Source organism: Loxodonta africana, chromosome 4 (genome assembly GCF_030014295.1).
Source record: "Loxodonta africana isolate mLoxAfr1 chromosome 4, mLoxAfr1.hap2, whole genome shotgun sequence".
Classification (NCBI taxonomy): domain Eukaryota; kingdom Metazoa; phylum Chordata; class Mammalia; order Proboscidea; family Elephantidae; genus Loxodonta; species Loxodonta africana.
The window spans coordinates 126,010,341-126,141,471 of record NC_087345.1 but is presented as its reverse complement, the minus strand read 5'-3'; the positions used below and the strand labels follow the sequence as shown (position 1 = coordinate 126,141,471).

Sequence of the window (131,131 nt, the reverse complement as noted above, 5' to 3'; positions counted from 1 at the left end):
TTTGAACAGACCAAGGGGATACTGCGTGTTTTAAAGTCAGGAAAGGTGTGTGCCAGGATTGTATTCTTTCACCATACTTATTCAAACTGCATGCTGAGCAAATAATCTGAGAAGCTGGACTATATGAAGAAAAACGGGGCATCAGGATTGGAGGAAGACTCATTAACAACCTGTGTTATGCAGATCACACAACATTGCTTGCTGAAAGTGAAGAGGACTTGAAGCACTTACTGATGAAGATCAAAGACTATAGCCTTCAGTATGGATTACACCTCAATATAAAACAAAAATTATCACAACTGGATCAATAAGCAACATCATGATAAATGGAGAGAAGATTGAAGTTGTCAAGGATTTCATTTTACTTGGATCCACAATCAATGCCCGTGGAAGCAGAAGTCAAGAAATCACATGATACATTGCATTGGGCAAATCTGCTGCCAAAGACCTCTTTAAAGTGTTAAAAAACAAAGATGTCACCTTGAGAACTAAGGTGCACCTGATCCAAGCTACGGTATTTTCAGTTGCCTTATATGCGTGAGAAAGCTGGACAATCATTAAGGAAGATCAAAGGCGAATTGATGCCTTTGAATTACGGTGTTGGTGAAGAATACTGAATATACCATGGACTGCCAGAAGAACCAACAAATCTGTCTTGGAAGAAGTACAGCCAGAATGCTCCTTAGAAGCAAAGGTGGCGAGACTACGTCTCACATACTTTGGACCTGTTATCAGGAGGGACCAGTCCCTGGAGAAGGACATATCATGCTTGGTAAAGTAGAGGGTCAGTGAAAAAGAGGAAGACTCTCAATGAGATGCATTGGCACAATGGCTGCAACAAGGAACTCAAACATAGTAACGATTGTGAGGATAGCTCAGGATTGGGCAGTGTTTCGTTCTGTTGTACACAGGAACTCGAGGGCACCTAATAACAACAACAGAGTACACTCACAGATGTTAAAAGGCTGAAGAAAGCTTAGAAATCACTTCGTCTAACCCGTTTAGTTTAAACTGAGGCTTGAAAAACGTACAAAAATAAAACTAAAATGAATTAAGTTGAACTGTTTATTTACAATTTAACTTTTAAAAATAATATTCCACTTGAAAGGAGAGAAAGCTACTGCAGGAGCCTTTTCTACTCTTTAACAAGTCTGAACCATAAAATTCAAGGGAAAAGTAAGGTAAATATCTGGCTTGTTTTGTCCTTTTAGAGTGCCCACTGCTGGTGGAATAAGTAAGAATGTGTGGAGGAGGAAGAAAAGAGAGAGAAAAATAGGAGATATTCTTTTTATGTTTTGAAGTTGTTGATTGAAGCAAGCATATCAACTTGAAAATATCAGCTCTGTGGATGCTTTGTAGATGAGGTGTTCTGTTGTCATTGTTCCTTGCCCTAAATATCAAACCCAATATCATTTTGTTTCTCTGCATCTATGAGATAGGAAGGTACAAGTTTCTTTCTACATCTCAGACACTCAGCACCGCGAGTCTAGAAACCCATCCACAGCTAAGGAAAAGGTGAGAGCCAGCTCATTAAATTTCATCTAGACTCTCCTTTTAGGAATGGCCAGCTTCTTAGACCTCAGACATCCACCAAGGCAGCAGCCAGGAGACCCACCAAAGCCTGGATGAGTTTGTTCACTCATGTATTCTCTAGAGAAAACATCTATAATGTCAAGGAAAGAGCAACAGACTTGCAGTTAGAGGACTTGAGTTTGACTATCAGCTCTGTCACATTCCAACTGAGTAACCTTGGGAAAGTCACAGAACTTTAGAGCCTGTTTTCTTATCTATACATACAAATAAACAGGGATGATAATAAAAATATCACAGAAATGTTGAGAGGATAAAACTAAATAACACATGTAAAATTACTGAACGACTACAGTTATTACATGCAGCTCTTGTTAACTAGGATATGAAAATGCATGCCAGTCTTGTCTGTAAGCCCTTTATTGTTTAAATGAAAATATTTCTTAAATGTGCTGATTCTAGATGTGAACTAATAGAAGCCTGAAGACCAGGGTGGGGAAGAAAAAAGCGCAAGTTATCATAAGCAAAGAAGAGCTGGAGCTCAGCCAAGGTATGGTGATGGGACCTGGGGAGAGGTGAGGGGGAAGAGGCTCTGGTCGGAGAAACGGTTTCACATCGGGGTATCTAGGAGACAGAAGAAGGTGGCCCTTGCCCTTGCCATCCTGGTGTACAAGGACAGGGCCAGACAGCTGAAGGTCTGTGCCTGAATTGCAGAGCACAGGGAAACGCCATCTGCCATTTCTCTCTGTGGCATTTTCTGGGCATGCTTAGCAAGGGCACCTGCTCATTTGCTTGTATTTAACTCAAAGAAGGAAAGTAAACACCCAAGACACAGCATAGACGGGACACAGATGTGAGGGCAACCCCCCGTTAACCTCAAAATTTTCATAGCTTCACCAGCTGCTTAGGTCAAGAAAGGATGACAATGGCCAAGCTCCAACTCTTCTTTGCTTATGATAACTTGCGCTTTTTTCTTCCCCACCCTGTTGCCATCAAGGACTCACAGTGATCCTATAGGGTTTCTGAGGAGCAGCTGGGGGATTCGAACTGCCGACCTTTTGGATAGCAGCCAAATGCTTAACCACTGTGCCACTAGGGCCCAAGTTACTTGGAAGAAGGAAGTATAAAAACATATAAAATATTAACCCTTTCTAAATTTTACTTAGAAGAAATACAAGTCTCTGAAATGTGTGACACAGGGGGCGGGGGATTTCGTTAGTAACAGAAGCCCGTAGTTACAAAAAATCAGTAGAGGGGGAGAAGAAAAAAACAGGATAAAACTAGGTTGAATCATTAATAAAGGGTGTGTGTATGGGTTATGCTTTTTTGGACCTAATGGTAAACAAAAAAAAAGAGTAGGAAATCATTTTCTTTTTAATGCATGTAATATATTAAACTACCACTTGTCTGTCAGTTCTTTATACATTCTGGATATATTCTTTATATACATTCTCTGTGTACTCTGGAATATGAATATATGTGTGTGTGTGTGTATGTCTATCTCTACCATGTGTGTGATTTGTCACACTGTGGTGGTTTGGGTGTTGCTGTGATGCTGGAAGCTATGCCACCAGTATATCAAATACCAGCAGGGTCACCCATGGTGGACAGGTTTCAGTGGAGCTTCCAGACTAAGACAGACTAGGAAGAAGGACCTGGTTGGTCTACTTCAGAAAAAACTGGCCACTGAAAATCTTATGAATAGCAGTGGAACACTGGTATACTGCTGGAAGATGAGCCCCTCAAAATATGGGCTCAAGCATAACAATGATGGTGAGGACAGCAGAGGACTGGGCAGTGTTTCATTCTGTTGTACCGACTTGATGGCACCTAACAACAACAAGAACAATATATTAAAAAGACTGTTGCAGTTCAAAGTACCCTCCCCTAAAACAAGAAGCAACTAAAATAAAAACCACAAAAACTATCATCGACGAATGGATTTCACAAAATAAAACATTTCCCTCAGAAAATTGAGTGAAAAAAATAATAGCTTTTGTTTTTTATAGTTAAAGCTTTTTAATAACTGGTGCATAACAATAATTGAATTCTGAGAAATTAGACAAAAGTATTTGGTGGATTTGAGTTAATGGGCCAAGCAAGCTTTTTTTCCTTGGCTTCTCTGTCAAATGAATCGTAGATTGAGTCTTTGGTGATAGTTTTGGCTGTGGGAGGGATATCTGAGATGCCAACATAGTTTTTTTTGGCCATCCTTGAACTGGTTGTGATCGTATAGGCATTGCTTCGGTAACATTTCATAGAGGACATGCAAAAAGTCTCTTTCATCCCTCTCCTAAAATTGGCATTATAAATTGAATATAGCGTCGGTTTAGAGGCTGAAGAGCTAAAGGATATCCAAGTGATAGCTGTGAAAACAAGGGAACTTTTCCTGTAGTCCTGTTCGTGGGGGTGCCACAGCTGAGCTACATGAAAAGGCAGCCAGGAGAGCAAAAACAATAGATTTAAAATGAGGAACATCTTGATGGTTTTCACTTTTGTCCTTGGGACAATGTTCATTGTTCTCCTTACTGTTCTGCCATCAGTGCCTATCCTCCAAATATACTTTATGACCTTTTGGTAAAATAAGATTATGAGGACAGATGGAATCACAAAGCCCACCAAGAAGTGGATGACGGTATAGGCAGTTCCTTCCCAAGAGGAAGGGAGAAAATAATTACAGTGATTGTCCCAGTTGGAGCCATAGAAAAAGAACACTGGGGTCACAAAGGCTGCGTCAAAGATCCACGATGCAGCAATCATCTTCTTGGCTTTTTCTCTAGATACCTTGAAGCTCAGGGGGTAGACAATGGTATAGAACCGGTCAATGCAGATGGAGAGGAGAACATAGATCTGGACACCTGGGGTGAGGTACTGAAAATATCGTACAACCTTGCACATTGCACTCCCAAGCGTCCACCTTCCAGCGGTGAACTGAAACAGGACAAAAGGCGTGCTGGCAACACTAACAAGAAGATCGGCACATGCCATGGACACCACAAAGTAGTTGGTGGTGGACTGAGTCCTCCTGCTCCTATGGATGACCAAACAAACCAGGGAATTGCCAAAGATAGAAAACAACCACAGGGTCCCAAAGAAAATGCTGGCTGTGGCCACTTCTCCGGGTTTCGGTTCATAACGCAGATCTGTTCTGTTGCTTTCCCAACTGTGCTCCTTATAGAATTCCATCAGATCATGGCTTGGCAGAAGTGTGGCTGTTTCAGCGCAGCTGTGGTTTTGGAGGGGCACCAGAAGCGTAGGAATAACCAAAGGCGGCTTGCTGTTATCCATTCTGTGAGCAAAAACCATATTCACTTTTTTTTTCTTAGCTCTGGATAAGAAAAGAAGAATGAGGCCTCCTGTTAAAACAGCATCATAAATGGTTGGTTCCTAAGGCTATCTTATTTGACACTTAGGTTGGTTGTCACTTGTCAATGAGTAAGACTTGTGCAATGGCAGGATAACATGACTACCTTACGATGTCTATCCTAAAAATGCTCTGGACCCCATTTCTCTTTTGTTCGAAGAGTTGTTTTAGCTGTTCCTAGCTCAGGTTCTCTGTGGCCTTACCCTCTCTTCCAGAACTCTCAGTCAAATGTAACAGTACTAATACCAAGCCTTCACTCGCTGGGGATCACAAAGACTTTGGGAGTTCGTAACTGGCTCATGGTAAGGGTATTACCTCCAGTTAGAAAGCTGTTGGAATTCTGGGCAAGTATGTGAGAAGTTCCTGAATGTCATAACACTGAAGTGAGGCTGCAAGAGGAGAAAACTTGGGCAGATGGAAGCACACATATGTCAGCTATGGAAATAACTAACTGGAGTCTGTGAATAGACTGGCTGGCTACTGGGAAGCACCCTGCCTTACTTATTGCAGAATTTCTATCATAGAAGCATGATGGTAGCACATGAAGCAATCATCACATTGCTACATGAGCCAGAAGCAGCTCCTAATTTAATGACATCTGAAAATAGCTTGCTTTTTCCAAAAGATTATGTACCAATAGCTTGGACACCTATCAATAGCATCTATCTTGACACTATTCTGTTCTTATTGTTTTATAAAATAATGTATTGACTGAAAAATATACACTATGTCCTCCAAAGAACGTAACCAGGTTACTAGAGGCTTATGGCAGTCAGATAATTAAAAACAACAAAATGTAACTGTGAACAGTACTCAACAACTTTTTAAAAGCTTATGATCCTTAGATATAAAAGAATACCATACAATTTTGCCTTTTTTTTTTTTAATTCTTTTTTGGTGTTAGTGATAATAAAGACACCTTTTTCAAAGGGAAAAAGATTGTATAATGTGGGCTAGTCAATTAAAACTGAGGTGATTTGGGTCACAGTCTGTTTATTAAGGTTTAATTTGGCCTGAATCTATTAAACAGAAAGAGAAAGCATAACAGTTATGGTTATTAAGATAAGAGAAAAGAAGAAACATAGATATTTTCAACATTTTATCCACTAAAACTAAAAAAGCTCAAATGAGGCAATGGGCTATTTCTAGCCCTCGTGTTGTTTAGATTCCAGCCAGCCTGCGAACAAGCACAGCAGGTTCTAGAAGAACTACTTTCCCTCTCGGTGGACTCCTGTGGTCTCAGAAAGATCCATTTCTGAGGTTTTAGAGATGACAGTAAAGAACAGTTCTTAAAGACCCATCTCTTCCTGAAGAGTTTTTGCACTACTTTTTGGTAGGGAAACAAGCGTTAGCAACATATATTGCCCTGACAAGAAATCATATTCAACAAAGGTCTGGAGCTCAGAGCAATATACTAACTGTGAGTGCCACATGTTGCCTTCAGGCTTTTTGTCCAGGAGGCTGCCCTACTTAAGCTCTTATTAAAAAAAAGTAAGATAATTAGACATTGCAACCACTAAAAGGCCTTTAAACATGGCTGGCCAATTGATAGCCAATTGTAAGAAGAGTGACCATATTTTCCGCATGAAAAATCAGGATATACAGCCTGAAAACAGGACATAAGATCTAAAATTAGCACCGTCCTAGAAAATCTGGAATGCGTGACTGTCATAAAATTGAAATAATCTTTCACTCTCACATGTGTAAAACCTACAAAATTCCATGGAAAATTTTTTTTTAAGATTTAAAGTTTAAAAAATAAACAAGCAATGTTCCCAGACAGAAGGCGCTGTTCCAAACTTTTTTGGATGCCTGTGGCTTAAATAAAATAGGAATTGGTGGCACTGTTACTTTTTCAGTCAATACATGTACTTTAAAACCTGTGAACTTCCCTTTTGTTTCAGTCTTCCTCTCTTAGCAAAACTGCAAATGGAACTCCAGCTCAGGCTACAGCTAAACCCCCTGAGGCTGCCTTTCATCATTTCCTCCAGCTGCTTTGTACCAATGAGCCTGTCTGCTGATTTCTCCAGCCGCACCACCAAGAAGCACAGGGCCCAGGTGCTCAGAAACATGAAGAGGGAGCCCAGGGAGTTCCCAAGTCCAGGTTCCCTGATCATGGCATGTCTTTCCTGATGCTACCTAAAATTTCTGCAGCTCTGTTTACTCATTCAGTAACCCAAGAAACTGTGCTAGGTACTAGGGAAACAACGGTTAAGTCCATAAATATGGGCAAATGTATAAGTAAACAGCTATCATAATTATAATTAAGTTCTGAAAACAGATATGTTTACAATGATCTAAGCAGCACAGGAAAAAATAGGGAAACTGTTTTGCCTGAGGTGGGAGGAGGGAAGGAAAGGCTTTACAAAGGAGGCGAGGGTTGAGCTGAGGGCTTAGAGAATGAATAAGAATTCTCCAGGAAGACAAGAGAGTTAAAAAGCACTCCAGAAGACAGAGTTAGCATAAGGAATGAGGGGGAGAGATAGCATGTGGAATAAATTTTGGAGCCACCTTTCTGGCTTGATCTTCTTTGGGCCCTTCTCTTAAGAGACGTAGTTTCCTCTAGACCATACCACTCTGAGGATATAATGTCTAAACGCCCTACAATCAGACTGACCTAATTTTTCCCCACAGTTACAATGAGAGGTTTTATTTTCTGCACTCATGGCTGAAATGTGGTCAGACAGTGGATAAGAATATTAGCATATCCAGAATGGCTGTGGTACCCTTTTTCACTGAGCACTTTGTTAGCCTTTTACTGCAGCATTTTCCAAGTTTGTTTTACTTTAGAGCAACAGTTCTCAAGTTGAGCAGCACATTGGAATCTCCCAGAGAGCTTTAAAAAACACTCATGCCTGGGTCCCACCCCCAGGGGTTCTAACTGAATGGGTCTGGAGTGCGGCCTGGCTTCCCGTGTTTCAAAGCCCCCAGGTGATCCTAATGTGCAGCCAACGTTAAGAATCAACTGCTCTAGAATGACTTGCATTGTTTCTGTCTTCCCCCACTAGACCACGGGCTGCTGGGAAGAGGGTATTATTCTTCTCTGCACGCCCCACAGCTTCCATTGAAGTTCTTTACGTTAATAGTTGCTTATTAAATATTTACTGATTTGAACCCATGAGGACTGAGAACTGAAATAAATGACTCCTGCTCTGTGTGGCTCTGCTAGGAAAATTAAATGCAGAGATAGAAAATCATTGTGTATTCTCAGGGAGCTGAAACATTGGTGACCATGGTGAGAGGGGAAAACATGGCTCTTGAGAAGCGCGGGACAGTTGAGAGTGAAGTCACTCAGGTCAATTCCTACATGAAGCAACCCTCATCCAAGGGAGAGTGAAGCCAGTTTAGGTGTCCTCAGACTCCTGCACCCCCTTCCAGAAAAAAGTCTGCCAGATTATAACTAAATTTTAGGATCCTAAAGTAAAGTTTCAGAAATGACCCCCCTGCTCCATTAATTTGGAAATATGTCTTCAAGGGAGTATCTGAAATACAAGAACTGCTCTGTCAGTAATGCTGTCCAGGGTCATCCACATGTGGTAATTTTAGGAGTGACACGAAAGACTTCTTTACTCCTTTCCAGTTTAACCAATCTATTCCCTGCCAATTCTGAGACTACCATGTGACACGCTCCTTTGGGTTATGGTACTGAAGGCCCTTCTTACTAAAATATATCTCAATATATTATCTAAGTGAAGAGTCATTCATTTATCAGGTTACTTACTTGCCATCCGTCTAAGGTCTAAGAGGTGTATTTTAACCGATGGGTGGGGGAAATGGTGGATAGGTTGAAATGGTATAGAACTGGGGCTTTTACCCAGCGAATACTGACTGGGGGCGCCTCTATAGTGATGGGGTCCTGAGGACCCTGGAGCGGGGGAATATGTCTTATCATTTTGTGCTGTAATTTTTATTTTGCGTGTTGGTCTCCCCCATTAGGTTATGAGTTCTTTGAGGACAGGGACTGTGTTTTTATCTCTACATCCCTGGGACACATAGTTATTAATAAAGGTTTATGGAACAATGAAATGGATGGCTGTGTTAATAAAAATCATCCAATACTTGGAAAGAAGGCAAAAGAAAGTACATGAGAAGCTAGTCCGTTCTGTAAACCTTCATCTAAATCACAACTCTAAAAAAAGAAAGTATAGCATAACCTTTTAACGTCATGCTGAGAAACAAACAAACCTGTTGCCGTCAAGTCAATTCCAACTCATAGTGACACTATAGGACAGAGTAGAACTGCCCCATAGAGTTTCCAAAGAACCTCACGCTGGGACATTGTTAAATGAGTCTTTCGAAGGATTATTTAATTCTCAGGATTAATTCTGATTTTGCTATTTACTATCTGATTAGCGCCCAGACACTGTGAAGCTACGTGTTGATCTGCAAATTTCTGTCTAGCAGAAAAAAATAGCCCCGCAGGTTATGGTCTTATTACTCTGTAGGACATTAACCAGTTTCGTGTCTAGCAATCTAGGCAGCTCTATTCTGTCACATGGTCGCTCTGAGTCAAAAATTGACTCAAAGGCACCTAACAACAACAGCAATCTATGCTGACGTTCTTTTTTTTTTTCTTTTTCAATGCCTATAAATACTCATTTCCTCAAATGCTCCTGGAACCAAGTTTATTAATTCCTTGATTCCTTCAGTAATAAGTTAATAGATTTTTGACACATGTTCATTCTATATTTGTATGAGAGTCATGATTTTAACTTTTTGAAAATCATACTTTGTTAGATGGGCAAATAAATGAATGACTGGAAACTAATGCGAGGGAGGAGGAGGATCACAAAGAAGAGGAACAGAGAGGCACAGAGGGCAAACTTTGTTTAGTTCACAGTTCTGCCAAAGGCTACTCCTGGCAAAGCACATCAACTGCTAGTTAGGTTTCTTCTGGACTCAAAAAACCCTAACACTAATTTGCTGTGTAAATTTTTACCAAAAATACAATTTAAAGAACCCTAACAACTGATTTTTCCCTCCTGAAATTACAAAGATTCACAGAAATTCTCACATGGTAGGAAGAACATTTTTATTTCTGTAACTTGTTCAAAAATTTTATGTCATACTATAATTTTTATAATATTGAATTTTCACGTGATTTGGTCGAGGAAAAACAGGGACATTTTCTGTATAATGGGAAGTATTTGTTGGACCTAAACAGATACAGATACACAAGGTCATTTACTAATGAGCAGTTAGATTAATTACAATTACTGCATTAGAACAACCAATAGCTAATACTTATTTTGCACTTGCTATATAAACTTTGGAGTCGGAAAATATTGCCTCAGTTTTACAAATGAAAAAAATGAAGTTCTTCTCCAAGGTCATACAGTTGGAAAGTGGTCACCCCAGGAATGCTTCACTCCAAAGCCCATGCTGTTAACCAGCATTGGGGCATCAGGCCCAGGGAGGCCACAAAGGGCTGGGTTTGAGTTTAGAGAGTCAAACTGGCTGTACACAGGTAGGTCTTCCACGACTCCTTAATCAAGCATGGGAATATAAAGTTATTCACCCACAGCCTTCTTGCCTACCCACAGATACACCTGCTAAATATGCTAGCTCAGAAATATGTGACATAGTGAACATTTTAAGGCAAAAAAAAAGATCACTCCTACCATATACTGCATGGAGGCTCAGCATCAAATGCAGTAGACACGTTGGTCTGGAAACATAGCCTTTCTTCAGAATAAAAAACATAATATTGGAGATTCAATATGACAGATGATTAATTGTTACCTTTTAAGCCCAGAAGGAAAGCAGAACTCTAGACTTCAGTTTGAACTGAAGTGAGAAAAGGTTTGATGAACAATATTACCCCAAGTAGGAAATCACCTTCTTAAAGATTGTTTTAACTTAGAAAATATCATGGTGGTAGATATTTTGTCTTTAAATCCTTCATGATTATGTAGGTTTATTTGCCTACAATGGGAAATGCCTGTAACAGTGATGGGCCGAAACTGGCTTGCAAGGTTCCCAAGCAGTGGTGTCATTAGTACTGGTGTCACCCAGTGCAGTAACTAATGGTGTCACCACCCCCTCGCCCGGAGTGGTCAGAGCCAGCCGGCAACCCGCCCCCCTTGTTGGCAGAACCCCCACCCCTCCTAGTCCTACACCCTCGCCCCTCCCCCTGCAGCTCCCCACAGCTCCTCTCCTGCCCCATTGGCCAAGAAGAGACCCTCCTCTCCACCCAATGGCAAGTGTTCTGTGTGGCCGCCCACACCCTGGCTGGCAGGTGAAGGGGGTGGGGGATAGGGGTTGGTAGTGACAAGTTACCGCACTGGGTAACTCCAACCCTAGTGACTGGCAGGTGCTGGAGGGTCGTGAGTTACTGCACTAGGTGATGGGTGACACCAACCCCAGTGGCACCACTGCCTTGGCAGCCCCTCCGTCAGCAGCACTGGTCCCCCCATACACACACTGCTGTGGACTGTGGGGCCATTTTCGTGTCACCCCCTCTGGCAGTGTCAGGAGGTGTCGTCCTCACCCCCTAGTGATGCCACCACTCCCAAGAGTCAATTGTGCACAGCTCTTCCCAACTCCAAGTTCAATGATATCACATTAGTATCATGAATCAGCCATGGTAGGAATATTTACACCACAAAAATGAACGAACACCATAAAAATGAACGAACACCACAAATCAGGGATTTTTTTCTCCCTGGAGAGCCAGGTATTAAACATTTACCAGCACACCATTGGCAGTATGGTAGGGCTTACAGAGCAACCAATCCCGAAGCTCCTGAACTCATATACATTCCTGAATTTACAAATGGCTGAGGAGGCCGCATAGGCTCTTCTTAAGCTCCCTGAGCAGCCATTTTGCTTTCTGGCGCTGGCCCTGGCTCTGGCTCTGGCTCTGGTGTGGACACTGAGCTAAGTGCTTTATGGAACTACATAAGGCCCAGGTAGCCACCACTTGACTGTGGTTGGAAAACCAGAGAAGGTAAGACATATTCTCACAATGTACCACCCACACAGGGTTGCTAGATATTATGTAATAAATAATTTATTAAATGTAAATTTCAAATAACAAATAATTTTTTAGTATAAGTATATCCACGTAATACTAAACTGGTGCCCTGTATTTTTTTTTTTTTTTTTTGTACTTTAGGTGAAGGTTTACAGAGCAAATTAGTTTCTCATTAAACAATACACATATTGTTTTGTGACATAGGTTGCCAACCCTATGACATGTCAACACTCTCCCCTTCTCGACCTTGGTTGCCCTGTATTTTTACTTGCTAAATCTGGCAAACCTACACCCCCAACATAATCTTTTGCTAAAAAAAAAAAAAAAAATTTTCATCTCACAGTATAGGAGTACAGCATAATGTTTGTGTATGTGGGCTTTGAAGTTGTTCAGCTGAAATAAATCCCATTTCTGTCACTCACTAACTAGCTGTGCAACTTTGGTCAAGTTGCTTAACCTTCTTGAGCCTTAGTCTTCTTATCTGTAAAATGAGGATAATTAGTTCCTATCTCATTTGATTATCTCAAGGATTAAGTGAGATAATGTATACATAGGAGTTAAAGGAATTCATACATGTAAGCCTCCCTGGAAAGACTACTCAATAAACGTTATCTTTATGTAGTTCTATAAAACACCTAGCTCAGTGCCTGGCATATAGTAACTGCTGCAAAACATTAGCACTCTTATTATTGTCAGCCATGTGACAACCAAAATTTAGTAACCATATCACACATCGCATACTACAGTGATAATATTAACATTAGTTACAGAATTTAGCTTTGTGAAGGATAGGTGACTTTTATGAAGGGGCCTGGGTGCATAATCATCATTTATGACCTTGTTTTTAAAGGAAAATCATCGGGTTCCAAATAAATAAACACAACCTTTCTCCAAGTTGGGCATGATTTTATAGTGACATATGAGCCAGATCAAATTCTTTTCTACATCCTACATCAAAATATGTAATATAACTGGATTGAATATGTCTTTTTGAAGAAAACATTTCCATAAGCAAGTAGAATCCATTGAACTTAAATTATTTTCACTAGATAATTTTGAGTAATTGCAAACTCACACTTCCAGTGAAAACAGAGCTTCCCCTCCACCACCTGAGACTTCTGGTGTCACAGGCTTACAAGCCTGCCATTTTCTCTAATGCCTCTTTTGCCTTTATTCCTCATGTATGGTACGTACAAATATTCCTCCATAATATTTCCAGCTCTGTGCCTATGTTTCCCAACTGGGAGCAATTTCCTGAGATCAGGCTGGGCACATTTTCTTTATGTTTGGATATTGATGATGCTTTTGGATATTGAGGGGTGACTTTTTGACAGGGTTTTGAACTGGTTTGAACCGGTTCGGTCATGGCCAATGAAACGAGAACAGACACAAATTTTTCCCATTTGGGTGATCTAGAATGGTAACCAGAATGGGAAAAATTACAGGTCGAAGCCCTAGAATGGGAGACCTGGAAGTGGTGTCGTGAGCCCTTTCAGGAGCCTAATGCCTTAGACTGAATTATTGGCAGGGCTGTGAAGAGCCACGCACACTCAAAGCAGCGTGGTCAGCTGCCATCTTTAAGTGGGACACCACTGTTTCCCACTTTGCTGAAAATCCGAGGGGCAAGAGATTTGGTTGCTATGCAATGCATATGCCACCGTTGCTTTCTAAGGGGAGATTAAGTATCTAGCAGGACTTCCACCTGTAATTTTTCCAGTTCCAGTTACTGTTCCAGTTCACCCAAATTCTAAAATTCTGGATCAGTTCCGATGTGACTTCCTTGGCTGCGGCTGAACTGGGAAGAACGGATTCGAAGCCCTGCTTTTTGAGCAAAGAGAGGTTTTCAAAACAGTCTCTTCCAAACTCACAAAACAGGCCATAACACCCACTGAAAATTCCTGGGTGCATTCTGGATACCTGGATTTAAGGAACTATTACTCTTCCATCACCTCGACCTTTCTTTGAATTCTAAAAATATCAGAAGTAAGCAGGGTCAGCATCCTTGGCATGATTTTAGGAAGCAAGGAAGGCTTCTAACACCCCACCTTTCTCACAATTAGAGCGTCATTCTTTTAAAGTCCAGGTGTCTATCAAGATGTAAATGTTTTTAAAAGGGTGAACATGTTTACACTTTATCGGTACAGTAGTAATGTCCGAGACCAAACTTCAATATCTAAGATCTATGATCTTGGTGAAAATGAAAACAGAAGAAATGTCAAAAACAAAAGTCATAAGGACACTCAGTATCTGAGAAGATGAAGATGGGGTGCCATTACGAGAAGGGGTAAGTGAAAGGTGCAAGGCCGAGGTGGAGAAGGTAAATTTCACCTACTTGATAGTTTTATGTAGAAATAGACAGCCGTTAGGATAAATACCCTACAAGTCTCCAAAGGAATAGAACAGAAAGGAACCGAAGCCTTTCCCCACATGAAGGATTATGTTGACCATACGCTGCATTTCTCCCAGAATTCTTTGCAAACCATGTTGCAGGGAAAAATGTTAGTTCATGTTGCCACCTTTTTGTAGGTGACCACTCCTATAGACATGTAAAGAACATTAGTTTTTAGTTTTTATATTTTCAGCCCTACTGCCATTGAGTTGGGTTCTGTGAGAAGGGATACAGCTCCAGGTTTGTAATACTGGATAAAACATGACCCAAAATGTTCTTTCTAAAAGAAAGCCCTTCCCAAATTAGTTCGATCAGATAAGCATTCCTATCTTACTTGAGAAGCCCTAGTAGCACAGTGGTTACGAGCTCGCTGCTATCCCAAAAGCAGTTCAAATCCACCAGCCGCTCCTTGGAAACCCTACGGGGTAGTTCTACTCTGTCTTATAGGGTCGCTATAAGTCAGAATTGACTCGACAGCAACAGTTTTTTTGTTTGTTTGTTTACCTTACTTTTTTCTCTCTACCATTCACACAAAAAAGGAGCCCTGGTGGTGCAGAGGTTAAACACTCAGCTGCTAACGAAAAGGTCAGCGATTGTAGCCCACCAGCTGCTCCACGGAAGAAAAGATCACATCTTTGGAAACCCTATGGGGCAGTTCTACTCTGACCTACAAGGTCACTTTGAGTCAGAATTGACTCGGTGGCAATTAGGGTTGGGGTTCACACCAAGTCTTTAAAGTAAGATAAAATGGAAAAGAAAAAGAGAAATAAACATCAAGAAAATTCACCCTAAGAAATGACTACATACTTTGTTATGATGGTGTATGCAAAATAGTCTTCAATCATACATTACCCAATACTTTTTGACCACTTAGTATGAACCAGGATTGTGCTAATTGCTGAGGATATAGACGTTAACAAGACAGATAAGTTCTCTGCTTTTATGTAGCTTATCTCTAGTGGGGGGATCAGATAATAAAGAGCATATAACTAATTCCGAAATGGTTAGTGTTATGGGTAAAAATAAAGCAGAATGAGGAATCCAGGATCTATGGGGGATGGAATGGCATATGGTTGGTTGGTCACTCAATGGCTATTCCCAGCTTCTGTCCAACTCTTGAGCCTTCTCTCACTCAAGAGGCTGAAAAGGCAAGATAATCACTTCCCCAACGTCCCTTGCTGTTAGAGATGGTCACATCAACATCATCTGCTTCTGGCCACTGAGATAAGACAAAGTCTCTTGACAGGATGTTGGGAGGCTCTTGGGAAAATTTTTCCTGCTTGATAAAATGGAAAGGGGTATGTGGGGAACATTCAGTCTTATGGGCCTGGCTACCACTCTGCTTCTTGCCTTTGTGAACTGTCCTGTGAAGATGTCAGGACATTGGGTGGTGTTTTACGCGGTTAAAGGAAATCCTGAGACTCACAGAGATATACCAACTAGAGCCCTGACATTGTGGGGCTGCTAGAATACCCACCTCCACACATCTTATTAAACATGCAATAAATGTCTTTATGGCTTAAGCTACTTTGAGTTTTCTGTTATTGGCATCTGGAAGCATCCTGACTGTATTGGGGTTTTATTTTAGATGGATTGGTCAAAGGAGTATTCTCTGAAGAGGTGACACTGGAGCTGAAACCCCAATGACAGGAAGCCAGCCATGCAAAAACTAGAATAGCATTCTAGGCAGAGGGAACAATAAGTGCAAAGACCTAGGGCAGGAATAAGCTTGTTAAGTGGCTGGAGCATATGAATGTGGAAGAATATGGCACCTGATATAATCAGGGGTAAGATCACGTAGGACATTATAGGCCATGGATTTTATTCTTATTGCAGTGAAATTCACTGCAGGTTTTAATCAAAGAAGTGATATGAATATGACCTGATTTATGTTTTAAAAACACAACTTTAGTTGCTGTGTAGGTAGCCAAGAGTATAAGTGGGGAGACCAGTTAGGAAGCGATTGCAATCATCTAGGTAAGAAATGATGGTGGCTTAGACCAGTGTGGTAGCAGTGTAGGTGGAAAAAAAAAAATAGATGAATATTGAAAATATTTTGGAGACAGAGTCAACAAGATTTACTGATGTGTGATAGAATTAAGGATGGGGACAAATCCTAGCTTTAAGGGTCTGAGGGGAAAAAACTGGGTAGCTGGAAACCCATAATTCTATTTTGGAGAAACTTAATTTCCACTAGATATCTAAGCCTGCCACCTGTCTCTCAGTTTGTTGTACTGTGGTGGCTTGCATGTTGCTGTGATGCTGGAAGCTATGCCGCCAGTATTTCAAATACCAGCCGGGTCACCACGGTGGACAGGTTTCAGCAGAACTTCCAGACTAGGATAGACTAGGAAGAAAGGCCTGATATCCTACTTCTGAAAATTAGCCAATGAAAACCCCATGTAATAACAAAAACACAAACAACCTGGTCAAAAAATAGGTAAAAGACTTGAACAGACATTTCATCAAAGAGGGTATTCACATGGCCACCAAACACATTAAAAGATGCTCAATGTCATTAGCCATGAGGGAGATGCAAATCAAAAAGACAATGAAATACCATTTCACTCCCACTAGAATGGCTATAATGGCTAAGATAAAAAAAATAATAATAACAAATGTTGGAGAGGATGTGTGGAAATTGGAATAATTATCCACTGCTGGTGGGAAGGCAAAATGGTACAGCCATTGTGGAAAACAGTGTGGTAGCTCCTCAAAAAACTAAAAATAGAACTACCATATGACCCAGCAATCCCACTGCTAGGAATATACCCAAGAGACCAAAAGCAGCAACATGAACAGACATAGTACACCAGTGTTCATTGCAGTACTATTCACAATAGCCAAAAGGTGGGAACAGCCTAAATGCCCATCGATGGATGAATGGATTAAAAAAATGTGGTACATACATACAATGGAATACTGCTCAGCTAGAAAGAGAAATGAAGTCCTGATACATGCTACAACATGGATGGAGCTTGAACACATTATGCTGAGTGAAATAAGGCAACCACAAAAAGACAAATATTGTATGACTTTACTTATATAAAAAAAACAAGAACTGGTAAATGTATAGAAACCAAAATTTATTAGTAGTTATCAGGGGTGGGAGAGAGGGAGAAGGTGAGTCATTGCTTATGGAACATTCAATTTCTGTTTATGGTAATGAAAAATTCACACTGTTTAAGGCTAAGAGTTGTACAGCTGATTAATATAACTGATGGCTGTAAGTTTACACCTGTAAAAAGTTGAGCTGGCAAATGTTGTGTGATATATATATCTACAAAAAAAAAAAAAAAGTCACTGCTAAGCCTGCTTATATACAACCAAGCACCTTATGGGATTTGATTTCTTGGTTTGGAGGCTTAGGTCATGGTTTCAAGGGACATCCCAGTTAATTGTCCTAATAATGTGTTTAGTGTTTCTGTTCTACCTCCTAGTTCAATACATAGTGCCCCGGGTCTTAAAAGCTTGCAAGCAGCCATCCAAGGTACAACAATTGGTCTCTAGTTGCCTGGAGCAACAGAGAAAGACAGTCAGGAATAGGAGAAGGGAATGGAATGAGTGCCTAAATGGTTCCATGAGATCAGATGAACTAGATGGTGCCTGGCTACCATAACTGAATGTTTTGATCAAAGATCCTAAAGAAGAATGTTGATCAAAAGGGGGAAAGTGGAACAGAATTTTAAATTCTCATAGAATTCAGACTTTCTGGGGCCACTGAGGCTGCATTCAAACTTCCAGCCTCCTAAATGTGAGAAAATAAATTTCTGTTTGTTACAGCCACCCACTTGTGGTATTTCTGTTATAACAACACTAGATAACTACGACACCCCCTTCCACCTATTGAGTTTTACTCTCCAGACATAATCTGTAATAATGGTTTAGTGTGTATCTTTTACAAGTATTTTCTATTTTATACATCAAAAAACATTTTTACATACACATTTTAAAAAGTGAAATCATGCTATATGTATTGGCCCAATTTTGCTTTTTCCCCTTGTAACATATTAAGAATATATTTAGAAGTACCATAAAGCTTTACTTCATTTAAAAAATTGGCAGCATATCAATTGGCGTAACACAGTTTATAAAGAAAATGTTCTACCTTCTACTTTGGTGAGTAGCGTCTGGGGTCTTAAAAGCCTGTGAGCGGCCATCTAGGACACTCCACTGGTCTCACCCCTTTGGAAGCAAGGAATAATGAAGAAAACTAAAGACACAAGGGAAAGATTAGTCCAAAGGACTAATGGACCACATCTACCATGGCTTCCACCAGACTGAGTCCAATACGAGATGGTGCCCGGCTACCACCACTGACTGCTCTGACAGGGATCACAATAGACGGTCCAGGACAGAGCTGGAGAAAAATGTAGAAAAAAATTCTAATTCAAAAAGAAAGACCAGACTAGCTGGCCTGACAGATACTGGAGAAACCCTGAGAGTATGGCCCCTGGACACCCTTTCAGTTGAGTAATTAGTCCACTTCTGAGGTTCACTCTTCAGCCAAAGATTGAAGAGGCCCAAGGAAGAAAACAAGACTGAAGAGGCACACCAGCCCTGGGGCAGGGACTGGGAAGTAGGAGGGAAGTCAAGGAGAGTGTTGACATGTCCTGGGGTTGTTAACCAATGTCGTACAACAATGTGTATACTAACTGTTTGAGGAGAAACTAGTTTGTTCTGTAAACCTTCATCTAAAGTTCAATTAAAAAAAACTTGACAGCATAATATTGCAGTGTACAGATCTACCATAATTTATTTAATTTTCCCCCACTCGTTAGACATTAAGGTTGTTTCCTTTTTTTGTTTTTTTTCAGGTGTAATGCTTTTTTTAAAGAATGTCACATTTTAGGAGGGGGTGCACGTGCATGAGTGTGTATATAATGGGATAGAATACCAAGACTAAACTTGCCGAGTCGATTCCAACTCATAGTGACCCTACAGAAAATCTTTAATAGGCTATGGAATAAAAAACTTTGGACCAATGGAAGAAGGTGATCAATGGTAAAGACGAGAAGGAAGAGAGAAATGACAGGAAGAAGCATCAAGCTCTGAAAGCTTGATGCTTAGTCTGCTTGTTAGGGATTCTTTACTGGGACAAACTGACCTATGTAACTTGTTAAGCATCAGGAGCTATATTCTGTAGTAATTGACCCCATGGTGCATAGTTGATTGGATAAGGGGTGGGCATCTATCTACTCAAGAAGGAGCAACTTGTAAACTGACCAATGGCCTATGAAGTTGCCTGTCCACGCATGAATGCTGTGGACCAATCAGATTATTTCTCTTTCAGGAATTAGAATTGAGGATATAGGGACAGAGTAGCAGGAGTGGAAGCCCAAAGATCCAGAAGAAATAGTGTGCAGAGACCATGAGGTGAATACTAGAGTGACCAAAAATATGGGTAAGCAAAAGCTAAGTACTAGACAAACGGTACAGATTTTTTTTTTTCCTGGAAGCAATCTTCTATTTATGATCTTATAAAGCAGGAATCTGTATGTGGATCAAGAGGCAGTTGTTCAAATAGAACAAGGGGACACTGTGTGGTTTAAAGTCAGGAAAGATGTGTGACAGGGTTGTACCCTTTCACCATACATATTAAATCTGTATGCTGAGCAAATAATCCAAGAAGCTGGACTACATGAAGAAGAACAGGTCATCAGGATTGGAGGAAGGCTCATTAACAACCTGCACTATGTAGATGACACAACCTTGCTTGCTGAAAGTGAAGAGGACTTGAAGCACTTACCGATGAAGATCAAAGACCACAGCCTTTGGTATGATTACACCTCAACATAAAGAAAACAAAAATCCACTCAATAAGCAACATCATGATAACGGGAGAAAAGACTGAGATTGTCAAGGATTTCATTTTACTTGGATCCAAAAGCAACACCCATGGAAACAGCAGTCAAGAAGTCAAAAGACACATTGCATTGGGCAAATCGGCTGCAAATCTCTTTAAAGTTTAAAAAGCAAGGATGTCACCTTGAGGACTGAGGTGTACCTGACCTAAGCCATGTTGTTTTCAATTGCCTCATATGCCTGCGAGAGCTGGACAATGAATAAGGAAGACCAAAGAAGGAGAACTGACACCTTTGAACTGTGGTGGTGGCGAAGAATATTGACTAGACCATGGACTGCGAGAAGGAGCAACAAATTTGTCTTGGAAGAAGTACAACCAGAATGCTCCCTAGAAGCAATGATGGTGAGACTACGTCTCACATGCTTTGGACATGTTATCAGGAGGGATCAGTCCCTGGAGAAGGACATCATGCTTGGTAAAGTACAGGGTCAGTGAAAAAAAGGAAGACCCTCAATGAGATGGACTGACACAGTGGCTGCAACAATGGGCTCAAGCATAGTAACAATTGTGAGGATGGCGCAGGACTGGGCAGTGTTTCATTCTGTTGTACACAGGGTCACTACGAGTTGGAATCGACTTGATGGCACCTAACAACAACAAAAGCCACTGACATTCCACTCCATGTGCATTTTAAATATGAAGAGGCTGTATAGTGTAGGCGTTGAGAGCATGGGCTCTAGAGTGGTGATTCTCAGTTAAAGATAATTTTGCCCCCCAGGGAACATTTGGCAATGTCTAGAGACATTTTTTCTTGTCACAACTGTGGGGATTGGGGGGCGCTACTGACATCTAGTGGGTAGAGGCCAGCAATGCTGCTAAACATCCTGCAATGCACAAGGCACCTACCACAAGAAAGAATTATCTGGCCCAAAATGCCAATAATGGTGAGGTTGAGAAGTCCTGCTCTAAAACTGCCCTGCCTGGGTTTCAAATCACTTACCGTCTGTGTAGCCTTCAGCTAGCTACTTAACATCTTTGTTCTCACTGGGTGTCTTCATCTGTAAAATTAGGATAATAACACTACCCGCCTCATTGTTTCATTGTGAGAATAAAATGAGTTACACAAGGAAGGAGCTAAGAACAATGCCTGGAACAACGCCTGGAACAAAGTAAGTGCTCAACAAATGTTTTTGTTATCATTATATGCGTTGAAAAAGACTGGGGAGAAATACACCAAAATTTTAAAAGTGGTTGTTTGTAAGTGGCAAGATTTTTATTTTCTTCATTGTACTTTAATATTTCTCCATATTTTCCTAAAACTATTATTTGTATTCATTTACTATCCAGATATATACATATATATGTACATTTTAAAGAATGCAGGAAGAACTTCACTTGTAATATAGTAAAAACAGACAGACTTAGAGAGACCCTGCTGTGTGTGACTCTGGGCAGGTTAATCTCTCTGAGCTTCGGGTAGGCATGACTGGGGCTGAGGATACTTATCTTACAGAACTGCTATGAGGATTAAACGCGGCATACATCTAGTGCCTAGGAGAGTGTGCTAAACGAAAGTCTCCGGATGATTGCTTTAAAGGTTTAACCAAGAGAAAATGACTCTGCAAATGGGAAAATATACTCATGGTAACCCCCCTTTTAGTTTTTGGACTGTCCTCTTGGAGAGGACACCTTCCCTCTCATTCCTTTTTTGTTTGTTTTTTCCGCCTTGGTCCATAGTGGAGAAACTGCATCCACATTCTGGTCTTTCTCTCTATGCCCTCGTCTCCCCCCACCCCCGCACCCCAGCACACATACACTGTAGGAAAGAAAGGATTTGATAATCTGACTGGCAGGGCCTGACTTTCAGGGTACACTTGCAGGCCAAGTTACTGTGACTGAAAGACAGGCAGGCCCTTGTTTCCTTCATCCGTGCTATAGTAGTTATCTAGTGCTGCTGTAACAGAAATACCGTAAGTGGATAGCTCTAACAAATTTATTCTCTCACAGTCTGGTAGGCTAGAAGTCCAAATTCAGGGTGTCAGCTCCAGGTGAAGGCTTTCTCTCTCTGTCAGCTCTGGAGGAAGGTCCTTGTCATCAACCTTCCCCTGGTCCAGGAGCTTCCCAGCACAGTGAACCCACCAGTTCAAAGAACACACACTCCTGGCTCTTCTTGCTTGGTGGTAATGAGGTCCCCCTGTCTCTCTGTTCACGTCTCTCTTTCATATTTCAAAAGAGATTGACTGAAAATACCTAATCTGATAAATTGAGTCCTGCATCATTAATACAACTGCCTCTAATCCTGCCTCATTAACGTCATAGAGGTAGGATTTACAACACATAGGAAAATCACATCAGATGACAAAATGGTAGACAGTCACACAATACTAGGAATCAAGGCCAAGTTGACACACATTTTGGGGGGACACAATCCAATCCATAACAAGGCTCATGGACCTTCATCCTAATTCCTCTTGCACTCTTAACCCCCAAGTAGAAAGCATACCTGGCAAGGACTCACCTCAACAGGAAAACTATCCACTTTCTCTGTGTATTCTATCTTCTCTCATTCAGCTGGTTGAGTAGGTTTCTCCCTTTTAGATTTCAAAGGGATGAGTAGGAAGCCCATATAGGCTTCCAAATCTAAGTCTCTCATGCGCACTAGCCCTGCTTATCAGAGAAGGCTGCGTGCGTGTGCGTGCATGTGTATTGGGCATGCAGCCCTCCCCAGCTGTTCTGTGCTTGCAGCAGTGCTATTGTTTCTTTTCTGCAGCTCACTCTGCAGGTAACACTGGGGCAAAGGAGCGTGACTGGTAGGATTCAAGGACCTGTGGCTTATGAAGAATGCCCCATCTTCCTCTCCTTAATGATTTAGTTACACGGAAGATAATGGAATGAGTTACATTTGCATACACTATTAGGAGGGAACTATTTTAAGCCTAGTTAGCCTGCTACCTTGAACTCAAATCCTAAACATGCTTTCAATATGCCCTGAGACAATCCTTTGCATTCAGTTCCTAACTGCCATGGTTTGGAAAGGCAGTCTGGCCCCAACTCATACTTGACACTGAAGACCCCAGGGTTCTCTAGGGAGGAGTCCTGCAGTCCTGTGAGCTCTCTATGGAGTGTTCTGGGGACTAGGAGCTTGGATTAGGAGTGGACAGCCTAGGGCAGGTGTGGACCTAAAGTCATCCACTCTCAACCCTAAGATAAACTGTTTCAGAGTCAGGAAATGGTGTCCGGCAAAGTAACAGAGGAAAAGAGACTGTTAGGGGTGCCTCCATCTAGATATAAATAAAAATATCATAAGAACTTTACGTTAGGTATTAATAAAAATATCAGGGGGATTGGTGATCCCCAAGAAAGAATTTATAAATACTTCCTGAACCCTAGTTTGCTACTGCTCCAGGGCCAGCCATGACTACCACATATAAACTTTAGGAATAATTTTGACTACTACCAAGATCTTTCTTACTACACATTTGCCTCTTTATTGTCCTCCCTATATGCAAAACGAAATAGGCATGGGCCCCCAATTTGGCTCCAGCAGAACGCTGTCAGTCTAGAGTCTCCCTCTTCTTCATGCAAAAGTATAAACTGAGCAAGAGCTTACCATAAACCAGACACGGCGCAAAGTGCTAAAAGTACAAAGATGGAAGGATAAAGTCCCTTCTCTCAAGAAGCTCACTTCAGGTGACCATGATATAGTACAAGTGTTACTTGCCCCGAGGAAATGTAGATTTCAGCAGGGATCAAAGACTTAATCTAAAGGACAAAAGTTTGGTAATGCAGGGGATACTCCTCAGAGTCAACTCAGCAATGAAACCCTGAATGGAAGCACCTCATTTAGTAAAGAATTACACATATTTGAGATTCCTGTTCCTTTTCTGTCTCTTTGTATCTTAGACCTAGTAGCTTGTCTTAGTTTTCCCACAGCATACAGGAATGAGACCAGTCATCATTTATTGTCAAGGGCCAGAGGGGAATCTACACAGACCAAAGGGTGGTAATAATTTAGGGCTTCAAACTGGTTCTTCCCAATTCAGTCATGGCCAAGGAAGCGATACCACAACAGACCTGAATTTTTAGAATTTGAGTGAATCAGAATGGTAACCAGAATGGAAAGAATTACAGGTTGAGGCCTTGCTAGAAACTTAATCTCCCTCTTAGAAACAAGGGCAACGTAGCACATTGCACAGCAACCTAATCTCTTGCCTGTCGAATTTTGAGCAGAGTAGGAAACGGTGTCCTGCTCAAAGATGGCGGCTGACTGCTCCACTCTGAATGTATGTCGCTCTCCATAGTCCTAGCAATAATCCAATCTCATGCATTAGGCTCCTGAAAGGACTCATTACACCTCTTCCGAGTCTACCATTTCAGGGCTTTGATCTGTAATTTTTTCTGTTCCAGTTACTGATCCAGACCACCCAAATTGTAAAAATTCACCCAGAAGAACTAGATGGTGCACAGCTACCACCACCGACGGCTCTGACAGGGATTACGATATAGGGTTCCAGACACAGCTGGAGAAAAATGTAGAACAAAATTCAAATTCACCAAAAAAGACCAGACTTACTGGTCTGACAGAGACTGGAGGACCCCCCCTCAAGACTATGGGCCCTAGACACGCTGCTTACTCAGAACTGAAGCCACTCCCAAAGTCCACCTTTCAGCTAAAAATCAGACAGACCTACAAAACAAACTATGAGTCGAAATCGACTCGATGGCAGTGGGTTTGGTTTGGGTCTTTTATAAAGCAAACAATAGCACACATGAGGAACACGCATCTTAGTTCAGTCAAGCTTATGAGATCAAATGGGCAACATCTGCCCAAAAGTAAAAACAAGAAGGCAGCAAGGGACAAGAAAACTGGACCAATAGACATAGGGAGCCCAGGGTGAGAGGGGGAGAGTGCTGACACATTGTGGGGATTGCAACCAATGTTACCAAAAAAAGTACATATAAATTTTTGAAGAAGAGACTAATTTGCACTGTAAGCTTTCACCTAAAACCCAATAAAAATAAAACAAAATTCAGATCCGTTCAGCTATTGGCCATGACTGAATCAGTTTGAACTAGTTCAAAACCCTGGAATACTTACCTCTCAGAAATTTCCAGCATTAAATTCCTTTATATATGTTTTACCACAATTAAAAAAAAAATCCTGACAAACTGCCTCTTTTACCCTTAAAAATCTAGAATAATTTACGATCTATTTTGAAGTGTAATGATATACATTATTTTAAAACAATAAATCTAGTAGATTTGACATCAGAGTTTGTATGTGTAATTTGAAAGAAGCTTTTAATCTATTTATTTTATCTTCAGAACCAGGTAAGTGTCTTTAAACACAATACGCTTAAGCCAGTCTTGTTACCAGGGTTTGAGGATAGAAGAATATTTCCAGGTTCAATTAAAAAAATATCAACCACGATGTAATTCTAGATTTTTTTTTTTCCTTTAGACATCACTTGGTCACCATAGTAACATCATGTTTTACTACCAAATATCTATACAGTACAAGGGAAGAACAGGCAATTACTTAATGAGTTATTTGGGGGTACAGAATGTGACTGTCGGGATAATTCAAGATTAAATATGTATTTCACTGGGGATCTGTTTAAGCAGAGCAAACTGATTCAATCTTCCAGGAGGGTCAGTAGAAAAAAAAATTTCTGAGGCAGCCAAACTGTTGACATCATTTGAAATAAAAGGAGTAGGGAGGCAGAATGTTCAGTGGTTAACAGCACAGACTCGGAATCAAGCTTCTTGGGTCCACCTCCTGGCCCTACTATTTGCTGTGTGACCTTGGGAAAGTTCCCTAGCTTCTCTGTGCCTCAGTTTCTTCATCTGTAAAATGCAGGTAATAATAATACCTCCCTCATAGGGTTATTGTAAAGATTAGACGAATGATTATTGGTGCTTAGAGCAGAGCCTTGCACATATGAAAAACTTTGTGTCTGTGAAAGATGAAATAAAATTTAAATTTGCAGACTCCCCTCTTCGTATTGGGTAGAAACGACTAAAGATGCCAAGATTTCTGTCCATGGCAGATTATTTTAGCCTGTAACTTTGGTAGATTCCTTTGAGAACTTCCCAGAGGCCTTCTTGGCAGCAATTTTATAAGATTTGGAATTCTGTGACTGTCTCTACTATCCTCGGCCAGAGCTGGGAGCAATCACAAGCACTCCTGGTACCAGGAACATCAGAAGGAGGATGAGCGCATAGCACAAAACAACGGCATGCGTGCCCACTCAGGCTCCCTAAGCCACTGCCAATAACCTCTGGGAACATGGGCGTGAAAAGCGATGAAACAAGATTTTATTTCAGTGAAAATGAAATCTCGTTGGTCTCGGTAATATAATTTTTCCCTCTCTCCGGTATTCAGAGGGAAAAAAAATCCTTTTTATCAATGAATGCTTTGTTTTATTCATTATCACTATACACAAATGCCCATCCAATTTTTCTTCAACCGGCACTTTGGTAAATTATTCATTTTACAGAACTACCTAGGCATCTTTTCTGAACCTGTAACAAATCTAGAAGCCCCTAACCAGCATCTAAGTCAGGGCAAAATCTCCAAACTGCCTGGGGAAAAAAAAGGTATTATGTCCTTTGAGCCAAAATTCAGCCGCGATCCCGCGGGATCTTTATCACATACCTTTATCTGGACTTGATATCGGAGAACGTCTCCTTGGGTCTTCTTGGTCAGCAATAGCCCTTGCATAGGAGTTTAGAGAATGCCATAAACCACCAAGTAAGCTTGGGAAGACATTCATATCTGTCCTTTGCCTTCCCCTTGGCTCACAGCCTGCTTCCTGGTAGGAAGACAAGATGACGCTGTGCAGGGTTGACTGTTAAACCATCTTCCCGCCCCCAGCCCCACTCGCTTGGTGCCCCTCCCTTCTTCTTTCCAAGGCTCTGGAATGTGTCACATGGGAGATGGATCATGTGGCTTAAGGGGAAAATGTGGCCATCTTCTCTCTTCCTGCCCCCACTTTTTCTTTCAGGAGCAAAGCAGCAGAAATCTCTGACCTGATTGGCTCTGACCAAAAATCTCCATATGAAAAGGGGAAGATTCAACTACCAAAACCTTCAGATTTCTCCACTTTTTTTATTTTTTCACCTGAAGGCTTTGTGCTGGGCATTCAGAGTTGCTCGGTATGGGAAGGAAAAGATCCTTTCTCCCCAGCCCTCTCATTAGTACCCTGAAAAGCAAAGTTGTTCCTTAACCGCACGCCGGAGCCCCCTTACCACCATCTGGGACAATCGAGTGTTCAGCACCACGGACAGCATTACACCCCCTCAGTATTTGTTAAAGTCGTTTGTCTATTTTAAAGGTACTTGAATATTTTAAAAATATCCCTTGAGGTATTGTGCCAAAATACAGACCAGGCCATATATCTAGGGCTCTCACTTTCCCTAACATCAACTTACTGCTACCTTATGAACACAAAATAGCTTTCATATCTCACTATATAAACCCAAAAGCCTACCTGCTTGTCCCTGTCCCACCACCCATTCCCACCCTTTAAATACGTTCTTTTTTGGGGGGGAGGGGGAGCAGGAATTCTCATAACGTAGTTTAATATATGCCCATATAGCTATGCTTATGGGCAAAATCAGAGAAATATGTATGGATTCTTGGTAGGACATGTTTAGATGCCTTCAGCCCAATCCCCAGGCCTCAGACAGGGCTAAATTAGAGGGGCAGAGAGGGAGCCCGGTTGGAGCTGTTTTGTGTGGGGTCTATCCTGCTCTGCTTACGTCCCAGTTGCCATGGTACTAGGTAACTGCTGAAAAGGAGGATTTCTTTCAAAACCGGTCACCATGGGACCCTGCTGACTAAAGAAAGGAAGAGGGAAAAGGATAGAATTGCTGAGGAGGATTTTCAATGAGCATTTTCAGAGCCAACTTTACCTAATGGGTCCTTTCATTACTGGATTGTTGCTGACCCTAAATCTTGAAAGGGTTCTAGGAATTAGTATGGACACTGCAATTGTAACTCCCTCCATCCTCCACTGTTTCTTTCCTGAAGAAGCTACTTAGGTCCAAATGAATGAAAATGCCAGCTTCACAGACTGGCCATGGGTTTCCATCTCAGAGTGGTGGGAAGAACACAAGAAACATATTTCTCCTTAGGCTGGGAATTTTGACTTTTGGGAAGCCATTCATCTAAGTCCTAACAACCGTAAGTGGGAGATATTTTAGAACCACACCTGATTGGTGACACTAGGAATAATTTATGAAAGCTTTACAATTTTGAAAGGAGGAAAGATAAATATTTTTGAATGTGAACTGATAAATATTTAAAATAAATACAAATTTCATTAATAAAATAAATCCCTTAGTTAGCATTTGGAATAGCTCAAATCAGGAATCTAAACTAGCTATACATTTGTCTCATAAGGCTCGTTTACAATTGATTTTTTTGAACTAAGTGTCCTAACCAAGGCAACTCTGAATATCTATTGTGGTGAGATAAATGTTGACTCGTAATGTGCAGAAATGTAAACTCTGTAAGAAAAGAAGCAACATAGGGGAGCTAGAGTATAATTTCAAGAAATTGAAGCTCCTTCCTGGCTCACACACCCATAGCTTAAGATTTCTACTCTTATTTCAGGAGAAGAATCAGGTCAATTCTAGCTTTTCTATGTAAGACTCACAGAGAAATTCAACTTTGCGAATTCTAACATTCCCCACTTTCAGAAAATTTGAAAAAAATCCTTAGAGAGCAGGAGGCTGGTGACTTGGATATCATCTCTACTCTTAGTCAATAATAACAACAACAGCTAACATTTCACATGTGTTTACATACATGACATCATTTAATCCTCCTATCAACCCAGTGAGATAAGAGGTGCTATTGTTAACATTTCTGTTCTACAGAGGAGGAAGCTGAAGCTCAGAGAGGGTAAGTCATGTTCCCAAAGCTGCACAGCTAGTGTGGGAGCTAAGATTTGGAACCATTTAATCTAATTCCAGAGTAGGCACATTATACTATACTATTCTGCTCCTTGAAAACTCTGTGGGGCAGTTCTACTCTGTCCTATAGGGTCGCTATGAGTCGGAATCGACTCGAGGGCACTGGGTGGATTCTGTATCATGAATAACAGACTAAACTAACTGGTAGATTTAGCATGACATGGTTCACTACTATCGCCCTTCGACAGGAGAAACCACAAAGATTGCTTTGAACTGTTTGAGACAAAAAAAAAGGGCCAAATTGTTTATTCCTGTTAGGATGACTGCACCTGTACATCATGGCTAAATGATAAAATAATAAAAGTAATTTTATAAGGAGTCATAATCCAGAATATTATCAAGGAGAGCTAGGAAATATGTTATGTAATGTACTAATGCTGTTTTAAAAATATTAAATTTGAATCACCAAACTTATCCCTGGCCATTTAGAATAAGATAAAAGACAGTTTTTCCTACCCAAGCCCATATAACCCCATGCCACTTGGGTAACTGGAGAAATATTTTGAAAATGATTAATGTGATTTTTTTTCTCCTCTGCATGAGGGATCTGAGGATGGGGAATGAGGCACTGTTTGCAAGTTACAAAAGAAATGGGGAGAAATGGGCTCTGAAATTCAAATTAAGAGCATGCAGCAAGACAACAGCCTTGAAATTCAGGCTATCATTTTGAAGGCCCTTCTCTAAATTCCCTTACAAAATGCCTTTAGCTAGTCACTGAGAACCAGTGCAGTCAAGGTGCCGTGCTGGTTCTTGGTTCCTACCCAGTAGTTCTTCTTCCATTTTACCACATAATGGTGAACCTTTCACCACCTTTTGCCTTGAATCCTACAATGGTGAATTACCTAGATTTAAAAGGCCCTGGGAACCAAACAAAGGAACAACTGGAAATATTGGGAATGGTACTGAGAAGTTGAATGACTCCAATAATTGAGTTTCAAATCCTTTTAAAAACCAGCTCTCCAATAGCTTTCAAAAATATTGACAGCAAACCACTATCGAATTGTCCGACAAGAGATTGATTAAAGTAGTTTTCTAAAGAGAACATTTCTTTGCAGGAGAATGCCAACTAATAAATGCAGAATATTATAGTTAACAATTGTCATTTTTAAGGTCTCCAGTGAAATAATTAATTCAGTAAAGATCACAATTGGTGCTTAAACCAACAGATGAAAAGCTGCTGGGAAAGAGGATGTTCGTAGATTACTTACAAACTGCAAAGGAAATGTGTCCCTTCTCAATGGAGAGGCTAGGACTGGGATCACCACCTTAACCAAGTGACTAAACTGAGCATCACTAATAGTGGGACGGAGCCCTGGTGGCACAGTGGTTAAGAGCTCAGCTGCTAACCAAAAAATTGGCAGTTCAGATCCCCCAGACGCTCCTTGGAAACTTGGGCAGTTTCCAAGTTTCCTTGGGCAGTTCTACTCTGTCCTATAGGGGCGCTATGAGTCAGAACTGACTTGACAGCACCTAACAACAACAGTAATGGGACAGCCTGAAATTCCGTGCCTAACATGAAGCAATATGACCTTGCTGATGAAGTATTCTTTCTAAAAATATTTAACCTGGATCTAATCTAATCAGACCTCTATATACAACTTCAAGCTAAAAAATATTGGAGAAACAAGTTATAAGACACCATGAGGAAATAATCAGCTAAATCAAGACTATAGAATATTCTACAATACAACTAGCCTGGATCCATCAAAGTCAACGTCATGAAATAAGATGGCTGGAAGCTGTGCAGTTATAGATGAAAAGAGACTAACAACAACCAAATGCAGAGCCTGTATCTTGATTAGATGGTGATTCGGGAGGGAAGGAGAGTTGATATAAAATAACTATAAAATATTTTGGGGATGACTGGGGAAATCTGCATGTGAACTGGCTATCAGATGTTATCATGAAAGTGTTACTCATATTAGATGTGATAAAGAAATTGTGGTTATTAGGAGAATTTCCTTTTCTTAGGAGATGTTGAAGTATTAAGGATAAAGTGTCAGGAAGCATGCATCTTAACCTCAAATGGTTCAATAAAAAATATTAAGGCAAAGTAAATAAAGCAAAACTTTAACAACTGGTAAATTTAGGTGAAGAGTATATGGATATTTACTGTACTTTCAACTTTTTTGTATGAATAAACATGAAAAAGTAATGAAAAACTGCTCTGTGGTGGATCAAGGACAAAAACTGAAGCAAAGAAAAATTGAAAGTAAGAGTTTACCTTTTTGGGTCTGGGTGACAGGAGAGAGAAAGGAGAGCAAAGCAGTCACTCACTAGGCTTGATCTCCTTCTAGGCCAAAGTTGGATATGAGTGTATTTATATTCCATTGCAGCTGTAACATATTACCACAAATTTAGTGGCTTGGGAAAACACAAATTTATTATGGTACAGTTCGGTAGGCTAGAAGTCCAACATCGGTCTCACTGAGCTAAAATCAAGGTGTTGACTGTATTCCTTTTGGAGACTCTAGGGGAAAATCTGTTTCTTTGCCTTTTCCAGCTTCTAGAGGCTGCCCACATTCCCTTACTCCATCTTCAAAACCAAAAACTTTGCATGTCTCTGATCATTCTTCCATAGTCGCATTTGCCTCTGACCTGAGCCTGGAAAGGCTCTTCTAAGGACTCATATGATTAGATTGGGCCCATACGAACAATTCAGCATAATCTCCCCATCTCAAGCTCCTTAATCATATCTTCAAGGTCTCTTTTGCCATGTGAGGTAATAAATCCCCAAATTCCAGGAATTAGAGCATAGACACCTTTGGAGAGCTATTATTCTGCCTATCACAATGAGTTAGCCCTAGGTGACAGGAGTCCTCTGGGCAAAGCGGCTTTGCTTTTGCTCCCCTTTCTGGGACCATCGTCTAGGATCCTCACACCTCATTCTCTCACTTTCTATGGCTGTTCTGGCCATTGATAAGTCCCCTGCAGCATTGTCAGTATAGCATTGTAAGCTATACCACACCTTCCATTCTCTTGAAACATAGATGCTAAACTGACTGTGAGCCTGCGATGCCCAGGTAAGGTGACTCCATAGCAAAGAATGAGGGAAAACTGAATATGTAAAAGGAAAGTGGCCAGTACTCCCTGGGAGATTTGCTGAAGCCAAAGAACAAGCTATGAGTTCACCAACGAGGGTTTCAGCATCACAAACCAGCAGATTCCCCAGTGCGAGGAAGACAAGGAATATCATGAAGGAAACCTAAAGGAACCAACCAGTGCACAATCTAGGTCTAGAATGAAGGCAGGGGGCATCCTCCCTCTCATCAATGCCACAATGATGTGTAAGTCACCTCCTGTGATCATTACGGTTGTGTGTCAACTTGGCTGGGCCATGATTCTCAGTAGTTTGGCAGTTATGATAAGAGTTTGGCAGTCATATGACAACATGATCACTTCCAAGATGAGATCTGATATAATGTGATCACCTCCATGATGAGATTTGCTGTGAGCAGCCTATCAGTTGAAAGGGAGTTTCCTTGGGCGTGTGATCTGCATAGAATATTAGTGGACTTTCTGGCAAGGCTCCAGGGCTTTTGCTCACTCCAGATCCTGCAGCTGGCTCCTGTTCATCTGACCTCCTGTTCTTGGTACTTGAGCTGGCAGCTTACCTGTTGTCTTGCCTGCCAATCTAGGGATTCCTTGATCTTCGCAGTCTGTGAACAACAGCCCTGCTCTCTGACCTGCCGATCTTGGGTTAGCCACCCCCTGCGGCTACGTCAATCTGGAGAAGCCTCTATCTTGACCCACAGACTGGGAATAATCCAGTCTCTGTAAGAGCGCAAGCCATTAATATAATATTTACACACTTCACTGGTTTTGCGTCTCTAGAGGACCCAGCCTAAGACAGCTCCCCTCCTATATAACTGGATGTCATCTTCAAAAAAGATGACAGGACCTCCTTTAGAGGCGTTACGAAAGATGAAACATTTTTATTCAAACGAGATTTATACTAGCTAAAGGAATCATTTCAATGATTAAATTGAACTATTTTAAAACCAAACCCAGTAGATTCCAACTCAGAGCGACAGAGTAGAACTGCCCCATAGAGGTTCCAAGGAGTGCCTGAAGGATTCAAACTGCTGACCCTTTGCTTAGTGGCCGTAGCACTTAACCACTATCTCACCAGGGTTTCCGTGTTGAAGAGCAAAGATGTTACCTTGAAGACTAAGGTGTGCCTGACCCAAGCCATGGTATTTTCAATCACATCACATGCATGCGAAAGCTGGACAATGAATAAGACAGACCCAAGAAGAATTGATGCCTTTGAATTGTGGTGTCAGCAAAGAATATTGTATATACCATGGACTGCCAAAAGAACAAACAAAGCTGTCTTAGAAGAAGTACAGCCAGGACGCTCCTTAGAGGCAAGGATGGCGAGACTGCGTCTTACATACTTCGGACATGTTGTCAGGAGGGATTAATCCCTGGAGAATGACTTCATGCTTGGCAGAGTATAGGGTCAGTGGAAAAGAGGAAGATCCTTAATGAGGTGGATTGACACAGTGGCTGCAACAATGAGCTCAAGCATAACAACGATTGTAAGGATGGCTCAGGATCAGGCAGTGTTTCTTTCTGTTGTGCATAGGGTCACTGTGAGTTGGAACCAACTCGATGGCACCTAACAACAGCATACTAAAACTGGATTGGACACTCCAGAGTTGTTTCTGTTTTTTTGGTGCAACCTATCAGGTTGTGGTGGTTTTAAATATGTCCAAAAATTCTTTGATATGCCTCACTTCAAAAGGTGAAACCTAATTCTCCTCCCCTTGAATGTGGATCAGACAGTGAGTTGTTTCTAATGAACAGAATGTGGCACAAGTGATTCTATGTAACTTCTAAGGCTAGGTGATAATAAGGAGAGTTTCCCCAGCTCTCTCCCTCTTCGATTACTTATTCTAGGAAAAGCCAGACATCATGTCATCAGGACACTCAAGCTGCCCTGTAGAGAAGCCCACTTGTGGAAAACTAAAGCCTGTCATCAACAACCAGCATGAATTAGCCAACCACGTGAATGAGCCTCCTTGGATGTAGATCCTCCATCCCCAGTTAAGCCTTCAGGTGACTACAGCCATAGCCAACAACTTTTACTTTTCTTGTCTGCAGTGATTTTCCTTAAAGTCTTCAATATTTTACAGACATATTCTTTTCTTTATAAATGATATAAAAGTTTTGGTTGGGAATTAATCTTGCAAAATCGTTAATACAACTGAGTAAGGCAAAAACTGAGAAAGCAACCCAGAGGGTCTGTTTTATTTTTCATGGTCTATTTCTTGAATAGGCCTACTGCTATTTTACAATAGTTTTTTTTTTTTTTAACATTTTGTTGTGCTTCAGGTGAAAGTTCACAGTGCAAATTAGTTTCTCATTTAAAAATTTATACACAAATTGTTTTGTCACATTGGTTAAAATCCCTGCAGTGTGTCAGCACCCTCCCCCTTCCCATCCCCGATTTACCATTTCCATTTGTCTGGTTTTCCTGCCACTTCCTGCCTTCTCATCTTTGCTTTAGGGCAGGCCTTGCCCATTTGGTCTCATATACTTGATTTTTCTGAGAAGCACGTTACTTACTTACGGGTGTTATTGTTTGTTTTATAGGCCTAATATTTGGCTGAAAGGTGAACTTCAAGAGTGGCTTCAGTTCTGAGTTAGAAGGGTGTCTGGGGGCCATAGTCTCAGCAGTTCCTCCAGCCTTTGTTATACCAGTAAGCCTGGTCTTTTTTGTGAATCTGAATTTTGTTCTACATTTTTCTCCCGCTCCATTTGGGGACCCTCTACTGTAATCCCCATCGAAGAGGTCAGTGGTGGTAGCTGAGCACCATCTAGTTCTTCTGGGCTCAGGGTGGTGGAGGCTGTGGTTCATGGAGTCCATTAGTCCTTTGGACTAGTATTTTCCTTGTGTCTTTTGTTCTTTCATTCTCCTTTGCTCCAGACAGGATAGGATCAATGATATATCTTAGATGTCCACTCACAAGCTTTTAAGACCCCAGATGCTGCCCACCAAAGTAGGATATTGAACACATTCTTTATATTATCCTAGCCAACATCTTGACTGTAACTTTGTGAGAGCCCCCAAGCAAGAACTGCCAGGCAAGGCCACTCCCAAGTTCTTGACTCACAAAAAGTATGACATAATAAATATTTATTGTTTTAAGTTATTAAGTTTTGAGGTATTTTTAACACTGTAATGGATTACTAATGCACAGGTAAAAACTCTAGACAAGATAAAATACCTACTTTTTCATGGATATCTGAGCTGTAGTGAGTTAAATAAACGGCCTTGTTACATGTTTGTGTTCCTGATGTGGAAGGTATATGGTTTTATTAGGCTGAGAACACCAAGAAAGGGAGGCACAATACTGTGTTGTCTAAGTCAAAAAAAGAAAGCCACTTAGGTAGAGACGGATTTATTATAAAGACTCAGGGAATTCAAGACCGGAAGTGGGAACCAAACCTAAGGTGGGATTGAAACAGGGAGCCAGAAAGGTGTCATGAGCCCAGACAGCCACAGACTCCATCTCTTTCTCCCTGAGGCTATATGGTCTCTCGTCTCCGATTCTCTCTCTGCATTAGGTGCATTCACCTACCTCCTTTTAGAAATAAGCTAGTTCTGCTGATCTGGCCCCAAAATGATTGTCTCCAAATGGCAGCGCTGGCTCTGAAATCTACATGTCCTTACAAGTTCAATGCTTCTATCTAACTGAACTGGTCTTTCAGTGTTCCAATTCTAAATTCTTAGGAGGGAGGGTCTCTCTGATGTACTCTCAGCACTCTCTAAACAGGGGCTGTTGGAAAATTTTATAAAACGGAAAGGTGAGGGAGGAAATAAGTGATGGAGGAAATGACTGCATCATAAAATGTGTGTATATTTTTAAAATTGCATTAATTCTCCACTAGAGAAAGGGGTCTCATGCAAAAGACCTCTTTAAAGTGTTCAAAAGCAAAGATGTCACCTCGAGGACTAAGGTGCATCTGATCCAAGCCAGGGTATTTTCAATAGCCTCATATACACGTGAAAGCTGGACAATGAGTAAAGACAACCGAAGAAGAATTGATACATTTGAATTATAGTGTTGGCCAAGAATATTGAATATACCATGGACTACCAGAAGAACAAACAAATCTGTCTTGGAAGAAGTATAGCCAGAAAGCTCCTTGGAAGCAAGGATGGTAAGACATTGTCTCATGTACTTCGGACATGTTATCAGGAGGAACCAATCCCTAGAGAAGGGCATCATGCTTGATAAAGTAGAGGGTCAGTAAAAAAGAGGAAGACCCTCAATGAGGTGGATTGACACAGTGGCTACAACGAGCTCAAACATAATGACTGTGAGGATGATACAGGACTGGGCAGTGTTTCATTTCACTGCAGTGGGATCACTATGAATCAGAACTGACTCAACAGCACCTAACAACAACAGCTAGCCTGCCGTCCGTGGGTGGCAAAAACAGTAAGCATGTCGCTACGTGGGGCTATGTACTAACCAGAGGGATGGCAGTTTGAACACACTTAGAGATGCCTCAGAAAAAAGGCCTGGAGATCTGTTTAAAAAAGGTCACACACATGAGACTATGTGGGCAGCTCCTGTCTGGAGAGGAGATGAGAGGGCAGAGGGGTTCAGAAGCTGGCCAAATGGATATGAAAATAGAGAGTGGAGTGTGCTGTATCATTAGAGGGAGAGCAACTAGGAGTATATAGCAAGGTGTGTACAAGTTTTTGTATGAGAGACTGACTTGATTTGTAAACTTTCACTTAAAGCACAATAAAAAATAAAACAAAAAAAACTAACCCCTGGTGGGGGGTGGGAAAAGGTCACAGCCATGAAAACCCTATGGAGCAGTTCTACTCTAAAACACATGGGGTCACCACTGATCAGGATGAACTCGATGGCAATTGGTTTAGTGAGGCCGCCAAGGGACCCAGTCTTACCTCCTCAGTACCTATGACCTCCATCTCACCTCCATTTTAATCAGCCACCTGAGTATGCAGGCCCATCACACTGCTTGTAGTTCTCCCACACATAAAGCATGCCGTTTCATGCATCCACGGCTTAGGCTTGATGCACAACTTCCTCTGCCTTTTCCTCTTCGTGAATACTCCATCCCGTTACCTCTCTTAAACCCTGCTGGATTTCACCTTCCCTGTGATGCTTTGTCCCTTCCACCTCCCCCTCCAACGTTACTCATACCTTCCTTTTTGGTATATGCGTCTTTAATTTTCACAGGTTACTGCATATATCACTGCATTGTGTTCATAGCCTCCTGTGGGGAGGAATGTCATCCAATTCATCTTTTTACCTCCAGGATCTAAAAACCAAAGTAAGTGCTCAATGATAATGTTCTAGCACATTGAACAAGCATGACTTCTGGGATAAACCTCAAGTAACTTAATTTTTATTTTCAACCATCCCTTTGAAAACACTCGTAGTTGTTGGTTCTTCTTCCAACCCTGGATGAAAACTTGAGCAGTCTCATTACTTTTTCTGGTCACTCTTAGTTAAGAAAAGGTCCTCTAGTTAGTAATGAAAATATCCAGTCTTATATAATGGTCAAATTTTGGACCACTCCATTCAGTATTCCAGGAGTCTACAGCTGCAGTAATGGCAGACATATTTTTGTAAGATCCACTATATCATCAAGCTTCCAAGCACCTGCCCCAAACCACCTTTCATAGATTAACAAATACACTGTATTCAAGAGAGAAGCCCACTTGAGTCCTGGGAAGTCTGTCTCATTACTGAACTCATATAAATTACATAGAATTTTATAACACCCAAAAAAGAGGAAGGAAGAAAGATGGACCTGGCATCCTTCCTTATATGTAGGACCAGAATTCCATATTAGTACAAGATGAAACTTTTTGAACAAAGTCCAACAGGCATTTGTTATCCCACAAAGTAGACAAGATCTAACCATAGTCTTTTTCCAGCTGAGCCCAAGCACTTTTCTGCTTTGTTTTCTGTGCAAAACTTCTAGTGGCCTCCAACGGCTAGAAAGGTTCTCAAGAACTTGTCTTTGACCCCAGTCCTGGCTCGTCCTAAGTCTTAAGAATCATCTTAAACAGAGACCGGTCCTTCCAATGTGCCTTCCTGTCCCAGAAAGACTCTAGGATCTAGTCTCTCACTCATACATGCCTTCTTCTCAAGAAAAAGGACCCAATTAAAGACAGGTTATCCCATGCGGCAAAAGATATTCCTGGCTGTTACTGCTACATTTGGGTCTTTACATCCCATAACTAAAGTGGTATAGTGGTTTCAACTTCTGAATTACTTATATCCCTAGAAACCAGAGTTGTCCTCCTAGAAAGTACACTGTCTCTTGGAAGCTCAAATTCCTGACCCAGACCTGCCAACTCTTCTATTCCAAGCAATCCTCTCTTCACTTAAAGGCTATAAATGAAGGCTTGAACCTCATCTTTTCATCTATCAGTACCAACAAAGCAACTCGTATGGTCAGAGCTGCCGTATTAACCTAGATAAGACATGGGAGGAGGCTTCATTATCAATGGCCTGCTGCACATGCAGTCCCACATGCACCCTTCCACTGGAGAAGAACAACCAAATGCACACACTCCAGTCATGCCTTGATGCCCCTCCCCAGCCAATGGAGCAGGTATAAAAGATTGCCCCACACCACCTACCACTGTCATCAGCTCTGCTAATGGCCCAAGATTTACCATGTGGTAAAGCAATAAAGACGTCATCATCTGTGATGACTGTGCTAAATCAAAGGACCAACTTGGGAGAGCCAAAGTCCTCCATCTTCACGGCAAATTCTGTATGATCTTGGGACCTATCTTAATGCCTTATCACTGACATTTCCCGTATCAGGATACTTACCCCACTCCTATCATAGCGGCCTCTCTCCTGAATATGGCTCACAATACTCTACTTATCTGCATATCTCAAGCTCTACCCATTATTCTTTCAGAAAGTTTTCTAGATCAGGTGGTCTAAAACCACAGTTCTAATTTCTTCTCTCCTTCTTCTGGGGGGAGCTCTAAAGCTTCAGTAATCAACCTTAGCAGCATAATGGAGAGCTTTAAAAATTACTCACGTCCAGGCTGCGTTCCCAGAGATTCCAATGTAATTGGTCTAGGGTGAACCCTGGGCATTAGGATTTTTTAAAGCCCCCATGTGATTCTAATGTACAAGCACGGTTGAGAGCCTGTCTTTAAGGCTCTCTAAATACAGATGAACTTATGCTCCATAAAGTACCCACAATTTGATGGATAGGTGGCATGCATAAATGTGGTGCAGACTCAGGGAAGAAACTCTCATTTGTGGATCACATGCTATTTGCCAAGTTCTATGTTAGTAACTCATATAGTCTTTTCAACAGTACTTCACTTAGTCTTTACAACCATCCTATCAGATAGGCACTGTTGTCTTTATTTTACAGAGAAAATGAGGCTCAGATCACACAGAGTGATTGGTAGACTCTAGAGTCAAATGTCAAGCCAGATTCCCAACTCCACACACTTTCTGTGATACTATACTGAGATGTAATACCTCTTACAGCTGGATGATCCCATTCCCTAAAAATAAGACACCCAGGCTTCAATCCATAACATCCTATTTTATGGCATTCATGGATTTTCCCTGCAGCACTTTCTCATGAACTCCACATAAACAGCCCAGCTCCCAGGATACACTTTAGGCTGCTCAAACCAAATTAAGTACTCCAGGAAGAGCTTCTTGGTAAGGGGCTATCATGTCTAGCTCTCTGTTGAAATAATTCCATTGTATATATTAATACCTGGATCCTTCTCTGTCACTGCTAGCTTCAATCCTGTGGCCTTCCGTATTTAGGTTTCCTTATAGATGAAGCTGTACTGATTTCTTATCAGCTCTTCCACTAAAAGTTCCCTCCAGAAGAATGAGAATTGCTGTCAGTATAAAAATGAATCCTAATACCTAGTGAACCGGGAGGGCAGAGGCTAGAATTATGTATTTTAGTAACCACCAGTGGCATATCTGAGCAATTCGGTGGCTAGATTTCACCATTTCACTCCATGAAATGCACATTTCATTCTGGCTGAGGGGTAGGATTAGTGGGTGGCAGTAGGGGCCACGAGATTCCATCGGAAGGGAAGAGGACACTTCAGGTGTTGGATGCTACCTTTCAGATACTGCAGGGCAAAAGTCAATGCCTGTACAGATAGTCCACGTGTCCTGAGAGAAAAAAGAGGTCAGATTAGTCAGATCCTTCAAGACAGTTCCCAAATTTCTGACTCCTGTTACCTTGGCTGCTCTTCCCAGTCCCAACCTCAGTCCTTGCTCAGTACTATGTACTCCACTCACTCACCCACAGACTTTCCAAATTTCAGCTTAAACAGCATGGACTAAATGTGTGGCATTTTTTCCTTCTTGTTTATAAACATGCATGTTATTGTTGCTGTCAGGTGTCCTGGAGTCAGTGCTGGCTCGTAGTAATCCTATGTACAGCTGAACAAAACACTGACCATCCTGCACCATCCTCACAATTGCTGTTCTGGCCCATTGTTGCAGCCACTGTGTCAATCCATCTCGTTGAGAGTTTTCCTGTTTTCTTGCTGACTTCCTTCTTTATCAAGCATGACGTCCTTCTCCAGGGACTGGTCCCTCCTGTTAACATCTCCAAAGTAAGACAAAGTCCTGCTATCCTTGCTTTTAAAGAACATTCCAGCTGTACTTCTTCCAAGACAGAGTTGTTCGTTCATGGTATATTCAATATTCTTCGCCAACACCACAATTCAAAGGCATCAATTTTTCTTCAGCATGTTGTTGTTGTTGTCAGGTGCCGTCAAGTCGGTTCCGACTCATAGCGACCCTATGCACAACAGAACGAAACACTGCCTGGTCCTGAGCCATCCTTACAGTCGTTGTTATGCTTGAGCCCATTGTTGCAGCCACTGTGTCAATCCACCTCGTTGAGGGTCTTCCTCTTTTCTGCTGACTCTGTACTCTGCCAAGCATGATGTCCTTCTCCAGGGACTGATCCCTCCTGACAACATGTCCAAAGTATGTAAGACACAGTCTCACCATCCTTACCTCTAAGGAGCATTCTGGCTGTACTTCTTCTAAGACAGATTTGTTCATTCTTTTGGCAGTCCATGGTATATTCAATATTCTTCAGCAACACCACAATTCAAAGGCATCAATTCTTCTTGGGTCTTCCTTATTCACTGTCCAGCTTTCACATGCATATGATGCAATTGAAAATACCATGGCTTGGGTCAGGTGCACCTTAGTCTTCAAGGTGACATCTTTGCTCTTCAACACTTTAAAGAGGTCCTTTGCAGCAGATTTACCCAATGCAATGAGTCTTTTGATTTCCTGACTGCTGCTTCCATGGCTGTTGATTGTGGATCCAAGTAAAATGAAATCTTTTCTCTGTTTATTATGATGTTGCTCATTGGTCCCGTTGTGAGGATTTTTGTTTTATGTTGAGGTGCAATCCATGCTGAAGGCTGTGGTCTTTGATCTTCATTAGTAAGTGCTTCAAGCCCTCTTCACATTTAGCAAGCAAGGTTGTGTCATCTGCATAATGCAGGGTGTTAATGAGTCTTCCTCCAATCCTGAAGCCCTGTTCTTCTTCATATAGTCCAGCTTCTGGGATTATTTGCTCAACATAGCTTCACACTATTCTAAGGAAAACTTTGTTTTATGCCAACAGTTCTCTCTGTTCTTCTAGTCTCAACTCTTGGGTTATGCTGTATATAGACAGTGCCTTCATCTGCCTCTCAGATTTTCCCATCTTCTTCCCGCTGCATTACCGTAGTTCACATTCTCATCCTCTCGGATTCCAGGAAAAAAAATCCCTTGGCCCTTCAGAATTCCTTTATGTTGCTCCCAGAATTTCCAAACACATAAAAGTCGTCACCCTTATTTTAAAACCTTGACCAACTCTCCCACTCCTTTACTACTTGATTCGTTTAAACTTCCTCCTTTCACAGAGTTCACAGCCAACAAAAAGTAATGCAAAGGGGCGACTATACAAAATCTCGAAAAGTGTGGTGTTCTGTACTTGAATCAGATCAATGTGACGCACCTCCCTGGAGGGCCAAATTTAGTTGACTATCACCTGGCAACCGGGCAAACTCTCGAAATTTTTGCTCGCTGAAGATTAGTCAAACGCTTGCACAAACATTCGCGGTGGTGGCGGTGGCGGTGGCGGTGGTAGCGGTAGCAGGAGGAATCCCGCTTTTCGCGCAGACAGTTCTCGCGTTGTTTGGGGAAGCTCAGCGAGTAGAAATGTTTTATGTGGCATTGTAATACCTTTTTTTTTTTTAATTTAAATTGCGGCCCCAAAGGATTAGTGGTGTAGTCAAATAAAAAGGTCTTCAGGGGAGACAAAATTAGGATAACGCAACTAGCCGGCACGCTAGCTGCAGTTCTCTAGGGCCGAGGAATTCTCCGAAGGACTTCTCTCCGAGGCCCCGGAGGCTGCACAGCTAGCTCTTCAGAAACAAACAAATATATATGTAAAAGCAGGGAAAAAAAAAAAAAAACAGTTTATTAGGTCCCAGAATTTTATCTCTTTTAACTATACGAAAAATCCCATTGGCTACCAACAGACCACTTTAACCTCCTGCCACTGCGCCTGCGCGGGGCTTGTTTACCAACTTAGGCGACGCGCTCGGCCCGGCTTACCGCCGCCGACAGCTCTTTCTTTCGTTACCTTGAAGTGTAATTCATAATGAAACTCGTGTTTTCAGATAGGAACACCGATTAGGGGTTAAACGCAGGAAAGTGTAATCTTGAAACCAGTGAAAATACGAATGGTAGTGAAAACTCTGAACGCTCAGAAATCCTTGCCATGTTAAGCCTATCTTGGAAGATCTTTCCAGTGAGTGTTACGAAGATGATAGCGGCACTAGCCGCAACTGAGGTAGTAAACAGCAACAGAAAACCAAAAGCATTAGGTAGTACTTAGATACATATATATGGACTCTGTTGTAAAGCTGCAAATAAAGTCTAAACCCAAGGCCATCTTGTTCAAGAAAACCTCGAGCAATACCTGCATGATTTAAGACTGACTGTTGAAGCAAAGTTAAAAAGGAAGTCATGCAAATTTTGATACTAAAAAGAGGTTTGACTCTAGAAGCAATAGCCAGAAAAAGCACAAGCCAACGAGAATTTTTTTTTAAATGATTCGACGGTCCCTTTGGCTTTAGAGGGGGCTCTGGTGGTGCAGTGGTTAAGAGCTCGGCTGCTAACCAAAAGATCTGCAATTCGGACCCACCAGCTGCTTCTTGGAAACCTATGGGGCAGTTCTACTCTGTCCTATAGTTGTACTCTGTCCTGTAAGGTCTCTACGAGTCTGAATCAACTCAACGGCAACGGGTTTGGTTTGGGTTTGGCTTTAGGAAGCAACAACGCTTACAGAAAATGTTATCTGGTGCAACTTTGTGCTATACGTGTGACTAGGTCAGTTCAAAAACAAAAAGCAGACAAGCTGATCTTTAAAAAAAAAAGTATCCTATGGAAGAATTTCTAATGATACATTTTAATGTCCTCAGAAAAACTTCAGTAACTGGTAGATTAACCTAAACCTGGATCTTTATCTTAGAGTCGAATGAAAGCATAAATGTTAACAATTTGGTTATTTTATTGGACTCTGTATGTTTAAAATGATAAATTTGAAGTCGTTAGTTTGTAACGTAAGACATTTTCTACAGAAAAGGAGAGGCTTTTATGTAGTATGAAGTTAATTAGAGAAAATATATGGTATCTATGCAAAAGGGGCCCAATTCTGAAGGCTCTGCACACTTCCAGCATCATCCACAGAGAAGCCTTCATCTGACTATTGTTACTATGTTCAATATATAGTAAAATTTAGTAAATCTCACATTTTGGATTTATCTTTTAAGGCAAATTCATAACAAAGTGGGGAGTGACTTTAAAATCTATTGTCTAGGGGGAAAAAAATCCATTGTCCAAAGGTACATTGACATGGTTGAGATAAGACGATGACCAGTTTTTCCAAGCTAGAATTGGAATGACATTTTCTTCAGGTAGGAAAATGTAGATAAGGTGAATGAATTCCTTGTTCACCTTAGTAATTAAGACTGACTCATACAGACGGCTTACTTTGTCAAGGCAATCAACAACTATAAAACAAAACTAAATAGCAACCATAGTACTTTGTACTGTCTTTTTACAGTATACATATTTGGTTTTTTTTGTTTTATTGATTTGAGAAAATGTTATATTAAGTGTATAGAAGAGTTTGCAAAATCTCATGTTCCCATCCTGTATTGTTCTGTTTTTTTTGTGTGTGTGTGTGTGTGTGTGTGTGTGTGTGTGTGCGTGCTTAAGGTGAAATTTTACAGAGCAAATTAGTTTCTCATTCAACAATTTATACACAAATTGTTTTCTGACATTGGTCCCAATGCCCGCAATGTGTCAACACTTTCCCCTTTAACACCCCAATTCCCCAAGTCCATCCATCTATTTTTCCTGTCCCTTCCTGCCTTCTCATCATTGCCTTTGGGTAGGTGTTGCCGTTTTAGTCTCGTATACATAATCGAATTAAAAAGCACATTCTTCACATGTGCTGTTTTTTGTTTTATAGATCTAATCTTTGGCTGAATGAAGGGTGAACCTCGGGAGAGGTTTCAGTTCTAAGTTAAAAGGGAGTCTGGGGGCCATAGTCTCAGGGTTCTTCCAGTCTCTGTCAGACCAGTAACTCTGGTTTTTTTGTGTCTGTGCATGTGTGCATGTGAATTTGAATTTTGTTCTGTATTTTTCTCCCACTTTGTCCAGGACCCTCTATTGTGATCCCTGTCAGAGTGGTTTGTGGTGGTAGCTGGGCACCATCTACTTCTTCTGGGCTCAGGCTGGTGGAGGCTGTGGTATTTGTGGTCCATTAATCCTTTAGGCTAATATTTCCCTTGTGTCTTTGCTTTTCTTCATTTTCCTTTGATCCAGACAGAATGGGACCAGTAAACGTATCTTAGGTGGCTGCTCACAAGCTTTTAAGACCCCAAATGCTGTTCACCAAAGTTGGATGTAGAACATTTTCTTTATGAACTTTGTTATGTTAGTTGACCTAAATGACCCTGAAACCATGGTCCCTAGCCCTCTCAACCCTAGTAACTCAGTCTCTCAGGGCATTTGGATGTGTCTATGAAGCTCCCATGACCTTACCTTGGTCAAGTCGTGCTGACTTCCCCTATATTGTGTACTGTCTTTCCCTTCACCAAAGTTAACGCTTATCCACTAGCTAGTTAATGATTTCCCCTCCCCTTCCTCTTAACCATCAAAGATTGTTTCTATCTGTGTGTAAACCTGTTCTTGAGTTTTTATAATAGTGGTCTCACACAATATTAGTCCTTTTGTGATTGACTTATTTCACTCAACAAAGTGCCCTCCAGGTTCATCCATGTTGTGAGATATTTTGCCGATTCATCATTGTGGTTTATCATTGGGTAGTATTCCATCGTGTATATGCACCATAAGTTGTTTATCCATTCACCTATTGATGGGCACTTAGGTTGTTTCCGTATTTTAGTTATTGTGAACAATGCTGCAGTGAACATGGGTGTGCATACGTCTATTCATGCGACGACTCTTGTTTCTCTAGGATATATTCCTAGAAGTGGGATTGCTGGATCATACGGCATTTTTATTTCCAGCTTTTAAAGGAGGTGCCATATTGTTTTCCATAGTGATTGTACCATTTTACATTCCTACCAGCAGTGCATAAGAGTTCCAATCTCTGTACAACCTCTCCAACACTTTTTTCTGTTTTTTTGATTAGTGCTGGTAATATCAGGGTGAAATGGTTTCTGAATGTAGTTTGATTTACATTTCTCTAATGGCAGCCCTGGTGTCACAGTGGTTAGGAGCTCGGCTGCTAATCAAAAGGTTGGCAGTTCAAATCTACCAGCTGCTCCTTGGAAACCCTATGTGGTAGTTCTACTCTGTCCTATAGGGTTGCCATGAGTTGGAATTGACTCAGTGGCAACCAGTTTGGGTTTGGTCTTGGTTAATGGCTAATGATCAAGACCATTTCCTCATGTATCTGCCTGAATGTCTTCTTTGATGAAATGTCCATTTTTTAATTGAATTATTTGTCTTGTTCTTGTTGAGGTGTTGCAGTATCTTACAGATTTTAGAGATTGGACCCTTGTTGCGTATGTCATAGCCAAAATTTTTTTCCAGTCTGTAGGTTCTCTTTTTACTCTTTTAGTGAAGTCTTTTGATGAACATGTGTTTAATTTTTAGGAGCTCCCAGTTATCTAGCTTATCTTCTGGTGTTTGTGCATTGTTAGTTATGGTATGTATCCTATTTATGCTGTATATTAGGGGCCCTAGCATTGTCCATTTTTTTCTTCTGTGATCTTTATAGTTTTTGGTTTTATATTTAGATCTTTGATCCATTTTGAATTAGTTTTTGTGTATGGTGTGAGGTATGGGTCCTGTTTCATTTTTTTGCAGATGCACATCCAGTTTTGCCAGCACCATTTGTTAAAAAGACCATCTTTTCCCCATTTAATGGACTTCAAGTCTTTGTCTAAGATCAGGTGACCATAGTTGGATGGATTTACATCTGGGTTCTCAATTCTGTTCCACTGGTCAATGTGTCTGTCGTTGCACCAGTACCAAGCTGTTTTGACTACTATATCTTTATAGTAATAGGTTCTGAAGTCAGCTACTGCAAGTTCTCCTACTTTATTCTTCTTCAATAGTGCTTTACTTATCCAGGGTCTTTTTTCTTTCCATATAAATTTAGTCATTAGTTTTTCCATTTTGTTAAAGAATGCTGTTAGTATTTGAATTGTGATTGCATTATATCTGTAAATCACTTTGGGTAGACTGATATTTTCACAATGTTGAGTCTTTCTGTCCACAAGTATAGTATACTTTTCCATTTATGTAAGTCTCTCTTGGTTTCTACAGTACACATATTTGGTCTCGTTTTAATGTTATTGTGTCTTTGTTTAATTTTCAAATATAGACTAAAGCTCCCCCATTGAAGACAGTGATTATGCTTTATTCACTTTTTTTTATTAACTTTTATTAAGCTTCAAGTGAATGTTTACAAATGCAATCAGTCTGTCACATACATGTTTACATACATCTTACTCCGTACTCCCACCTGCTCTTCCCCTTTTGAGTCAGCCCTTTCAGTCTCTCCTTTCGTGACAATTTTGCCAGCTTCCCTCTCTCTCTATCCTCCCATCCCCCCTCCAGACAAGAGCTGCCAACACATTCTCAAGTGTCCACCTGATATAATTAGCTCACTCTTCATCAGCATCTCTCTCCTACCCACTGTCCAGTCCCTTTCATGTCTGATGAGTTGTCTTCGGGGATAGTTCCTGTCCTGTGCCGACAGAAGGTCTGGGGACCATGGCCGCCAGGATTCCTCTAGTCTCAGTCAGACCATTAAGTATGGTCTTTTTATGAGAATTTGGGGTCTGCATCCCGCTGATCTCCTGTTCCCTCAGGAGTTCTCTGTTGTGCTCCCTGTCAGGTGCTTTATTCACTTTTCAAAATTCCTCTGATGCCTGGCATTATGGTTCATACAAGTTAAAATCAAAAACCAAACCTGTTGCCTTCAATTCAGTTCTGACTTATGGCTGGCAACCCCACATGTTACAGAGCAGAACTGCTCCACAGGGTTTTCTTGGCTGTAGTCTTTAAGACAGCAGATTATCAGAGCTTTCTTCCTCGGTGCCACCAGGTGGATTTGAATTGCCAACCTTCAGGTTATCAGCCAATTGCAAACTGCTTATGCCACCCAGGGACCTTCATATAACTTGTTGTTAGGTGCCATCGAGTTGACTCTGACACATAACAACCCCATGTGACAGAGTAGAACTGCCCCATTAGGTTTTCTTGGCTATAATCTTTACGGAAGCAGATTGCCAGGTCTTTCTCCCACAGAGTGATTGGGTGTGTTAGAACCACCAACCTCTTGGTTAGTAGCTGAGCACTTAACTGTTGCGCCACTATGGCTCCTCTCATACAAGTTAGGCACACGTAAATATTTGTTGAATTTAATTGTGTCATATCCTGTTGTTGTTAGCTACTGTAGAGTTGGTTCTGACGCGTACCGACCCTGTGTGCAACAGAACGAAACACTGCCTGGTCCTACACCATCCTCAGAGTCGTTGCTATGCTTTAGCCTATTGTTACAGCCACTGTGTCAATCCATCTCATTGAGGGTCTTTCTCTTTTTCTCTGGCTCTCTACTTTACCGAGCACGATGTCCTTCTCCAGGGTCTGGTCCCTCCTGATAACATGTCCAACATACACGGGACAAAGTCTTGCCATCCTTGCTTCTAAGAAGCATTCTGGTTGTAGTTCTTCCCAGAAGTACTATGTCCTAAAATGATTTAAATAATAGAATATTTTTAAATTTTCAGTATGAGTTGGTATTTAACTCACATCTCTAGTGCTGAATACAAGTACAACAGAACTCTCTGTATAGAATAGCATTAGAAAATCAGACTAAACATTTTAGAGTATGTACTGGTAGGTTTCTAAAAAATGCTTTTAAGTGACTGACTAAATTCATACTGAATACAGATCTGTGATAAATCTGGATTCATATTGTGATGAATCATATTTTGAAAGCCTTTGGCTTTCTGGATCTCTTCTTTCCCTGTCTTCAGTACCCTCTCCCTTTCCTCTTCTTTTTAAAACTCCTTATGTTTTCTTTACTTCTCCATTGTGATAAACACTCAAAACAATAAATCACTAAGGGATGTCTAACATTTAAGTCTAAAACATCATAACCACATTTAAAATCCTGCGAAGCCAGCATTCATGTTAAATAATGGTCATGACAAACTTAGTAATTGTTAGCCCAGGCCATCTAATTACACCATTCTATATCCCAGTGATCAAGGCACTGAAGAATGATGATTTAATTCTGTTCTCTCTCTTTTTTTTTAACTTGTGTGTACAGTATACTGGCACAAATATCATGTTGACTGATAAGCTGAACTTGTCTAGAAAACCCTTACCAGAATGACTTAGGAGCAAAAACTTATCTGCCTTAGGCAATCAGTATACCCAAACCCATTGCCGTAGAGTCTATTCCGACTCATAGCAACCCTACAGGACAGAGTAGAAATTCCCCATAGGGTTTCCAGGAGCAGCTGGTGGATTTGAACTGCTAGTCTTTCAGTTTGCAGTGGAGCTCTTAACCACTGTGCCGCCAGGGCTCCATTTCCTTAAATTTTCTATAATTTGTTCCCATTCTTGTATTATGTTCCTATACCTTGCCCACTGAGCTGGGAGCCCTTCAAATGCAGAGACATTATCTTATTTGTCTCTGTGACTCCAGCACCCAGCATAATGCTTGTTACATTGTAGGTACTCAATAGATACATATTGAGTGAATAAAGTACACCTACGGTCAAATTGGAAACCCTGGTGGTACAGTGGTTAAGTGCTATGGCTGCTAACCAAAAAGCTGGCAGTTCGAATCCACCAGGTGCTACTTAGAAACCCTATGGGGCAGCTCTACTCTGTCCTATAGGTCACTATTATCACATATTCCATATGAGCTTGGTCGGTGTTAAATGTGTGCTGATATTGGATATGGAGAGTAACTTCTACATAATTTGAACTTACGCCTGTGATCATATGTGTAGGTGGTGGTTATGGTTTAGGTCTGTTTGGTTGTAAGGAACTGTCTCATTTGTACTTCAAGTAATATGTGAAGTGTGTGCATGTGTTTTTTCACATATGCATGACAGGAATCTTAGCTATACTGCCAAGTTCTTACGAACATGGGAAGCCAAACTACAGAGCCTCAAAAAGGTCATTATTCACAAATACACAGGAATTAAAGGTTTGTTTGGACTGTTGGGAGCTCTGGACACCTTTAACTTGGAAGTCAATGGCCCGTCATTCTAGCTTGTAGTTATTCCAATGGTCCCTCCATGTCCTCTCTCTGCATCTGTCTTCTTCTTTGATCTTTTGATTCTTACTGTACTTCTTGAGTGAGGGTGTAAGATCGGCTTAGATAATAACCATCTTCCTTCTTTAAGGGAGAGTTGCCTATACCAGGCCCCACCACAAACCACGGCTCTTGGTTGGGAACTCATGCCATGGCCTGAGAGTGGGGCACTTTCTCTTGGAAGGGTCTGTAGACTTGATAGGCTCCATGACTGTCTCGTCTAGCATCCCTAAGAGAATGCACTGAGGGCTATCTCTGGTATCTTTAGCGAAATCATGTGTACTACTTAGTGCTACCTACTTATATTTATTTTGTTTAGAGGATTGAAATTGGCCTCATTGGAGGATACACAAAAGGTTAAAGGCTGTGGATTTACATCTGAAGTCAAGACAAATATGTCAGGGAGGCAGTATATGTATTTGGATGTGGGGTGGGATGGGAGCTGTCTCTCTGAAAGAGCTGGGTTTAGTAGAAGAGGATTAGATTTAGGTTGTTATCTTGACTTTGCAACAAATTGTGTGTGACCATAAACAAGTCACTTCTACTTCCTCACTTGTGAAGAGTTATAATATCTAGATTATATCAGACAATTGCTAAAACACTCTGATATGTTAAAATAAATGTTAAAATTCAGTTTAGTATGTGGATATTGTATGAAAATTACCTAAAAATATTTAACAGGTAGACTCTGTGCAAATTTAGAGTTCGATTAAATGTGATGGGGATTAAAGCTCTTGTGTATGCATTTAGAAAAGTAGATTACAGCTGTGGTTGTGGTTTGGAATATTTGCAGGATTAGGGTTGACAGTTCCGGCCTTGTGCTGCCCTCCTGTGCTGCTTAAACAGTGCAGCAGGTCAATGACATTCCTGCTTCATGAATGCTCTGTGAGGGGAATTCTATCCTATTACTAACCCTCTTCTGTCCTCATGTGGCCATAGGGCCTAACTATCCTGGATGTTTCTGTTTCTTCAGTAAAGAAGAGAAGAAAACATTCTAGGTCAGAAAATCTCATCCAGAGTTAAGGAAAAAGGCAATGAATTGCATTTGTGATTACTCTTGACACTGGAGATATAATTGGTCCACTAATACAGGAAGATGCTAAGCAGATTACTGAGGCTTGAAGAAGAATACCATTATTACAGTGCAGGGGAAGGCTTTTTGCCAAGAATAAATAGAAATGCAACTTACTGCCCTTTTTAATATGCTAGAAATCCATAATAAAGTCTTACGCTGTTTATTTGGTAAAAAAAAAAAAAAAGGCAATCTATTATGCTGGGATCAGAAGATGCTTTTCTACAATGATTTCCTAAGAAGATTAAAAACCCGAAACCAAACCTTTGCTATCAAGTTAATTCTGACTCACATTGACCCCATGTGTGCAGAATAGAACTGCACTCTAGGCTGTGACCTTTTGGAAGCAGATTGCCAAGCCATTCTTCCTAGGTGGCTTTGGGTGGGTTCAAACTACCAACCTTTTTTCGGTTAGTAGTCAAGTGCTCAACCATTTGTGCCACCCAAAGACTCCAAGATTAGTCAGCTGAAACTGAGACTCACAGGCAAAACTAATCAGCAAGTGTAACCCCTCCCACCAGCACATTCTCCAAAAGTGGTTTCTTTCAAAGAAATTTAAAGTAATTTGTCTACATGACAATTTTTATGACAGTTCAGAAAAAATATTGAAGGAAAGCAGTCAATTTTCAGTCCTCATTTTACTTGACCTATCAGCAGCATTTGAACCATTTGATCTCTCTCTCCTCCTTGAAATACTTTCTTTACTTGGTCTCTGCCCCTTTCCAGTCTCCTTTGCTGGATATTTCCCATCTTTTTGACTTCTAAAGGTCATAGAACCTTAGGCTTACTGCTCAGGCCTCTTCTCCTTTCTTCTATGTCTAAACTCACTTCCTTAGTGATCATACCTGAGGTTTTAATATCATCTAAATACTGAAAATTTCAAAATTGTATCTCCAGCACAGGCTTCTCTCCCCTGAATTCCAGACTCGTATATCCAACTGCTAACTCAGCATCTCCATTTGGATGTCCATGGCCATCTCAAACTTAACATGTCCAAAGCAAACTTTGTTCATCCCTCAACCAACTACATTTCGGTAAATGGCCCACATTTTAGGCTGTGTTCTCTAGAGGAGCAAAACCAGTTAAGCATATATACATAAAATATACAGAGAGATTTGTTTCAAGGAAATGGCTCACACAATTATGGAGGCTGACAAGTCCCAAATCCTGGGTCAAGCAGCAGGCTGGAGGCTTATCCTGACACAAATGGTTGGGGGTGGGGTGCTAAAGAACCCAAAATCTGCAAGTCAGACAGCAGGCTGGAGGCTTCTCACATTCCAAGAACTGTAGGTCAGAGGATGCAGGAGGGAAAAGGAGGGGAAGGGGAAGGGGGAGGGGGAGGGGGAGCTTTGCCAGAACATCCATATATATATATATATTAGATGCAGGCCACACCCCCAAAGAAGCTCCCCTTCCAACTGACTGGCTGTTCACATCAGGTCATAAAATGGAGGATGATTACATAATGTCTGCCAAATCACTGAGAATCGTGGCCTAGCCAAGTTGACACATAACAATAACCATCAAACATTTCTTCAGTTGCTTAGGCCAATAAGCCTTGGAGTCATTGTGCACTCTTCTCTCTCACACCAATCCTTCAGCAAATTCTGTTGGCTGTCTCTTCAAAACACATCTATCCTGTCTTGCTTCACAACTACAACAGCCTCCAAAATCACCTATCTGTGTCAGTCTCTCAAGTTCATCACACCCATCCTTTACTCTCCTGTTTGATGCCACTTTCAAACACAAAGATTTTGTTGTTCAAGACAGCTTGGGCCCCTTATCAGTTACCCTAAAGGTAAGGCTGTAAAAAAAAAAAAAGCATCTGCAGCTGTACCTTTGCAGCTCAGGAGATTCCCCCAGACTGCCTCCTACTTTCAGTTCCAAACTTTCTCATCCTGGTGTTACAGATTATATTTCTACCCTCTTGCCTCATACCCGTTCTTCACCCATCTCCCTCAGCTCCCACCATAATGGGACCCTCTGTCCAGCTTTTCACTTAGCTCTGTCCCTAGACACTGTCTCTCAGATCACCCTCAGCCCCACCTTCTGCAGACCATCCCGTCTCATGAATCCAAACCTATAGGTTTAGACAATCATCATGTCATTCTCTTCACCAAAAGCCCAGTTTCTCATTGCTTACTAAACAAAACCCAGATTTTTTAGGATAACGTCATCCATGGCCATCCCCCCATCACGCCGCCTGCCAGTACACCCTTATAATTATCATCTTTTTTTTGAATCACAATTTTATAACTATATTTATTAAGTTTCCTTGTTTTTCACTTAGGAGACATCGGAGTGGTCTGGGTCCAGCCACACAGCCAGGCCCTGCTTCCCTAAAGCAGACAGCACATCCTGAACTACGGTGTGAATTCCCTGGGACTGCCTGACAGCCGCTGGTGGATGACCTATCCAGTCTCTTCTAGTTCTGGCCATCTGGGACCTTGAGAGACTTGTCTACCAACAGGAGGTCCACAGAGACCCAGTGCGCTTGTGTCTGCACTCAGGCATTTTGCAGAAGAACTGCTGTGGAGGAGTCAAAAGTTCCCTCCTACTTCTAGGGATCGTCCACCTGGTGATGACTTCCATCCGGCCTCAGGGACTCCCCTGAGTCCCACAATGACCTCAGATCACAAAGACCCTTACAATCTTCTCTACAGTCTTCTCATTCATGTATCATCTCCTCCATGAACCCTTCTTCTTTCTCCCCGCCTTGTACTCCACAGCACCCTGTTCTTTCATTTATTGCTTTCTATTTTTTTTTTTTATCTCTGTAGTTTTTGTACACATGGTGGCCTCCCCAACTAAGGTGTACATTCCCTAAATGCAGGGATTGTGACTTGGTGACCTCTTCACTCCTCAGGCTGCTGAGAATAATGCCATGGAAGATGGTTTACACATGCTAAGATCACATCATTCCACTGCTCAAAACCTCCTTATGTGTCAATGGCGTCTCATATCACTGAGTGAATGATAAAGAGCCTACAGAGGCCTACATGGTCCGATGTGATCTGTTGTTCCTGTTACCACTCTCCCCTTGCTCAGCACTCTCCACTATATGGGCCTCCTTATTGTTCTTTGAACACACCACGCAAGAGCCACTTCAGAGCCTTGGCATTTGCTGTTCTCTTTATTGGGACATTCTTTCCCCAGATGTCTGCATGGTTCACTTTCTCATGTCCTTCAAGGTTCTCTCAAAGGCCACTCTCTGGGTGAGGCCTTCCCTGACCACTCTTCACACTGTGACCTTCACACACCTGGCTTTCCCTTTCCCTTGATCAGTGTTTCTCCACAGGACTCGTCACTTTCTTCCTGGTGCATATTTTACTCATTTGTTGCATTTATTTTCTGTCTCCTCTCTCCTCACTAGGACATAAGCTACATTCTAGTTTTTATTTATTTGTTCACTTCTGTATCCCCAGAGCCTAGGATAATGCCTGGCTGGGTAGGCATTCAAAAAATATTTGTTGAAAGAAAGAACGAACAAATTAATAAAAAGTTTTCCATAAATATTTGTTAAATTGATTTAAAAGATTTAAGATACAGATGACTGTGAAATTTCCAAATTCTTTACAAATATGGCAAAAAAAAAAAAAAAGACAGGGAATGGTGATATTGAGTGAAAGCTACCTCATTATAAACATCCTTGAGGAAGGATTAAAATTATGTATTTATGGTGGAAGGGGCAACCGGGCAAGGAAACATGCACCATCAGAGAAATATTTGGGGCTACGTAATTTCCTCGTGAGAGGGCTCCATCTGGGAGCAGGGCTAACACAGCCCCACCACCTCATTTTGACACTTGTCTACTCACAGGTGTTTTAAGTTATTTTGGTCTTTGCCTCACTCCTCAGAACATGAAAGACAGACATCTGGCCTTGGCTATGTGAGACTTCTCAGCTCTAACTAGGAAACCACCAGAAGTGAAAACAACAACAAAAACACCACACACGACTAGATCCTGGGTCTTGGGGAAGCAGAGCCCATTTCTGAGCAGTGTGAGTGGAACTCTTTTTTACTCAGGCTCCGCCTTTGCACTGTTTATCTGAAAAATTTCTCCCTGGCTTACTCTTCTGCAGCCACCTACTTTCCACAGGAGCATGGCGCTCTGATCTCCACGTTCTCTCTTCCCTCGGGGACTCCATAGTATTTTTTTCACGCTTCGCTGATACTACAGCAGACGCCTGCCTTCTCATTATTTGCTGTACAGATCTCCGGTGCCTTGACTGTAAACAAAACACTTTAGATCATAGCAAGGTCATGTAAGCACAGCCCTTCTGCTGGCAGCCAGACTTCTTAAGGTGGCTTCACCGTGGCTCGTTTATTTCTCAAGAGTAACAAAGCAACAAAATGGTGCTCCCACATAGTAACTGAAGATTCAGTGTGTAGGGGATAGAAGTATTCATTTTCTACTTTTATACAAAATGTTAATCCCATTATAAAATTAAACTTCTGTGACAAGCTAGTACTCTAGAATTTCTCCATTCATGTATGTAGTAGTTTGTAGTTATTATTCACATATACGCATACATAATATAAAATTCCTCTGTAGTCTAGCAGAGATTTAAGAATTTGGGCAAAAACACCTTATTTCAGGGCTAGGATATAAATTAAGGTCGTGAAATCTATCTTAACTTTGCTGCCCCCCTTCCTAACCTAACAACTTAGTGGGGCATTAAACGTAGACAATTAAAGAGGATGAGACCTCCTGCTTTGATCCTAGGTGAACTCTTTTCTGTCAGCCAGGTAGGAAGCCCTGACTTTGCAACCACTCTGTACACTGTATTCCCTCACTGCTCCCTGGGTGCCACCTCTGTCCTTTTGGAATCTGCGTTTAGTTGAACTAGTTGATAGTGATATTAAAGGCCAGTAATGGCAACATTTAAATATCAGTGACCACAGACCACGTCAAGGAAACATCTGCAAGCAGTCCCGGGCCTGGGAAGGAGCCGTTTTGAACCACGAGTAGGAAAGGAAGGCCTGTAGCACAAGCGAATCCAGACAAAAACTTGAACCAGTTGGAACCATCAGGAAGGAAAACCCACTGCCACCGAGTCTATTCTGACTCAGCAACCATATAGGCCAGAGTAGAACTGCCCCATAGAGTTTCCAAGGAGTGCCTGGTAGATTTGAACTACTAACCTTTTGGTTAGCAGCCATAGCTCTTAACCACTACACCACCAGGGTTTCCATCAGGAAGGAAAGGAACAGAAAACGAATCAGATTGTGAGATAGGAGACCTGTGTCTAGTCCTGGCTCTGCTACCAACTGAATGTGTGTCCCTGGACAGGAAACTTTTCTGAGCCTCAATTTTCTCAGTGGTAAAACGAGAAGGTTGAACCACAGGGTCCCCAGGGACCCTCCCCACACTAACATTCCAGAGTGTATACAGAGGACAAATAAGACGTGGTTGTGAAAGCAAGTTAAAAATCAAACTCATCGATAGCATAGGTGCATGAGAACACATTGCTGCTGTGCAATGTTGGAACCAAACCAAAAACCCACTGCTGTGGAGTGATTCCGATTCATAGCGGCCCTGTGTTAGAAATGGAGGTTAATTTCCAGTAAAATTTATTTACTTTGGTCCAAGGAAGATTATGTGTATTGGGAGTGGGACTGGGAAGGCAGTTAAAGACCCACTGAGCTATGACAACCCTGCCCACCCAGTTTTAACTTCCACCACCGAGCTGAAGACCAAACTGATTGATATGTTTCAATTTGCAGAGCGGAGAGGAGAAATGACCTAATCACGTCAGGCATGAGGACACGGTTGTGGTGGTTTTATAAATCATTTCATAACATAGACTTTGATTCTTAGGGGAAATATTTTCACCTTTCAACAGCTTGCAGTCCTCTGAAAGCAGCCAGTTGCATCTGAACGTAGTTTGGGTGTGTTGGAGCAGGAAGCCGGTGGGAGAGAAAGGTGGAGGAAGGAAGGAGCTGTTGCCTTTGGCGACTGGACTCAGGTAGAGGAAACTACTACAACCCGTGAAAGAATTGAAAAGTATAAAGAGAAGGAGGCGAGTTCCCACACGCAGTCAATGTCAGTGGCCTTAAGTGTACTGGGGAAGCAAGAACCTGGGCCAAGGGTGTAGCCTCGGTTTTCAAAACTAAATGTATCTGAAACGGCTACAAAGTTTAAGGGACTTGGGCAAGCAGTCGAGCTTTTGATCTTCAGATTCTTTTCCAATGCGTGAGAGCTTGGGTTCAGAACACAGTATGAAGGCTGCGCCTGGCTACCTTATAGAAAGACATTAGCCCTGGCTTTTCCCCTTAACTTCTGGGTTAAGCCTGAGCTAACCGTTGCCCACCCCCTGTGGCACTCTGGCATGGAGGCAGGGATGGGGTGCGCGGGGAGGGGGGTGGTCCTGGCCCTCGGCAAAGGTTTCCTGACCTCCTCCGCAGAGCACGAGGTGGGGGCCACTGCCTCGAGCCCAGAAGAAGCCTCAGCTCGCACCATCTGCCTCCGCCCTCCACTCCCCCGCGCCTCCGGCTCGGCGAGTGCAGGGAAAACAAGATCGCCACCGAGGCTCAAAACGTTGAGAGGAGAGCAACATTACAGATCATCTGGTCCAGCCCCTTCGTTTCACGGGCCAGGAGCTGGAGGTCTGGGCTAACGAGCGGGCGGGCCAGCCAGCGCAGCGCGGGGACCAGTACCCATGGCCCCGCCTGCCCCGCCGCAGAGGCCCCTCCCCAGCTTCCCGGCCGTTTGGCTAGTTTGTTTGTCTTATTTTTAATTTCTCCGAGGCCAGCCAGAGCAGGTTTGCTGGCAGCAGTACACCTCCAGCAATCACGGGACCAGCCAATCTCCTCCTTGCGCTCTCGGAGTCGGCGCGCTCTGGAAGGCGGAGAGGCGGCGGAACCGCGCCGGGGCCACCTTAAGGCCGCGCTCGCCAGCCTCAGCTGGGCGGCTCCCGGCGCCGCAACCAATGGATCTCCTCCTCTGTTTAAATAGACTTGCGGTGTCAATCATTTTCTTCTTCGTCAGCCTCCCTTCCACCGCCATATTGGGCAACTAAAAAAAGGGGGCTCGCCTTTTCAGGGTGTTTTTCTCCCCTTCCCTTCTCCCCACTTTCTCTCCGCTCCGCGACTCTGACGCCGGCAAGGTTTGGAGAGCGGCTGGGTTCGCGGGACCCGCGGGCTAGCGGCAGCCGGGACTTGGCCTGGCCTTTCCGCCCCCTCCTCCTTCCTCCTCCCCTCCCCTCCCCGCCCTCCCGCTCGCCGGTACACTTGATCTGCGGAGACTTTCGGCTGCCTCTCCGGGGCTTCCCCTTACTCCCTCCCCCAGACCCAGCGCGCTCCTGAAGCTCGGGCACTTACTTGTTGGTGTTTGTTTCTCTTGGCTCCGAGGGCAGTCGCAGAGCTTCTAAAAGGGGGTTGGGTTGGGTCGGGGCGTTTTGTTTTGTTCGGTTTTGTTTTTTGAGAGAGCCAGAGAGGCGGTAGTAAAGACTCGAGAGGAAGATGTCAAACGTGCGAGTGTCTAACGGGAGCCCGAGCCTGGAGCGGATGGACGCCAGACAGGCGGAGTACCCTAAGCCCTCCGCCTGCAGAAACCTCTTCGGCCCGGTGAATCACGAAGAGTTAACTCGGGACTTGGAGAAGCACTGCAGAGACATGGAAGAGGCTAGCCAGCGCAAGTGGAATTTTGATTTTCAGAATCACAAGCCCCTGGAGGGGAAATACGAGTGGCAAGAGATGGAAAAGGGCAGCTTGCCCGAGTTTTACTACAGACCCCCGCGGCCCCCCAAAGGCGCATGCAAGGTGCCGGCGCAAGAGAGCCAGGATGTCAACGGGAGCCGTCAGGCGGTGCCTTTAATAGGGTCTCAGGCAAACTCAGAGGACACACATTTGGTAGACCAAAAGACTGAAACATCAGACAGCCAGACGGGGTTAGCGGAGCAGTGCCCTGGGATACGGAAGAGACCTGCAACAGACGGTAATGACCTTTTCAAACGTATATGCCTGTCTGGGGCAGCGCTTTGCTTGCTTGAGGGTCTTAAATTTAGCTCTTTGTACCGTATTCTGATCTAGATTTTGGGAGCGAACTTTATTAATCCTGGGCTGTGAATGCTACCTGCTGACTGTTTGTTTGTTTACGCTTTTTAAACCAGAATCCAGCGATGGGGTAATATCTGATATTTTCACTAACTTAAAACATCGCAGTTCCTTTTCCAGCCTTAGTTATGTGACAATGTTGAGATGTTTATCAACGGCCTTCCTCTACGCTGCGGAGAGAGAGATTTGGGGCGTAGAATACACTTTTTGTTACGTGAAAACAATCTGATTTTGTGCACTTAAAGGGCACTGTGATGAAGGATCCAGGATTGTGGGTGGAGGTAGTGGGTTTTTCATTCCCTGACTATGGGGTCAACTTGTCTGAGCCATTGTTTTTTCTAATAAAGATTGTGTGTGTGCTTTTTTTTTTTTTGGAATTTCCCCTTGTCCTTAGATTCTTCTACTCAAAACAAAAGAGCCAACAGAACAGAAGAAAATGTTTCAGAAGGGTCCCCAAACGCAGGCTCAGTGGAGCAGACGCCCAAGAAGCCGAGCCTCAGAAGACGTCAAACATAAACCGCTTGGTGGGTTGATTACTAAGAGCAAACAACTGACACCCGAATGGGGCTGCAGGAACCCTGTGGGTCAGAAAACCCCAAGATACCTGATCTTCCTGGTTGCTGGCATATAAGGAGCTCGTGGGTGTTTGTTTTTATTTTGTGAGGTCAAAAAAGTAGGAATGGGGAAACGTGGGGAATCACTGTGGGGATACTGTAATTCTTCAAAATCTACGTCCTGAGATAATTTTCCCTCAACACACTATACAGCTAGAACAAGTGTGCTAGGCAAGTACTTGTAGCTAAGACCCCATGAGTAGGAAGGTTATTTCCTTGTGAGTCCCACCAAAACATGCTGGGAACAATAGGTTCTTTCCTCATCTGAGTGAGAACTGGGGTAAGCCTCAGTCCCACTTCATGAGGACTCATTTCCCAGAGGTTCAGGTTGAGTCACTAACAGATTTTGAGGCCATACATTCAATGATTGGATTTCAAATTTGAGGGGGGACGTTAGGTACAAAAAGCTCACATTTGGTTAATCAAGTGATTAGAAATGTGAATAGGGTGGAATGTTGTGTTCTTTTCTTTTTACTGTTTTCATAGACTATCACTTATCATTATCTGGTTTCTGATAAATTTGGGGGAGAGAAGGAGCCTGCATATTTTTAAAAAAAAATCCCTAGTGAAAGCTCAAAAATACTAAAGTTCCTGTAGAATTCTGGTAACACCAAAGTTGCAAAGCAGAAGTTAAATGAACTCTGCCAGGGTAAGCAATCCAGGAACACGTCAGCATGTGTATGCTAATCATGCTATAACAGCACAATGTAGATATTTGTAGGGGAAATGGGTAGTACAGATCAGGGCTTGCCAAGGGTAGGTCTACCAGGCACAAGAGAAGTGGAGATTTTTCCATTTACTAAAATTTGATCACCATGTATAGCTAATTTGAATACTTTAGCACTCAAGTGGATTGGCTGTGCCTGATAATCAAACTGCATGTATTCTAGTAGTTTACAGGCTTCTTAAAAACGAGGACTGTTAACCCTTTTTTTTTTCTTCTCCAAAAAGCACACTTAAAGCCTAGCATATAAAAAGATCATAGTAGATGTTGATATTAACTTTTTAAATCCTAGTTTATAAAATTTTTAAAATAAATTCCCGCAAGGATTAAAGCGGGGTTCAGGTTTGTTGTGTTTTTAAAACATTATAATGTCATATGTATGACTTTTCCACACATGTATATATTTTTAGAGCTTATACAAAATGGCACTATAAAATCTCTCTGTTATATACAGTTCTGTATGAAGTAGGAAAATTTTTCTTGAAGCAACCTTAACACATACAGCTCTTTTTGGTTTGTGACTTGTGGCTTCGCTCATTACATGAGCCACTGTGAATCAGAACTACTGAATTCTGACCACATTCTGACATGCAGAGAGACATTCGTTAGTAAATATTGCCAATTTAAAGAATCCTAGGAGTAGTAGTAAGGTCTGTTCAAAAGCATGTATGTGTATATTCTGTCTGTGAATAAGAGAATATGTATTTGTCCGTGAGTTTTTAAAAAAGATACTAATTGAATTTTCATTTGAAGGGCCTTTATAAATTATATTTAGTTTTTCAAATTTAGAAAATTTTGCTACTCTTAAGTGTTACATAATTTGTTAATTTTCCTACTTTCTTTCTCATTATCTTTGACCCAGATTCTCTAGACCAGAGTTTCTCAGCCTCTGCACTACTGACATATTGGGCCGGATAATTCTTTGTTGTGGGAGCTGTCCTCTGCATTGTAGAATTTTTGGCAGCATCCCTGACCTCTGCCCACTGGATGCCAGTAGCATCTCCCCCTCCCCAGTTGTGACAACCAAAATTGTCTCCAAACACTGCCAAATGTCCCCTGGGGACAGAATTGCCCACTGTTAAGAACCCACTGCTCTAGTCAGAAGTACCCCACGCAGAGGAGAGTAAAAATCCAGTTAAGGGAATGTTGGGTGTAGATTATTATAATCATCAACTTTTGGTACAGACTTTTTTGCCCTTGTCTGTCAGGAATTTCTAATAAGATAGTGACAAAATAATTCCTGTACTTTATTCATAATATTATTCTAGTATTTCCACCTAATTCTTTCTTCTTCTTTCTTTTTGCAGAATTAAGGATATGTTTCCTTGTTTATCAGATAAACATCACTGCTTGATGAAGCAAGGAAGATTTAAGTGAAAGTTTTAAATACATATCGCGGACTCCATGGAATGGACATCTTGTATAAGCACTGAAAAGCAACAACACAATAACACTAAAATTTTAGGCACTCTTAAATGATCTGCCTCTAAAAGCATTGGATGTAGCATTGTGCAATTAGGTTTTTCCTTATTTGCTTCATTGTACTACCTGTGTATATAGTTTTTATCTTTTATGTAGCACATAAACTTTGGGGAAGGGAGGGTAGGGTGGGGGTAAGGAATTGGCAGGGGAGGTTTGAAGAGCTTGCTTCAATTTATAGCAAGAAGAAAAAAAAATATTTGACTTGCATGAAGAGAAGCAATTTTGGGGAAGGATTGGAATTATTTACGTTAAAGATGTAATGTCCCTTTCAGTGAGAACTGGCATTTCATTTTTAAAATCATCAAAATTTGAACACTGGCTACAAATAATTGCTATTTATTTTTACATGAAACTTATTTTCATTTGGGAGCTCTGATGATTCCGTTGTGTAGCCGTAAATGGCTTTTTTAAAAGAACAATAAAAAACTGCCACTCTCAGCGTCCCCTCTCCCCCCTTAGAATTGGAATTTACCAGTTAATTATTCGGCAGTTAGGTAATCACTCCAGGTAATTCTGGACAAAAATCTGGGATGTAGGGGAAATGTCCTGAATGATCAGAATTGATCCATCTACACTTTTTTAAATTTGTTAAACGTTTTTCTTAATTTCCTTTTCACTTTGTGCTATGCGGACAGTCAAAATAATCCTAAATCCCTAAATATTTTTAGAAATCTGTAAGTAACTTCACCTAAAAAAAATGAAATAATTTTTAATTTTAAGCTTCTCATTCTGTTTGTTAATTTACCCAAAGGAAAGTGGTGTTTTGACAGGAAAGTGTGTAGGGAAAGCACACTGGTGGGATAAGTGAAATGGATACTACATCTTTAAACAGTATTTCTGCATTGCCTGTGTATGTGTATGAAACAAAACCATTTGAAGCGTACCTGTGTACATAACTCTGTAAAGACACTGAAAAATTATACTAACTTATTTATGTTAAAAAGAGATTTTTTTTTTTTTTTTAAACCTAGTCAATACAAAAGCCAAAGTGGCATGTTTTATGCATTTGTAAATGCTGTATTGGGTAGAATAGTTGGGTTCCCCCCCCCCTTTCTTCTGTTAAATAATATGGCTATGCTTAAAAGATTGCATACTGAGCCAAGTATAATTTTTTGTAATGTGTGAAAAAGATGCCGATTATTGTTACACATCAAGCAATCAATAAAGAAACTTCCATAGCTCTTGACTCATGTGAACTGTGCTTGAACTTTTTGATCTAGTATTCTAGTTGTATTTATACAAATAGAATGTGAATTGGCAAATATCTGAATAATTTAGGCCCCCAACTCAGATGATATTTTTGTGGGTCCGAATACAGTCACTGTTTTCCCCTTAGCTCTGGTGGATAAAGCTTTTGAATTGTAAAGGGTAGAAAAGTCACATTTTCATATAAATAAGATAACAGGGTCCCTATGACATTAGTTCAAATATTTGTCTCCTAGGATATGTATGTATCAGAACCAAAAATCCTTACATAAGTGTAGTCCGATCACGCATTTGCAGGATTGAAAATGAAAGTAACATAGTGACTTCTCTAAAATCTGTACTTACACAGTATTACTAAGTGTTGTGAGGAATTTAAGCAACTGTTCAGATCATCTACTCTATACATCCTATTCAAAATACTCAGATATGTGAGTCTTTAAGAAATTGGTGTGATTTAGATAGAACAGATACTTTTCAAATTAAACTGGTGGTTATACACAGATTCTTCAATTTCTAAATATCCTGGTCATAACCTACACACCCAAAAAACTGGCTAAATACCAATTTTGAGGGTTTTGGCTCCTTGTATCCACATAGCAGAGATATATGTATTTTACTTGAATAAGAAAAAAAAAGGAAAAATTTAAAACGACATTTAAAAGTCAGATTTACTAAAAATGATTCCAGTAATGCCAACGTTCTTTCCAAAAAGTCACCTAAGGTGTAAAAGTAAATTATTCTAGGAGGCTGCGAATGGGTGGATTGTGAAAATTCGACTTTGAGTTAAATTGTTTCCCTCAGATACTTGTATTTCCACTATTGTACCCTAAAAGGGACTCTAAACAAAATCGTTTCTGCAAATTTGACCCGAATATATTTTTTTTTAATGCAGGGTTTGCCTGTTCGGCTGCCGGGAAGGGAAAACTAGGTCCTTTGGTGGCTGGGCCACATATTTCAAGTAGGTATTATTTTAATTAAAGATTTAGGGTGTTTTTGTGATTGTTTTAAGCACACATACAGGGTGTTTGTCAGGAGGAGACTGAGAAGGCAAGAAAAACAAGTCAAAATGGGGAGGAAGGAGTGGAGAGTCAGTAAAAATGTAATAAAATTAAAGTTTCTCTGAGCGAAAAAGGGTACTTTAAAAAAGTGTCTCTAAAAGAGGAAAAAAATCCTCTTAATTGCTGCCTGTACCCCGTTTTCCTTTCCTAAAGAGGCCTGTTTAATGTGAATTTTTAGAGTTTGCGTTTTAGGAGTGCAGGGCCAGGGAGAAGTGGATGCTCGCCGCGTCAGGCACGTTTACAGGAACTTAGCCCCCAAGTCACCGTGTCCTCCTTCCTTTACACGTCTGTGACAAGTCTCCAAACGCATCTCTGCGGTTCGGAGCGTCCTACCCCCGGACCGGAGCTGCGGGACCGGTAGCAGGCGTTCCTCCGAGGGGATACGGCCGCCAGCGCCAGTCACCCCTTGCCCCGCGACCCGGGCCACTGAGCCGTCATCTCCCCAAACTGCCCAAGAGCCCCGCGCTCGCCCACCGCGGCATTTGCGGGGTCGACCTGGCGGGTGCCTGGGGACGAAAAGGCCATCAAGTCTCTCTCCCCTTAAGCAACTCGCAGGTCCTTGCACTGCCCCTGTCGCCGCGCGTAGTTCCCGCGCCCGGGGCGCCCGCAGGCCGCGTAGGACGGCCGCGCCTCGGCCAGCGCTGCTGGGCTGGGCGGTTTCTCAGAAACTTTCCTCCCTCATCATCTCTCCTCTGGGCGTAAGAAAGAAGCGGACCCCCCCCACCTCCATTCCTCTGGACAAACCCTCAGCATTGGTACCCTGCCTCCTCCAGAGAGGTGGGGGGCTTTGAGGGAAGAGGAGAACCTTTCGGAATCCGTGGACCCTCCAGGGCGGTAGCCCGCTCCCACCCCACCCCGGGCTCCAATGATCCGCAGCCCCGCGCATTTCGAAAGGCTACCCGGCTCGCCGGCAGCCGAGGAGGGCCGCAGCGTCGCGCAGGAGGGGCCGAGTGTTGCCGCTTGCGGGGGTCGCTTCTTCCCTTACCCCCGTTTTGCAAAGTTCCCCCACCGCATCTCCGGCTGCCCTGTGCGGGGCACTGGGGCAGGGAAAAACTGGGGAAATGAGGGTTCAGGGGCGTGATTGGGGCGGAGAGCCGTAGAGTTCAACGGGAGAGGAGAAGAGCGGGTGACCTTTCAGGCCACTGCGCCCACCTCCCCAGGAGCGGGGAGCGACCTTCCCCGGCGGACGGGGCACGCTGTCTTCGCCATTTCAACCTTATCACGGTCAGCGTAGACACTTGTCCTGCTTAAACTTCGGATTTAAAAATGTGCTTACAAAGCTCGTCTAGGATCTCCGATCTGTTTTTCAGAGTATGAATTTCTTTAATTTGCCATCTCTTTCACCTGAGCCACACCCTACGCCCGCCACCCTCCTCCGACCCGGCCAAAAATAAAGTTAAAAATCCTCTAAGTGAACCTGAGGGGGAAAAGGGGCCACAGTCGTGCTAGAAAACCTAAGGGGTACTCTCCTGGATCTCGGCTTGCGTGGGGTTAGGGTGGGGTGGGGTCGCAGAAACGAAAGTGTCCAGTATATATACGTAAAGTCGACTCCCTATGCTTCCTCCGTGTGTTCAGCCTGTCACTCGTGGGGACTTACACGAAATAGACAGGAATCACAAAGTTAAAAAATACAAAAAATAAATCAACACGATGGGCGCGAAACCTCGACGCGCCTCAAAAGGAACGTTAAGAAAAGGGCAGGAGAAGGGCGCGCAGCCGGGACGCGGGGCCGGGGGATTGCATCATTGCAGCTCCCCCTCCAGAAAATGGGCTCCGGACCGCGGCGACCATCATGGCGCTCCGGTCGGGCCGCGCTTCCCGCGCACTTTCCCCGAGCGCTCCGGCCGAGGGCAGCGAGCCTCGAACTAGGATTTTGCAAACATATTCCCCCACTCTCGAGCGCCTGTTTTTTCCTCCCCTCCTTGCTTTTGTGTGCGCATGTGCGTGTGTGTGTGCGCGTGTGAGTGTGCTCGTGTGTCTGTGTGTGTGTGTGTGTGTGAAGGAGAGAAGTTGGAGATTATTTTTTTTCCTCTTTTTTTCCCTCTCGTGCTGGTGGTTGTAAACTTGATTGGCATTGGCTGCGCTCACTGACCCCTGCGCCGAGTCCACTGCAGATTTAAGGTGGATCCATTACGCTGCAGCTTCAAGCCGAGTCTCGCGCTTTAGCTGGTTTTGGAGGAAAAAAAAAAAAAAAGGCTAAAACCTTGCGCCCGCCGCGTTTTACGAATCCCCTGCGGTACCAGCCCCCCTCCCGTCCCGCCGCCCCCCCCCAGCCCTGCCCGCCGCGCACTTCCTCCGCCCACCTCCTCCTCCTTCCCCATTGGCCAGCGCAGGCAGTTTGAATTTTTTTTTTTTCAGATGCTTGTTTTCTTGTAAAAAAAAAAATACTGTACCCCAGATCGCGTGATGAAAAATACAGTACCCCAGATCGCGTGACAACTTCGCGGCCCGAGGTGGGGTGTTTTAGCTGGTTTTGTGGAGGCGGGGGCGGGGGGAGGAGGACGGGCGGCGCCTCTGTTCCAAATTCTGTCCCCCCCCAGCCCCCAAAGTGCGGTTGATTGTGTGCAGGCTGGTCAGGGAGCGTAGGGCTGCGGTAAATAAAAAGAAGCTTCGGCTGGGACTGAGATGTAGTATAAAAACGTTAATGGATGTCCAGGGCGCGCAGTTCGCCGGCTGCTGGCCAGAGGTACTAAGAAGGCGCGAGCAGGAGTCCTGCTGAGGAATGCACCTTCCCCTGCCTTGGAAAGGTAGAATTGGGGAAGGCGGGAGGGTGAAGGTGGTCCGAGAAAGAACAGCTTCTCCTCGATACCAAGGGGGAAAAAAAAAAAAAGAAGCAGAAGAAATGGAAATATAGCAAAAATGTATTATTTCAAGCTCCACCCAGTCAGAATCCACCATAATTCAGCCAGTCGGTGTCATTTTTTACTGAATTAAAAAAAGATAGTGTTCTGTCTTTGATTTCCATAGTGGATTTCTTTCTTGTTATACCTGTGGTTCCGTTTCCAGGGTGTTTTTTAGTAAGGAAAATGTTACAGATCGAGGTATGAAATAGGACTTTTTAAGTGCCTTTTATTTCTGGGCCTGGAAATGAATTCTATTGGTAAAATACTTTAAGATTTAGGATAATGTTATTTGTAATACAGGTCTAATAGAAATGGTACCTTTTATTAATTAGAACCCAGTTAGATTTTACTTTACTGTGGACAATTTAAAAGGTTGTAATTCAAATTATTCTCCAAATCACTCTATCTACAGATAAATGAAGTAGCGTATATACATACTTTTTTTTTTTTGACTGTTAGTCTTGTTAGTGTTGCAGGTGATTTTTATCAGATGTCCAGTGCAGCCTTCAGTCTAACAGTTCCTAACCCAACTCCCAGTCCAGTGGTGACATTTTTTAGTTTTTAGCTCTCCCAGTCTTTCCTAGCCTAACAAACCCCTTAGTTACCCTGTTCAACTAAGCTTCACAAAGCATCATAACACAACCTGTTCGTACCCTTAGCAAGCCTGTACTCGTTTAATCTCTCATCACAAAGGCCCACTAATCACTCCTGACCTCCAGCAGACCCACCTAATTAGGGTGGACACTATAAAGAAACAAACAAAAAAAACCAAACCCATTGCTGTCAAGTCAATTCTGACTCATAGTGACCCCATAGGACAGAGTAGAACTGCCCCATAGGGTTTCCAAGGAGCACCTGGTGGATTCGAACTGCCAACTGTTTGGTTAACAGCCATAGATAGCACTTAACCACTAAGCTACCAGGGTTTCCATAAGGAAACAGATGTGTGTTAATATAAAGGGGAATTCTTTGAGTTAAGATTGCTCCAGAATGGACTGACACCTAACCCAACAGGTTATGCTAATGAGGTGACTCTTGGGTGGAAGCCTGCCAGGCCAGAAAGACCCACTTGTGTGATAACAACTTTGGAATATCAGCCTGGTGATATTCCCTGACCTCAGGGGAGAGGGGCTGGAGTTTGGATTACACAGTGGGACCCCCCCCAATAAATGCTCTGGATGCTGAAGCTCCTAGGGCTTCCTGGCTGGTGAAAGACATCAATACTGTCGGAGGGTAGTGTGTCCCTTTTTGAGACTTGGAAACTCTGCATTGGAAACCTTCCCAGACCTTACCCAATTGTATCCGTTTTGCTATAATAAAATTGTAATTGTAAGTATAGAGCTTCCCATGAGTTCTGTGAGTTGTTCTAGTGAATTATTGAACCGTAGAGAGTATTTTTTTTTTTTTTAGAGAGTATTGGAAGCCAGCAAGTCAGAAATGCGGGGTTCTGGAAACCCCCAAGCTTGTGGCTGTCACCTACAGTATTGGGCAAACTTGTCAGTCTGGAAAACTGTACCGTTTTAACTTGAGGCCTGACCTAGCTCAGGAGGTACGATCAGAGGGAGAAGTGGTGCATGTGCAGCTAGTATTGGAACAGATGTGAACAGAGGGAATAGAACTGGTAATAAATTGATTTGAATTGATCCGTACAGTTTGGCGTCAGAGAGAAGGAATTTGATATCACAGGATAAATAAAATTTAAAATTAATATCTGTTTCTTTTTACTTTGTTAGTATTACTAGGCAATTTTAATTTACAGGTGTGGCTCGCATTGTTTTTCTTGTGGCTATTGCTATTCTAGACCAACACTTATGGTGACTGGAAGTAGGGATATTCAGGCAGGCAGAAGGTCTGTCTTTGAGAGTGGTGACTGATAATACAGGAGTGGGTGGCAATCTTCAGTTTCTATCCTAAATTCTCAAATTAAAACAAGACCCACACTCAGTCTTTGGAACCTTTTGAAAAAGAAGTCCACCGGCACCTAACACCTACTGCTTAATATTTAGCACTTAGTATTGGGTTCAAGCCCAGATTATTGGAGTATAAAGTACATCTGATTAGATCAGACTTGAGCACCACAGTTTTCCACATGATGTTAGTAGAGAGACTTGGAAGTCCAATTGATCAGAAATGACTCTGGAAAAAAATTTAGATCCCAAGTAAAGCCTCCACAGGTACCAGCTCTTCACTATACTTCTTCAGGAGACAGGAAGATGGTGGGGAGCTGGAGCAGTGTTCTCATTCTAAGAATGTATCTCTAGCAGAAGAGTTGAACCAATGAAAAGGTGTACAATATTCTTGGACAGGAATATCCAACATAATAATGATGGCTATTCTCCCTAATTAAAACTATACATTCAGTACAATCCCAATTTTTAAAAAATGTCCATAGGAATTATATTTGAAAATAGACAAATTGATTTTAAATCCACATGGGAAAATTAAAAAAAAAAAAAAAAGAGTAAAAACCTGTTGAGGCAGGGGGATGGGAAGTGGAGCTAGTCCTACCAGAAATTTAAAAATGTACTCTATATTTGCAGAAATTTAAATTATATGGCCCTGGGTGTATTTTTTACCAACCAAACAATGGAACAAAATAGGCTGTTCAGAAGTTATCATCATAATTTAGTATACAATAATGCTGGCATTTCAAATTAGTAGTAGGAAGAGAGTTATGCATTTGGGGTCTATCTGAAAACAAAAAATGTGGGATCCTTATCTCACATTTGGCACCAAGATAAATTTCTGCAAGAATAAAGAGCAAAGTGTAAGAAAATGAAACCATAGACATACCAGAGGAAACCATCAGAGGATATAAACTATACAGAGTACAAAACTTTAGGTAAATAGAGGTACAGTTAGCATCACTCAGACTCATTAGAGGTCATTATTTTTTCTTGATGGTTTAACTTTTGTCCCTTCCTTTGTATCCAAGGCTGAGTGACTTTCTTTCCCAGCCTCATGGGTGACCAGAGGAGAAAGGAGTTTGCATATATGGAAGCCATGACCACCCTTCCGGCTCAGTGTAAAATCCCTCTCATCTAAACCATCTGTTTTTCACTTAGTGGCGTTAATCACCTTGCTTTGCCTACAGAAATCCCCTGAATCAGCCACTTATAGTCAGTAAAACTGTCTCTCAATGCGTCCTCATTCATTCCTGCTTTTATTGTATTTGTATTTGGGCCAATAATCCAAGTCTTTTCAAAATCATAACCTTATTCTGGCCTTTCCTTCAAGCTCTCTGTTCTCTTTTAAAAGTTTCTAGCAGAGTTTATTATATGATTAATGTGAAGTAGCAAATCAATCGAGACTATATTATGTAATAAATGGTGTTAGATTGTTTAGCTAAACATTTGGAGATAAATGTTAAATCCTTCCTTACACACACACACACACACACACACACCAACAATTCCAGCTAGATTACAGGTCTAAATGTAAAATTAAAAAAGCTAGAAGAAAATATAGGAGTTTTTTTTTTTTTTAATGGTCTCAAAGTAGAAAGGCTTTTCTTAGTGTAAAACCAAGACCAGGAGCCAAATAGGCAAAACTTGCCAGATTGGACTAAATAAAAAGGGTAAAACAAAAACAAAGCCAAACAACCCTTCGATCTTTGTACTATAAAAGACATCATTAGAAGAGTTAAAAGGCAACTGATACATGGGGGAAAATATTTGCAAAATATTTGGTAGCCAAAGGGTTAATACCTTTTGATAGAGAACATTTATAAATCAATAAGAAAAAAAGATAATATCCCAATAGAAAAATAGCATGCAAAAAATAAAAAGAAAGTACAAATGACTAGCAAATATAAGAAAAGCTGTTCAACCTCTGACTTAACAATAAATACAAAGTAAATTTGTTAGTTTGGCAAAGAATGTTATTACCCAATGCTGGGTGGGCAGGAGGAGAGTTACCCTCATACATTGTGCACATATATTGTGGGTATAAAATACTGTATTTACATTTCATATTTTATATACTGTGGGTTTAAAATGTGTATACCCTTCGATCTAGCAGTTCCTCTTTACAGCTTATTTTTGGGAAATAACCAGTTTTGTGACTAAAGAGGGATCATTCTAGTGCTATATATTAGATTTAAAAAAAAACAATAAACAAACCCTCTTAAATATAGGATTACAGGATTGATTAATTTGATTGAGTCAATTATAGTGTACCCAAGATTGATACAGATTGCAGCCATTAAAACAGCTGAGATAACTTTGTATGTATTAAGGTAAAAAAGCAGACATGATCTCATTTTAATTAAAAAAAAAAATGTATATATGCATGGAACCTTCCTGGAAAATTACTTCTCACATTAATAATTCCCATTTCTGAGGATGGGATTATAAAGAGACTTTTACTTTATACATTTCTGTATTGATTACATTTTTACAATGGATTTTAACAACAACAACAAAACTCTAAAGATATCTCAAATTTGAAAAATAATTATCATTGCAGTTTCTTGAACGCAGGATCTGAGTTTTTCTTCATGTCTCAGGTACAATCTCTCTTCTCAGACCTTAGCAGAGAACAAGGCATTTCTTTAATTTACTTCTCCTCCATTTTTCTGTCTACTCAGCTTCAGATATTGTTAATCCCATATAAATTATGAGGAGTGTGTGTATGTTTATGCATATTGTTTTCCTTCCAGGGCACATAAACGAGGTATAAATATCATCCCTGTTAACTCGGAGATATCTTAACAAACCAGGGAAAATGGAGCCTACTCCATCTTTTTGCCACATGGGATCCCACTGGTAATATTATCCCAGACCTCACATTCCTTAATCTTTGGTACTTGGCACACTCTGGGATTCCACCTGGGAATTCAACAGATGAGAACTATTCAAGTCCCTCCCTTAGTTTAGTTACTTAGAACATAGTGCTAAGGAAATCGTTCTAAATTTCAAGTTAACAGACCAATCTTTAGCTGTCAGCCCCTATGCAACTGGGTAGGGTCAAATCTTAGAACTTCAGAATATTGGATGTGGGAGATCCCTTTTCCCAATCTTTTCATTTTACAAATTCAAAAATTCAAATTCCTGGCTTCCTGTAAAGTGAGGAGTTAAACAAGATGATCCATAAGTTCCTTTTGGTTTAAAATTTTGTGATTCCTGTTTCCTAGTCCAGATCACACATTCCATCCCTGTGGATCAGATTATTTTCCGGGGAAGCTAGATTCCTGATTTTAGGCCACAAACCACATAGTCACAGGAGTCAAAGGAAGATAATACAAGAGCAGAGGCTGAACAGTGAGCACTTATTTTACTATAAGAAAGCATGTGACTGCATGATCTAATGGTTGCTTAGCAGTGCTGAACATTGCTTCACTGTTGCATGCGTGCTCCTGCAGCCCCTACTAAGGGCCAGGTTCTGTGCCTTAAACAAGACAACCAGGAGCTGTGCCTTCATGGAGCTAAAGTCTATTGGAGGAGACAAAGAATCACATCCATAATTATTAAATAGAATTTAGGTGAGTGTGCTGAAGAGTAAGTGCTGTGAAGTCACCTCAGGGCTTCTGCTTATGTCCCAGCAGTTTGAGCCCCACCCATACAATGGTGTCCAGCTGAGGGACTGTATTAGTCTCCTAGGACTGCTGTAACAAAGTACCACCAAGCGGGTGGCTTAAAATGGCAGAAATTTATTCTCTCATAGTTCTGGAGGCTAGAATTCTGAATTCAGGCTGTCAACAGGGCCGTGCTGTCTGAGAAGGCTCTAGGAGAAGATGCTCTGCTGTCTCTCCCAGCTTCTGGTAGCTACAGGCATCGCTTGGTTTGCAGCTACACCATAACTCTGTCTCTGCCTCTGTCTTCCTGTGGCTGTCTTCTTTCTGTGTCTCTTCTCTTCTGTAAAGACACCAGTCTTATTGGAGTAGGGCCTACCTTACTCCATAATGACCTCATGTTAACTGATAACATCTTCAAATACCCTATTTTCAAACAGGGACACAGTCACAGGTACAGGGGTTAGGACTTCTACGTGTCTTTTTTGGAGAACTCAGTTTAATCCATAACAGGGGGCAAGCAGACGCTATAATCCAAACTCTTTATTCTGACGAGCCTGTGTTCACCCAGAAGAAAACAAACAAACAAACCTCCATAGGATTTTCTTGGATGTAATATTTATGGAAGCAGACCACCAGGCCTTTTCTCCTTGGCACCATTGAGTAGATTAGAATAGCCAACGTTTTACCTAGTAGTCAAGTGCAAATTATTTATACCACCCAGAGACCTTTCACTCAGAAGAAGGAGCCTTTTTAAATTGATCCCTTCCACAGAGGGTACCTTTTGCAGTTTGCTGCAAAGCACCCTGTGTTCTTGTGACTGTTTTGGAGGATGCTATGAAATACCTACAGGGGGCCTAAACTAGTTATGGGGGGCCAGGAAATCTTTCCTCAGGACATGACCACATTGAGACGTGAAGGCTGAGCAGGAGTTAACCAGCTGAAGGGAGGAGGGAAGAAAAGTGATCCAGACACAGTATGGCTGAAGACCCCATGTCAGGGAAGGACTTTAAGGAAATGAAAGAAGGCCCTTGTGGCTGAAATGAAGTGATCCAAGGGCAGAAGACGTGAGCAATATGACTAGAGCAGTGGGAAAGTCCAGACTATGCTGGGCTTTTTAAGCCATGGTAGAAATTGTGGACTCTACTCTAAGAGCTGGACAATGGATAAGGAAGACTAGAGGTGAAATGATGCCTTTGAATTATGGTGTTGGTGAAGATTATTGAATATACCCTAAACCGCCAGAAGAACGAACAATCCTGTCAAGAAGTACAGCCAGAATGCTTCTTAGAAGCAAGGATGGCGAGACCTCATCTCATGTACTTTGGACATGTTATTAGGAGGGACCAGTCCCTGGAGAAGGACATCAAGCTTGGTAAAGTAGAGGGTCAGTGAAAAAGAGGTAGACCCTCAATGAGATGAATTGACACAGTGGCTGCAACCATGGTCTCAAACATAGCAACGATTGTGAGGATGGCGCAGGACTGAGCAGTTTTGTTCTGTTGTACATAGGGTCACTATGAGTCGGAACCAACTCTTCAGCACCTAACCAAAACTCCAACAGTAATGAGAAGCCATCGGATAATTGATTTAAGAGAGTGACTTAAGCAAGTTCAATTAAATTTTCTTATTTCCTCATTTTATCTAATTCTAGTCAAAACCCTTAGTCTCATATTGGGATCATTCTGATAGGATATGGAAAGGAAAGTTCAGGCTTGCTTCTGTTACATTTCTCTGTGATACTGTTTATCATGCGCAACACAAAAAATGTTTTAAAACATTGGCTTTAGTAAGTTAAGAGGATGTAATGTGAAGTGCTCAGATCATCAGAATGGGTACTGATCACAACTGCAATATGTTAGGTTTTTAAAGGAAAGCCCAAGCAAGAACCACTGCCCAGGGTCAGTCTGCTGAATCAGCAGTCTAAAGAAGCAGACCTCACCACTTCTCCTGTTCCACCGAACTACTGGTGTTAGCTTGAATTCCTTATTCATTATCATAGTGACCTGTTGCTTGTGTTGTTTTAGCGTCCAGCCCATGTTTTGCTCTTTGCCAGTACGGTGGATGTGTATCTTCTAAGCAAAGAACAATCCAGGGGTGAATATAGAATAATTTTCTTCAAATAGCTCAGCATTTTAGTCTTTCTTTACTAAGTGACTAGATTAAATGTTTTCACAGTTACTTTGGTCAAATGATTATTATTTATTTGGTTTTGGAAAGAGATTTCAAAAGAGTGATAATAAAAATGAACAATCCAGAGTTGTTTTTTTTAAATTGAAGATTAGTAGGAAAGAGACCTCTGCTGGCTAAACTGGTATAACGACCTAGAGTTGGCCTGTGACCCAGCAAAAAGCTGTAATGGGTGTGACCTGCCTGTTATGCTTTTGCAGGTGTTAGCGAATTGTTTGTTCATTTCTTCATCTGTCAACTCAGATTCATTTGGAGCTAATATAAAATGACCTCTAATTCCCAACCCCAACCGTAATCGTTTCAGTTTCAATCTTTAGGGAAAGTGTTGTTAGCCTTTCATATTTCTGGAAAACAATAGCTCTAAATATCAGCCCTGCTTAAAATTCAGACCTGAAATAACTCCTGCTCTTATTTTCCTTTTCCCTTTTCTTCCTCCATCTCCCCTTCTCCTTTACTTCAGTACAACAAAATAAAACAATGCTTCACTCAAAAGAGTACTGCTGATGGAAAGGGAGAAGGAGGGAACTCACTGCTTATCTCTAGCACATCCTCAACTGAATATCAGGGCTTGGGGACCAGTGTTAGGGTTATATGCCTGAAAAAGGCTAAGGTCTTCTGATGGATGTGTCCAACCATGGGAATGTGGGTGCACCATAGTGGAGTGAGATTGTGTGAATGGGAGACACAATGCTTGAGAATGTAGAGGGTGGTCGGGAAGGAGAAGGAAGGAGAATGTCTCCTTGAGACCTTGTGCCTGGCAACAGAATAATGATAATAACGGATGCCTCACCTCAACAGGATGGATTGACACAGTGGCTGCAATAATGGGCTCAAACATAACAACCATTGTGAAGATGGCGCAGGACCGGGCAGCTGTACATAGGGTTATATGAGTAGGAATAGACTCAGGGGCAGCTAACAACATCAACTATGTGCCAGGCCCTGGTCTAGGCATTTTACGTATTTTAATTCTGTTTCTTGCTTTCCTTCTCTTTTCAAAATCTTAAGAATGTCCTTCTTTGGAAAAATGTAATATATGTGAAAAATTTAGAATAATGTCTGCATGCTGCTTTATTATTATATTATGTTTTTACTCTTGCATAAGCTGCAATCCCTACACACCAGGAGAACCTCTCCCCATGCTTACTAAGGTAAATCCTAAACTTGTTTGTAAAATAACACCTCAGCTCCCTCTGGAGCTGTCTTGGTGGTGTGGCATGCTGTCTCTATACAACGTCACCCGCTTTCTGCCTTCTTATGTTGTTCCTTAAATATTCATCCTCATACTTTCAGCAGCCTTTTCAGGGTTGGCTAAAGCATGAATGAACCTACTAGCTGCTTCATGGAGGAAAGATGTGGCAGTCTACTTCCATAAAGATTACAGCCTTGGAAGCTCTGTAGGGCAGTTCTACTCTGTCCTGTAGCATCACTAAGAGTTAGAATCAACTTGATGGCAAGGTGTTTAGTTTAGGTTTTTTTTTTTTTTCAAATAAGAACTTTAGTGCTATCAAAGGTCCTTAGATCACCTGGTCCATATCTTTTCTTAGAGAAAATTGAGGCCCAGAGATGTTGTCCCCTCCGCAAGGTGACTCACCTAGTGGGTGGCTGAGGCAGGACTGGAACCCAGAACTCCTGGATTCTTGATGCAGCACTTTCTATACACTATCCACACTGTCCTTGGTCTGCTTCATGCAAAAGAAGGCTTTTACTTGTATTTTTTGCTCCTCTTCTTTCTTGCCTGTCACCCCCTTTTCTAAGGCCCTCATTCCCTCATGCAGCACACGAACAACCTGGGCCCATTAGTGTGGTCACCCCGGCAGCTTCTCTGACCAGCTGTGGGCAGCCTGTCCTCCCTCCCCTAAACTTGGTTATTCTGTTTGGACCTTGTTAGGGCACCAATAAATCCCTTGATTCACAAACTTACCAAAACGTATTCAAAGACTTTTCACCTTCTTTGGAAATGCCTATAGATCTTGGCATTTCTCGGCTGCTCAGTAGTGCTGGGTATTTTCTGTGTATGCCTTAAGTTTGCGTAAATCAGAAGTTGTCTTGTACTTATTTTAATCCTCCTTGCTCCCTCAGCATAATACAGTGCCTTTAATGGAGATACAGCCTCTTTAAAAATATATATATATTTTTTGGTGGCGAAGTATTTATCTCGTAAAATTTGCCATTGTAACCATTAAGTTCAGTGGCATTAATTATATTCAGGATGTTGTACTATTTATTTCCAAGACTTTTTCATCACCCCAGACAGAAACTCTGTACCCATTAAGCAATAACTCCCATTCTCCCCTCCCCTAGACCACTGGTAACCACTCATCTACCTTCTGTCATGGAGATGCATTTGCCTGTTCTGGATGTTTCATGTAAGTGTGATCATACAATATTTGCCTTTGTATCAGGCTTATTTCACTCAGCATGATGTTTTCAAGGTTCATCCATATCCTACTGGAGATACAGCCTCTTAACTCATCAGAATAGATTTCTAACTCTGGGAATTTTAGGCACTGTGGTCACCAATTATGCAGATATTTTAAACCACAGTATCCTTTTAAGAATTTCGAAGCATACTCTATAGCTTCTAATATGGTACCCTGGGTATAACTGTTGATATTTACTAAAGTTTTGTGAGTGATAAGTTGTTCTACTTCAATGCTTCCATAGAATTAGTTTGTTCATGTAGCTGGCAGTTATTTAAAATGAGTGCTCATGAAGTATGCTGGACTGTGTTAGGCCCTGAAGGGATTTGAATGGAAGTTTGACATCTGCCTGTCTGTCTCCTCCTGGCTGCCTAGAAGGTGGATAAGATGGGTGCAACGTGAGGAGCCAGCCTTTGTTCCTGAGGATAGAAGGTGCATTGTGGAGCAGAAAGATACAGGAACCATAGGTGATGCCCCGCCAGCTCTGCATTGCTTATCTCCAGAATTCCTTTACGGAAAAGAAAAATAAACTTTTTATCTTGTTTAAGCCACTATTATTTCTGGTCTCTGTTACCAGCTGCCAAATGCAAATCTTAACTGATACAGAAGTCCTTGAGGATTTTTGAGCAAGGGATTGATTCTGTAAAATTGGTGGCTATGCAAAAGATGGATTTGGGGAAGGCGGGTGTCCTAGGGCTTACTAAGAGATAAAGTTGGCTTGGCAGGTGGGGACAGATAGTGGAGGGAGAATTGTATGAGGAGACGACACATTTTGCACAGGGTCACTGGTTTTGTTTCTTCCCCAGGACACCCCTGCTAGACTCCTATTCTACAGTGACTATTTAAATATGTGGTTATCGAGAATTTGCATTCTGCTATTGTCAAGTGGTCTGAAAGCTTGCGATTGAGGAGATGGGTGCTCTTTGTGCCTTAAAAAAAAAGCAGGCAAAAGCTGGAACAGGAAAAAAGTATCAGTGTTACAGTAAAGTGAAGTTATTATGCTTTCTGAATTCAGGCAGATATTCAAGGAAAGAGACTTTTGTTACATGTGATTGTCTAATCAAGATACATTAGAAATGTATCCTTTACTGAGTAGCACCTGTAAATAGCATTTAAAAAAATAGATCTTGGAGTAAAGGAGCCCTGGTGGCACCAACGGTTGAGCCCTTGTCTGCTAAGCAAAAAAGGCAGGCAGTTTGAACCCACTCAGGGACTCCATGGGAGAAGGACTTGGCAATCTGCTTCCATAAAAATTACAGCCAAGAGAACCCTATGGGGCAGTTGTACTGTGTCACCTGCGGTCACTGTGAGTCAAAATCAACTTGATGGCAAACAGCAAAAACGTCCTTTTTTTGCCAACTCAATTTTAATGGTAACATTGGATTGCTCCCAGCTCATGGTGGATTCCAAATAATAGGTTTTGATTTACACCTCCCTAAAGTGCCTGAGTTGCATTTTGCTACAGTCTGCACACAGGAAAACAACAACAGTAACTATTTACAATGTGGTGTTCTCCCTCTACAGTTTAAATAAATAGTAACAATAGTGAAGGCTTATGGAGTACTCAGTGTGTGCTGAATCACTATCTCCTGTTAGCCCTTTGCAAACTGATAAAAATCCTGAGAAGTACCTGTACGGATATGGCAATGGAGGCTATTGCTCAAGGTCAGCACACTGAGCAGCTGAGCAAGGGCTCGAGTTTAGGCCTTTCTGACTCTCAGCCTGAGTTTAGTGGCCGTCCTGTCCTTACCATCTCATCAAATGGCTAGTTTCCTTCCTTACTGAGAACAAGGCCAGCCAGCTCAGTTTGACACTTGATCCCAAATCATTCCCTTTCACTTTCTGCCAAATTAGGGGCCCTTATAGTGATTAAATATTTCTGGCCAGGAATGTCTTGCCATTTATTGAAAAAGATACCTCAAAATCTTTAGTAATTGTTTCATTAAAAACAAAAACAAAGTCCCTGCTAAACCACTGAGCGACTATGGAAAAATTTCTATCCTTCTCTGCGCCTCAATCTCTCCTCAGGCAATTATCACCTTCCATGGTTACTTTGGGAAGGAGAGAAACAGTGGATGCTACTTCAGTTATGATCAGCGATAGCCATTTTTTGTGGCAGGCCACAACCACCACACTATAAGGTTAGGAACCCTCTTCTTTAGGGAAGAAGGTAGTTTCATGTTAAGAGAAGCACGGAAGAGCCGAGGAAGTTTTCATATAAGCTTGTCTTTAAAACATCGTTTTGCTTTTTTAGGTCCATTTATATTCAGGTGTTTTTCAAAGGCCACCTTCAAAGGTAGGTAGGGAGGCCCTGAACAAAAGGCTTATGTTTGCTAACCTTGGTTGTGTTGGTTTCCTACCTCCTAGATCAGTTACCTGTGGGGAGGACCCAGCTTACTTTGAGGGTAGGTGTAGGTAGATAAGAGTCATGTGTTGTTTGCAAATTTATTTATTTAGTGAGGGGTCTCATTAAAAAGTTCGTTTGCTTTGAAGGATTAAAGTGCTCCTAGGGAAGTTTTCCCATTTATCTGTTTTTCAGTTCTTGTTTTGGAGGTACTTCTGTAAAGAACAATTAAGCCCTAGGTTTTCTTTTCAACTTGTTATTTAGGCTCCAGGGTTTAGACCCTGGACCTGCCGTTTGCCTTCTGATGGGAATACACCAACAGCTGGGGCGTGGGGGTGCAGGGAAATGTGGATCAATTAGTTGAAATCTAAGGTGGTCTTCCTTAGTGGGACATCTCCAATGTTTCCATCACCTAGGCCTCTACAAACCTGTAGGTTGGGCCAGTATTTTTGTGTACTGTGCCTAACCTCAGGAGCCCTGGTGGTGCAAAGAATTAAGTGCTCGAGTGCTAACCGAAAGGCTGGCGGTTTGAACCCACCCAGTGGGTCTACGGCAGAAAGACCTGGCAATCGGCTTCCATAAAGATTACAGCCAAGAAAATCCTATGGGGCAGTTCTACTCTTTCACCTGGAGTTGCTGTGAGTGGAAATCAACTCTAGGGCACCTAACAACAGCATCGATGACATGCCCAACCTAAGTTACTGCGGGAAACTAATAACCTCCTGTTGCCAGGATCAAATGAAATAATGTTTCTGAAAGTACTTCATGATTTTATGATTATTGTGTGTGAAAATGGTGATTAACGGAAGTGCTATAAAATGTTAGCTATTATTAACAGGAGTGTGAGTCAATGTTATGACTAATTGGAGGATGCTGATTCATGTACACATGTGATAACTTTTCAAAATATGTCCTTTCCCTACCTGTTCACAGATATCCCTCAGCATCCATTCCCCTCATTTCTCGCCCTCTCTCAGTTTGCATAGTATATTCAATACAAAATATATTCTTCCATTCGGTATTAGGAGATAGAGCATTGCATTTGTTCTCTTTGGATGTTCTGAGTGAAGTGTGCATTGACTGTATATTATTCTTTACTGCATGAACGTGGAGAACAATTCAAAGCCAAGGGCATGTGGTAACACTATTTAATAATCTGATACAATATGGCCCAGGGTTTGAAGAATAGGTGTGTTTTCTTCAGGGTTGGTGCATTAGGCTTGCTTCATAGGGCCAGTGCCTCGTTCCTAAGCACAAACATATCTTAATTAACCAAAATTAACCCAAATGAAGCCATGTTTATATGATGTAATTGCATCAGCTGTCAGCGTAATCAATTCTGTAGTCATCTGGCTGTGTTATTAAGGCAGCTGAAATAATCGTATGAACTATGGCTCTCCTGCCTGCTGTGAGGGACAGTTACCCAACGTAGCTTTGAGCATGCACATTTGCACAAAGTTCAGGCAAGTGTCTGTCTGGGAACAGATTCTGTATCAGTCAGTTTTCTTCCTTCCAATAAACATGTACTGAGCACCTATTATATGCTAGGCATTAGGTATATAAAACGTTATCCCCGTCCTAAAGCCCTTAAGTTGCTCCGAGCTGCATGCATGCTTGCATATGTGTGTGTGTGAGTTGTCTGCGAAATAAAAAGAACACTGAATGGTTGAGATATTTTCTAGAGTATCAAAATTAGCTCTGCAGGCAGAATAAACTCATTCAGGAAAAAAAAGATAACCTGTTAAAGCTGACTGCTGAAGTAAAATGCAAAAAGTAGGAAATGGAAGTACTGACTGCAAATATCCAGTATCTTAAGGAAGAATATGCTGAAAAGAAGGAAATTATATCTATTGTTAACAAAGCTAATGAAACAGGGTGGAAAAGACTGCAGAAATCTGTATACTTGTATAAAGATCAAATTGGATCAGAAAGTTTATTTTATGATGATAAATTGCAATTTATATTCACTAATATTGACCTTAAGCATCCTGAGAGCCCATTTATGTTTTCTCTGCACCTGAATGAAGCAAGGAACTATGAAGTATCAGATAGCCATCTTGAGTTCTAGCAGAATTTCAAGAGAATGTAAAGAAGATCAACAATGTTAAGAAAGCTTTTATGTCCATGGCTTATAATTAGTGAATAAACAGAATATAACAACTGTTCATTTTTCTTTCCTATCATGCCTGGAAACCCTGGTGGTGTAGTGGTTAAGTGCTACGGCTGCTAACCAAAGGTTGGCAGTTCAAATCCGCCAGGCGCTCCTTGGAAACTCGACGGCGCTGGGTTTGGTTTTTTGGTTGGTATCATATGCCTACCAGCTGGTCCTTGGAAACACTATGGGGCAGTTCTACTCTACCCTGTACAAAACAAAAAAACCAAACCCAGTGCCGTTGAGTCGATTCCGACTCATAGCGACCCTATGGGACAGAGTAGAACTGCCCCATAGAGTTTCCAAGGAGCGCCTGGCGGATTTGAGCTGCCAACCGTTTGGTTAGCAGCTGTAGCACTTAACCACTACACCCCAGGGTTTCCCTCTATCCTATAGGGTCACTAAAAGTCGGAATCGACTCAATGGCAACAGGTTTGGTTGGTTTTGGTATATGTGTCTTTTAAAAAGAATCCCCATTGCTCCCCATTGTCTGCCTTTAATCCTTTTGTATTTTTATAACATTTCTGTGTGGTGTATTTCTTTAAATACGTTTTACTAAACTCTTAGGAGAAAAGTTTTAAAAAGAAGAAAAATTTAAAACAGAAAAGGGGGGGAGGGGGGAACATGGCAAGCAAATAAATCAAAAGAAAACCGTTGAACAATATTGAAGTCAGATAAAATAGGGATGATAGGAAGTGAGATACAAGAAGATGTAACAATTTTAACATGGTACATAGGAGCATAATAAAAATGCAAGTTTATAGGGTGTCTCATCAGCCCCTTAAGGTCTGCTTAGTGGAAATAGTCTTCACTTGTCCCTGGCTGAATCTCAGTCTTGGGCTGTCCCTTTAGCTTACTGGCCTGTTCTTAGATAATGAAAACCTCTGTCATAGTCTCAATTCACTATTTAAAACTGTCCAGTTTGATGTTTAATCAACACTTCAATCTTCATTCAAGGGAACAACTTCTCTTGTCCTGAACTAGGAGCAGGGACAAGAAGGATCCTATGGTCTGGGAAAAAGACTTTTTCTCTCTCTCTAGGGCTTCTTCCTTCAGCTTGTTAATCAGGGTTGGGGCAGGGGGAAGGAAGAGGGGACAGAGCACAGCTTTTCCCGGTTGGTGACTACTGAACTGAGTTTGTGCCTTCAGGACTCAGAAGATTCGAGCTGACTGTCTTGTAGGCTCTTTGGAGATCCCCTGCAGAGCCTTTTCATTGTAGCTTTGTAACATGGCCTCTCCTTTGGCAGCCATTCTCCTCTCAGCAATGGATCCTCCTCTAGTCCACTCCACAGGGACTCTCATGCCCTCACCCTCCCAGGCATCCTCTTAGCAGAATTTAAAACAGCTCCAGGCCTGATACTCTTTCTCTTTGCCCACATCTGGTCCATGCATTGTGTGGTAGACATAATAATGGCCTTGAAAAGATGTCCATGTCCCAATCCCTAGAACCTGCAAATATGTTGTTACCTTACATGGCAAAGTGACTTTGTAGGTATGATTAAGTTAAAGATCTTGAGATGGAAAGATTATCCTGGATTATCCAGGTGGACACAATGCAATCAATTTATGCTCTTAACAAGGCAGGAAGCTGATAAACACAAGGAAATGGTTTCTCCCTTAGAGCACCCAGAAAGAATGCCGCCATGCTAATACCTTGATTTTAGCCTGTAAGACCTATTTCAGACTTCTGACCTCCAGAACTGTAAGATAATAAGTTTATCTTGCTTTAAGCTATTAACTTTGTGGTAATTTGTTACAGCAACAGTAGGAAACTAATACACATTTCTTGCCCTGCCATCGGCGGATGTGATGTTGGTTTTATATGTCAACTTGGCTAGTTAGTCAATCAAATACTAATCCTAGGTGTTACTGTGAAAGTATTTTGTAGATATGGTTAACATCTACAATCAGTTGACTAATCAGTTGAGAGTAATCAGGATATCACTCTCAATAATGTGGGTAGGCCTCATCCAATTGGTAGAAGGCCTTGAGAGCAGAACTGAGGTTTCCCTGAGGAAGAAGAAATTCTGCCTCAAGACTGAAGCATCAGCTCCTGCCTGAGAGTTTCCAGCCTGCCAGTCTTCCCTGGCTTTGCAGATTTTGGATTTGCCAGTCCCCACAATTGTGAAAGCCAATTCCTTGAAATCTCTCTCTCTCTATATATATATATCGTACTGGTTCTGTTTCCCTGGAGAAACCTGACTGGTACACTAGGATTGCAGTTACTTCCCAATTCAGCCTTCCTCTTCTCTGCCCTGCTGCAGCCTACTTAGCCTTCTCAGACACAGTCGGGGACCTCAGGGAACACCAATCGAACGCTCCATGTGGTTCCATTGAGGTTCACTCTCCAGGCTTAAAGTGAAAGTGCATCTCCCCCGTTCCTGTGGCAACAGACTCTCCATAGTCTGGAAGTGGATGTGGGCTTCAAGAGTCATAGGACCAGGTCTTGTTTATCTACACCACCACAGAGTGTTCTGCTTCACTTACACTATGATATTTGATATTTTCATGCCTCAGTCAAAGCCTCAGTTTTTATATCCTGCAACTAAATCATCATATTTTATGCTCTTAACAACGTAACCTCAAAATGTGAAAGCAAAAATGGATCCAATTATAAAGAAAGCTTATAAAATCCACTACTACAGCAGGAGATTTTAACACATTTCCTTCCAAGGATCTAGATAAAGTAGACTGTACAGATACGAAGGATTTGAACAGTAAATTAAAGACTTGATTTTTTATTTAAAAGGAATCCTGCACCCAATATGCAGGGAATACACATTCTTTTCAGTGGAACATTTGCAACAAATCTGTTCCTTCTTAGGCCCAGTAGTAGTTTATATTAAAGAATTAGCATTAGATAGACTGTGCTCTGTGATCAAAATATTTAACAATTAGAAATAAATAATCTTAAGAAGTCAAAGCCCCCTGTATGTTTGAAAACTAAAAAACACACTTTTCTAAATATTTACTCACTTAGAGAAGAAATTATAATAAAATTTGTTGTTAAAGAATAGAAATTTTGTAGAGAACTTGATCTCTGAGACACTGGTCATAGCTGAGGGTGGGGATAAGAGACCATACTAAGCACAGGGAGTTTCTGTTTCTGGCCATCTTGAAATAACAGGGAGATTTACTCGCCTACCTTAAACAATGAAAAAAACTGTATGAAATCATGACATGGCTTTCGGATGCTGGATGGCAGGTAATGCAGGACAGTAATACCTAAGAGAAGGGGAACAAATGAGGTGTGAGCCCTATCATTGTCCCATCTTACTACCTGGAAAGAGTTCCATGTTGGAGCCCAGAGAGGAGAAATCAAACAGAGCCTGGTGTTATTCCTGAGTTAAGAAAACAGAGTTGGGAATTCAGGGAGGTCAAGGTGCCAGAATTTGCAGGGTAGAGTATCAGAGAGGAGAGAGCTGCAGAGAGGAAGAGAGAAAGAGAGAGACAGCAAGCACCAGGGAGCTCTGGAGATATGTAGAGACTTTTCCTTGAGTCATGGATGTGAGGAAACTACTTGAGACCAGATAAAGACACTGGAAAGTAGCAAACCAAATAATTCCTGGAGCTCGCAAATATTCCCAACAGCGAGCATAAAACTTAATATGGGTACTGCTTCAGAGATTCAGCCAAATTAGTCCTAGACTTAAGGCTGCTCTGTTCTGCAAACCTTTCCAAGTAACGTAACTCCATCTCAGAATGAAGTACAAAAATATTTAATGACATATAAAAATTTTAGCATCTAAAAATGTGAAACTCACAATGTCCAGCATCCAATAAAAATTTACAAGGTATATAAAAAGAAGGAAATTATGACTCATAATGAGGAGAAACCTCGATCAATAGAAATAGTCCCAGAAATGAAACAGATGAGATAATTAGTAGACGAGGAATTAAAGCAGTTGTTAAAAATATATTTTATATATTTAGAATAGGCAAATGTATAGAGACCAGATTTATTTGTGGCTACCAGTGGTGGGAGGGAAGGAGAGAGAAAGAGGGAGCCATTGCGTAGGGGGCACTGAACTTCTGTTAAGGGTGATGGAAAAATTTGTAAAATGGTAGTGGTCATGATTGCACAACTTAATGAACATAATTAAGGTTACCAAATTATACATGTAAAAAATGTCAAAATGGCAAAAATTATGTTTTACGTATATACTTACTATAATAAAAATACATATAAATATTTCATATGTTCAACATCTTAAGGAAAGACATGGAGGATATTAAAAAAAAAAAACCCAGATTGAACTTCTGGAGATGAAAACTAGAATGACTGAGGTAAAAAATACACTGGAGGGCAGGGCCAAGATGGCAGAATAGTCAGATGCTTCATGTCGACCCGTCTTACAACAAAGGCCCCCCCAAACAAGTGGATTGAATATATATGACAATCTAGGAACCCTAATCATCAAAGACAAAGCTGAAGAAGTGTACTGAATGGCAGGTAGAAGGAGAGACAATTCAAAAACAGCATATATGGGGAATTATGGATCACCAGATCGCTGATGTCCTGCTAGCTGAATGCACAGTGCACGCAGGCCAAGACAAACAGCAACATCCCAAGGTGAAACCCATCCCATCTGATGCAGCCAAGCAGCAGTGAATCTGCACGTACCTCCAGACCCAAATAGGACTGACAGCAGACCTGTGAAAGGTAAGTGCAAGCTCAAAATTCACCATGTGTGCTGGCACCATAACCCTTATCCCCCTCCAGAGCTCCATGGCCAAGGAGCACCCCCTTTCCCTCACCCCTCCCCCACCCCACTCTGACACCAATTCTGCAACATTCAACAACACCAGGCCCCCTCAGCTGGGAACTCATAGCAGGTCTGAAGGCACCTGCCCCTTCACTCAGCCACTGGCATAGGGGGTCCACAGACTGGCAGCACCCTTCACCCCTGCCCTAGTGCCTTGCAAGCTGATCCAACATTGCAAGCCCTCATTAGGACAAAATAGGTAGGGCATCCACCTGAAGCCCAGTTTCACCTGCAGCAGCAAAGTGGGAGCTACAGATTTGTGACATTTGACAGCATCCTGCCCATAAGAAGGGGCCTTACATATCCACACCCAGGGCCTGAGGGCTGATGGTACCATTCACTCCATCTAGCCACCCATGACAGGGGCCTGAGAAATAGTGGTGCTTCCCAATCCCTCCAGCCAATGGTGCCAGGCACCCAAGAACCAGCTTCACACTCTACACACTCTAGTGGACAGGGATATCCCCTCCATCCAGGCACCCAGTGGCAGCCAACAGTCCCCTGCCTTGCTCCACACGTTGCCCTCCCCCCCCCCACTGAAACAAGAGACCTGTCCCTGCTCTGAACAGTCCCACATAACCCTGCCTGCCTAGGACTGTAGGTGAGAGTTTTTGCACCACATGCTCAGTGACCAATGACTTGGACACCTGCAACCCAAACAACCACACTCCTACAAGAACAGTGAACAGACTCCCAGGCTCACACACCTAGTAGCTGCTCTGACCACCTGGAGACAGGAGGCGAGAGCTTCAGTGATGCCAACAACCAGGTAGCACACATGCTCAACCCACTTGGACATATCAAAACAAAAATACAATAAGTAAATATTATAACTTATTGATGTCTCAGAGACAACAGTCAGTATCAAATCACACAAAGAAGCAGGACGAGATGGCTCCAGCAAGTGACCAAAATAAAGAACCAGAAAATCTTCCAGAGGAAGATAAATCAATGGAACTACCTGGTAAAGAATTAAAAGAATAATACACAGAGCTTTCCAAGAGATCAGGAATGAAATCAGGCAAAACACAGACCAGACCAAACCAAGGAACACACAGACAAAGCAATAGAAGAATATAAGAAAACAATACAAGAACAAACTACAGAAAAAACAGGCTGCTAGACACCATACAGAAACAACAACTAGGAATCCAAAAGATTAACAACAGCCTAAATACAACAGTAAAGAGACAGAGAATGGCAGATTGTGATGGTTAAGATTATGTGTCAACTTGGCTGGGCCATGATTCTCAGTGTTTTGACAGTTTTTCTCTAGAAAACCCAGCCTAAGACAAGAGTGGATAAAAAGCACCATCTATCTATATGCTGTCTATAAGAGACACACCTTAGACACAAAGATGTAAACAAACTAAACTCAAAGGATGGAAAAAAAAATACCAAGCAAACAGTAATCAAAAAAGAGGAGCGGCAATATTAATCTCTGATAAAAGAGACTTTAATGCAACATCTACCACAAAAGATAAGGACGGATACTATGTGATGATTAAAGGGTCAGTACACCAAGAGGACATAACCATAATAAATACATATACACCTAGTGACAGGGCTTCCAAATACATAAAACAAACTCTAACAGCATTGAAAAAAAGAGAAATAGATAGTACAACAATATTAGTAGCAGACTTCAACACACCACTTTCTGTGAAGGACAGAACATTTAGAAAGAAGCTCAGTAAAGATACGGAAGCTCTAAATGCCATAAACAACTCTACCTCATAGACCTATATAGAAAACTCCACCCAACAGCAGCAAAGTATACATTCTTTTCCAGCGCACATGGAAGATTCTCCAGAATAGACCACATTTTAGGCCACACAACAAACCTTAGCAAAATCTAACACATCAAAATGACACAAAGCATCTTCTTGGATCATAATGTCATAAAAATAGAAATCAATAACAGAAACAGCAAGGCAAAAAAAACAAATACATGGAAACTGAACGACACCTTGCTTAAAAACTATTGAGTAATAGAAGAAATCAAGGATGGAATAAAAAAATTCATAAGATCAAATGAGAATGAAAACACATCTTACTAAAACCTTTGGGACACATTAAAAGCAGTGCTTAGAGGTCAATTTAAAGCAATAAACACACACGTTGAAAAAGAAGAAAGGGGCAAAATCAAAATATTAGCTCTAAACTCCAACAAATAGAGAGCAGCAAAAGAAGCCCTCAGGCACAAGAAGACAGGAAATAATAAAGATTAGAGCAGAAATGAGTGAAATAGAGAATAGAAAAACAATTCAAAGAATTGATGAGACCAAAAGTTGGTTCTTAGAAAAGATCAACAAAATTGGCAAGCCATTGCCAAACTAACAAAAGAAAAACAGGAGAGGAAGCAAAAAACCTGAGTAAGAGATGGATGATATTACAACAAGCCCAACTGAAATAGAAAGGATCATAACAGAATATTATGAAAAATTGTACACCAACAAATTTGAAAACCTAGAGGAAATGGACAAATTTATAGAAACATACTACCTGACTGAACTAACACAAACTGAGGTAGAAAAACTAAACAGATTCATAATCAAAGAAGAGATTGAAGAGGTAATAAAAAAAACTCCCAATAAAAAAAAGCCCTGGCCCAGACAGCTTCACTGGAGAATTCTATCAAACTTTCAGAGAAGAGTTAATACCAACAGTACTCAAGCTATTTCAGAGCATAGAAAAGGATGGAATATTCCCAAATTCAATCTATGAATCCAGCATAACCCTGATACCAAAGCCAGGCAAAGACACCGCCAAAAAAAGAGAACTATAGTCCAATGTCCCTCATGAACATAGATGGAAAAATTCTCAACAAAATTCTAGCCAATAGAATTCAACATCATATTTAAAAAAAAATCATGACCAAGTGGGATTCATACCAGGTATGCAGGGATGGTTCAACATTAGAAGATCAATCAACATAATCTACCATGTAAATAAAACAAAAAGAACCACATGACCTTATTAATAGGTGAAGAAAAGACTTTGACAAAGTCCAACACCCATTCCTGATAAAAATTCTCAGCAAAATAGGATAGAAGGGAAATTCCTTGACATAATAAAGGGCATTTATACAAAGCCAACAGCCAACATCATTCTAAACCGAGAGAGAGACTGAAAGCATTCCCCTTGAGAATGGGAACCAGACAAGGATGCCCTTTATCATCACTCTTATTCAACATTGTGCTGGAGGTCCTAGCCAGAGCAATAAGGGAAGAAAAAGAAATACAGGGCATCCAAATTGTTAAGAAGGAGGTAAAACTACCCCTGTTCACAGATGATATAATCTTCTACACAGAAAACCCCAAAGAATCCATAAGAAAGCCACTGGAACTCATAGAAGATCTCAGCAAAGTAGCAGGATACCAGATTGAAATACAAAAATCAGTTAGATTCCTCCATACCAACAGAGAGAACTTTGAACAGGAAATCACCAAATCAATACCATTTACCGTATCCCCCCAAAAGATAGAATACTTAGGAATAAATCTAACGAGAGATGTAACGGAACTGTACAAAGAAAACTACAAAACATTACAGCAAGAAACCAAAGAGACCTACTTAAGTAGAAAAACATACCATGCTTATGGACAGGAAGACTCAACATTGTGAAATGTCAGTTCTACCCAAAGCCATCTAAACATACAGTGCAATCCTGATCCACTTTTCAACAGCGTTCTTTAACGAGATGGAGAAACAAATCACCAGATTTATATGGGAAGGGAAAAGGCCTTGGATAAGCAAAGCATTACTGAAGAAGAAGAACAAAGTGGGAGGCTTCACACTACCTGATTTTAGAGCCGATTATACAGCCATGATGTCGAAACAGCCTGGTATTAATACAACAACAGACACATAGATCAATGGAACAGAATTGAGAATGGAGACGTAAATCCATCCATCTATGAGCAGCTGATATTTGACAAACGGCCAAAGAACGTTAAAGACAGTCTCTTTAACAAATGGTGCTGGCATAACTGGATGTCCATCTGTAAAAAAAATGAAACAAGATCCATATCTAATGCCATACACAAAAAATAGCTCTAAATGAATCAAAAACTTAAATATAAAATCTAAAATGATAGAGATTATGGAAGGAAAAAATACAGACAATTCTAGGGGTCCTAATACATGACATAAATAGGATACAAACCAACAAACCATAACCAATGACGCACAAATGCCAGAAGAGAAGCTAGATAACTGGGAGCTCCTAAAAATTAAACACTTAGGCTCATTAAAAGACTTCATCAAAAGAGTAAAAAGAGAACCTATAGACTGGGAAAAAAAATTTGTCTGTGACATATCTGACAAAGGTCTAATCTCTATAATCTACAAGATATGCCACACTTCAACAACAAAAGACAACCCAATTAAAAAATGGGCAAAGGACATGGACACTTCACCAAAGAAGACTTTCGGGCGGCTAACAGACATATGAGAAAATGCTCACAATCATTAGCCATTAGAGAAATGCAAATCAAAACTACTTTGAGTTAGCATTTCACTGGCACTAAAGCAGAAAATAACAAATGCTGGAGAAGCTCCAGGGAAATTGAAACTCTTATGCACTGCTGGTGGGAATGTAAAATGGCATAATCACTTTGGAAAATGATATGGCACTTCCTCAAAAAGCCTCGAGGAAAATATCAAAATATTAAAAGCCTATGGGGAAAATATTAAACGACCCAAACAATAAAACAAACAAACAAACAAACCTATTGCTGTTGAGTCGATGCTGACTCATAGCAATATTATTAAACGACCCAGGAAGCACTAAAAAAAGATGAAAGGAAAACACAGAATCACTATACCAACCATTTCAGGAGATAGCATATCATCAGGAACCCATGGTACTGAAGGAAGGAGTCCAAGCTGCACTGAAGGCATTGGGGAAAAACAAGGTTCCAGGAATTGATGGGATACCAGTTCAGATGTTTCAGCAAACAGTTGCAGCACTGGAAGTGCTTGCATGTCTACACCAAGAAATTTGGAAGACAGCTACCTGGACAACCGACTGAAGGAGATCCATATTTATGGCTATTCCAAAGAAAAGTGATTCAACCGAATGCAGAAATTATCAAACGGTATCATTAATATCACACCCAAGTGAAATTTTGCTGAAGAGCGTTCAAAAGGGGCTGCAGCAGTATATCGACAGGGAACTATCAGAAATTCAAGCCGAATTCAGAAGAGGATGTGGAACCAGGGATAGCATTGCTGATGTCAGATGGATCCTGGTTGAAAGCAGAGAACACCAAAAAGATGTTTACCTGTGTTTTATTGACTACACAAAGGCATTCAGCTGTGTGGATCATAACAAATTATGGACAATGTTACAAAGAATGGAAATTTCGGAACACTTAATTGTGCTCATGAGAAACCTGTACATAGATCAAGAGGCAATTGTTTGAATAGAACAAGGGGATAGTGAGTGGTTTAAAGTCAGGAAAGGTGTGTGTCAGGGTTGCATCCTTTCACCATACTTATTCAATCTGTATGCTGAGCAAATAATCCCGAGAAACTGGGCTATATGAAGAACAGGGCATCAGGATTGGAAGAAGACTTATTGACAACTTGCGTTATGCAGATGGTACAACCTTGCTTGCTGAAAGTGAAGAGGACTTGAAGCACTTACTGATGAAGATCAAAGAAGATCATAGCCTTCAGTATGGATTACGCCTCAACATAAAGAAAACAAAAATCCTCACAACTGGACCAACAAGTAACACCATGATAAACGGAGAAGAGATTGAAGTTGTCAGGGATTTCATTTTACTTCGATCCACAATCAACACCTATGGAAGCATCAGTTAGGAAATCAAATGACCCAGTGCATTGGGCAAATCTGCTGCGAAAGGCCTCTTTAAAGTGTTGAAAAGCAAAGATGTCACCTTGAAGACTAAGGCCTGATCCAAGCCATGATGTTTTCAATCGTCTCATATGCACGTGAAAGCTGAACAGTGAATAAGGAAGACCAAAGAAGAGTTGACGCCTTTGAATTGTGTTGGTGAAAAGTACTAAATATACCATGGACTGCCAAAAGAATGAACAAATCTGTCTTGGAAGAAGTACAACCAGGATGCTCCTTAGAAACAAGGCTGGCGAGACTGCATCTTACATAGTTAGAACATGTTATCAGGAGGGATCAATCCATGGAGAAGGACATCATGCTTGGTATAGTAGATGGTCAGTGAAAAAGAAAAAGACCCTCAACAAGGTGGATTGATATGATGGCTGCAACAATGGGCTCAGGTGTAACAATTGTGAGGATGGTGCAGAATGGGGCAGTATTTCATTCTGTTTTACATAGGGTTGCTATGAGTTGCAAACGACTCTATGGAATCTAACAACAGCAGGAAACTTGGATGCTTTTGCTTTGGTCCAGTTGTGCTGGCTTCCCCTGTATTGTGTGTTGTTCTTCCCTTCAGCAAAGTTGATACTTGTCTACTATCTCATAAGTGATTATTCTTCCCCCTCACCCCCCACCCTTGTAACCATCAAAGGGTGTATTTTCCTGTGTGTCTTGGTTATATGGTGCTGCTATAATAGAAATATCACGAGTGCATGGCTTTAACAAAGAGAAATTTATTCTCCCACAGTCTGGGAGGATAGAAGTCCAAATTCGGAGTGCCAGCTCTAAGGGAAGGCTTTCTCTCTCTGTCAGTTCTGAGGGAAGGTCCTTGTCATCAATCTTCCCTTGGTCTAGGAGCTTTTCCATGCAGGAACCTCAGGTCCAAAGGACCCACTCTGCTTCTAATACTGCTTTCTTGGTGGTATGAGGTCCCTATGTCTCTCTGCTTGCTTCTCTCTCTTTTATATCTCAAAAGAGATTGGCTCAAGACAAAATCCAATCTTGTACATTGAGTCCTGTCTCATCATAATTTCTGCTAATCCTATCTCATCAATATCATAGAGACAGAATTTATAACACACAGGAAGATCACATCAGATGACAAAATGGTAGACAATCACAATAATGGGAATCGTGGCCTACCCAAATTGATACACATATTTTTGAGGGACACGATTCAATCCATGACACTGTGTGTAAACCTTTTCTTGAGTTCTTAAAATAGTAGTCTCATACAATATTTGACTGACTTATTTCACTCAACATAATGCCCTCCGGATTCATCCATGTTGTAAGATATTTCACGGATTCATCATTGTTCTTTATCATTATCTAGTATTCCACTACGTGTATGATTTTTTTAATCCATTCATCTGTTGCTGTCCATTCAGGTTGTTTCCATCCTGTTGCTATTGTGAATAGTGCTGCAATGAACATGGCTGTGCATATGTCCATTCGTGTTATGGCTCTTATATCTCTAGGGTATATTCCTAGGAGCGGAATTGCTAGATCATATGGTATTTCTATTTCTAGCTTTTTGTTTTTGTTGTTATGTACTGTCGAGTCAGTTTTGACTCATAGTGACCCTATGTACAACACAACAAAACACTGCCTCGTCCTGTGCCATCCTCACAATCATTGAGTCGTTATTATGCTTGTTCCCATTGTTGCAGCCACTATGGCAATCCATCTCTTTGAGGGTCTTCCTCTTTATCACTGACCCTCTACGTTACCAAGCATAATGTCCTTCTCCAGGGACTGATCCCTCCTGATAACATGTCCAAAGTATGTGAGATATAGTCTCTCATCCTTGCTTCTAAGGAGCATTCTGGTTGTACTTCTTCGAAGACAGATTTGTTCATTCTTTTGGCAGTCCATGGTACATTCGATATTCTTCAGCAACACCACAATTCAAAGGCATCAGTTCTTCTCTGGTCTTCCTTATTCATTGTCCAGCTTTCACATGCGTATGATGCGATTGAAAATACCATGGCTTGGGTCAGGTGCACCTTAGTCTTCAAGGTGACATCTTTGCTCTTCAACACTTTAAAGAGGTCCTCTGCAGCAGATTTGCCCAATGCAATGCGTCTTTTGATTTCTTGACTGCTGCTTCCATGGCTGTTGATTGTGGATCCAAGTAAAATGGAATTCTTGACAACTTCAATCTATTCTCCATTTATCACGATGTTGTCATTGGTCCAGCTGTGAGGATTTTTGTTTTCTTTATGTTGAGGTGCAATCCATACTGAAGGCCATGGTCTTTGATCTTCATTAGTAAGTGCTTCAAGTCCTCTTCACTTTCAGCAAGCAAGGTTGCGTCATCTGCCAAAAGAACAAACAAATCTGTCTTGGAAGAAGTACAACCAGAATGCTCCTTGGAAGCAAGGATGAGAAACTATATCTCACATACTTTGGACATGTTATCAGGAGGGATCAGTCCCTGGAGAAGGACATTATGCTTGGTAACGTAGAGGGTCAGTGATAAAGAGGAAGACCCTCAAAGAGATGGATTGCCATAGTGGCTGCAACAATGGGAACAAGCATAATAACAATTTAATGATTGTGAGGATGACACAGGACGAGGCAGTGTTTTGTTGTGTTGTACATAGGGTCACTATGAGTCAAAACTGACTCGACAGTACCTAACAACAAAAACAAAAAGCTAGAAATAGAAATACCATATGATTTAGCAATTCCACTTCTAGGAATATAGTATAGTATGGTATGGTATGGTACTATACGGTATGGTACGGTATGGCATTATTATATATTTCTTGACTTTAAACTACTCAGTATCCCCTTGTTCTGTCAGAACAGTTGCCTCTTGATCTATGTACAGGTTCCTCATGAGCACAATTAAGTGTTCTGGAATTCCCATTCTTCTCAACGTTATCCATAATTTGTTATGATCCACACAATCGAATGCCTTTGCATACTCAATAAAACACATGTAGACATCTTTCTGGTGTTCTCTGCTTTCAACCAGAATCCATCTGACATCAGCAATGATATCTCTGGTTCCATGTCCTCTTCTGAATTTGGCTTGAATTTCTGATAGTTCCCTGTCAATATACTGCTGCAGCCACATTTGAATGATATTCAGCAAAATTTTACTTGGGTGTGATATTATTGATATTGTTTGAAAATTTCTGCATTCGGTTGAATCACCTTTCTTTGGAATAGGCATAAATATGGATCTCTTTCAGTCAGTTGGCCAGGTAGCTGTCTTCCAAATGTCTTAACATAGATGAGTGAGCACTTCCAGTGCTGCATCTATTTGTCAAAACATCTCAATTGATATTCCATCAATTCCTGGGGCCTACACTTTGAGGGACTGAATAGCTGGGCTGGAACCTGGGGATCATGGTCTCCAGGGACATCTAGGTCAATTAGCATAGCATAGTTCAAAATGAAAATGTTCTACATCCCATTTTGGTGAGTAGTGTTTGGCATCTTAAAAGCTTGTGAGTGACCATTGAAGATAAATCTGTTGGTCCCATCCTGTTTAGAGGAAAGGAAAATGAAGAAAACCAAAGACACGAGGAAAATATTAGCCCAAAAGGCTAAAAGACCACATGAGCCAGAGGCTCCACCGGCCTGAAACCAGAAGAACTAGATGGTGCCCAGCTACCACCAATGACTGTCCCAATTGGAGCAGGAGAAAAATATAGAGCAGAATTCAAATTCAAGAAAAAAGACCAGACTTACTGGTCTGACAGAGACTGGAGGAAACCTCAAAACTATGGCCCCCAGATACTCTGCTAACCCAAAACTAAAACCATTCCTGAAGCCCACTTTTCAGACAAAGATTAGACAGGCCTATAAACCAAAAAATAACACACATGAGAAATGTGCTTCTTAGTTCAATCAAATATATGAGACTAAATGGGCAGCTCCTGTCCAAAAGCAAGACAGGAAGGCAGAAAGGGACAGAAACTGGATGAATGGACACAGGGAACCCTGGGGTAGAAAGGGGAAAGTGCTCTCACATTGTGGGGATTGCAACCAATGTCACAAAACAATATGTATACAAATTTTTGAATGAGATATTAACTTAAGCTATAAACTTTCACCTAAGGCACAATTAAAAAAAGAAAGAAGAATATTCTGGGCAGGTTTAACAGTGGATTAGATACTACAGAAGTGACCTTGAAGACATAGAAATAAAAAGCATCCAAAATGAAGCAGAGAGAAAAACAACCGAAAAAAATAACTAATAAACAGAGCATCATTGAGCTGTGGGACAACTTTAAGCAACCTGATATACATATAATTGGAGTCCTAGAAGTGGCAGGAAGAGGGACCAGAAAAAATATTTGGCAAAATAATGGCTACAAATTTTCCAAATTTGACAAAAACTATAAATTCATAGATTTAAAAAGCTCGACAAAACTCAAGCACAAGAAACATGAAGAAAATTATGCCAAGGCAGATCATAATCAAATTGCTTAAAATCAGTGATTAAGAGAAAATACTAAAATTAGGTAGAGGGGAAAAAAGACACATTATCTACAGAAGAACAAAAATAAGAGTGACAGCAGACTTGTAAATAAAGGCAGAAAACAGTAGAACAACACCTTGAAAGAAAAAACCTGTCAATCTAAAATTCTATATTTAGCAAAAGTATCTTTTGAAATGAAGTAAAGATGCACAGATTCTTCCTGTCTAGGTAGTTAATAAGGTGGTACAATGGTTAAGTGCTCTGCTGCTGCCCGAAAGGTTGGTGGCTTGAACCCACTAGCCACTCCACAGAATAAAAGACTGTTGATCTGCTCCCAGAAAGATAAACCCTATGGAGCAGTTTTACTCCATCCTATAGGGTCACTATGAGTCGGAATGAACTTGATGGCATGCAACAACAACAGATAGCTAATAGTGTGTACCAAACCACAGAATCATTTCTTAACATGCACAGGTCTGTGGGTGATCTGGGGTTGATTGATCTTGGCTGGGCTTGCCTGAGCAGCTCTGCTGATCTTGGCTGGGTTTGTTCACTCTTTGTGTGCTTGTGTGTTGTCTGGGATCTGCTAATCTAGGCTGGGCTTGGCTGGGATGTCTCAGCTGGGATGGCTCTACTTCACATAGCTCGTATCCTCCTTTCGTGACTGAAGGCTAACCCAGGGATGTTTTCCTCACGGTGGTGACAGAGAGCAAGCAGAAACACATAAGACTCTTAGGGCCTAGATAGAACTCTGTCATTTCTGCTCCATTCTGTTGGCTAAAACAAGTCAAATGCCTAAACCCAAAGTTAAAGATCAAGGAAATATACATATTCCTTAGTGGGAAAAAGTTACTGGCAAAGGGTGTGGATACACGAAAGCGCAAAAAATTTAGGGCCAGTAATTCAATCTTCTATAACACCAAAGGTAGAAAGTATCTAATTGTCTGTGCTTGGGTCATGAGTTCATTCCTTAACCATTCTTTGTGGTTGGGGTGGGGACATGGTAGTTTTGATTGGCAGCTGCAATTGCACCACATGCTTGAAGTGGGCAAGAAGGTCTGTTCCACAAAAGAAGGAAGAGATGCTGATCCGAAAAGAAAGGGTAAGTGCTGGAAAACAAAACAAGCAATGTCCACTACTATGCCTGTGTGCATTGTCTCATCAGTTCCTACAATCACCCTTTAAGATAGGTATGACTAAGGTCCTTTTTTAATAGTTGAGGAAATTGAGGTTAAGTAGCTTGTCCAAGATGAGACAGTAAGTGGTGGAGTTTTTGGATTAAACAAACAAACAAAAAGGTTTATTTGCTCACCAAAGCTATAGCAATCAAGACATAGTGTTTATTGAAAGGATACACACACACATCAATGGAACAGAATACAGAGTCCAGAAATAGACCCCACACGTGTATTAAAAAAAAAAACAAAAAAAAACCTGTTGCCATTGAGTCAATTCTGACTCATAGCCACCCTGTAGGACAGAGTAGAACTGCCCCATAGGGTTTCTAAGGAGCTCCTGGCGGATTCGAACTGCCAACCAACCATTTGGTTAGCAGCAGTGGGTTTTAACCGCTGCACCACCAGGGTTTCCAAATGTGTATTGGTTTTCCAGTCAGATTCTGACTCATGGCGACCCTGTGTGTGACAGTGTAGAGCTGTGCTCCATGGGATTTTCCATGGCTGTGACCTTTCAGAAGTAGATTGCCAGGCCTTTCTTCTGAAGTGCCTCTGAGTGGATATGAACCACAAACCTTTTGGTTAGCAGCCAAGCACTCAACCGTTTGTGCCACCCAGGGAACTTACACATATACAGTCAAATGATTTTTGACAAAAGTGTAAAGGCAATTCTATGCAGGAAGGGTAGTCTTTTGAATGAATGATGCTGAAACAAATGGACAACCATGTTAAAAAAAACTCAACCCGTACCTTACACCTTATACAAAAATTATCTCAAGATGGATCATAGACCCAAATGTAAAGCTATACAACTTTTTTTAAGAGAAAACATAGGAGAAAACCTTTATGACCTTGAGTGAGGGAAAGAATTCTTAGATCTGACATTAAAAGCACAATCCATAAGAGAAAAAAATTGATACATTGGATTTCATCAAAATAGAAAAAACTTTTGCTTTATGAAAGACTCTGTTAAGAGAATGAAAAGACAAGGAACAGACTAAGGGAAGATATTTGCAAATCCCATATCTCAAAAAGTCCTTATATGCAGAATACATAAGAACTTTCAAAACTTAACAATAAACAATTCAGTTTAAAAAATGGGCAAAATATTTTAACAAATACTTCAGCAAAGAAGATATATAGATGCCAAATTAGCACATGAAATCATACTCAACATCATCAGCAATTAGGGAATTGCAGATAAAACCACAATGAGATAATGCCACATACCTATTAGAATGGCTAAAAACAAAAACAAAACAAAAATGACAATACCAAATGCTGACAAAGATGTAAAGCAACTAGAAATCTTATATATTGCTGGTAGGAATGCAAAACAGTATAATAACTTTGGAAACTAGTTTGCTAGTTTCTTATAAAGATGTACTTACCATATGAGCCAGTAATCCTAGGTATTTATTCAAGAGAAATAAAAATGTATGTTCACACACACACACAAATTGTTCATGAATGTTTATTTCAGCTTTATTTATAATCACTAAAAGCTGGAAGCCCAAATGTCCTTCAGAAATTGAATGAATAAACACACTGTGGTACATCCATACAATGGAATACTACTCAGCAATAAAAAAGGAAAGAACCATTTATACATGCGACAACATGGTTGAATCTCAAATACATCTTGCTAAGTGAAAGCGGCCAGACTCTAAAGGCTACAAGCTATATGATTCCATTCATATGATAATCTCAAAGAGGCAAAAGTAAAGATACCAGGGATTTGGGATGAAAAGAGGTGTTGATTACAAAGAGGCAGCACCAGAGAATTACTTGGGCTGATGTAACACTTCTCTGCCTTGATGGTGGTGGTGGCCTCATGTTGCTGCTTCACTTCCAAGTCAAGAGGAGAGTAAAGATGCACAAATTTTCCTATTCAGAGAGCCAATATTCCAGAGAGAAATCTTAACTTCTACTTTCTGATTAAGTTAAAAGTCATATCTACCAGACGAATTCTCTGCAAGGGCTTTAGATCACCAGTGGAAAATTTCAGAGTCAAAGACAAGCCCTAAATGCCTAGAAAATTCATCATATATAAGGCGTGGGAAGCAGGATGATGGCCCACAAAGATGTCCACATCCTAATCCTCAGAACCTGTGAATATGTTACTTTAAATGGCAAAAGAGGCTTTGCAGATGTGATTAAGATTAAGGACCTTGAGATAGGGACACGAGCCTAGATTATCCAGGTGGGTCCAATCGAATCACAGGAATATTTAAAAGCAAAAATGGAGAACCTTTGTTGGTTGTGGTCAGAGGGAGATATGACTACTGGAGGATGATCAGAAGAAGGAGGAAGGGGGCAAGCCAAGGAATGCAGGCAGCCTTTAGGACCCGGAAAAGGCTAAATAAATAAAAATAAACAGACTTTCCCCTACAGCCTCCAGCAAGGAACGGAGCCTAGCCAACACTTTGAGTTTAGCCCAGTGAGACCCATGTTGGACTTCTAATCCACATAACTGTTAAGATGTTAAATTTGTGTTGTTTCAAGTCATTAAGTGTGTGGTAACTTGTTATAGCAGCAAAAGAAAACTAATAATGAGACTGCGTTATTCGTAAGCACAGGGCGGGGCGGGGCGGTGGTGGGAATTATTAAGAGTAGGGAACTGCCTGATTTCCTGATTCCTCAGGCCTCCACTCTAGGTAGGTGATCTATTTGTTCACTTTCAGTATCAGTAGCATTACCACTGGGATCTGATCCTGGCAGTAAACCTCTGGGGTGCCCTGCCTTAGAACTAGTATTAAACTGGACTCTTCTTACTGGTGCCCAGTGTTACTGAAATCCTTCTCGGGCTCTTGACTTCCTGTTGGCCTCATCCTGACCCCAGTTTCAGACCCCAGTGTCTGCCCCTGCCATGAGGTCCATGCTTCTGATCCACTTTGTTGTTCTTACATGCCATGGAGTTGATTTCTACTCACTGTGACCCAATGTGACAGAGTAGGACGGCCTCACAGGGTTTTCTAGGCTGTAATCTTTACGGGGAACAGATCGCCAGGTCTTTTCTCCTACAGAGCTGCTGGGTGGATTCAAACACGCCGACTTTTCAGTTAGCAGCCGAGCACTTAACCGTTGCTACACTGAGGCTTCTTCCTAATCTGCTCTGCTTGCCCTCTCTCAAATGCCACTACAAACTTGTACCTGTCACCACACACTTACTTCACTCTGACACAGCTTTATCTTCCTTCAACTTCTTGCTTGCTTGGAACTTTATTTTATGCCTGTATGACAGAGGAAAAATACATTAAAATGATGTGCTGGTAATACTTCCTCACTTTCTTGTCTGTAAGGAAGAATGAATCCTTTGTTTACCCAGCTCACTAGAGGGCCTTTGTTGAATTAAGCAGGGCGATTGGCAGTGAGAAGAATTAGAAAGCTGAGAGGAGACCAAAGTGCTTTACCCAACACAAAACGAAGGAGGTATTTGGAAGAAACTTTTATGAGGTGAAGATTAGAGAGAGGAGGAAGTAGAAGGATATGTAAGGAAGAAAGCAGAGATGGATGAGCTACTCTAAGCTGTAGAACATTTGAGGAAACAGAAGGAAATTTAAAGAACACTTAAAAAAGTATTTTATTTTTGGTGAAAATATATACAGCAAAACACGCTCTCATTCAACAATTTCCACACGTAATGTTCAGTGATATTGATTACATTCTTCACATTGTGTCAACCTTCTCTTATCTCTGTTCTAGTTGTTTCGCTCCCGTTAACTTAGACCCACTGCCCTCCCCAGATTTCTCATCTATGCCTTAGTGTAACTGTTGTCCATTTGGTCTCAGATAGATAATTTTTTTTTTAAAGAGTTAGGTACTAAGGGTGACATTCTTCACTTTGTGAGCTAAATTGTTAGTTTAAAGGTGACTTCAGGGGATATAGTTTGGCTTGGAGGTTTAAAGAGTATCTCGGGGCAATAGTCTTGGGGATTCTCCAACCTCAATGGTCCAGTAAGTCTGGATTCTCAAAGAACATTTTAAAGGATGTTTTTCCTATATAATGTGTGGTGTAACACTCTCCTTGCCTCCCTAAGAAACGTTCAGTTGGGTTTGTGGAAGATCGGGTGCCTTAAGTGCTAAGATTGGCATTAAGGCAAGGGCGGTATGACCCAAGAACAACCCAAATAGGGTCAGGCATTCCTTGCTCCTTTCTTTTATTGTCAAGCTCCCTGGACATGAATTCAGGCATATCTGACCTGTGGCACTTGCCGGCCCCTCACTTTCTCAGCCTGAGCCCTCTGGAAGGCAGAGTCTGAAGCAGAAAATCAACTATTGGCCCTTTATTTGCAAGGTGAAAGCCCAGGGTGGTGAGGGGGAGGAAAAAAAGAAAGACAAGGAAAGATGAAAAGCGACCTTTCCAACAGCAGGTCTTTCAGCAGGCATGTTTGTTCAGTGCTCAGGATACTTCAGAAAGGTTGCAAGAAGAAGCTGCAGCTCACAGTAGCTGAAGGAAGGGAGAAAGAAAAGGTCAGTTATCTGCCAGCTGCCTCTTGTCTCCCATTTCCCTTGGTCAAGTTTCACCCTCCAAACCAGTTGTCATCAAGTTGATCCTGACTCGTGGCAACCCCATGTGTGTCAGAGTAGAACTGTGCTCCATAAGGTTTTCAATGGCTGATTTTTTTCAGAAGTGGATAGCCAGGGCTTTCTTCTCAGGTGCCTCTGAGTGGACTCAATCCTCCAACCTTCGGGTTAAAAGTCCAGCGCGTTAACTGTTTGCACCTTACTAAAAAACTACCCAGTGCCGTCGAGTCGGTATGTGGTTTGCACCTTACAAAGAGCTAAACCCCTCACACTTCCAGAAGGTATCTTCTGGCCACTGTGTAATCACTCAGGAAGTTAATTTCACTCCTGGCAGTGTGGCTATTTCCTCCAAGTCTGGAAATGGGGAGCAACTTGCTTGGGTGGGGCACTGACCGAAAGGAAAGAAAAAAAAAAAAAAAAAAAAAACCCAGCCGTTGTGGGAATCTGAGAAGGCTTAAAACATTTGTTTCTGTGACTGAGAAAAGGCTTCATTTAAATCTTGCTCCAAATTGTGAATCTTGTTTTTTAGGTGCAGAACTAGTAAGTGTATACACATAGGGTAAAGACATACGAAAAACCATTCGTGAGAGTGGGAAAACATTCTCTTTTAACTGGTAATGCCTGAGAAATCTTATCTTTAGACTTCCAGATTAGTACCATGACAGTTTCTATCATCTTGCCTTTAAAAAATCAAGTTATTTAGTTACCTGTAATATATACATATACTTTCCTGGTTAAAAACAATTCACACAAAAACTTTCCTTCCAGGCAAAGGGAGCTCCTTAGAGTAACACCTAGCTTTTCTGTGGCCTGTACTAACTGTGCCCCTGGGCTTCAGGAGGGCATGATTTCATTGGCAAATTTGGGGAAAATAAAGTGGGCATGCTCAGCTCATTTCTATCCACTTCCCTCTTTGGAATCCAGCCAGCATGTGGTCCTCTCATGGCACAGGCTGACACTCCCACCACCAGTACAGGCACCTCTGCTCTGGGCCAGCTCTGTTGGGTCTTTCTCACTCTGCAGCCTAGTCCTGGGAAGGTCTTCTGACCTTCTTGTTAAACTACATCCTACAAACCACCTTTATCAGTAATAAAGGTGACAATTTGGCCTTCTTCTGTCTCTATCTTTTTTCTTCATTTGTTTTGAACTAAGAAAAGGAAGGGGAGTTCGATTTATTGGGAATCCCTCCACTGTTCCAACATTTGGTGCACTAGCCAGGAAATTGATATATAAGAAACCAAGAGCGAAATTTGGGAGACTCAAGTGATGATACATGAGGAGTGACTGAGGGTTCTGGAGTAGCCAGGGGTTGGCCTTGTACTTTAACGTGTGTGCAGATATTTTGATCTTGGCAGTTGGCATGGGCTCATATTAGGCCAGGCAAGTTTTTACGGTTGCGCAGTTGGCTCTGAACAGCTGTGGCCTGGGGATAAAGACCTCGGCGAAACCACTCAGAGAGGTAGGAGGGCCTTGGCAAAAGCGCAGGGGCTATGGAAGGGCCTTAGCAGGGACCCACAGACTGAAGGGGCCTTAATAGGCAGGCACAGGTGAAGCAAGGATTCGATTATAGGGGCAAAGAAGCAGTCTTTTCAAATATAGTCCTTTTAGACATTAAGGGAGTGGGAAGCTGTTTACTATTTTTGAACTCTAGGACAGCTGGGTTCTCTATGGAGCACAGAGTGTTAGTGAGATATTAGTTTTCAATGTGTTAGTGCTAGGTCTAAGTGGGCAATGTAAACAAAGAGCCCCACTTTTAGTTCCTCTTAGGTTCTTCTGAACTATCTTCAAAGGCAAAAGACAGCAGTGTGAATGGATGAAGTTTAAATATATGTGGCTCAAGAATCATTTCCTCTACTTGTTCTCAAGGTTGCTAGAAACTGGGTATTTAGGTATGGTGGGGAAGCCCTCCCCAGGTGATACTTCTCCTGGTTGTTGTTGTTATTAGGTGCCATCGAACCCGCCCGACTCATGACAACCCCAATGCACAATAGAACAAAACGCTGCCCGGTCCTGCACCATCCCCGTGATTGCTTGCAGATTGGACTGCTGTGATCCATTCGGGTTTCTTAGGCCTAATGAATTCCACAGAAAAAGCCACTGTGGCAAGGAATAAGAGTGGCTGCTCACTAGATTATGGGGGCTTTGTTGTACCAGAGTTCACCTTCATTGCAGCACTGCAGTCAGGAACCTCCCGTTTAAAGAGGAAATGGAAGTTAAAATGTTTTGAATATCTAGGTAGAAAAGCACAGAACCTCAGATAAGATCTGATAACTGAAGATGTTGGCATCGTGCATTTCTAAACTTTGCAAGAAGGTAACACCCTCTCTAATGCTCTGCCTGATAGCGCTGAAGTTAAGCTATGGCTAAAAGATTTCTGCTAACTGGGCTTAAATGCTGACTCGTTGGCATTGGTCAGCTAGCATCTTGGTGAGGCTGCAGTCCTGGCAATGGTCTTTGGCAACTCGAAGTACTGATTCTGTGTGTGCAATTTTGCTTGAGGTAACTGCTAGGAATTGGCTTGCTTTCTGAATGTGCTGAGTGTACAGACAGTGCTGTGATCATTTTACATGTCCTACTAAATCTTTGGAGCCCTGGTGACCTAGTGGTTCAGAGTGTGGCTGCTAACCAAAAGGTCAGCAGTTCAAATCCACCAGCTGCTCCTTGGAAACCCTATGGAGCAGTTCTGCTCTGTCCTACAGGGTCGCTATGAGTCAGAACCAACTCGAGAGCACCTAACAACAACAATTAAGTCTATAGACTCTTTAGGGGAGAAAAAGGTACATCATGGATTTGACTTTTTTTTTTTTTAGTTTGGAGGCACTGAAGGAATTACACCGACTCTGATGAGATACAACTCATGTTATAGGTGCTAACAGAATGCTGACTGTGAAGTTCCTCCCAGCTGAAGCAAAGCAGAATAAGAAGTTGGAAGATGAATTTTAGACTTTAACTTCTTTGAATATTAACCCACAAAAGCAAAATAACTTTATTTTGAACTTTACTTTCTTTGGAATTCAATGCCTCATGATTTTGACTTACAAGAGGTTTTCATTTCTTAGACATTAATTTCTTCCTAAGAATTTGACAAGGGGAAGGGGATTATGTTAAAAACTGTTTCCTCAACATCGTTCGCTTCTTATTATTGAGCTTCTTTATGCATTTTATTATTGGAATAATTTACTTTTGTCTTTTAATCTCATTGCCAATCCTCTGATATGCTATGTGGACAGTATGGATGAGCATAATCCAAATAGGAACCGTGGATACAGAATGACATTGAACTATTTAAAAAGACAACAACAACAAACTTTATGAAAGGTGTTTAATCTCACTCATAATCAGGGAGTGCATTTAAAAACTGCAGCATAACCAAAACCAAACTTGTTGCTGTTGAGTCGATTCTGACTCCTAGAGACCCTATAGGACAGAGTAGAACTGCCCCGTTGGGTTTCCAAGCAAATCTTACGGAAGCGGGCTGCCACATTTTTCTCCTGCGGAGTGACTAGTGGGTCCTAACTGCTGATCATTTGATTAGCAGCTGAGTATGTAACCACTGCACCACCACGGCTCCTTAAACTGCATCGTATTCCAAATAGTGGTTTTAACGAGCCATTTCCTTACTGAGGAAAATTTAGGTGATTTTAAACTTATTATTTCATACAACGCTCCATGGACATCTGTATGTTGCCATCTGGAGCCTATTTCTGCGTTTGAGATGTTAAACCTTGTATACCTAAGCCCAGAATGTGACAGCAAACATCTTGGTATCTGGGCCCCAAATAGAAGTTGTGTATTACGTGGGTGCACTCGGAAACTTATCATCAGAATGTTCTTTGAATTTTATTCTTAATCATGTGCTTAATCAAATGCATGTAGAGACTACTGGGACTTTTTCTGCTCAGATTAGCTCAAACAATCAGAAATTGTTCTCTTTCCTCGAAATAAAGCTGATTGAAGGATTACATTGTCTGAATAGCTGTAGGATTCAGAGACTCCTTTATAAAGGCTTATTTCATTTTTAGGTGTTAAAAATATCCATGATTTCTTCTGGATTAGTAGTTTAAACATGCACGTTTTACCTGAGCCTTACTTTTGCTTTTATCATAGCCGTAGCGTCTTTGTTGCTCATTAGATGTAAGTATGTTCCAGGGAGAGGAAATTGTTCAATCTCGGCCCAGGATGCAGAGACAATATTTATCACATTCTAAATATGCATGTCTTTTGTTTCAGCAATTCCAGTTTTAGGAATCTATCCCACAGGTATAGCAGCAAGAGTACACACACACACACACACACACATTCAGCACAGCATTGTTTGTACTGACGAACAATGGAAAATATGACACATGTCCACAATAAAGGAGTGGAGAAATAAGTCATGACCTGCCCATATAATGAGTGACAGCTACATATACCACTTTGGAAAAACGTCTGTATACCAGAGGGTCCTGGCAGAAAACAGAATTCATCCCAGTTGTTTCTAATGAAGAGATTTTAAGGAAAGGTTTACTGACAGAGGCTGGGCTTAATGCAAACTAAGAAGGGATGGCAAATAGTTACTAGCCGTACTGGAAAGCTATTACCACTCTAGGGCCTAAGGTGTTATCTCCTCCTAGAGGGAGCAAAGAGTATAACAGGAGCCCAGCGAAATTTGGAACCTGGGAGGCAGGGCCACCGAGTGGAACTGTAGTCAAACAGGGATACAGTTACTGGCAAAGACAGAGCAGAAGTAGGGAAGAAGCAAGGAAGGAATACTCCAGCTTCTCTCTCCTGTTCTCTGATCTCTTGTTTGGAATACTCCAGCTTCTCTCTCCTGTTCTCTGATCTCTTGTTTGGAATACTCCAGCTTCTCTCTCCTGTTCTCTGATCTCTTGTTTGTGCCGCCATTGGCTGAACCCAATCGGAAGCACCTGGAAAGGGAGCCTGGGTGAGGCAGTCCACAGGCCTCAGCCTACTGGAGCACAGAAAGCAAGTCAGAGAGAAGGTCAGAAAAGGATCTGTGGGGTGTAGAAAGGCAAGCAGAATTTCCATGATACATTTTTTTTAATGGAAAAAAAGTTGCATAGCAATATATACGATACATTATTTTTGTGAAAGAAAATCACAACCACAAATTTGAAATACCCGTATTGGTATAATCATAGAAATGCTGTCAGGACATATAGGAAACTATAAACCTCGGTATGGATGAAAACAGATGAGGGGGGACTTTTATTTCTGTCTACATTTTATATTATATAAATTCATTACAGGAAGCATGTACTCCTTTTGTGACTATGAAAATAAAGATAAACCATATTTTCCATAAAAAGAAAGCATTATGACATCCAAGGTGAAGAAAAATAATTATGCGTGGAGAAACACCACCAGAAATCCTATAGAACCTGCCTTCCCTCTTTTTCAAAGTTGGTTCAAACTTTCTTAGCAAGAGAAATTAAAAGTAGCAATAATTTTTAACATGCTAATTTTTTTAGGAAAAAATGCATTATACAAAGTGATCTTCTCACCTCATTTAAAAGCAAATAGAGTTGAAAAGCATTAAAACAGCAACAACAAATAACTAGACAATAACCATCAGGGTATTGGGAGTAACTTTCAGGATGTTGGAAAAAAGTCCTTGCTTGGCTGTAATGTTTAATGTGAACTAGCCGAACTCTTCTATAAAAATAGGCTATAAGCAAAGTTGAAAAAGAAAGCCAATATCCAGCATTCTTTCACCTTTAAAAGGACACACTGAAAACAAAACTATGCAAGTTGTCCAAGAGCCGAGGAATCGCTTCTGTAGATACGAAAGAAGCAGGTGTTAAAACCAAGGTTGCAATGGCTTTTGTATATGTCTGGAAACTTAGTCTTAATGACTAAGACTGGGAGATGAAAAGATAAAGGCAATAGTCCTGGGTGATAAGAGCACCTTTATGGCTACTGGAGGGGTGTGGACTCAGGCACAGTTTTTCTGGCACAAGAGGAAAAGGCATGTGGTAAACTAGATACACTGTAATAGGGCCCATGGGGCAAAAGCTTTTATATAAATGATGTAATGTGTGTTTTCACCACGTGAGTCCCAGGTGTTCTGTGCAGGTGTCCACACCAGTGGAAAAGGAAGTGAAACCAACTTAAACTGGCTTTAGTAGATCATATCAGGGTGACTGGGGCTGTTGAAGAGCTTCCTGTGTCAGAGATGTCCAGAAGAATGAACAAGTAAGATTATCAAAGATATACATTTTTTTTTCCAGTAAAAGGCTATCATGGTAGATTCTCCTTTTAAGAATAAATGTCCTAAATTGAAGCAGTGATGTTCAAAATTGTATTGAATTAAAAACAGATACGCAAACCAGTGAAATACCATAGCTTCTAGAAGCAGATGCAAACAACGGTAAGATATCAATATAACATAAACCACCAGCAACACATCTATATTAAAAACAAACATATTACTAGTTTATTAAAGTGATCAAAATTATATCAGACTGAAACAGAATTAGCATAACTCCTACTATGCACTGTAATAAACTCCAGGTGTGTCGAATTAGGTTCAAATGTTTAGTGTGGATGTTTTCTTTTTCCTTAGCATCAATTTCCCTCCCCTCAATACACTTTTTTTTTTCAATACATACCCCCTCACCCACACACACCCTATTATTTCCTAGTGTGAAAATTCTTCTCCCTGACTCTGTGTAGTGTTGGTGGGAGGGGAAGTTCTGTGACCATCTTCCACTTGGAAGCTGAAGGGAATTCACCCTTCCTCCCAGTACAGAAGGCCTGGGGCAGGCAATCCAGAGGTTTCTCCCAGAATTTTGATCCTTATGATTCAAGGACAAGAGAAAACAGTGGTCAGGGCCATTCCAACAGGCTGTTCAACTACAAAACAGCTGCTGTCTACTGGTTTCTTGGTTCTCTAGGGCTCCTTGGTTCTTTCCCATTCTCAATCATGTCCACCAGACTCATAACAATTGTTTGCTTATAATAGCCTGAGTAAGATTCTTTCAATATCCAGATGAAGACTACAATTCCAAGGAAATCACTGAGAAGGAAGAGGGAATATAAGAGGATTGATGTGATATTCTTGGGATATCTTCCCCACAAGGAGAGCACTCTGCTTCCTGGCTGGATGGTTTGAATTTCTTCCTCTTGCCTCTGCCCATCAGAGAAATATACTTCCTACTCCCCTGATGCTGGGCTTGGCCGTATGACTTGATTTGGCCAAAAGAATGTAAGTGGATATGATGGGTACTGTGTTTGAGCAGAAGCTTTAAACACGATTTGCCAATTTTGCTCCCAAAGTTTTTTTTTTTAAACTTTACTTGCTCCACTCTTTTCCTTATCAACACAATCCAAATCCATGTCCTATCATCCCTCTTATTGACTTCAATAGCCTCTTAACTCATCTATTTGCTTTTAATTGTATACCTCTGAAAACCATCCTTCACACAACTGTTGGTGATGTCAAACCTCAGCCTGTAAGGCCACAGATTTAAAGTTTCAATGGCTCCCTCTTCCCCACATGACACTGGAGACCTATCATGATTTGCTCCCTAGGTACCCTTCAGCCTCATCCCTGCACTTTATGCTAAGCAGTACCAAGCTGCCTGAAGCATCCTGAACACTTCCCCATGCCTTTACTCAGTCTGCCCTCCTCTCACCCCTAATTTTTCTCCAGATAACTTCTGTTCAACTCTCAAGGTTCAGCTCACCATGGGTGCTTCCAGGAAGTCTTCCCCAGCCCTTCCTAGGCATGGAGTTCCCCTATACTTCCTTGATTTCTGCACACACCTCTGGCACTTTCTACACTGAATCGAAATGAGTTGTTCTGTACCTATCTCTCCCAGTAGATTGCAATCTCCTGGAGGGTGGGGACTGTGCCTTGTTCAACTTTTTAGCCTCAGAATCCAGAATGATGCCTGAACACACAGTAGGTATTTCATACATATTTGTGGAGTTAAAATCAACCAAAAAATTTTAAACATTATCGTAAGAAAACTTTGAGTTGTCTTAAAGCCGGAAGCTGCTCTTCTTACAAAGCCAATGACATTATAAATTGGTTCTTCTAGAAAGCAACATGGAACAAAAACTATGAAAATATTCATTCTCCTTCATCTGGTATTTTCCCATTTGTGATTATTCCCCAAAGAAATAATCCAAAGGGGGAAAATGTACACAGATGTTCCTGGCAACTTAATTATAGTACATAGTTGGGCCGGGGCGGGGGAGGGGAGTGGGAAAGCAACTGGAAACAATCCAAGGGCCTAATAGGGAAATGACTAAGCAAACAATAGGATTATTACGTAGCTATTAAAAATGACAGAGGTGAGGACTATGTCAACATGGAGACATCTGTATCTGCAGGAACGTTAAGTGGAAAAAAGAACACAGACTAGTGTTTAAACACTAGTGTTTAAGGATTTGTGTGAGCATTAACAAAGATCAGAGGCCCATTTGGAGAGATGAAAATGGTTACGTTTCAGTGTTCACTGTCTCTTACGCAGTTCCGTGAGTACAGGACAATAATAGTTGAGACTTCATGTAACATCCAAAAACCCGCTGCCATTGAGTCAATTCCAACTCATAGCGACCCTATAGGACAGAGTAAAACTGCCCCATAGGGCTTCCAAGGCTGTAATCTTTATGGAAGCAGATTGCCAGATCTATCTCCCACAGAGTGGCTGGTGAGTTCAAACCACTGACCTTTCGGTTAGCAGCTGAGTACTTAACCACCGCACTGCCAGGGCTCCTACATGCAACATAGACATCCTCTAAGTCCTCCACAGGATAAGTGCTGTAAGGTCTTAATTTTATACTTTTGATGTTGTCTCTGAAAGAGGAGACTGCTCACATGAAACTTTTGATCAAAATACCTTCAATTGTTCCTTAAATTTCTTTTTGTGCTTTAATATGTGAAAGGAAATGCATGCCGAGTTTAAATTATTAAGTTCAAGTGTCAGTTTAGTGCATAATGTGAAGTATTCGGCTTTCACAGGCAGTTAAACTTCATTAGGCCACTGTTATATGACTGGATTTTTTATTCCATAAAGAGGCAAATAGGAACAAAATGATTTATAACACAGAGAAAAGCAAATTCGAGATGGGCTGCGTCCAGTACACTCCTGTACGTTCTCCTTCTTCACCCTTGTTCTGTGCCATGATTACTGATGCTCTGAAGATGACCCTGAGTCTCAGCAAAATTCTTCATCCATGAAGTATTTAATTACGGTCATCTAAACCTGAAATAAGGAGCCCTGGTGGTGCAGTGGGGTTAAACCCTTGGCCGCTCACCAACATGTAGGCAGTTCGAACCCACCAGCCATTCCAGGAGAGAAAGATGTGGCAGTCTGCTTCTGTGAAGACTACAGCCTTGGAAACCCTATGGGGCAGTTCTACTCTGTCCTATAGGGTTGCTGTGAGTCGGGATCTACTAGACGGCAATGGGTAAACCTGAAATATACAAGAAACTTGACAATGAAGTTGGAGGTGCATATGGGAACTGAAGAATCAGGATACGGTCCCTCCTTGCCCACCCCCAATTCACCCTGGCTTACCTCCCATTTGGAGCGACTATGTCTGTGGGGACAGAAGAAGATTTTCTCCTACTTCTTACCTCCAAAGTACAGGTAGATACTGAAGGTATCTTGAATAAGGTTATATTTTTTCTTTGGGGAGTTATCACCAGAATATTTGGACATAGGCCAAATTCAGAATAATCAGACTCAAAAAGACCATGGTTGTGAGTAGTGCCAAATGGCATTGTGTTAATACAAAGTATAGTTATAAAAGCTCCTGGGTGGTGGAAACAGTTAACGCGCTTGGCTAGTAACAGAAAGATTTAAGGTTGGAGTCCACCCAGAGGCACCTCAGAAGAAAGGCCTAGTGATCTACTTCTGAAAAATTAGCCATTGGATACCCTGTGGAGCACAGTTCTACTCTGACATACATGGGGTTGTTAGGAGTTGGAGTTGGAGTCATGAGGTGGGAATTTAACCATGTTCCAGAAAGATATGGCTGTTAAGACTTTCCAAATGAACCAAAGAGTTGAGACAGTAATCAGGTCAATTTAAGTGAAAAACTTATTTGGCGTTCTTTATCTGAAGGTGCCAATACCTGTCTGTCAGTTTGTCCTATTGTGGTGGCTTGTGTCTTGCTATGATCCTTGAAGCTATGCCAATGGTTTTTCAAATAACAGCAGGGTCACCCATGGTGAACAGGTTTCAGTGGAACTTCCAGACTAAGACAGGGTAGGAAGAAAGGCCTGGTGATCTGCCTCCAAAAATTAGCCAGTGAAAACCCTATGGATCAGAACAGAATATTGTCTGATACGTTGTCGTTAGGTGCCGCTGAGTTGGTTCCAACTCATAGCAACTCTATGCACAACAGAAGGAAACACTGTCTGGTCCTGAGCCATCCTCACAATCGTTGTTGTGCTTGAGCCCATTGTTGCAACAGTCCATCTTGTTGAAGGTCTTCTTTTTCGCTGACCCTATACTTTACTAAGCATGATGTCCTTCTCCACGGACAGGTCCCTCCTAATAACCCGTCCAAAGTATGTGAGATGAAGTCTCGCCATCCTCCTTTCTAAGGAGCATTCTAGCTGTACTTCTTCCAAGACAGATTTGTTCCCTCTTCTGCCAGTCCATGAAGTCAATATTCTTCACCAACACCATAATTCAAAGGTGTCAATTCTTCTTTGGTCTTCCTTATTCATTGTCCAGCTTTCACACGCATATGAAGGGATTGAAAACACCATGGCTGATATAGTCTGTGATAGTGCTGGAAAATGAGCTCCCTAGGTTGGAAAAAAAAATTTTTTTAACTTTTTTTTTTTTTTGGAAGGCACTCAAAATACACAGTGGTCGAAACAATGGACTCGAGGATACCAACTTCATGAAAGTAGCGCAGGACAGGGCAACATTTTATTCTGTTATACATGGGATCTCCATGAATTGGAGCTGACTCAAGACAACTAACAATAGCAACAACATCTGAAGGTGAGAGTGTTAGAAGAGAGATTGTATTTGTGTCCCTACGGTAGGACTGAGTTCCCAGGCTGATCGCCAACCACCTCTGAATATCCTGGCTTGTGACGAGCCCACAGATGCTACACTCATTTTTCCTTCCTGAATTATGCAGGTACTTGCCCTTCAACCCATGCTTCACTAACCTGTAGATAGAATTCATTTAACTATCAAACAGGGGTACAATTGTTGCTCCAAAGGAAAACCCAGGAAGCCAAATCCCTGCTGTTGAAAGTATATAATTAGCATCTTGTGCAGCCTGACCCCACTGATTTTTCTGACGCATTTGGCCAGCAGTATGCCCTTTCAGAGACCTCCAGTATCTTCTCCACAGCTGGAGATGGCCAAAACTGCACGCAGCCCTTCCTGTGGGTGTGGCCTTGTATTCTTAAGACCGGATGATGAGGGCTGCAAGCTGAATGGATCACATATTTCCACCACTCACAGCTTCACAGGAGTAAAACATGAGTGCTACTATCAGATGTAAGAGGGCTTTTTTTCTCTCCCTTTTCTTTTTAAAAATGGTATTGTAACAGTGGCCTCTCAAAAAACACTATACTTAGTCAGCCTGGGGTGCATTTGATGTCCTCCCAGATAACGTCATTCGCTATTCACAAGAGAGGAAAGGCAGGGTATCCCCCTTGGGAGAATGACAACGCTTGTTTCAAGTTGGGGAAGAGCATGTGAGTCTTTTCCTGCATTTGGGGGAAAGCGAACACACAATGTTCATTTCCTAAATACGGGATGTGCTGTGCGACTTGCAGGTCACTTTCCACCATGTCACATCCTTCTGGATGAAGGCAGCAGGGGCCAGGACAGGAAATGGCAAATTCACAGAACCAGACAAGGCTTTCCCAGGGCAGCCATTGGTCCTTGGGAACTATAAAGCATGCTCATCCAGAAACGGCCTCAGATTTTCCTTTCCCGGAGGCAGCCAAGTGGATGGTAAGTAGGGAGTCTGGAGGGATAGTGTCTGAAAAATAGCTACTGGATTCTTGTTATACTGGGGTTGTAACCTTGGTCCATTAAATATCTTGACTGACTTTATCTCATTTTGCTAAGAGGTGTCTTTACCTGGAAATGTATCCCTGGTGGGTCAGATTATGGAAGCATGAAAGTAAAATGAGGACCCAGGAGTCAGGAGACCTGGGTTCTAGGCTGGGCCCTGTGAAGAATCAGGCACATCTAGAATGAGTCTAGATGTACCTCATCTTCCAGATGAGAATATTAATTCCTGCTCAGATGTATCACAAGGCTATTGAAAGAATCAAAAGAGAAAATGTTCGTTAAAATATCTTTGGAAAGTATAAAAGACCGTTTTATACACAAGGCACTAGTGCTGAACTGTTCTACATCTAAGGCTCATTTGCCACTTTTAAGAAGTTCTTGATATTGGGGACAATAGGGGATACGAAGGTGGAATCTTTGGCAGGTAGGAAGGATGTACTTTTACCCCAGAGTGCACAGTTCTGTCTTTGTTAGTCATCTTCAATTGGCTTCAATTCAACTTGGTACAAGATAGCCCTCAGTGAATTGCTGAACAAAAATTTTGACCACTTTATTTTATTCAATCACTACTAATTTTTTTCTTTAAGCTTTAATAACAAGGAGCCTTGGAGGCATAGTGGCTAAGAGCTACCGCTGCTAACCCAAATGTTGGCAGTTTGAATCCACCAGTCAGAATCAACTCAACAGCAATGGGTTTGTTTTTTTTTTTATGACAAAAAACAGAGTGGTATTAATTTAATACAATTTAATTTTAATTAAAGACTATCAAAGAGTGCAATTTCTGAGGGAGACCTAATGAGTGCTAAAAACACACACACAAAAAAACCAAATCTAGTGCCGTCAAGTTGATCCCGACTCATAGCAACCCTATAGGACAGAGTAGAACTGCCCCATAGAGTTGCCAAGAAGTACCTCCTGGATTTGAACTGCAAACCTGTCGGTTAGCAGCTGTAGCACTTAACCACTATGCCACCAGGGTTTCCACTAAAGAATGCTGTAATGAGTGCTAGTTATCTATAAAAGGAATAAACAATGCAAACCACATTTTAGGCTTGATACTAAGATGAAAGTCTGGAAGAAAAGTATGCCCAAAAGTTGTTTCAGGCAAGCATCTGACTTGGAAAGGCTGATTTCTTAAATTTGATGGACAATATGACTTTAGAGGTTTTGGTGACTTGTCTTTTTCACTTGTCAGAGAAAGAAAAGAGCTGCTGCAAAACTCCTAGGATCCAAACCTATAATGAAAGGGCTTTGTAAACTATACAACCTACCACTTGTAAAACATCCTCTCAAACACAGCAAAAGCCTCAGTATTGCAGGAGCTTCCAGTACCAGTATCCCCTCCTCAATACGTTTAAATTTTATTTAACAGATAATCAACAAAGTCCATAGGTAGCATTCTTCCTATTTGCATACGCGGATATAAGATCCTAAGGACTTGCGTGACTTGTCCGAGATTACAAAACTGGTCTTTGAGAGCGTGACACCTGACCCAGTGCAAACTGCCCTTTGCGCGGCAGTAGCGGTTATTTTCAACTTTCCCGCTTGCATATGGGAACCGCGGGGTGGAGCAGCTGGGCTAACTGCGTGTCCGTGTCCCCGCAGGGCATGGAGAGGCCGGCGGCCTGGGAGCCTCAGGGCGCGGACTCGCTGCGGCGCTTCCAGGGGCTGCTGCTGGACCGCCGGGGTCGCCTGCACGGCCAGGTGCTGCGCCTGCGGGAGGTGGCCCGGCGCCTCGAGCGTCTCCGCAGGCGCTCCCTGGCGGCCAACGTGGCGGGCAGCTCGCTGAGCGCCGCGGGTGCTGTCGCCGCCATCGTGGGCCTCTCGCTCAGTCCCATCACCCTGGGGGCCTCGCTTCTGGCGTCTGCCGTGGGGCTGGGGGTGGCCACCGCCGGAGGAGCCGTCACCATCACTTCCGACCTCTCCCTGGTCTTCTGCAACTCCCGGGAGCTGCGGAGGGTGCAGGAGATCGCCGCCACCTGCCAGGACCAGATGCGCGAGATGCTGAGCTGCCTCGAGTTCTTCTGCCGCTGGCAGGGCTGCGGGGACCGCCAGCTGCTGCAGTGCGGGAGGAACGCCTCCATTGCCCTGTACAACTCCGTCTATTTCATCGTCTTCTTCGGCTCACGTGGCTTCCTCATCCCCAGGCGGGCAGAGGGGGCCACCAAGGTTAGCCAGGCCGTGCTGAAGGCCAAGATTCAGAAACTGGCCGAGAGCCTGGAGTCCTGCACCGGGGCTCTGGACGAACTCAGTGAGCAGCTGGAGTCCAGGGTACAGCTCTGCACAAAGTCGAGCCGCGGCCACGACCACAGGATCCCTGCCGACCAGCCCGCAGGACTGTTTTTCTGAGAACCTTTCCGCCTCATGACTAAGGCCAGAAACCATCCCCATGGGATGCTCCGGATTTATAGCTCCCTCAGGAAAACACTAAGTTGGGTCAGGAGCTGAATGCAAAGGATGAGAAAAAACTTCTTGAAGTGGGTGGCTCCTCAGTGTCCTTTTCCTGTCACTGTCCTTTTCCCGTCACTGTGACATCCCGCATGGGGTTGAGTGCCAGGGACTTTTCACTTGCTCCCAGTGGGGTATGTGACCTGAAGATGGTTTTTCCTTTTTCAAAACCTTTCAGTCTTCACACAGCTGAGGCAAAGTAGCTGGTCACTCCAGTTTTAAAGTTGAGGGCATCCCTGCCCTGCTGTGGTGGTGTGAGCTGAGGTTGGAGAGCGTACAGAGAGGAAGCCATGCTCTGGGTCCTCTCTGAGACCCGCTAGGCTCTGCAGGTCCTTAAAATCCCTGTGAGAGGTTAGCTCTAAAACCTTTTTTCCAGAGTTTCTGAGTACAAAGAACCCCAGAGTCCAAAGCAGGCCAGAACCCCTCTGAACCTTCCAGGAGGGTTCAGGACCTAGACAGGGCCTTCCTTTCACCTCTCAGCTCACCCACTCACAGAACCAGCCTGGGAATGGAGTGGACCTTTTCTGGGTGGCTGTGGCCTGGGCTTTCAAACCCAACTTCCAGGTATTCTGATAGAGGAAAAAAAAGTAAGCTGGCATCTAAGTCCTGCCCCCTTGCATAAAGAAGCTAAGGCCAAGAAAGATGGAGTGCCTAAAATTTTTGTTTACCAAGAGAAAAGAGCAGTGGCTTTTGAATTAGACAGTCCTGGGTTTGTCATTTGTGGCTTTGTCACAAACTGTGTGACTTTGGCCAATTAATCTCTGAGATTTAGCTTTCTGGTCTTGTAAAATGGAGATGATAAAACATCACCCTGTTGTGAGGTATTAAATAAAGTGCCTAGTACAGTGTCTGGCACACAAAGTGTGGTACCTGGACTGGCAGCATTAGCATCACCTGGGAACTTGTTAGATAGGCACATTCTCAGACCCACTCTTGACTTACAGAATCAGAAACTCTGGGGGTGGGGCCCAGCAACCTGTGTTAAACCAACCCTCCAGATGACTGTAATACACACTAAGGTTTGGAAACCAGTGTAACAGTGAGACTTCACGAAGACACACAGCCTCTCTAGGGGCTCCATGGTCTTCAGAGTCATTCACAGAAGGTCAAGGACAGACTTTGTCTCACAAGCAAAAGAAAAAATGTGTATGTGTGTGTGATTGCTCATCAGTGCATCCTAGGGCCATTTCCCATCTGAACTAAGGGATGTAACATAATAAGCCCTTTAGAGGGCAGTATTGCCCACTCATTGTGGAAATTGGTACAGAAAGGAATGTGAATTTACAGGGAACTGACCCTTCTCTGGAAACCCTGGTGGCTTAGTAGTTAAGTGCTAAGGCAGCTAACCAGAGCGTGGGCAGTTTGAGTCTACCAGGCGCTCCTTGGAAGCTGTATGGGGCAGTTCTACTTGGTCCAATATGGTCGCTATGAGTCAGAATCGACTCGATAGCACTGGGTTTGGTTTTTGGTTTTGGGACCTTTCTCTATTACCTTCCCTGAAAACCATCAGACCATGTCTTTTTTTAATTTATTTTAAGTTTGTTATTTAATTTCTGTTTATTATTTGCATTTAATTTTATTTAAGCACCATATTTAGAACATAATAGGTAGGAATAGCAAGTTTTCGAATGGGACACAACTGAGGCTCTCTTCAAAATAAGAGGTTGAGTTTTACTTTCTAAGGCAGAGCATCAGCTGGGAATAGCATTGCTCTCCTTGAATAAGTCTTTTCCTTCAGACAGATTTTTTTTTTTTTAGTGTTTTAAGTAAGTGTTGGAAGTTTGGAATAGAGAAACCAGAATTTGAGCTTAAGCTTATAAATGAAGGCTTGAGTTGAGGGACATGTAAATGATACAAGTATTCTTATTCTGAAGGTACTCTGCCAGCAAATAACACTTGACCTGGAAGGAGAACCTATTTAGGGCAGGAAACAATAACAAATAGAGACGTGTAAAGGAATTATGACGATGTGCTGTATTTCTACTTTAGGGTCTGTAAGAACTCTGTTAAGCTATCTCTAAGAAAATACTTATATTCTCTTCAATTTTCATTCCTACAACTGTGATATTGAAAAAAATATGTTGCAAAATCTTTGGGACCACACACAAAAAACCTGGCGCTATTATTTAATTATTCAATATACTATACGTTTATCAACTCTACTTCACTGTTCCCAATGATGGCAGTGTGTCTGAGGGAGTATAATTTCAGTGCTGGGAGGAGAAGTTGGTATTTCTATACTTTTATTATTCCTATAAATTGCAATTTATCTGCATCCTGGTTTATTTTGAAGTTGATATTGGTTTCTTTTTAAACCGATGTCCTTTCCTAGACTACCTTGCACAGGTGCTAGAATTTTACACCACCAGAATGTACTTCGTATTGTCATTTGTGGTTTTTATGTCATAAAGGTACAGCCACTCCCTAGCTTCATGTTTTTTTTAATGCTTAAGTTTGATTTGCTCTTCCAGTGCCTAAGCTATTCCTTAGAAATAAACTGGGCACCTTTGGAAGTAGTAGCAAACTTTTCCTATCATTAGGGTATCTCGGATGTATCAAAGTCCTAACTTCTGAAGTTATAATTTCATTGGCCCAATTTAAATCTAAAGAAGACTGTCTACTTTGGAAGGCTACTTTGCACATAATGGGAGCTCAATGAATGCATTTGAATAATTTAATCAACTGCTTAGCTATGTTAAACCAATTTGTTAATAATGAAAGATCATCCATCCTCTTATGTGCCTCTTATGAAGATTGGAGCCTTTACCAAGCTTTAGTCAAATTCAGTTAAATTGATCCTAGAGACAAGTATATATTTATTTCTTTTGTGGGAATATGAATAAGGCTTCTTTTAAGGCATTCATTCTGTAAACAAACAGGTTGAAAATTATATGTTGTAACGAAGGGAGAGGGGTATTTAGATTACAAGTGTACTTCAGAAAAATGTCAGAATTTGAAAAATAAATATGTTTGTGCTAATATGTTGCTCTCTCTTAGTTTCTTGGGTTTGCAATCATTTGGATTGTTTTCTTTCACAATAAAGGAGATTCATTTGGTTCTGCATTTCAAGGATTCAATAAAATTACACTCTGCCCCACTAAAAAAAAAAAAATCCTTAGCAAATATTCTGAACCTAAGTGCTTTTAGGTTCAGAATATTTGCTAAGTGCTATTCTGAACCTAAGTGCGTTTGCCCTCAGGCACCTGTCATTTCCAATATGCTATATGTCAACATCAATGGTATTTACTGGGGTGGGGGAGGGGGTAGAGGGAAGAGTGCTGTAGAAGCCACTCTAGATTAGATATGTCAAACAATCAGTCAACTTGAAATATTTCTCATTTGATATCTTGGTATGTAAAGAAGGTAGAGGGAATTGAGACACTGAGATAAGGACATTATACACAGATAATAGGGATACAATTAAATGCAGCAATTTTTGAACTCCACATTGCTGCCATAAAACACATTTTTTCCCACTGTAGCAAGATTAGTCCATCCCCTTTACTGAAATAAATTGCCCATCCCACAAACTTTTTGATCTCCCTGTAATTATCTAATCCCATGTTTGCCTGTGTATGAATTAGTAAATTTGAAAAAGGGCAGATGTTCGATTATTTCCACTTAGAATATTCAACATCAAACTACATGAATCAATTGTGAAAAAGCAATCAACTCATATACAAGAATTGTCTTATTATCTAGAAGTCAGACTTACAGCAGCCTCAAAACCTTTGAACATAATTACAACTTGCTAAGTACCAGGTAATCCTTGATTTATTCAAGTTAAAACAGGCACATTTAGGACCATTCTTTTTTTTTTTTTTTTGTACATTTTATCATTTAAATAGAGCCCTGGTGGTGCAGTGGTTAAGAGCTATGGCTGCTAATCAAAAGGTCAGCGGTTCGAAGCCACCAGCTGCTCCTTGGAAACCCTAATCTGTCCTATAGGGTTGCTATGAGTCAGAATCAACTCGATGACAACGGGTTTGGTTATCATGAATATGGGCTACACACAATGTTGCAGCATGTGATTTGCTGATGTTGTCATTCTCAGATGTTCAGGCAAGATATTCAATGTCATGATTTATAAAGATACTGATAAAAGGCAATAATAATAAAAACTTTTTAAAAAATGAGCTATTCAACTTATGCCAGAACTGACTCACGATGGAGTTGTTGGAAAGGAACCCCGACATAAGTTGGGGATTACCTGTGGCTAAAAAGAAACCTAGAATCAGGCAAAGTAGCCTTCACGAAACTGAAACACTAGAGAGGCAGAATGGGAGTGTAAGGCACAGCATCTGTATCAGGATGGCAAACTTTCCCAGAAATATCCAGGGCACCTCACCTGGTGTCATGGATTGAATTGTGTCCCCCCAAAATATGTGTCAACTTGGTTAGGCCATGATTCCCAGTATTGTGTGGTTCCCCTCCATTTTGTGATTGTAATTTTATGTTAAAGAGGACTGGGGGGGATTGTAACACCTTTACTAAGATCACATCCCCCATCCAATGTAAAGGGAGTTTCCCTGGGATGTGGTCTGCATTACCTTTTATCTTGCAAGAGATGAAAGGCAAGCAAGCAGAGAGTTGGGGACCTCATACCACCAAGAAAGCAGTGCAGGGAGCAGAGCGTGTCCTTGGGACCCAGGGTCCCTGAGCTGAGAAGCTCCTAGTCCAGGGGAATATTGATGAGAAGACCAACAGAGAAAGAAATCCTTCCCTGGAGCTGACACCCTGAATTTGGACTTTTAGCGTACTTTACTGTGAGGAAATAAACTTCTTTGTTAAAGCCATCCACTTGTGGTATTTCCGTTACAGCAGCACTAGATGATTAAGACACCTGGCAAGTTATGGATCATAACCATGAAAGGTGGGCTGAGAAATGTATCATTTTTAGCTGAGAATATTGCTGCTCTCAGTATACCCAGTATTGTGTGTGTAAGGAAGAAAGGGAAGTGGACATTGGGTAGGGGGCTCAACAGCCCAAACCAAAAGCCTATTGTGGCTGCTGCAGGTGATCTCACCACCTGAGTGCCAGCCTCTGAGGCTCCACCTTGGAAACCTTCCTGGGTCTGGATGCTGCACTGCTAATGACTTCTGCAGCAATGGCAAAAAAGGCTGTGTTGGCCAGACCCTGGCTGTTTGCGAAGGCCAGCCGCAAGCTGGGTTCCTGTCTTTGCTGAGGTATATGTTGTAACAAGTGTCCTTGCAGTTAGTTGCAATAAATCTCTTCTTGTTGAGTTGACAGGAGGTTGGGATGCTACTTTTTGCTCCTGGCAAACTCCTAAGAGAGAAAGCAAACCCTGCTGTGGTCTGGAATAGGACAAATAGTGAGTCCTAAGATCTGGCAACAATCCCTTAGCAACCAGGGAGTTGTTAAGAGAGGAGAAATTGTGCTGATGAAGCAAGACCCTTCTAGGGCCTAGGAGTGAACATTAGGGTCCCTTGGCACCCCGGACCATGCCTGGCATTGGCATTGGGTTGTGGAGAGGAAACTCTCCAAGTGGTGTCTTTCCTGTACAGGTAAAGCTTGTTTGTATGGAGTAGCATCTGAAGAAAATGGTATTTAATCCAACTTTGTATTTTAAATATAACCCCAGGAGTACAGGCAGGCCTGCGCCCTGCTTTGCCCCAGAACTTTAGCAATGAGTCACAGCCAAGGCCTCTGCCCCCCTAAAACACAGGAGCAGACGTATTACAGCCTGTTCCAGTACTTGTGTAGATATGGTTGCCAATTTTACGAAAATACTTTCAAGTGGGAGAATGTTTTTGAATAGATGGAGTGGAGGGGAGGGGGGATCATGTCTAAAATCTCTCCTTTAGGCTAGAGACTTCTTTTTCCAGGCTCCCTGGTTAACGAAGACATTTGTTTCTGCCCTCACCTGGCTGTGAAAATTGCACTCTCAAAATGTCACTAAAGACCAAATTCAATACTTTTCTCAGTACCTAAAAAAAAATGACATTTAGATAATGAACACAGAAAATAAATGTGAGCTAGTCAACATTCATTAAGAACTTGCTAGGTACTAAGTATTTGACACGTATTATCTCATTTACGTTATATAAATTTCATGAGCTGCACACTATAATTACCCTCATATTATTAGATAAAGAAAGTAAGAATTGAGAGGTTACACAACTAGCAAGATGCAGCCCTGTTGGTGCAATAATAGTTAAGTACTTGGCTGCTACAGAAAGTTGGTGGTTTGAACCCACCCAAGGGCTCCAATGGAGACAGACCTGGTGATCTACTCCCATAAAGATAACAGCTTAGAAAACCGTCTGGGCCAGTTCTAATCTGTCACATGGGGTCACTATGAGTAGAAATCGACTTGACAGCACCTAACAACAGCAACTAGCAAAAAGTGCCCCGGGATTTGAACTCTGGAAGCCTGACTCCAGAGTTATGCTCTTAGCTCCTCTAATAGTAAATATATTCCTGATATAAAATCATAGTTAAAAATAGTGCCTCATTACTAACAACAAACTGGTGGATTCATTCATTCATTTAGAACACATTTATTGAGTTCTAACTTTGTCCCACATACTGTCACTTGTGAGCAAGATAGGGTTCTACCCCTCATGGCACTAACCATCTAGTTATTTAGCAGGATAATCTTATGCTAGCAGGTTAATCAACAAGAAATTAAAATACAGTTTTGTGAATGACTAGTGTTATAAATTGAATTCTGTCCCCCAAAAATATGTGTATCAATTTGGCTAGGCCATAATTCCCAGTCTTGTGTGATTGCCCATCATTTTGTCATCTGATGTTATTTTTCTCCGTGTTGTTAATCCTACCTCTATGATGTTAATGAGGCAGGATTAGCAGCAGTTATGTTAATGAGGCAGGACTTGATCTACAAGATTAGGTTGTGTCTTAAGCAATCTCTCTTGAGATATCAAAGAAAGAAGTGAGCAGAGACATGGGGACCTCATACCACCAAGAAACAAGAGCCAGGAGAAAAGCACATCCTTTGGACTCAGAAGCCCCTCAACCTGGGAAGATTGATGACGAGGATGTTCCCCCAGAGCCAACAGAGAGAGGAATCCTTCCCCTGGAGCTGGCACCCTGAATTCGGACTTCTAGCCTCCTGACTGTGAGAGGATAAATTTCTCTTTATTAAAGCCATCTACTTGTGGCATTTCTGTTATAGCAGCACTAAATAACTAAGAAAACTAGTATTTGTACAAAACAAAACAAAACAAAAAACTAATGTGGCTTGATTTGAACATTGTCGAACTTTAGCTTTGATCATAAAAACTTATGTACAGATATTTTGTGATGTTGTCCTAGATCTCCTGAACATGACAAGATTCTTGTGAACAAAACACCTGGAATGGAAGAACGTGTTTAATGAGAACTTTTTGTACCTATTGATGTGCTGGGACAAGGCATCAACTGAGACAGCACAGATATAAAAGAATGACTGGTTCAGAAGGCCTTTCCAGATCTTTTATAAAAAACCTCTGAAAAGGAAACTTCTTAGGGTCTGTCTTAGGATGCGTTCTCTAGAGAACGAAAACCAGAGAAGTGTGTATATATGTGTATATATATATGTGTATATAGAGAGAGACAGAGACGGAGAGACAAGATTTATCTCAAGGAAATGGTTCACAACACTTGTAGAGGCTGGAAAGTCCCAAGTCTGTGGTTCAGGCTAGAGGAATCTCCTGACTCACACAGCTGCAAGGCCTGATGAACCCAAGACTGACAGGTTAGACAGCAGGCTGCTGGTTCACGGGCTGTGAGGGCTGACAAACCCAAGATTGGCAGGGAATACAGCAGGTTTCTGGCTCCAGTCTTAAAAACTGGAGGCCATCATTCTCGGGGAACATCTAGATCAATTGGCATAACATACTTTATAAAGAAAATGGTCTACATTCTACTTTGGTGAGTAGCACCTGGGGTCTTAAAACCTGTGAGCAGCCATCTAAGGTACTCCACTGGTCTCACACCTTTGGGAGCAAGGGAGAATGAAGAAAAGTAAAGATACAGGGGAAACCTTAGTCCAAAGGACTAATGGACGGCATCTAACACAGCCTCTACCAGACTGAGTCCGGGGCAGCTAGATGGTGCCTGGCTACCACCACTGACTGCTCTTACAGGGATCACAATAGTGGGTCCCGACAGAGCTGAAGAAAAATGTAGAACAAAATTGTAACTCACAAAAAAAGACCAGACTTACTGGCCTGACAGAGACTGGAGAAACCCCTAGAGTATGGCCCTGGACACCCTTTTAACTCAGTACTGGAGTCACTCCGAGGTTCACCCTTCAGCCCATAAAACAAAACAAAACAAAATGGGCCCATCAGCCCAGGGGCAAGAACTAGAAGGCAGGAGGGGACAGGAAAGCTGGTAATAGGGAACTCAAGGTTGAAAAGGGAGAGTGTTAACATGTCTTGGGGTTGTTAACCAATGTCATAAAACAATATGTGTACTAACTGTTTAATGAGAAACTAGTTTGTTCTGTAAACCTTAATCTAAAGTACAATGAAGAACAAACAAAAAAGACCTGGAGGTCAGACGATGACAAGTCTGATGTAGGATCCAGAGTGAGCAAAATCTAGTGCGCTTTGCCAGAACATCCATGTATATTGGATGCAGGCCACACCCTCAAGGAAACTCCCCTTACAACTGATTCGCTGATCACATCAGAGCACGTCATGGAGGTGATTACATTATATCACAAAACAGAGGATAACTACATCATTACATAACTGCCAAACCACTATGAATCTTGGCCCACTCAAGTTGATGCACAACATTAACCACCACAGGCTCACTGCATCAAAACTGCCACTGAATCTGCTTGTTAATTTTTCCTCCTGTTAGGGGTGTGTACTCAAATTCAATACAGTAGCTATGGACTAAAACTGCTGGAGGCTGTGGGTGAGAAGACAGGCGTGAGTAGGACCAAGACTTTAGGTCTCATAAAACTACTAAAAATGATAATGCTTTGTCTGTTGGTGGTTTGTTTTTAACACCATTTCCTGAGATTTTGAACAGAATACACTATTATTTGACTTTAATTCTTTCTAACTTCTCTATAACATTTGACCTTGCTGACTATCCAAATCTTACAACTCTTCTCTCTTGAATTCTGTAACAGCCTTTCTTATTTGTCTTTCTGTTTTGCTTCCTTGATAGCTCTTCTTTCTTCACTCCTAAACTTTAGGTGATCCCTAAGCCTCAGACCTAAGTTAGTATCTCTGCCACCAATATAGTCCTTTCCTGGTATGTCCATCCCCAGTGTTTCACCAATCCTGGATTGGATGTTGGTATGGATGAAACCAGCTCTAAAGGACTTTTTTGGGTCATTTTTAATTAGTGAGTATTAGATGGGATGAAAATAAAGATGGAGATCATTGACTGAATAAAGCAAGTTACAGGGAGAATGTTCAAAAAAGAGAGCCCTCGCTATATTCCTTCCCCTCCATTCCCCTCATGGGAGCACTGCACCTCAGCTTCAACCAATGCAGTAGGAAGCAAGGTGATCAGTGGAGAGTGATGATGGGAGAGGGGTCATTGGATGGTTGAGAGGAGTCGTTTAGGAGAGAGGGAGAGTGAATGGACTAGAGAAATGCATGACCTATTGCCAAGCAACATGAAGGGCCATTTAAAGAGTACTATTTTTTTTTTTTTTATATAAAGAAGTATTTCCTTTTGCTGTGAAGTAAGAGGCAGTTTGGTGAGTGTGTTTTATCTTGAGTTGATTCCGACTCATCGCAGCCCCATGTGTGCAGAGTAGAACTGCACTCCACAGAGTTTTCAAGGCTGTGACCTTTCAGAAGCAGATCTTCAGGCCTTACTCAGAGGCACCTCTGGGTGAGTTTGAACCAGCGCTTCAAACTAGTTCTTCCTGGCTCAGTCATGGCTGAGGAAGTGAAACTGGAACAGACTCTAATTTTAAAAATCTGAGTGAACCAGAATGATAACCTGAACATGAAAAATTGCATGTTGAAGCCCTGCTAGAAACATAATCTCTCTCTTAGAAAACAAGGGCAGTATACACATTGCATAGCAACCAAATCTCTTGCCAGTTGTATTTTGAGTAGAGTCAGAAATAGCAGTGCCCTGCTCAAAGATGGCAGTTGACTGTGCCACTTTGAATGTGTGTCACTCTCCACAGTCCTGCCAATAATCCAATCTCACACATCAGGCTCCTGAAGGCTCACTACACATCTTCCGAGTCTCTCATCCCTGGGCTTTGACCCATTATCTTTTCCCATCTAGTTATCGTTTCGGTTCACCCAAATTGTAAAAATTTGTGTCTGTTCTGATTTTGCTTTGTCGGCCATGACTGAACTGGTTCTAATCGGTTGGAAGCCCTGGTTTGAACACCAAACGGCTGGTCAATAAGCGAGTGCTTAACCATTTGCACCACCCAGTTGCAAAATACAATTATCCTGTTAGGTACTGTCCAGTCAGTTCCAACTCATGGCAACACTACGCACAACAGAAGGAAACACTGCCTGGTCCTGCGCCATCCTCACAATTGTTGCTATTTTTGAAACCATTGTTGCAGCCACAGTGTCAATACATCCTGTTGAGGGTCTTCCTCTTTTTTGCTGATCTTCTACTTTACCAGGCTCATGCCTGGTCCCTCCTGTTAACATGTCCAAAGCACGTAAGACAAAGTCTTGCCATCTTCCCTTCTAAGGACCATTCTGGCTGTGCCTCTTCCATGACAGATTTGTTCATTCTTCTGGCAGTCCAAGGTATATTCAATATTCTTCACCGACACCGTAATTCAAATGCATCAATTCTTCTTTGGTCTTTCTTATTCATTGTCTAGCTTTCTCATGTATAAGGCAATTAAAAATACCATGGCTTAGGTCAGGTGCATCTTAGTCCTCAAAGTGACATCTTTGCTTTTCAACATTTTAAAGAGGTCTTTTGCAGAAGATTTGCCCAATGCAATACGTTTGATTTCTTGACTACTGCCTCCATGGTGTTGATCGTGGATCCAAGCAAAACGAAATCCTTGACAACTCCAATAATTTGTCCGTTTATCATGACGTTGCTTGTTGGTTCAGTTGTGAGGATTTTTGTTTTATGTTGAGGCATAATCCATACTGAAGGCTGTAGTCTTTGATCCCAAAATCTTTACTCCTTCCGTGCCATTAAGGTTGACTCTGCTTTGAGGAGGCAGCTCTTCCCCAGTCGCATTTTCAGTGCCTTCTGACTTAAGGGGCTCATCTTCTGGCACTATATCAGACAGTGTCCCGCTGCTATCCATAAGGTTTTCACTGGCCAGTTTCTTCAGAAGTAGATCGTAGGTCCTTCTTCCTAGTCTGTCTTAGTCTGAAAGCTCCGCTGAAACCTGTCCACCATGGGTGACCCTGCTGGTATTTGAAATCCCGGTGGCATAGCTTCCAGCATCCCTGTAACACATAAACCATCACAGTACAACAAAGTGATAGACGAGTGGTGGATAACTACCTTGATTATATACAATTTGGGAAACAGTTTCTTTTCCTTAGTGGCTCTGTTAGTTAGGGTTCATAAATGCAAATAACACAACAAATACCAGCTAGTTAAACAGAAAAGGAAATTATTAAAGCATATCAGGAAGCTCACAGAATCTCCAAGAAGGTGATAGCCAGGCTTGGGGACAATGCAGCCCAAAGCAACACCCAAAACATATTGTCAGATTACCATTCCAGCAGCACCCCGCTGTTGGTGCCACTATGCACCCCATACTTTATACTCCATTAGTGACCAGGCTCTGGACATCAGAACTTTTGCCACTGCTGCCCATTAAGTTGTTCACCTCTGCCAACACCAGTGTCCACTTCCTTGAATCTGCTGGGTAGGGCCCCAGTCATGTGCCTGCACTCTGGATACAAGAGAGGGTGAGCTTCTAGTTTCTGCTTTAAGGAGATGGACTCCTAATGGGGGAAATTTGCCAATAATAAAAAGCTGTTTAAAAGATGTTGGGCTATCACCAAGCGTGAGAAATGTCCAATATAGCAGTTAATGTATAATTATTTTTTATTGTAACTTTAGATGAAGGTTTGCAGAACTAGTTTCTCATTAAACCGTTAGTACACATATTCTTTTATGACATTGGTTACCAACCCCACAACATGTCAATACTCTCCCTTCTTGACCTTGGGTTCCCTATTACCAGCTTTCCTGTCCTCTCCTGCCTTCTAGTTCTTGCCCCTGGGCTGATGTGCCCCTTTAGTCTTGTTTTGTCTTATGGGCCTGTCTAATCTTTGGCTGAAGGGTGAACGTCAAGAGTGACTTCATTACTGAGCTAAAAGGGTGTCCGGGTGACATACTCTTGGGGTTTCTCCAGTCTCTGTCAGGCCAGTAAGTCTAGTCTTTTCTTGTGAGTTAGAATTTTTTTCTACATTTTTCTCCAGCTGTGTCTGGGACCATCTATTGTGGTCCCTGTAAGAGCAGTTGGTGGTGGAAGCTGCTCATCATCTAGTTGTACTGGACTCAGTCTGGTGGCAGCTGTGATAGTTGTGGTCCGTTAGTCCTTTGGGCTAATCTTTCCCTTGTTTTTGGTCTTTTTCATTTTCCCTTGCTCCCAAAATTGTGAGACCAGTGGAGTGTCTTAGGTGGCTGCTCACAGGCTTTTAAGACCCCAGATGCTGCTCACCAAAGTAGAATGTCGAACATTTTCTTTATAAACTATGTTTATGTCAATTAAGCCAGATGTTCCCCTAGACCATGGTTCCTACCACCCTCAGCCCAGCAGTTTGGTCCCTCAGGGAGTTTGGATATGTCCATGCAGCTACCATGACCTTGCCTTGTACAAGTTGTACTGGCTCCCCCAGTATTGTGTACTGTCTAATTTTATTTATTCATTTATTGCAAACATGTAGTCTTCAAACTCCTTATACTTAAATCCACACACTTTGAAGTATGGTTGGAAGCTGCTTTGGATTACACTTATTTCATTGTGGCTACAGTATTTGGATTGCCAAAGAATTTCACAAACACTTCCATTTCTAATAAGGTTTTTAAAAACTTTTTTAGTGTGTGCATTTAAATATACATGTGTATGAAAGGAATATGAGACAACCATGAAGCCAGGAAATGAGTCAAAGCTGCCCTTTCCTTTATTACTCACCCTATAGAATGAACTGACCTTGAAACCTTAGCCTTTGTGGTTTTCTACCTAAGGATTATAGCATAATATTTGAATTTCCTGCCTCTTGTTGACTTTAGGCTAAACCCATCCCTCAGAGATTTTAATTTACTTATTAGAACATCATTTGTTCTCTTCACTGTAATTCCTAGTCTGAGACACCAGATTTTTGGGTACTGGACACAAAAATCTCTTATTCTTGGAATATAAGGGGTGGTTTTGGACCTAGGTGTTCTGGCTAATGTTCAAGGGGGCAAATCACTGGTTTGGTTGAGAAATTGGCTTTAGTGCCACCTCCCACCCCAGCCAGACTAAGCTGCAGCCAGACTAAGCTGCTTCTAGCGACTGTCTACTGGGTAGTGCCTGCCAGGGGAGTTGCTGCAGCCTCTTTAAATTACCACACTCCAGCGTTGGTTTCTCCATTTTATTTTCTGGTTCAGAAACTCCCTGTGATCCATATAATTAGTAAATAATTAGGCTGTGGGGGATTTATTCATGCTAAGCCCACTGACAGGAGACTAATCTACAAACCAGTCTCATTCATTATTACACAAGTATTTACTGAATGCCTATTATATGCTAGGCGCTGGGGATTGCAGTGGTGCGTGGCGGAGATGTGGTTACTGCTCTTGTAGAGCTTAGAGTCATGTGGGATATCAAACAATAATAAAGCTTATTTTGGACTATGATGGTAGTGACGGGAAAGGAGGAGAAGCAGAGGGATACAAGATAAATTTTGGTAGCAAAGTGTTTAGGATTTGCTGATGGATTAGGTGTGGGGACTGGGAAAGGAAGAGGTAAGACAAAGAATGCTTAACCACTCTGATACCATGGCTCCAACCACAGGTATAGGGGTTAGGATTTATAACACATATTTTTACAGGACAGAGTTCAATCCATAACAGTGAGCTTTCTCCACATTAGACTACAGGGTATATTATTTCTAGGAAGATTTTGTGCAGAAACCGATACATAACTGATTCTTATTTGAGTCCTTCACAAAACCCTTGTCCCTAGGTTTGGGGCTCATTTTACTTTTGCCCCAGGAGCCACTAATATACAAACATGCCCATACCCCACAGTGGCCCCGTGTTACCCGCCTATTAAGGGCTTCACCCACGTTCCTCATTCCCTTCCCTTATCCGTCAGGCAC

At 41.7% G+C, this 131,131-nt stretch overlaps 4 protein-coding genes across 11 annotated transcripts; 3 read left to right on the top strand and 1 right to left on the bottom strand.

The window, feature by feature from the left end:
* Nucleotides 1-3,573: 3,573 nt before the first annotated feature.
* Nucleotides 3,574-4,845, bottom strand: GPR19 (G protein-coupled receptor 19). Its single transcript, XM_023554431.2, has one exon. The coding sequence runs from the start codon at nt 4,834-4,836 to the stop codon at nt 3,589-3,591; it is 1,248 nt and encodes a 415-aa protein (XP_023410199.1). The 5' UTR covers nt 4,837-4,845; the 3' UTR covers nt 3,574-3,588.
* A 21,509-nt stretch (nt 4,846-26,354) lies between these two features.
* On the top strand, nt 26,355-57,983 carry LOC135231330 (uncharacterized). The gene is made up of 5 exons (XM_064285175.1): nt 26,355-26,417; nt 42,157-42,302; nt 49,749-49,843; nt 56,845-56,992; nt 57,432-57,983. Exons 1-5 carry the CDS (start codon nt 26,355-26,357, stop codon nt 57,979-57,981), a joined length of 1,002 nt encoding a protein of 333 aa, XP_064141245.1. The 3' UTR covers nt 57,982-57,983.
* A 284-nt stretch (nt 57,984-58,267) lies between these two features.
* On the top strand, nt 58,268-63,087 carry CDKN1B (cyclin dependent kinase inhibitor 1B). The gene is made up of 3 exons (XM_003405657.4): nt 58,268-58,962; nt 59,476-59,605; nt 61,727-63,087. The coding sequence occupies exons 1-2, from the start codon at nt 58,488-58,490 to the stop codon at nt 59,595-59,597; spliced, it is 597 nt and encodes a 198-aa protein (XP_003405705.1). The 5' UTR covers nt 58,268-58,487; the 3' UTR covers nt 59,598-59,605; nt 61,727-63,087.
* Nucleotides 63,088-66,458: 3,371 nt separating this feature from the next.
* APOLD1 (apolipoprotein L domain containing 1) lies at nt 66,459-120,665 on the top strand. 8 transcript variants are annotated; one of them, XM_023554446.2, is made up of 7 exons: nt 66,459-66,912; nt 77,015-77,079; nt 105,218-108,605; nt 109,402-109,617; nt 113,229-113,383; nt 114,175-114,355; nt 116,024-120,665. In XM_023554446.2, the coding sequence occupies exons 6-7, from the start codon at nt 114,233-114,235 to the stop codon at nt 116,765-116,767; spliced, it is 867 nt and encodes a 288-aa protein (XP_023410214.2). In that variant the 5' UTR covers nt 66,459-66,912; nt 77,015-77,079; nt 105,218-108,605; nt 109,402-109,617; nt 113,229-113,383; nt 114,175-114,232; the 3' UTR covers nt 116,768-120,665. The 8 variants fall into 8 exon arrangements, with proteins under 8 accessions (XP_023410214.2, XP_023410230.2, XP_064140624.1 ...); XM_023554462.2 differs by lacking the exon at nt 109,402-109,617; XM_064284555.1 differs by lacking the exons at nt 105,218-108,605; nt 109,402-109,617 and adding an exon at nt 79,388-79,429 and having other exon boundaries at nt 66,460-75,861.
* Nucleotides 120,666-131,131: the final 10,466 nt, after the last annotated feature.

What these genes read in the sequence shown, in the direction of transcription:
- GPR19 (XM_023554431.2), bottom strand. Translation starts at nt 4,836, where the DNA reads ATGGTTTTTGCTCACAGAATGGATAACAGCAAGCCGCCTTTGGTTATT.
- LOC135231330 (XM_064285175.1), top strand. Translation starts at nt 26,355, where the DNA reads ATGGGCGTGAAAAGCGATGAAACAAGATTTTATTTCAGTGAAAATGAA. An exon ending in GAAATGTTTTATGTGGCATT is followed by an intron (nt 42,303 to 49,748) that starts GTAATACCTTTT and finishes TATGCATGACAG; the next exon opens with GAATCTTAGCTATACTGCCA. An exon ending in CAAATACACAGGAATTAAAG is followed by an intron (nt 49,844 to 56,844) that starts GTTTGTTTGGAC and finishes TTTGATTCTTAG; the next exon opens with GGGAAATATTTTCACCTTTC.
- CDKN1B (XM_003405657.4), top strand. Translation starts at nt 58,488, where the DNA reads ATGTCAAACGTGCGAGTGTCTAACGGGAGCCCGAGCCTGGAGCGGATG. An exon ending in GAAGAGACCTGCAACAGACG is followed by an intron (nt 58,963 to 59,475) that starts GTAATGACCTTT and finishes CCTTGTCCTTAG; the next exon opens with ATTCTTCTACTCAAAACAAA.
- APOLD1 (XM_023554462.2), top strand. Translation starts at nt 114,233, where the DNA reads ATGGCAAATTCACAGAACCAGACAAGGCTTTCCCAGGGCAGCCATTGG. An exon ending in CGGAGGCAGCCAAGTGGATG is followed by an intron (nt 114,356 to 116,023) that starts GTAAGTAGGGAG and finishes GTGTCCCCGCAG; the next exon opens with GGCATGGAGAGGCCGGCGGC.